General features: G+C 38.0%; 9 protein-coding genes across 15 annotated transcripts; 5 read left to right on the top strand and 4 right to left on the bottom strand.

The window, feature by feature from the left end:
- The first annotated feature begins 46,081 nt into the window (after positions 1-46,081).
- On the top strand, positions 46,082-57,443 carry LOC123866832 (E3 ubiquitin-protein ligase Hakai). 2 transcript variants are annotated; one of them, XM_045908540.1, is made up of 9 exons: positions 46,082-46,738; positions 47,271-47,458; positions 48,462-48,536; positions 49,001-49,102; positions 54,975-55,082; positions 55,434-55,568; positions 55,713-55,845; positions 56,289-56,454; positions 56,963-57,443. In XM_045908540.1, the coding sequence occupies exons 1-9, from the start codon at positions 46,528-46,530 to the stop codon at positions 56,964-56,966; spliced, it is 1,122 nt and encodes a 373-aa protein (XP_045764496.1). In that variant the 5' UTR covers positions 46,082-46,527; the 3' UTR covers positions 56,967-57,443. The 2 variants fall into 2 exon arrangements, with proteins under 2 accessions (XP_045764496.1, XP_045764495.1); XM_045908539.1 differs by having other exon boundaries at positions 46,084-46,738; positions 55,710-55,845.
- A 7,630-nt stretch (positions 57,444-65,073) lies between these two features.
- Positions 65,074-70,188, bottom strand: LOC123866831 (transmembrane protein 115). Its single transcript, XM_045908538.1, has 4 exons — positions 69,648-70,188; positions 68,916-69,111; positions 67,095-67,271; positions 65,074-65,680 (listed from the first exon to the last, which is right to left on the bottom strand). Exons 1-4 carry the CDS (start codon positions 70,156-70,158, stop codon positions 65,449-65,451), a joined length of 1,116 nt encoding a protein of 371 aa, XP_045764494.1. The 5' UTR covers positions 70,159-70,188; the 3' UTR covers positions 65,074-65,448.
- A 55-nt stretch (positions 70,189-70,243) lies between these two features.
- LOC123866834 (NAD(P)H-hydrate epimerase) lies at positions 70,244-72,347 on the top strand. Of its 4 annotated transcripts, none has more exons than XM_045908545.1 (4): positions 70,244-70,368; positions 70,723-70,937; positions 71,267-71,590; positions 71,978-72,347. In XM_045908545.1, exons 2-4 carry the CDS (start codon positions 70,756-70,758, stop codon positions 72,204-72,206), a joined length of 735 nt encoding a protein of 244 aa, XP_045764501.1. In that variant the 5' UTR covers positions 70,244-70,368; positions 70,723-70,755; the 3' UTR covers positions 72,207-72,347. The 4 variants fall into 4 exon arrangements, with proteins under 4 accessions (XP_045764501.1, XP_045764498.1, XP_045764499.1 ...); XM_045908542.1 differs by lacking the exon at positions 70,244-70,368 and adding an exon at positions 70,404-70,634; XM_045908543.1 differs by lacking the exon at positions 70,244-70,368 and adding an exon at positions 70,405-70,505.
- Positions 72,348-72,733: 386 nt separating this feature from the next.
- On the top strand, positions 72,734-80,202 carry LOC123866836 (proliferating cell nuclear antigen). The gene is made up of 7 exons (XM_045908546.1): positions 72,734-72,869; positions 73,109-73,228; positions 73,666-73,772; positions 73,964-74,121; positions 74,459-74,575; positions 78,777-78,952; positions 79,708-80,202. The coding sequence occupies exons 2-7, from the start codon at positions 73,115-73,117 to the stop codon at positions 79,816-79,818; spliced, it is 783 nt and encodes a 260-aa protein (XP_045764502.1). The 5' UTR covers positions 72,734-72,869; positions 73,109-73,114; the 3' UTR covers positions 79,819-80,202.
- A 2,517-nt stretch (positions 80,203-82,719) lies between these two features.
- On the bottom strand, positions 82,720-92,467 carry LOC123866826 (zinc finger and BTB domain-containing protein 17-like). Of its 3 annotated transcripts, none has more exons than XM_045908531.1 (11): positions 92,245-92,467; positions 91,423-91,747; positions 90,476-90,728; positions 89,657-89,834; positions 89,064-89,223; positions 88,402-88,577; positions 87,860-87,985; positions 86,971-87,082; positions 85,333-85,473; positions 84,614-84,820; positions 82,720-84,097 (listed from the first exon to the last, which is right to left on the bottom strand). In XM_045908531.1, the coding sequence occupies exons 2-10, from the start codon at positions 91,712-91,714 to the stop codon at positions 84,633-84,635; spliced, it is 1,626 nt and encodes a 541-aa protein (XP_045764487.1). In that variant the 5' UTR covers positions 91,715-91,747; positions 92,245-92,467; the 3' UTR covers positions 82,720-84,097; positions 84,614-84,632. The 3 variants fall into 3 exon arrangements, with proteins under 3 accessions (XP_045764487.1, XP_045764486.1, XP_045764488.1); XM_045908530.1 differs by having other exon boundaries at positions 91,423-91,741; XM_045908532.1 differs by having other exon boundaries at positions 85,333-85,419; positions 91,423-91,741; positions 92,245-92,466.
- A 4,161-nt stretch (positions 92,468-96,628) lies between these two features.
- LOC123866825 (integrator complex subunit 5) lies at positions 96,629-110,753 on the top strand. Its single transcript, XM_045908529.1, has 17 exons — positions 96,629-96,945; positions 97,407-97,554; positions 97,846-97,956; positions 98,462-98,634; positions 98,884-99,004; positions 99,348-99,524; positions 99,693-99,851; positions 100,453-100,765; positions 101,568-101,745; positions 102,233-102,347; positions 102,685-102,908; positions 103,513-103,671; positions 104,416-104,532; positions 104,880-105,048; positions 105,670-105,809; positions 110,146-110,230; positions 110,510-110,753. The coding sequence occupies exons 1-17, from the start codon at positions 96,730-96,732 to the stop codon at positions 110,650-110,652; spliced, it is 2,748 nt and encodes a 915-aa protein (XP_045764485.1). The 5' UTR covers positions 96,629-96,729; the 3' UTR covers positions 110,653-110,753.
- A 1,167-nt stretch (positions 110,754-111,920) lies between these two features.
- Positions 111,921-117,428, top strand: LOC123866833 (GPN-loop GTPase 1). Its single transcript, XM_045908541.1, has 9 exons — positions 111,921-112,089; positions 112,177-112,302; positions 112,779-112,946; positions 113,171-113,367; positions 113,749-113,940; positions 115,100-115,152; positions 115,467-115,555; positions 116,393-116,536; positions 117,325-117,428. The coding sequence occupies exons 1-9, from the start codon at positions 112,047-112,049 to the stop codon at positions 117,405-117,407; spliced, it is 1,095 nt and encodes a 364-aa protein (XP_045764497.1). The 5' UTR covers positions 111,921-112,046; the 3' UTR covers positions 117,408-117,428.
- A 300-nt stretch (positions 117,429-117,728) lies between these two features.
- Positions 117,729-124,525, bottom strand: LOC123866837 (FAD synthase-like). Its single transcript, XM_045908548.1, has 5 exons — positions 124,313-124,525; positions 121,773-121,847; positions 121,189-121,545; positions 120,434-120,555; positions 117,729-119,670 (listed from the first exon to the last, which is right to left on the bottom strand). The coding sequence occupies exons 2-5, from the start codon at positions 121,815-121,817 to the stop codon at positions 119,460-119,462; spliced, it is 735 nt and encodes a 244-aa protein (XP_045764504.1). The 5' UTR covers positions 121,818-121,847; positions 124,313-124,525; the 3' UTR covers positions 117,729-119,459.
- Positions 122,776-124,319, bottom strand: LOC123866830 (tRNA (guanine(37)-N1)-methyltransferase). The gene has a single exon (XM_045908537.1). The coding sequence runs from the start codon at positions 124,272-124,274 to the stop codon at positions 122,898-122,900; it is 1,377 nt and encodes a 458-aa protein (XP_045764493.1). The 5' UTR covers positions 124,275-124,319; the 3' UTR covers positions 122,776-122,897.
- Positions 124,526-144,179: the final 19,654 nt, after the last annotated feature.

The following is a 144,179-nucleotide window of genomic DNA, read 5'->3' as shown; positions in this document are numbered from 1 at the left end:
TCACTTGTCGGGGGTGTTATAAATTTTTAATTTACACTTGTGATCACTAAAATTGTACTTTTATAGAACTTTTAAGGACAGCTGAGTGCCCAACTCGATATTAATTTAAAACAAACAATATTATCTCACTAGTATGTCGATTGTAAAGCATACAACAACCCAGACGAGTGGCGTGACTTTAAACTTAAACAAATAAGATAAAAAGTGTATTACGCAAATCGCAATACATAACTGAAGTCGTTTAACATTGCCCTCGTATTTTAGGGTTCCGCAGTACCGTAGTTTTTTTTTCTCTCGTCTGGCTTTACAAAGATTAGCCAATGTCAAGTTTGTAGTTATTTGTAACAAGTTAGTTAAACTATACAAGTATGGACCCCGTCTGTGCCGGCGCTCGCCGACATACGCACGGCACCCCCTTAGCGCTTTCCAGTCAGTTTTAACAAAAAAAAAACACTCCAAAAAGGCAGAGCACGCCCGCCAGCTAACACCGATACATACGAAGTCACCGTAGTTATACATATTATAGTAATTACTAATTATATTATATAGTTATAATATTAACTAGGTGGTGCTAGAGCTAATTTTAAAGTCCCGTGGGAATCCTCTAATTTTGCGGGTCAAAAATAGCTATGTAATTCTCCAGTTTCGACGTCTTCAACTACATATAACAGTATTGACTAGTTTCTGTTATCTATGAACTACAGCCTACACTCGTCTAAGATCCCACGTCGATTCGTTGCTCCGTTGCGGCCTGATTGAAGGACAGACGAACAAACGAGCACACTTTCGCATTTAGCTAGAATATGGGTAATCTGAAATGTCTGGAATAGTAACCTAAGTCTTCGCTCAATGAATACGAATGAAGCCTTAGCAGCGATATAAATGCTTACATTGATGTCTAGGCATAATGAATATGAGTACTCAGAACTGTATAGGTCTCTGGCAGTGGGAGCGACCCTATAAAACATAAAACCTTTAAGCCTTTTCATGCAAGTTTCAAAACTGGCCTAAATACTGCAATTTTATTTCAGTTTTTTTACCACAGGTGAGTAAACATTTCCCTAATCCCTTCTTTAATGCAAACAAATTAACTACAAGCCATTGTCAATCAGGCTAGGCAATTATCGCCGCACAAATTGTTCTTGGCATGCCACCAAACCTTACTCAACTGACCGAAGGAATTGTAAGTTCTTTTGTGAGACACCACTGCACAATGTGACTCATTGCGTTAAAATGTCTAGCAATATGTTACAGTTAGAGACCGAAACACTGGAGTATGGCGCACCTAGATTTGTCTAGGTAGACAATCTGGAAATCCTAGGAGAGATTTGCAAGACCAGTCAAAGGTCGTTTTCTATCCAGGGTCCGCCGCCGTAATTTGACAGTTCTACGTTGGGACCCTCCTTAGTATTTGGATTTCTGTGGTTGGGACGCATCACTCAAAACAATTTTATTCAAAGTATTCAATTCAAAATGTTTTTATTCAATTAACACAAGACAAAAATATTCATTTTTAATCCCAGAAACCCAAAAAGAGGGGTGTTATAAGTTTGACGTGTGTATCTGTGTATCGGTGTATCTGTCTGTGCCATCGTAGCTCCTAAACGAATGATCCAATTTATTTATTTTTTTTGTTTGAAAGGTGGCTTGATCGAGAGTGTTCTAAGCTATAATCCAAGAAAATCGGTTCAGTCGTTTGAAAGCTCTTGTCGAGCGTACCCTACGCGACGAATTATCTGAAACAAGCTTTTATTAACCTAGTGTTAGTATGTGTTCAAATCTGGCAACTGAATTTTAGACCAGTCATAAAAAAATAGTTTGCTTAATTCATTTTCAAATAATTTATCATTCTGTTTTACTTTTTCACATTTTTCACACGTAACATTATATCTAGCCAGACGCCATATGTTACAAATAGGTTTACAACTAGGTTTTATATCTTTAGCCTTCATAGCAACAGAAGTTAACTATGGGATATAGGTCAACATCGTAGAACCGTAGTTTAACACCCGCCTTGACTTTTCATGACCTGTGAGTTATTCCAGACTTTGTGTGACGAGTGACGACTGATGAAAGGTAGGCCATATTGGCAGGTAGCCAGGTAGGTACCTACTATGAGTTTCAATTGAGAAGATCATTGGGAAGGTACTTGTACTTCGTTAATTCGTAACTCTTATGTAGGTTATAAAACTTTTTACAGTACTGCCACTTTTATTAAGTCGCATCGCCAAAATTCGTTTGCTCAGAAAAGTGCAACCTAATGTCATGCCAACTAAAAGCGTATGTATACCAATGAAATACAAACAACACAGACTCGTGCCATCTCGCTCATAATTTGCGCGTAGGCGGACCAATAGCGGACGGACGCACGCTATGATTGGCTGAGATATTTTGGCGCCACTCAAAAATAAGGTTTCTGTGCAGGTACATCTGCGTTACTTATAAAAGTGGTAGTAATGTAACTTATATATAAAGTGGTAGGTGGACGGACGGACAGACGGACAGACAACAAAGTGATCCTATAAGGGTTCCGTTTTTCCTTTCGAGGTACGGAGCCCTAAAAAATTGTACCTATGCATGTCCGTTATAACTTTCCAATCCAACCGATGTGCTCTAAACTAGTTTCATTAGAAAGGCAATAATGCGAAGATAGTTCTTTTAGCGTAGTTAGCACACACCGGGTATCCGCTAGTAAAATCGGAACCGTGCTCTCCGGAGCACGGAGGATACGAAAGCGCTAAATTCGGACCTCCAAAATCAGGCACCCACTCAGTCACAGACTTGAATCGACGCTGCTTAACTATAGCTGCCTTCGTTTGATATTATTATGTACTGTCGCAACTAGGTCACCCGTCCCTCATTGTATCCCGAGCTCACCTCTGTCTAACACTGCCAAGGTGACTCCAATAAACTGCAGCTGACGTAAATGAATGCACTTTCGAGCACGACTTTACTGATAAACATTTGCATATACTAGGTACATTCATAGATTGTTAGTAAACATTGAGAGAAATTCACAGACATTAATAGATAATCGGCTGTTGAACATAATTTTATTAAATGTTCATACATTGAATTAAATAGTTTAACTAAATTATTTTGAATAATTTTACTAAATGATACTTGCAACTTCGTCGATTTAGGTTTTAAAAATCTCTCTCTAACTAAGATTTTCCGAGATAAAAAGTACTAAGTCCTTGTTGGTCTCCGGGATGCAAGCTCAACTTAATTTCTTCACAATCGGTCGTGAAAAGGCAACAGACAGACAGACACACTTTCGCATTTATAATATCTTGCTTAGTATGGATTATAAAACTTCAAGGCACTCATGCTAGATATCCTTTTTACCCAGGTCTTCAGTTTTTCCTGTTTGTCATATCACCATTGATGAAATGAGAAACATCAATAATAACATCAACATGATGTTCCATACATACAGTTTTTGTATGTAACTTTTTTTTTTTATTCACTATAGGCAAGCGCTTGACCACAATCACACCTGATGGAAAGTGATGATGTGGTCTAAGATGGGACGCGTTTACCTAGAAGGTGCCTATTCACTCTTGTTTTAAAAATACCCGGATTGTAAATGGTAGGAAACACAGATCGCGGGAGAGTATTCCAAACCTTAGCCATGCGTATGAGGAATGAAGACGCAAAACGTTTCGTGCGTGTAAATGTGTCTATCACAGCCTGGAATCCTTATTTTCCAGCGGTAGGCAGGACCAAAGTTCTCGAAACTTACTAGAAGTGGTAACGTAATATTATTGGCAAATCTGATAATGCTCTTGACTATGTATATTTATCATGAAATAGTTATAAAATGTATAGTTATGTATGTAAGTGTAGATACATTTTGCGTAATATTCTAGCTAAAATGTAATTCGAATAGCACAATGTCAAGGTAAAAAACAAACATATTCTGTATCTGGAAATATACCAACAACACATTTGGTAAAATTTCAGCGAATCTTTGTGTAAACAACTGATAATTTCTTACATATCGGACATGTTTTTCAGTTTATTACGAGTAGTTACATAGATTTCAGACGATATTTTAAGTCCTTAGATTTGTTCGATTAACTTGTTATGAACATAAAAATGTATTTGTTTTATGTAACTAACGTAATATAAACTCAGAGCAACAAAGTCATTATAACTGAATTGGCTGCCGCCTGAGCCATCATTTTTAGGGTTCCGTACCTCAAAAGGAAAAACGGAACCCTTATAGGATAACTTTATTGTCTGTCTGTCTATCCGTCTATCCGTCTGTCCATATGTCCGTCTGCCCGTCTGTCGTGTCTGTCAAGAAAACCTATACGGTACGTACTTCCCGTTGACCTAGTTTAACTTCTACCAGTCCTTCTACGAGCATAAATTATGATAGAATGACAATTTAGGTACACGGCAACCATAAAATACCTACCTAATATTTTCCTGTTTCATCAGATAAAATTGAAGTCTTGAGCGTAGAAAGATAAAAAATTATCAAAAATCTAAAAAATCTAAGAAAACATTATTTGTCGTCGTTTACGAATGTCGGATTAATTTGATTATCGATGTATCATTAATTAATAGCAAACAATGGCGGATGCACTGCGCAGTTGGTCGAGGAAAACAATATATATCCAGATAAGGTGGTGGGGGCCCGAGAGCTGGTGGGCTTATTCATGAAAAAGATTTTCTTATGAGAGCTGAAAGAATGTATCGCGGTACGTGAATTTAATAAGTGGCCAGCTTAAGTTTAAGTTTTTTTTTGAAAATGGGCCAAAAACCGTCTCTAAACCAAATCAAAAGAGCCAAGAAGAGATGTAGGATACACTTGTCTTGTAATCAGTGGTTCCTTAATTTTGTAGGTTCCGTCTGCCATAGACCCTATTACTAAGCCTCCATCTATCCGTCCATCCGTCCTTCCGTCCGTCCGTCCTTCCGTCCGTCCGTCCGTATGTCTGTCAGAGGGCTCGTGAGCCGTAATAGGCAGAGAGTAGAAATTTTGACAGAGTGTGTATTTCTACTGCCGCTATAACAACAAATAATAAAAATTTGAATATAGCCGCCATGAAAATTAAATCTTTGATCACGTTCGTCAGATATTTTAATCATAATATATTTATTTAAAGTTTGTTTTCTGCCGCAACATCTTCAGCTATAGCAGGATAAGGTGGTAATGTTGGCTAGACTGCGATATCCGCTAATTACTATTGCATGCATTTAAATAATAAACATTATTGGTATAATGTTTCGATAGAGTCTTTTTTTAAAGACGATTGAAAGAGCTAATGTCAATAAGGGTTACACAAATCCGAGATCTAGGCTTAACGGTTGATGTGAAACTTAGTTTTAATGACCATATAGATAAAATATGTAAGGAGGCCCATAAGCTTTTAGGATTTGTTATGCGACAGAGTAAGCGTTTCACCAATCCGCTAGTATGTGTTACCTTATTTAATGCTTATGTCCGCAGCAAGTTGGAGAACAACTCTGTAGTCTGGAGCCCACTCAGTGCTAGTCATATACTTACCATTGAGAGGGTCCAGCGAAAATTCGCGCGTGGTTTATACAAAAAAATGTACGGATACTATCCATATCTGTACCCTTCCTTATTCGTCTCGGGTATGGTGGGTCTAGACTCTCTGGAGTTAAGACGAAAGAGAGCTACTCTCATCCATTACTACCTACTTATGAACAATAAGGTGGATAATCCGGACACATTGTCGCGTTGTGCGTTGGCGGTACGGGCGCCGGACAAGCCGCTCCGGTCATGCCGGAAGTGGCCTTTCTTTGCGCTCGAGTCGTCCCGCACGCGGTATGCTCAAAGTGCGCCAACCTCCCGCGCACTTTCCGCGCTAAATCAATTGATTGCTCAGCACCAGAGCCTAGATTTGTTCAACATTAATATCAATAGTTTTATGTTATGTATAGAATAGTAGTAATAGAAAATATTTGTTAATAATTAATTATAATATAATCATTAATCATGACTTGCAATGCGGTTTGGCATTTGCTTGCTGTTAGCATTGTAAGAATCTGAAAATAAATAAATAAATAAATAAATAAGTAAATAAGTAAGTACATCCTGATTCGTGAGGAAACCTGCATAACCTGAGTTTTCAAAGGTGTGTCCGTCCTTGTGTGTGTGTCCAAGTGCGGATTGGCAGTTTTCACACGCCTTTGTGAACATTATGGAGAACTCTCAGGCATGCAGATTTCCTCACGATGCTTCCCTTCACCATTAAATTAAAGCAAGTGATATTTAATTGCTTTACACGCATATAACTCCGAAAAGAAAGAGGTGCGTGCCCGGGATTTAGCCCCCGATCTACTGAATAGGAGGCCGACGTCTTAATCACTGGGCTATGCTCGCTTATTTATAGCTGTTATAGTGTATTTTGCAAATCGGTCCAGAAACCTCGAAAACAGGTGTACATACATAAAAAATAATAGGGGCTGAATTGGGAACCTCATCCTTTTTGGAAGTCGGTTAAAAACATGTTCGTTTTGGGCGTTTTCATACTAGCCGGCACTAACGCCTCTCCAGTGTCCAGCAAAAGATCGATGCCATGCTGTTGCCAGTCAATGTGGAAACGCCCGTCGGATAGAATGAAATTAAGCAATACAGGTTAGTCTGCTTGCACAGGAAATTGAACTGATAATACGGTATATTGAGACGGTATATTTTATGTGGATTGTTCCCGTTAATTACTCATACCTGAGGCCTACCAGCCTACCACAACTGCTGTGACATGTCTCTCATGAATTTTGCAACGCTTTGTCGATTAAAAAGCCGCGAGAAAGCATCATCGAACTGATTGCGCTGCTGATATTTTTAAGGTTCCGTACCCGAACCAAACGGGACCCAATAACCGAGCCTCCGCTATCCATCTGTCTGTCCGTCTGTCTGTCCGCGTGCTGTACCTATCTTGTGAACCGTAATAGATTGAAATTTTCACAGAATGTGTATATTTTCTGTTTCCGGTATTATAACAACTGATAAAAATTTCAAAATGGCTGCCATGAAATTTAAGAAAAATAAAAAAGTTATATTTTCTTATACGAAGGTAAGGAACCGTTCGTGTGCGTGGCCGACCGCACTTGTCTGATTTTTTTTTGACCAATAAAGATGCAGTTATTATGTGGTGAGTTTATTTCCAGTTTTGGCATGACATCGTCTGTAGCCGCAGGGCAATTTATTATCTCGACCCATCGCCCGGCCAGATATGAATTAACAGACTTCACACACCTTTGATTGCCGCTGGGACATACGTGTTCTGAAATGGAGACCGCGTATCAGCAAGCGCAGTGTGGGATGACCTCCGACCCGCTGGACTGACAACCTTAAGAAGACAGAGGGAAGTGGGTGGATGAGGAAGCGGAGGATCGTGTGGAGTGGCGTGCTCTATTGAAGGCCTATGTCCAGGAGTGGAGGCAAACAGGCTGATTGATTGATTGATTGATTGACACACCTTTGATAACATTATGGTGAATTCTCAGGCATGCAGGTTTCCTCACGGTGTTTTCGTTTACCGATAAACCTAGTCATATTTATTTGATTATTTGAAGCTCTGAAAAGTTAGAGGTGCATGCCTGGAATCGTACCCCGAACCCACCGAATCTTCGGTATACACTGTATATGCTTTCTTTTTACTTTCTATCCATGTCTGTGACTCCAAATGAATATTATTTGTAAACTACAACTACGTATATTTATGGAACGTCATTTGAATTACAGTGCTGCGCAGTTCGCTATTTCGGGCTGTTTTCAGCTTCACACGGCAACTAGGCATGTACCTACCAACCTGTTATATTTCGAGATTCGAGTTGAATAAGCGACCAAAGAGGAGGAATTAATTTCTAGGCTATTCACAACCTAGAAAATAATTTTAAGGTTTTAAATTATAAAATGCACCCAACTTTAATACTTCCTGCCTAACCAAATCTTTCGTTTCAGATTTCAATTACTAGGACCATCGCTAGGTTACGTATGTATGTATACTACTACCTATGTAAGTAATAATATGTACTAAATACCCAGGTACGAGGGGTACGAGTTACGAAAAACCTCTCCGATTGTCTTCATATCTGAAAAGCATAGTAAAGATTATCCTGGTACTTTATAAGTACATACACGCCATACACAAATGACAAAATGTGAAGGACCAAGGACCTGTCAATATACCTACCACCATTTCTCAAAGTTACTCACATTTCGCAAAATAAAGAATCATTTCATTTCATTTCATTTCATAATATTATCAATAAAGGTAAAGATACAGGAGATGCATTTAAATCGGACCGATAAGACCGATACCTAACGATACATATAAATTATTCGATGTTTTTGTTTTTCGTTAGACTGATTGATTTCAATCAAAGAGTTCTACCTACCTACCTAATTTAAATTCTAGTCTGTCTAATCGACTCAACTCATCACATCACTATTAGATATTTACCCATTAAATTCTATGTTATATGTTAAACCTGAATGAACAAACCAGAATGGCTGTGTAAACTTTAATGTTGTTAGTTTGGCGATTTTATTAAATACCAAACATCCAGCTTGCCATGAACTTGGCACATGGAAAAGTTATTTTTGGCAGAATGCGAGACTGTAATTTATTTAATATTTGATACATAGTTGATTCCATTGAATTAAATGTATGGAACGGCTATTTCGAACAAATTAGGCTGCCAAAATTAGTATGATTGAGACCTAATAGACATCCAGTTGTAAGCAAATACTAGTTGCAAAAATATTGACACGTCTAGTACTACATAGGGGGTTGTTGGTCGATTTGTACCTAATTTCTCATATTCTTGAAGAATTTTCTTATGCATTACTTAGTTACATCAAAAATGCCTCGCCCGAGGCAAATACATACCTCGGTAGTTCGACTGGAGTAAATGCATACGGCCAAGCTTACAGTTTCCAGTTTTCAGTGACTTGTAGAGCGTTCGAAATGACGCCACATTTTCAGTCTCGCACCAATAAAATAGGTAAGTATGTATTGCATTTTAGTGGGATTCCAGAGCTGAGTCCAGACTGCGCGCAGACATCCAGACGTTCAACTTCGAGGGCATTTCTTCGCGAGACTATAACTATGTGTGGACTGTGGACCCGGCTATATACCATCGATACCATCATATTCATCATCATGATCATCATCTCCATTCTCAACCCATCCGCAGGCTCACAACTGAGCAACAGTCTCCTCTCAGAATGAGAAGGATAAGATCATAGTCAACCACGCTGTTCTAGAGTGGATTAGCGGACTTCACAGATCTGTGAGAACATTATGGAGAACTCTCAGGCAAGCAGTTTTTCTTACTATGTTTTCCTTCCCCGTTAAAGCAATAACTATACCATACAGGTAGTACAAGCTTCATTTTGTAAACAAACCAATATAGGTTTAAGTCGATGGATACATTGCATATTCATGAAAAAACTTTGAAAACAACATAGCGATAGTAACTTTAATAATAATATGCAAGTTTGTTTTGCGAAACAATACGCTAAACTAGGTGAGTCAGAATGCTGAAACTTGAAAGGCTGATCAATAATAATTGAATTTTTACACGGTGCATGACTCAGGCGTTTATACCTAGTCCGAGTCAAGCAATATGGTTACGATATGCAAACTATGTACAATGTACATAATATGAATCATTTATAATGCCATATTTAATGCAGTGTCACGCGCGAAATATTCATACCATTTTATACTTACAATTTAATTTATTTTTCCTAATACATGCCTATATATACACGCACTACACATAGCTCTTAGTATTCTTAAATATCCCATTAATTAATAATAAAATATAAAGAAACGTTGATTAATATCACCATCTAGAATATTCTCAGTCAAATAATAGGTACTGCCATTTACAAACGGCAGGACTTTACAAAGGCTTGCTAGGCTTTCTATTTATTTATGTTTAGTACAAGGTGATGCTCGTGATTTTGTCATCCATTCAGGACCTTTTCTACGAACTTCTGGCTTCTTGACAGAAACGCTTTGAGGATACGACAGATAAGACTGCCTGGAGACTCTGGAATGTGGTTAACCATATTTCGATCTACGCCACATTCATTGATAATTTTCTTTCTGCACTTTACAAACTTACGAGCGCTTGCATGTATGGCGAATTCTACGAAATGCATGTCACACATGCTACATGGCATACCCTCAACAAGACGTTTACTTTAAAACATCGGTAGTTAATTTGAATACTTCAAGTTCCTTTGAGTGTGACAACATATACTTAGTAAGTTAGTAGGTATTTGGGTAATTACCTAAGTACGATATTTCGATGAATTTGGAGCGAAAGGAAAGATTCTTTGCTAAGATTCTTCTAGTTACTTACTGTCCAACTTGTAAGTTTTATAATTAACATTTAAATGTCACGCATTCAGCAAATTCTAACTAGGTACCTAGATCTAGATTCTAGCAACCCACCAAATTGGTGTTTTAGGTTTCCAAATCGTTTAATCACGCCTTTAACATCAATTTGTTAGATCTAAGATCTAAGTAATTTATAATTTGTAAGTAAATTGGCTCAGATCTGGTCTGGCTCCTGCTTTGGCCGCGGCTAGTTACCACCCTATCAGAAAAGAGGTGCCACCAAGTAATTTAGCGTTTCGGGACAGTGCCGTTTAGAAACCGATACCTATACTTTGAGACGTTAGTACCTTTGTATAAGTAGTAGGTACCTACTGTAGCAAGGTACTTAGATAGGCTATACATAATATACGTGCCTATTCGACGGTTACTCGTAATCAGCTGTTTGATATAATTGCCAGCGCGTGCAGTTGGAGTGCAGTAGGCCAAGCCCCGAGGCAGCGCGGCGATCCGTTATTTCGCAAAGGGCACTACCCTAGACAGGTTCCTGTACCTTACTTCAATTCACTTAACCATAGTATTTATGTGCTATGCTAGAATTCACCGATACGCCACGCCTACGCTTGAAAGGAATTTCTAAAAATCCTTTCTTAGTGGAGGTCAACATTTTTTTCTATTCCATTCCATCAGCCTGTATGCGTCCACTGCTGGGCATAGGCTTTTCCAAGAGCGCGCCACCAAACACAGTCCTCCGCCTTCCACACCCACCCATTCCCCGCCACCTTCTTCAGGTCATCGGTCCAGCGGGCTGGAGGTCGTCCCACACTCCGCTTACTGCATCGGCCGTCGGTTCTGCGACAGACCTGATCTGCCCATTGCCACTTTAGCTTCACCTTCGGTTGCTATGTCGGTGGTTAACATTTAGAACACATATTAAATCGAAAATCTCATGTTTCTATACATCCAATGGCTTATGCTGTAGCTATGTCGATATACCTAACGCAAGGTAGGCAAAGCCAATATGCGAACCACGTCTGAAGTAAAGCCAAAAGTCTGTCAATTTGTCTGTTTCACGACTGACTGAACCATTGTACTTATTTCGGCTGGCGCAGAAATTAATTATTTCCGTCTGGAGACGAGCATAGTTTTCATACTGGAAAAACTAATGGTTCTCGTGATAAAAAAACCTTAATCTAGCGGGTGTTCTCTGCAAACACTAAGTTCCAAGCTAAGAGTATAATTCTTCTTATCTTGAATTACTTCTTGATCTTGCCACTCTTTGCCACTAAATTTCCGTTCTATAATCACTCGGCCACTACGACTTATAAATTCTGTAGACCGTTATTCAAATAGACAGTAATTATAAACCGTCGGAGAAACCTTTTCACTATGCACCCTACGCACATTACGTCGTAACTTGTAACAAGCTTGTAGTTTAACGTAATTATCATCTTTCACTGGTGGATGACAATATTTTATTAACCAGTTTTACGCCTTCCATCCACGTTGTTAAGTAGGCATATTATAACCGGTACAAAATGCAGTGATTGGCTTATTACAGCCCGATCGTGATGGTAGGCGTAGTAACTTATTCTCGGATGTCGAAGTTTGAGTCAAAAACAGAATATTTTTTAATGCAAATAGCGAGCAAAAGGGCAGGACACCCAAGATTGCATACGCTTGCAGGATTATTATGGGCAGTGTCGTGGGCAAAGTTATTTTGAGGGAACATCCGAGGGAAGCTGCTCCTATTTAGCGTGTACTTGTCAGAACAGTCAACGACTACCAGACATTCAGGTGTTGAGGATGCTTTTTGTGTGACATAAGGTGCAATCACAGAGCAGGGATAAGTTTCCCAGTTCTATGATTAAGAATCTTTGTCACACATAATAATATCAGTTATTGGGCTGGCGACGAACGCAGAAAGTTAGTTGTCTAAACGCGATGCAGCGTCGATGCTGTCGCAAAATAGCTGATCGCTGATGTTAAAAATATTCTATGTACCTTAATTATTAAATTCAATCTGCTGGTTCTTCTTAGCAAGAGCAACTTGGCGAACCGGTACAGTATAGCGTATCAACTTGCGCAATCGAAGAGTAACTGACCTTTGGTGAGAGGAAAGCTTCTAAGAGTAAAATTCGGAGTGGTGAGGTGATTGCCCTTCTAATTGCCACCATTTCCACCAATTAGCCTTCAAAAGAATATCTTCAACACTCGTTTTGACGTCACTCGTCAGTATTTAGGAACGGTGTGTGTGTGTGGGTTGACCTGACCGTGACCGAGTCAACGCGCCAGCGACGAATGCCTGCATCATTATCATCAATTGGATGATACCGTGTTGATAAAATGTTCACTTGGCACTGTAGTGAAGTTGTAGTGTGTGTCATTTTAAAATACAATAATGGTGTCGAGATAAAAACTGATTTATAGAAGAAAGGGGAAAGAAAAATACTTATGCGTACATATCTCATTACTAGAGGATGCCCGCGACTTTGTGCGCGTGGATTTAGGTTTTTAAAGATCCCATGGGAACTGTTTGATTTTCCGGGATAAAAAGTTGCCTATGTCAATTACAGAGGCGCAAGCTACCTCGGTACCAAATTTCATACAAATCGGTTAAGCGGATGAGTTTTTGGGAATCCCGTGGGAACTTTTTGATTTTCCGGGATAAAAAGTAGCCTATGTCCGTCCCCGGGATATAAGCTAACTCTGTACCAAATTTCGTTAGAATCGGTTAAACTGTTGGACTGTGAAAAGGTAGCAGACGGACAGAAAGACAGACAGATAGACAGACAGATAGACAGACAGACATACTTTAGCATTTATAATATTAGTATGGATTTGTAACACAATAGTATTGCGAAGATAACCTTTCTAAACCACATATTTCTGGTTTTCAAAGTAATAAATCTGTCTGGTTTTCAAACGAGACGATTTTAGAGGAAACTCAATTTGTAGAATAGAACAAACATTTTAATAGCGGAAACACATAATAACACAGTCCTATACTCCTAAACAAGTCATCAGTCATAGAGCTTTGACCGGTCGTGCGTCATTGGCCTGGAGAGTGGAGTGGACACGGAAATAGCTCGCCCTGCCACGGCAGGAGACACGGCTAAATCTGAGTTCTTTCTTGATCACGTTCACATGAAACTTATAGAACAGATATTCAATAGTGAAATCACACAATAAAGTCCTACACTCCTAAACACTGGAGATCCAATACATTATATCACTTGGCTTTGACTGGCAGTGCGGTACTGGTCTGAAGAGTGGAGTGGAGAGTGGAGGGAAATCTCACCCTGTCAACGCTAGAGACACGGCTAAATCTCGAGCTCTTTCTTAGCCACTCAAAGTTATACTTAGGTACATTAAACTTATAGAACAGATATTATTTTAATAGCGGAAACACACAATGAGTCTTATACTCCTGGTACGTCATCAAGAGCTTTGACCGGTCGTGCGTCACTAGCCTGGAGAGTGGAGTGGGCGGGGAAACAGCTCGCCCTGCCACCGCAGGAGACATAGCTAAATCTAAGCTCCTTACGCATAAATCATACTTAATAGAGCAAATATATTTAATGGCGGAAACACAATAACAGTCCTACACACTGGAGATCCGGTACGTCATCAGAGCTATGACCGGTCGTGCGTCACTGGCCTGGAGAGTGGAGTGGGCACGGAAATAGCTCGCCCTGCCACCGCAGGAGACACGGCTAAATCTGAGCTCTTTCTTGGATAAACTAGTAAATCAGTTCTATTTGTTATGCATTTTGTTTTGGTGCTTGAGAAATAACGAGATGGATAGTAACTTCTTAATTTTCTTAAGTTTGAGTTAGCTTTATACTTCGGTTTCTAATATATTGATTTCTGGCAGGTTTGGTAGACACCACAAAAAAAATACGTGGCTCAGTATAAGCTAAAACTCGTAAATCTGATCTATTCATTACGTTCTTTGCAGACGCTCTATACAGCAGCAAAATTGCAGTAGGTATAGATGCAATTGGTATATTACCTACAATCTGCCATTAATCAACTAAAACGATGACGCTCATTGTTGCTAATAAAATTGCTATCAGCACCAAAATGGCGAAATCAAGTTGCTTCAAAAAAAGGTCGGCAATCGCAAGTCCAGCGTGTATTACCTAGTAGAGGTCAGTGGATCCTTTAGGGTCTATGCAGACAGTCTGCATTTTGACCGCATGCCAAAATAAACGTCAAAGTTGTATTTGGAGTTTAGTTGACAAGTGACAAACGTGTTCTAGATTTTCGCATGTCATCATTATTTTATCATCTAGCATCTGCCTAAATGTACCAAGACTCCAAAACAATGACGAAATCCGGTTGAAATGTGCAAAATGGCACACTTCATAGTTGCCAGTTGCCAAACGATTCGTTAACAGTTTCAAACAACTATTTCCGTGAATGAATCTAGTTTATTTTCAATTATGACAATAGGAATTGTGCAATTTCATACCATTCAATAGTGGTGAATATCCAATTCTCTTTATAACCATTAGGCTCTTGGACTGTAGTAATACAAGTGTAAATTAAAAATTTATAACGCCCCCGACAAGTGAAGGTTACAGTAACTACAATGATGTTAGAATAAAGGAGTAACTAGAAAAGAGTAGTAGTCACGCAGTACGGAAGGCCATCAATGATATAACAAGCCGATCAACAAAAATTATTAGAATATTTCAATTTTTTTAACATACTCGTAAAATAGATTAATTTCTAAGTGAAAATAATTTGTACAACATTTTAATTATGTAAACCACAGGCTGAGATACTTTTCATAAAACAGTTCAAGACATTCTATCACAATAAAAGTTGGTGCAATGAAACCTAGTAGTTAGGTACCTATAAACACTTCTAATTCGTTGACACCTAACGTCTATTAGTGAGTCGTTGATCCAATGGCTGTTTGCCAACTCCGCCTAATGGTTGAGGCTCTCCCAAACAGTGGGAAAACCCGGCAGATTTTTCGCAATTTAAGTATCTAGGTATATCTTCTTCTTTTTTATTGTGGTATAGCTACTAGTTGATGACCGGACTTCGTCCGCGTTGAAGACCAAAACCTATAAACTAAAAATTTATAACACCCCCGACAAGTGAAGGTTACGGCAGCTAGAAAAGAGCTGATAACTTTCAAGCGGCTAAATCGATTTTCTTGGATTTTATAGCTAAGATTTTATAGCACTCTCGATCAAGCCACCTTTCAAACAAAAAAAAACTAAATTAAAATCAGTCCATTCGTTTAGGAGCTACGATGCCACAGACAGATACACAGATACACACGTCAAACTTATAACACCCCTCTTTTTGGGTCGAGGGTTAATAAAGAGACATATTATTAAGTTCTCCGCCGATATAATTTCGCAGCCTGCTCGCAACTGCGTAGTTTCTAAAAAGATAAAAAAATGTTATTCGTTCATATAAAAATGCGGTTCATTTATATAACATTAGCATAGAAAAGAAAATCCACGGATAATCACAGTGAACAATAAATCGCACCAGACCGCGCGGATCTAGAGCGATTCTATAAATATTCGTGTATTTCCTACGGAGTGAACGCGGTGGTAATTGAATTAATCCACCTAATAATATGTGGGGCGTTTTTATAACTTCAAATGGGAACTACTTATACGACGATGTTTTGAATTTTAAAGGCATCTATCCTACAACGAATGGTAACCAACGAGAGATAACCATCTTCTGCGTTGCCTGTAAACTAGTTCAAAATAAATCTTGCAACACAGAACTTTTTGAGTTCTGCGTTGCCTTACAAACTTCCAAACCATATAGATCAGCTTATCACTTCTGAGTTTTTTGCTAGTTTTGCTTGATAGATTCTGCTTTCCGGACCGGTGGTGCAGACTCGACTTATCACTTATTGTAACTTTGTACCTTGGATGAATGATTTCGTACACTCGAAATAGTTGTACCTGCGTAATCATAATCAATGACTACATCTGACAATACACTGTAAAAAATAAATAATTTATAAATAGTTACAGTACTTGGTATACAGTTTAGCTATATATGGATAATATCTGATATCTATTTTTAAAAATATAAACAAAGTAGTATGAGAGCTAGTCAACAATCTCTTGTTGACTAAACTTGTTGTTCAACAAAATTGTGGCTCTATTACCTATGGTTTTAGCTTTAATACTAATTTAATAATTTGATTTAATTTGTAACGATGGGGCTGGCACATAGTCTATAAAAGCCTATATATGGCTATAAAAGCCTCTTTAGAATTCATACTTTTATAATATTAATAAATCTGAAAGTGTGTCTGTCTGTCTGTCTGCTAGCTTTTCACGGTGTATTCGTTTAACTGTCTTATCAGATTTTGACGAAATGTTGGTACAGAGATAGCTTGGATCCCGGGGGCATCCCAGGGAAGAGTTCTCACGGGATTTCAAAAACTTAAATCCACGAGGGCAAAGCTGCGGACGTCATCTAGTATCAGATAAAATGTAGAGTTTCGTTTCGATTCTCTGAATTATAATTGACTTGCAGTCCAAATACCTGCCGCTGATTACACCCTAAGTGAAAAAAAATGAAAAATATCTTTATTTACACTTAACATTGCCTTAAAATAAACAACGATAACAACTGCGTTAGTTAAGTACAAACTGTGTTGCAGTTGTTAACGCCCACCTCCAGATTAACAAAATTAGGTACTAAAGACAAGAAAAATAAATATATATATGTAACAATCTTAAAAATCAATGAATATTGTGTTAAGTTAATATGCATGTGTGTGTGTGTGTGTGTGTGTGTGTGTGTGTGTGTGTTTGTTTGTTTGTATGTGCATGCGAGTGTGAATGGATTATTTCAAAGTTACGATGTCCTCCGTGTCCCTATAAGAGAGTGATAAGCCATTGAGATATAAGTATTTTACAGGTTCGTTGATTAGCAGAGTAAATATTTAAGTGATAATTTACTTTGTTGTATATTATTGGGCTAGCATAGCAAAAATGTTTACTTGCTAGTTCAGTTCTGCAAGATTTGATCTGGCATACCTTATCGGATCTTCTTTTACGATGGTCCAACGTAGGATCATAGTGCATTTGTTTGTGTTTGCGTAAGATTACTTGGAGTATGTAGATCTGTCGCACCGTTAGAACATCGCATAAGCCATACAACTCACTGGTTGAAAATAGAATAGGTTTCCCTAGCATCACTTTAAGGATAGCTCTTTGAGCTCGCTCAAGTCGTAAGAGTAGTGTTTTTCCGCAATTACCCCAGATTGTGATACAGTAAGACAGGATCGACTGTACCAGAGCAAAATAAACAACTTTTAAGGTTTTTGTGTCGAGTATAGGCTTGAGATTTTTGAATATGTATATCATTTTTCTCGCTTGGCCGACAAGTTTGTCAATTTGTGGAGCCCAGGATAGTGTATTATCAATAATTACTCCTAAATATTTCATACAGTCAACTCGTTCCATTTTACCACAGTTACAATTAGCAATAAAGTAAATCATGTAGACCAAGGAAACACCATCTCTTAGACTAGATTGTACGTAAATGGTTTGACGCAAGCACTAAATGACCGGGCGTCGTTCCAACTTCCAAGCTGGGAAGATCTTACATGGAACATTACGAAGATGTTTATAGTAAAGCCTGAAACAGACGCAACGTGCGACGGCGCGTGTCCAACGACTCTTAGACGCAAGGCCCACCGGCACAGCCTCTTGCGGCGGCGGCTCTAGATTACAACCCAACTGAACTTTATTTAGTTTTGATAAAACTGTAGTAGCACGTCGCAAGCGAGATGCACGTCTTCGTGTTTGTTTTCAGTAAGTATACCAATTTCAACGGTATTTCAAAGCCTATAAAGCTGAGTTTAGGATACTTAGTTATCAAAAATATTCGACTCCACGCGTTGGCCCTGAAGGAGCCAAAAATCAAAAAAATCTGTGTGAAGACATTCACACACATGTAGCTGCTGCAGCTGCCAGAAATTGAATGTCGTACCATCAGCCATCACACCCAGCACGCAGTGGCTGTCGCACCGCGCGATCGCAGCGTGGCGTGTGTCCCAGCCTTAATCATTGCGTCATTATTTAGGGACAAGCATGTCCTTATATTTCACGCATGTCAACGGATCTCCAAGGATTTTATGTTTAACATCTGATCTGACTTGATGAAAAATATATGCTAACCAACTGTGAAACACTTTGAATACGTATGTAATACTTATTTGAGTTTTCCTCAGCAATATTTTTGCTGTTCTACAAAAGGTGAATAATTATTTTCAGTCATCTGAAGTCAAAGAATTCCTGTGAAAGCCTAGTGGCTAAGCTGTCCGCCTCTCAGGATCTGTCAGCTCCTGTAATCAGGAGGTCGAGGGTTCTCGATCTCAGGCACCCCTTTTTTTTTTTTTTTTATACACAGGAAATGCCTAACGCATACCCTTCCGTCAGGGGAAACGGAGGGGTTATGTGGGGCTTGCACCCACTAAAACCTGTGTTTGTTCCTCAACGGACTGGCGGTTGCGCGGGTATCACTAATGTAGTATTCACCGCACTTCCGCCAGGACTTGACCCGCCGCCAAGCGGACGGGTCCCATCGCTAGGCTGGCTGCTACCAGCTCCGTCTCAGAAGCGCACCCGGAACACGGCGCGCTACCTCCTGACTTACTTTTCGGAGTTATATGAAAGAGTTCTGTATTGAGGTAGAACTTATTTCTACCTCAATACTCTTAGAACTCTGTAACTCATTACGCAAACTACCTAGGTAGGTATAAAGTTTAACAATTTCTATCTAGAACTATATGCAGGAATTTTAACTAGCAAATTGTTTATTTACTGAAACTTCGATTAATACAATCCACAGATTAAAATTGTTGGAGATAATTAGATCTTACCACGTCCTATTTTACGGACAACAATAAACTGATTTGAATAATGAAATGAAATTATAATATTATCGTTCGCATTATCTAAATTATTCGCAGCCTTGAAATATGCTATATCGCTAATATCTGAACGAGCTACGTTTTAGAATTGTAGATTATTTTGTTATTTTCTAACCGGTTTGTGGTTCAAGAGCTGGTTGAAAATATGAAGAGGTTACTTGACAGAAGTTACAAAGGGTCGCATTTCAAGAAATTGCAGGAAGCGCAAGAAGCACAGTACTTTTGACATGACAGTTGACACAGAGATAATATGGCGAGTCCTTTCCCAGATTGTACGCGTTATAGTGCATGACCCTAGCAGCAATATTGTCCGCATTGCGAACATGGTGACCTCTACTCGCGATGCTTGCAAACTCCACTCGGATTTTACTGAAAAACTAAAAGATGCCCGCGACTTCGTCCGCGTGAATTTAGGTTTTTAAAGATCCCGTAGGAACTGTTTGATTTTTCTGGATAAAAAATTGCCTATGTCAATCACAGGGACGTAAGCTGCCTCGGTACCTTTCATACAAATCGGTTAAGCGGATGGGTCTTTAGGAATCCCGTGGGAACGCTTTGATTTTCCGGGATAAAAAGTAGCCTATGTCTGTCCCCGGATATAAGCTGACCCTGTACCTTTCGTCAGAATCGGTTAAACTGTTGGGCCGTGAAAAAGTAGCAGACAGACAGACAGACACACTTTCGCACTTATGATATTAAGTATGGATGTACTTCTTGCGACTTTGGGAGCTGTTGCGCTTCCTGCGAGTCTCAAGGCTAAGGCTGCCACTTTAAGGTTGAGATCTATAGAGCGCACTTTGACTTTGCTTAGACTTAAGACACTGTTAAAACGAGACAGCTATACTGCTGACATAAAACCGTTCGTTTTGTTTTAACTGCAGCTAAGGTCTGAGCAAAGTCAAAATAGGCTCTATAAATCTCAGCCTTAGACTCCAATATAAGCTCTAACCTTGACAGAACAAAGCATAACGTTTACTGCCCTGATATTCAAAGATTTAGATAAGAGTTCAAATCATCACTAAACAAAAGCTAAACGTTTGAAATATTATTAAGTCCTCTTTGATAAGGTAAACCCTTTATATTTTTCAGCAAAGCTGTTTCTTTACTAAGATAAGGTCGAGACAAAGTTTCAGCTTTATCAAGTGCCTCCTTGAAAAATTCCATTAGCTCTTAGCGTATAATCGCGGTGCCTGCCGCTTTATAATCATTGTAATTACTGAGCTAGATAGTTAGTCTAGTCATTCTAGTTCTAGTTGAAAATTCTTTGAATTATTATCGTCTAGTTTGCCTAACAAGCAAGTATTCCTAATTCCTACTGTCTAGCCTACCTAATCTTAATAAATAGAGACAAGTATCATTATTTTTCTTTAAAGTTCCTTTAAACGGTACATATAGGTACTCTTACTACCACTAAGTACCTATGGATAGGTACTCTGTGCAACGATTTTGCAGATTTTTTTCGAGTTGACGTAGATTAATGCTGCCGGAAACATTACTCAAACAATGTTCTAGAAAAAAAATCTAAACTGTGACAACAACATTTTTACTGTACTCGATATTAGACCAGTGTAAAAAAAACTTAGAAAAAACAAGAAAAACCGTGTTATTTCTTCCGCAATACTTAACTTAATAGTGCACAGAGGAAAGCATTAATTTATTTATAACGCATCTAAAAAACCATAGCTGGTTATACCTAAGTTTATCACAGAAAAGAGTAACTTTAGCCTGTGACTTACCTAGTTGACATGATAAATTAACAGCCTATAGTCACTATCTGTATGGTAGCCATTTGTGAAAAAAAAATTTTAGGTGAACAGATTACCCCTTACATCCAAACTTACAAAACCTCTTTAGTGACTAAACTTTCCTGATATCTAACGACAGCCACATTACAACTGCCATCAAGACTCGACAGCCCATCAGTCTCAGAGGACTGAAAGGCTCCAGTTAACTTTTACAGTTAACATTAAACTGAAAACACGTGTAAATTAAAAATTTATAACACCCCCGACAAGTGAAGGTTACAGTAACTAGAAAAAAACTGATAACTTTCAAACGGCTGAACCGATTTTCTTGGATTATAGCTAAGAACACTCTCGATCAAGCCACCTTTCAAACAAAAAAAAGTATATTAAAATCGGTTCATTCGTTTAGGCGCTACGATGCCACAGACAGATACACAGACACACAGATACACGCGTCAAACTTATAACACCCCTCTTTTTGGGTCGGGGGTTAATGAACGGGAAAGGGACGAAAAAACATCATTATTCCAATAAATTCCAATAAAGATTTTAAACCTCAGATTTCAACTCACACTCAGAATTCAAGCCGCATTGGTTCCAATGCAGTACACGGTAGCTACTCGTAGGTATACAAAATTCTCGAGATAACCTTAACTTTTCATACACACGTTCTGTGAAAAACACGTGCAAACCACGTTGTGATAAGAATTCTTCGATAGTCGAACCATTATATAACCACAAAAATATCACGAGATCTTGACAAAATGATTTTTCCGCCTCATTTTCAATTACGCAGAAAAATCTATTCTTGAATTAGTGATACCCTAGCCACAGACTAAGAGAAACACGTTAGATAGAAAACCGGCTCTAAAATAGATCACATTTGGAGAAGAAAACTAAAATATACGGCTGTTTTTCCTTTACCCAAGAATTGTAACGAAGGATGTCTTTCAAACACCTATATAGTTGAAATGTAACTTCGTATCGTACCTGAGCTCTGTGAACTAAACTATGAAGGGTTCAATAACTAAAAAACTAAATATACATGTGTCCCAAGCATGTATCATGACGTTTCTACCCTTACGTAGTGTGTATCACGTATTAAACTGCTTCACTTTAAAAACAAAAGCAAATTGTTCGCGACGCGATGTTGTTTGTGCTATCTCATAGATTTCTCTAGTCTGTTGATAACACAAACTTTGCAAAAATTGTGCGAATGTACTGGTAGGTTCTTCGGAGACGGAGCGCGCGCGAAGATAAAAATCAAAATAGATTTGGCTTGGCGCCGCGTAGCACCAAACAATGTTAGAAACTGGGTCGACAATCTGTTTACACGACGAAAATGCGGACAGCCACGCGAGTACAATATAGGTTTTATCTTACCATCCATCTAACCTTTCAGTGCCGTGATAGCGCAGTGGTTAAGAAGGCCTCCTACTAGGGAGGTCGGGGGTTCGATCCCGGGTGCGCACCTCTAACTTTTCAGAGTTAGGTATGATATCACTTGCTTTAACTGTGAATATCGATCAATTCAATCAATTAATCAATCAATTATCTTTATTGCGAATTTGGGTTAGTTTAAAGATCTATGCATTGATGACTGTGATGAAGGAATACATCGTGAGGAAACCTACATGCCTGAAAGTTCTCCATGATGTTCTCAAAGGGTGTGACTTTGAAAGGTCCACTTGGCCAGCGAGGCGGACTGAGGCCGAAACCTTCTCATTCTGAGAAAGGATCCGTGCTCAGTAGTGGGCCGGCGATGGGCTGATCAGAAGAACCTGTAGCGGATGCTGTTTCTTTCGGAAGATTTACTTGTTACACCATTTCAGGAGTCAAGTGCAAACTCAAATGTCTTTATTTCATTTCAGCTATATAGCTTATGGTGCTGTGTCGAGATTACCATAGGTTCGGAAAATAGAAACTACTGAGAAAATCCGCCAAGAAACAGATTAAATGCTGTGTAATGATAAAACAATTAGGATGACAACTTTTTACGATCAAAATAAAATGAAATACATCATTTGGGATGCTTTGAACAATTTTGCTTTTTGTTTCCTAGAATAAGCTCTGGCCCTGGCAAGATTTGATGACAATTCTAGTAGAATTTAGTCATTCAACTCAAAACTTCATCGACAGTGAGGTCATAGGAACTGATTCAAGAATTCGGTGAAAGTTATGACTGAAAAGTATGACTGAAATAGATATTATACATATACCGTCCTAAACTAAGCCTCATTGGATTTTACGAAATCAGATTGATGTGCCCGAAGAAAGAACTCGTTTTCTTTAAATCACCTGAGGTTCAACCCAAAATATGGCCGGTAATCTTTTTAAATAATTATTTACCTTCCAATCAAATCATAATACTTACCTATCTGTTATAAAGATTTGCATCATTGCCATCTTAACTATCATAATATCAACTTGTGGAGATCCTTTGGTACTTAAGCCTTATCTAATTCGCGCCACCACGCCCAGTCCTCAGCATTCCTTATACAGCCACTTCCTGCCGCCCTATTTTTCCCTAACTTCTCTCCTCCTTATATCTTCAGTTCATTTAGTATATAATAAATGCATAATACTAAAAGTTACAATCTTCGATTACGAATACGGAACAAGATAGGTCTGATGGCAAAAATCCACCTCGAAATGGAATGACAAAATTTAATCTACTCGACAAAATTTATAAGCCAGTTTCAAGATATCTTCAATCGTAAGTATTTCCTGCCCCAGCCAACAAATAATAAATAGTATTTATTACATAGGAGTAGCGGAAGAGTAATTAAAAGAAATTGCGTCTGTATTATTGAGTGAAATATCGAATATGTTTCGTTGTCGCCGGTGGCCTTGCCAAACCATCTTCACTTCCTCAATAGTTTGTCCACCTACAACCTGCTAGTTTGGTTATGTGGTTTTTGACATTTTATGAGAATCCAGATTCTTTATTTTGAAGGAAGCATTTATATATCGACGAAAACTTTTATTTTTTCCCAGCTTATGCCTTAAACATGATATTATGGGAACGAAGGACCCATTAATAAGGGCTATTACTTATAATTTATTATTGGTACTTATATCCCCAAATAAATATTTAATGAATCAAGTTTTTGTCTAGTACGTAAGTACGATAAACAAGCATAAAAGTTTTTCTTTTTGTTCTACTTATGTAAAAATCTTGGGCAAATTGCCAAACAATCTCATACCAATGTCATGTACCTATCTGATTCTAAAGTGATAATCTACCTAAGTTTTTAAGAAAATTGAAATCCATTATTCATGATATACCTAGTATTACCTATAATGATGATTTTTCTTAGGTATCGCTGTAGGTTCCCAGATCTTTTCGAATATGACTCGACTAGAGATCGAAATTTCGACTCTAGGTTTAACGGTTTTAAAAATATATAAAGTTAGCAATAATAACCGGAACCAATGACTTAAATGTACTGTATACCTATTCTCCAAGGCAAGGAGGAAACGAAAAGGCACCCATGTCGTATTTAACCCTCGTATACCATAGTTATTAAAAATTTTAATAAGTACGAAACCATATACTTTTAGATATAACGATCTCTATCAGTTTACATTTATTTCAATGGGTAGACTAATTATTATAATAAATAAAGGATGCCCGCGGCTTTGCCCACGTGGTTTTCGGTTTTTCAAAATCTCGTAGGAACTTTTCGATTTTCCGGATCAAAAGGTAACCTGTGTGTGTCCTTCCCCGAGATGTATCCCATGTCTGTACCTTTCATTGAAATCGGTTCAGCGGTTGGGCCGTGAAAACGTAGCAGACAGAAGTAGTAAGGGATTCGCCGGTTTTGCCCCAGGCCCTGGCCCCCTCCCATTCCTCGCTGCCTCAGCCCCCTCCGTGCCTCGGTCAAAACCTAAAAAAAAAAAAAAAAAAAAAAAAAAAAAAAAAAAAAAAAAAAAAGGTTTTGGGGTACGCTGAATCGATTGCGCTCACTCCCGACGTCGTATCTGTAACGGTTGCAAAGTTAGCTTTTCGTAAAACTAATCCCTAGTTCGTTATCTAATTGCTTAATCACCTACTAATGACGCTCTATTGTTCGCTGGCTCGATGCTTTATTGTATGGGTTTTAAAGGTTTTAAAATGGGTTTTATTTGCCTTCGAATATTGATATACATAACTCACAAAAATATATTTTTTTTCTACTGTATTTTTATTGAATAAATCTACAAAATCTGAACTTGTATAGTAACCCGTAAACATGAAATACAAATACATTATACAATATTCTCCATAAAGAAAACAAAAATCATAGTATTGTAGGTCCTCTCTATTTTACAAAATCTCGAAATAGTACTCATGTTAATTTATTATTAATCTCAAATAAAACAAACACGCACTATTGCTATATTAAAAATATGTCACGCCTAGTTAGCAAGCAAATTTCAAACCAAGAACATGCCATTTATTTATGTGATGGGTGTCTTTTACATTTTCCTACACAGGAGAGATTAGAAACCCACCAACAAAATGTGCTCATATCATTACAGAATTACCAAACAGTGAACTATCTAAAAAAAAAAAAAAAAAATTGGTTGGACAACCATCATCAAACAATAAAATAAAGTTTGATAAGCGTTTTTAAAACCAATAAATTCATGCTCAAACGATCCCTCTAAACATTTTACTGAGAATATTCAGAAATACGAAGTGTATAGTTTCGGATATTATATTAAATGTTCATACGATGATAGCCTTTCAAAATATGAAACATACAGCGGTCCAGATTGCACTAAAGTATTAGAGGACATAAAACTAATATGTAGAAAAAATACTTTTCAAAAACGTCCAAAACCACTAACAAAAGATTATGAAATAACTATTGCAAATTCTCATAACTGTCACATATGCGAATCAAGACTGATTGTCATATTCCTGTAATTTTACATAATCTTAGTAATTATGATGCACATTTCATTGTTCATTCATTAAATTTTACGGAAGGTGAAATCGAAGTAATACCTCAAAATAAAGAAAGATATATTTCATTTTCAAAAATATTAAATGTTAATAACCAACAGATAAGTTTGAGATTCATAGATTCTTTCAAATTTTTGCCGTGCAGTCTTGATATATTAGCAAAAAATCTCAATGATGATCAATTTAGATCGTTAAAAAGAAACTTTCTTAACTTTTTTAAAAGGTATTTATCCTTATAAAGACATGACTTCCATTGAATGTTTAAAATCATCATCACTCCCATCTCAACCTCAATTTTACAATTTGCTGTCTAATTCCCGTTTCCGATGATAATCATGCAAAAGATATTTGGAATCATTTTTCTTGTCAAAACATGTTAGATTATTCGAATCTGTATTTGCAAACGGATGTTTTGTTATTAACGGATATATATGAAAATTTTCGTGATATTTGCATCAAAACATATGGATTAGATCCAACTCATTATTACACAGCTCCTGGTTTAAGTTGGGATGCCATGCTTAAATATTCTCAAATTGAGCTAGAGTTATTGACCGACTATGATAAAATAGCTTTTATTAAAACTAGAATCAGAGGAGGCATATCTCAATGTAGCAATCGTTATGCAAAAGCAAATAATCAGTTTATGGAAGATTATGATAAGGAAAAACCCAAATCGTACCTAACATATTTAGATTTACCATGTCGCAGTATCTTCCAACAGGTGGGTTTGAATGGATAAACACTGAAACAAACTTTAAAGTATCAGACACATCGGATATTGGCTTTATTCTTGAAGTCGATTTGGAGTATCCTAATGAACTTCATGATTTGCATTCCGACTTACCTTTATGCCCTGAAAATCTTCGTATCGGGAATTCTAAAGATATCAAGTTAGTACCCAATCTTAATAATAAAACAAAATATAAAATTCATTATAGAAATCTAAAACAATGTCTTAGTATGGGTATAAAGTTAACTAAAATTCATAGAATATTAAAATTTAACCAAAGTCCTTGGTTACAAAGATATATAGATTTAACAACGAATATGCGAACTTTGGCTACCTCAGATTTTGAGAAAGATTTTTATAAATTAATGAACAATTCCGTTTTCGGCAAGACTAGGGAAAATATTGAAAAAATAGTCAATGTTAAAATGTTAACGCATTGGGAAAATCGTGGTAAAGTCTTAGGGGCACAAGACTTTTAATTGCTAAACCTGAATTCCATAGCTTAGCCGTTTTCAACGATAACTTGGTAGCAATACAGTTGCGCAGAACCAAATTAACTTATAACAAACCAATTTATTTGGGTTTTTGTATTTTAGACATTTCTAAAACTTTAATGTATGAATTCCATTATAATTATATGACAAAAAAAAAATAACAAGAATATTAAGTTATTGTATACAGATACAGATAGTTTAATTTATCAAATTTATACAGACAATTTTTATGAAGATATAAAATGTGATCTAATTAATTATTTCGATACATCCGATTATAAACAAGTTAATATTTACGGCTATCCAAAAATAAATAAATAAAAGTTAGGGTTCTTTAAAGATGAAAATAATGGGAAGGTTTTGACCGAGGCACGGAGGGGGCTGAGGCAGCGAGGAATGGGAGGGGGCCAGGGCCTGGGGCAAAACCGGCGAATCCCTTACTACTGACAGACAGACAGACACACTTTCGCATTTATAATATTAGTATGGATTAGAGGCACATTCACATACAAAGCGTCGTTGACAGACATTAAAATGATGTCTGCGCCCTACTTCCATATAAATTGGGCTACCACGTGGTTCGAATATTTCGCAAAACAACGCGCAACGAGTGAATTTTAACAAATTGACACTTCAAACGTATTGTGGCCATCGATGTATAAGGATAAGTCATTCCCATATAAATCTGTTTACAAAAATGAGCCTATAAAAAATAAATATTACGTCATTGAACTCGTCAGTGAATTTGACGCGAGCGTCAACTCTCTATTATTAAAAAGAACAAGGATGGAATGGAGCTGTTTTGTGCAATATTTCGTCAATTTTTTTTGCGTTAAAAATATTATTAGTGCAGATATGAGCATGTAATGAATCTAACAAAGAATTTTCACAAATAATATGTAATAATATAAACCATAACCAAAAAAACTTCTGTAGTACGGAACCCTCTATCAATGCGGCAGCTTCGCCGTTGCGGATGCGGATGCCCGCAAAATCGCTAAAATATAGCTACGTGTATACGTACGACGTATACATACAAAATACACACATCGTTAAATAGTTAAACACATACATAAAAAATACATATAAGCATGTATACACTCAAACATACATATATAGTTTTCGCGACTTGCAACATCCGCATCCGCGTGACTATCCGCATTATGCGATTATTATTATTGTAGATGCAGATGTGGATGCCCAAATCAATGCGTAAGCTTCACAATTGCGGGTGACGATGCGAATATCGGAAACATCGCTAGTCTACTAGTACAAACATACATACATAGTAAAACAGTTAATTATATAGAAACATACATAGTTAAATACTTACAAACATACAATCATAGTTAAATATATTCATGATCATAAGTAGTCTGTCATACGCGAATAAAAAGTTTTACTTCAAAAAAAAATAACACTACTCCATTCTTTCTGTATTCCAATTGTACGATATTTTTGCGGCAAATATTTAATCATAGCAAAATTAAAAATATACCCAGCTTATACGTTAAATTAAATGAGAAAACGATATACTTACGAGTGAAATGTTATTCCATCTTTTTTTTGATGGATTTCCGTACGGTTTTTGCAAGATTTGACCGCACATGACGGCATTTTCGACAGTCAAAAACACGTGCGATACGATAAAGCGTGTGCGGCCGACTGATGCGTGATGCAGAGACTTTTGCCAATTCTCTTTAACTTGTGAGCGCATTTTTTTTCTTCGAAGGGCCCATCCATATACATCGGTGATTGTGGCACATTTTTACTCCCCTTTGTTTATTTAGTTATATTATGGTCTGGTCATGTTATTTTGAGCTACTTTTAAAATACTATCCAGAAACTAGGAAGGAAAAAAGGAAGGAAGGAAACGAAAAAAATTTGCTCGGATTACCTTGCTTCAGGCTGACTTTTCTATTCGGTGAGGGCTGACTAGCTGGACCTTACAAAAGATTCATTCATCTGAAAATCGTCCACTGCTGGACATACCTGGATTATCTAGATCTCTTGTAGGGAGTTGCGTAGGGACACCACGGTCTTTGTCGCCTGAATCCTGCAGCGGCTACCTAAGACTCATTTTATGTCATCTATCCACCTGGTGGGTGATGGTGGTGATTTGTGGGGATCAGTCTTCCAACGCGACGCTGCGCTTTCCGGACCGAGGTCACCATTCCATCGTTTTGGGACCCCAACATCTATCGATTTTTCGAACTAGGCATATGTATATGCCCTGCCCATTTCTAGTTGTCATTTCAACTTCGCAAATCGCAACCCGCTGAGCTGTGTCGGTTACTATGCTTCTTTTTTTTTTTCGGCTGAAGATATTGAATTCTCATAATGTCCTGTTCATAACTTTTCGGCCCTTGTATCTTCATTCTTAGACGTTGTGACTAAACAGGCATAACGACTTAAAGCTCCTCTAGCTACCGACTTAAATATCTTTGTAAGCTATCCGGTGAGCGCGGTGTAGGACATCCTCCAATCCACTGGATGGATGATCTGAACCTTCTTCAGCGGGAAACGGGTTGAGGAAGGCGAAGGACCGTGCTATCGCGAATCTGTCCAATACCGAGTACAACATTTGGTGGCGCGCTCTTGGAAAGGCATCCAGCAGTGGACACGTACAGGCTGATGGAATGGAATGGAAATATCTTTGAGTAGCTCCCATATTACAACTTGCAAACGACGAAAACAATTGTGAAATTTAGGTTAAACGTAGGAATAGATGTTTGTTGCGTCATCCTCGTTACGAACCGCCCTAAGTGGAAAAATATTTAAATTATATAGGCTACTGGCTCATACTTAATTGCTTCCGGAAGTCCAGTTAATAGCATAAAACTTGTAGCTAACACCTGGTCGAAAAAGTTTCAAAATTTTATTACTTCATCTTTTATTCTGCGTCGTAAATTCCTTACTATTGAGGGCCGCAAGACCGTAACCAATTTTCATGAATTATAATGGTAGAGGATTTTTTGGTATAATAATGCGGCTGGCTTCCAGACCGTTCCGTATTGTGTTATCATCATTAGCCTTACCAATGTTACCAATAGCAATGACATAAACTGATTGTTTATTAATAAGCTAAGAAAAATGGCAAAATCTCTAATCTATTTGGTACCAATCGTAGAGTCGTGAATTCTGAATTAATGGTAGGCGGTAGCGCAATGCTATATTGATTCAATCGGGAATCAAAATCTTTTTGTTGACGGGAAGGGAGAAATCTTAAAGATACCCAATCTCAGGGGAGAGATCGGATTATGTAGGACTAGCTGATGCCCGCGACTTCGTTCGCGTGGATGTAGTTTTTAAAATTCCCGTGGGAACTCTTTGATTTTCCGAGATAAAAAGTAGCCTATGTGCTAATCCAGAGTATAATCTATCTCTATTCTAAATTTCAGCCCAATCCGTCCAGTAGTTTTTGCTTGAAGGAGTAACAAACATACACACACACACACACACACACACACACACACACATACAACCTTTCGCCTTTATAATATTAGTGTGATTTCTACCCACTAAAACCCCCTCAGTGGCCATCCTCAGTGCATACTAAGAAGCTCCGGGAACAGTCGGGGAGCTCATCCTGGAGGTGGGAATCAAACCTGGGACTTTCCAATCATAAGGTCGGTGCATACTGCATACACAACTGCGCCAAAGAGGTGATGCCGCCTGTTGCATGTTGCAACTGACACAAATTATGCCGAAATGTCTTAGATCCATTACCCATGTTTGACTAGTTGCCCGGCAACTCGGGCATCTAATCAACCATGGGTAATGGACAACCCGGTTAGAATCTGTGATTTGTATGGAAGTTGCCGAGTCTATACGCACGAAGTTGCGGCGATTCCGTGCGCATAGTCACGGCGACTTTCTATATTTAAATTACAGAATCTAACGGTCGCCGCCAACTGAACTGAGTTGCCGGGCGACTAGTCGACCGTGCGTAGTGGCTCTTATGTAGACTTCAAAGTATAAAATTGTAGTTTGTTTCATCATCTTAATGAGTAAGAGGCGGTTAGCTGTTAGTATTTTGCAGTGAATAAGCCATAATGCGCGGGAAATGATGAAATTGTTAAAACATTTTACAAGATAAAGTTCGTTGAATCATAGTTCTATTTTTCACAATTTGAACACGAAACGTTAATTTAAAAAAAATTATAAGAGCAGAAGTTATTCTAGTAAAATTATATTTTTTACCTAAGCATAGAAATTGGAAGTTTTGAGCTGGATATTGCAATGTAACATAGGTAGACATCGATGGACATAGGGAAGCTAAGTAAAGATTACTTTTTATCCGAAAATCGAAGTTTCCACGAGATTTTTAGGGTTCCGTACCTCAAAAGGAAAAACGGAACCCTTATAGGATCACTTTGTTGTCTGTCTGTCTGTCTATCTGTCTGTCTGTCTTTCTGTCCGTCCGTCCGTCCGTCTGTCCGTCGGTTTTCGGGCTCCCGCTTGTATTAGGTAGCTATACCTATACTATAAAAAGAAAATAATATGTTATGAGTGTTATGAAAAAGTTCCCTCTATACTTTGGCCCCTAACTCCCCTAGTTAGTTAGTCGCCACAACAGACAAAAAATAATTTCTAATACAGCTAGGACTAGTAGGCGTCATCCTCATGCCGGAAGCCGCAGTCTCAATGCCAACTGGGCAGGACATTACGAGCAAATATACTACGCTTTATTGAAATGAGTTATGCTTTTACTGCTAAATCTAATCTAGCTTTAGTAAAACACAAGCTTGTTTATGTCCTATATTATCTAAGCAAGAGTATTTTACGAGTTACAGCATTTTATAATTTCCATTGTAGGTAGGTAGGTCCTACTTAGATTTATCTTTTCGATATCCAACTTACTTTACAGATTTTTTTTAAAATAAACAACCACTAATTAGGAATCCAGATTATGCAAATTTTACTGAAAGAAGACTCTTTTCGAGCTCAAGCCTAGCCCAGAAAATCAAGATCGCCAGTTAAGGCGGCAGTGACGTACGCGCGTCGCGGCTGGAGAGAATATCGTGCGGGGCGCTGCCGCGACGTGCAGTTCAGCTGCAGTTCAGTTCAAGTGCGTGGGCACCTTTACGATCTTTACCGTTGATTAATATCTTTAAACGGTGGTAGATGTGGTGCCGTCCTTCCTAGTCGGAAGGGTGAGGTCCGAAATCGATCCCAGGCACGCACCTAACCTTTCGGAGTTTGCCCTTAAAGCAATTAATTAGGCATCACTTGCTTTAACGGTGAAGGAAAACATCGTGAGAAAACCTTCATGCCTGAGTGTTCTCCATAATGATTCCCAAAGGTGTGTGAAGTCTGCCAATCCGCACTTGGTTAGCGTAGTAGACTACGGCATATTGTTACCTTCACTTCACTTATTAAGTGATCTGTGACCAGCCCGGCTAGCATAGGCAGTAGATAAAAATTATATCCCCGATTATATCCACTGATTTGTATGACATCAGTGGATATAATCGGGGGATATAATTTTTATCTACTGCCCATGCTAGCCGGGCAGGGGAGACTAGTGCTGCGGCCTAGTGAGACAGCGATGGGTTGATGATGATGATGATAATCTTTATAAGAGCTACTTTGCATTGCAATCCTACTTCTCATAGAAACCGAGGTACCTACGTAAGAATTCTACGAATGTCATGTCGCTATTTCGATTTTCGATTCAATCGCAATAAAAAATGTTTATGAGTCACGTAAAAAGATTCTCAATTTGTGAGACACGCATATGTGATCGGTCCGTCTGTAATGTCTAGCATTAGAGCATCAGACCACTCTCCGTGGGAGGAGACTGCGTGGTAGTCACTGACTCGTCATTCGATAGAATTCGTACGAGTTGGATTGGCCGTGCGAATATTCACAACTTGACTTTCCGGGTTCGTTAATCTTCCATGTTAATCGAGTCAGTGATCGGATTTGTTTTTATTTCTACCCATTTTTCGGACTGCTTTTGACAGACAGTTGCCCGCGACCTCGTCGGCGTACTATGTCTAATTTTCCGTGAGATAAAAAATTGTCCCATTATGAACACTTGAACAGTCTCACTTATTAGTACGGTACCTAAAGAATACCATATGGCCGAACTTCTAGGTACCTATACTATAGATATGACTTTCTAACCCCCATTTTATCCTCTTTGTAATTTTGTAAAATCCTTCCTAAGCTGATGCATAAGCTCTAGAAGAAATTAACGCCTATTATCGCTTAGCCGAAGTAGGTACTACTGAATAGGTAAGTAGGTATATTTATGTTTTCATTAATAAAGGTAGATATTGCCTAGGTATATTAACACATATTAATGACAAAATGACGTGAATACCTAATGTCCACGTAGAGGCGTGCCGGATGTTATTCAGTAATAATTCAGCTACGCAGTTGTGTTACCTAATTAATTCATTTAACTCGATCGTTAGCAAAAAAAATATTATTTTCACGTGCTTTTATCACACATAGTTATCTGGACTTGTTTTCGTGTGTGAATGTTGAATAATTTACATTTTATTATATTATCTACTGACAAAATAACAGCCATGTTTTTGCGTCTTTCTAATTTCAATTCTACTGCGTATTATAGAATAATTCAGTAGGTATTTACACTTGCCTACGATTTTGAACCATAGTTTCAGTAGGAATTCGCGTTACCTTTAAAATTCAGCGCGTTTCTTCCCCAATGTAGAGTTAATAGGTTCGTAGTACACTCTACAAGCATACAACTAAGTAGTTCCCCCTTCCTAGGTAGGTAGGACTGCAGTCAAGGACTAGTCTCATAATAGTAGATTATTACATAATAATTCAGTTATGTTGCAGGTAGTGCAAGCCGCACAACTCTCAAGTTATTCTTTAACTGATTAGTCAGCAAACGTGATAAACTGCACGTTTATAATGTACAAATATGTTTAGGTACACGTCATGAATATAATAAGCTTTAACCATGTAAGCAATCCCTTGAATAGTAATTGTTAAACTTTATTTATCTTAGACCTACTCCTTTGGTTCTATAATATTATATCCGTTAATAACACACCATCCAATCTCCCTTTCTTCTTCTTTAACAAAGCTGATTTTTACACTAAAACGAAATAATATAATCCATTTTACATAAGATCGCTGAAACGACTCAGCTAATTCATTCCATTTATTTTCAGGACCTCACTCCAGAGACGAAAACGGTTTGTAAGAAGAAACTTAACAGATCGATTGCTTAGTTTCATTAGTAGATTCTTCCTGATAAATGATCGATGTTCATCAACATGGACCATTGATGGCGGAACCTAGTGATATGAACAACACACTATTATAACCAGCTGTACTGTATACGTGTAAAGATAGTTAAGTAAATAGTTTTACGTCAACTAGTGTTCTTGAACATAAAACTCTGGTCTGTTGTAAATCGTATTAACACACGTGCCAACTGCCAATTATAGGTAGGCTATACGTCCTACACTCAGCCGGTCAACGTCACGCTGTTACGGGGTCAAGGAACAATGGATTTAGAACTGTCAATAGCGTACTCACTATCAGGTATCAGGCTTTATGATTTTCTACTGCAAAATACGGAAAAGCTACCTACATAGTTGAATTTCTTTTTTAAATAAAAATAGCAAGCAAAAGAGCAGGCGGGTCACCTGATATTAAGTGATTACCGCCGCCTATGAACATTTGGACCACTAGAGGAACCGCCGATGCGTAGCTGGCCTTTCAGGAATTCGTTGGTCCGCCCCTTGAATAACCCCATGTTGTAATCTAGTGGGAACACCGCCGATGAGAATTGATTCCACAATTTGCACGTGAAAAAAAAGGATCTGGGCACAACGGGCGGTCGAAGTGCACCAGAAACCCAAGTGCTGAGGGTGAAATTTAATGGTGAAGTATGAAAAATCACCAAAACCACGAAACTTGCTCATGAAAATCAGTAGGTATCCAAAGAAAGACAACAGTTTCTTTTAATAAACAAGGCCGCTAATGACGTAACTAGGTCACACTTTCCTATTAAATTATACAGTCCACAGATAAGGAAAATCGAAAGAAAATAACGGAAAATGTTCAGTTTTCACCACTCGGCCACAGTTAGCAACATTTAGGGAACTTCTAACAAAGCGTCACTTCGACGTCACTCGCAGGCGTCAAATGTTAATAGACATTTAACGCAGATAGCCCTAAAGTAGCCCTATTTTTCTTTGATTTTACGTCACCTTAGCCTAAATATTTGACATATCGTCGATTCAGGATCAAGCCGAGAGCTCACTCTGACTCGGCCGACTCGACTCAATAAATAATAAGTAAAATGTCATGTGGGTCAATGCCAAATATTTTGATTTTGGAGTTTTCGGACGCATACATTACCTTATTATGTGTATTGGAATATTTAATTTTATTTTGGGAAAGGCCTGTTGCCATAATAATAAATGGCCGAGATTTCGTCGGATTTAGCTATTTAAAAATCCCTCGGGAACTCCTTGATTTACCGGGATAAAAAGAAGCTTATTATCCATCTCCGGGATGCAAACCATGGATGCAAACTAGATATTTGCACTTTTCGTCAAAATCAGTCAGATGAATGGACCTGAGGTCACAAACAGACAGAGAGACAAAGTTATATTCGCATTTGTATCATTATTATTTATTAGTAAGTACAGCCCTGTATGTGCTACTAGTTACTACGCTAAAAGAAGAATGTGCCTAATGCATCTTCGCATTATTGCCTTTCTAACGGGTTTGGGGCACATCGGTTGGATGATTTCAAAATCTTTAACGGACATAGGTAGAAAGTTTTCTTGTTATTACAAGGATTGGATGCCGTGAAGCAATGGAATAGTCTAGAATTATCAAGAACCTGTCTGTCACCCACACTCCACATACCACAATAGGTATTGTACGTGCAAGCCAATAACAAAAATTAAAATAAAATGTCATGTAGGTCAATGCCATGCTATCGATTTCTGATGCGGATTATTTAAAATGTGAATACGCTTGTACCACTTATATTTAATACCACTTTATTCTTATTTGCCTTGGTAGTTGGTAGGTATATATCGTTCGTTCTTTTTTCCTGGATCCGATTTCGCAATTAAACGCTTTTATTTCCGAGTAAACTTCACCAAACAGCAGTTTAACTTAAAGTCCATCCCACTCTCCCTTATTAAGGGAGAGTAAAAAAAACTTCGTAAAAAACTTCGTAAGACATTACGAAGTTTTTAACCGACTTCCAAAAAAGGAGGAGGTACTCAATTCGTCGGAATCTTTTTTTTTATTCACGGAGTTAAAGGCTAACTTGTATAGGAGTAAAAAAAATGTATTGTTTCCACATTAACCATCACCCGCAATTTTTTTACTTTCCATGTATAAAAATTTATGGGCGATGGTTAGTGATGATTAAATACTTTTTAGCAAACTGATATTCTCTGGTGGTGGTCTTATGGTTCTTGTCTAGAATTTCGCTATAAGCTTCATCTATTGAAATAGTCGGTCAACCACCAGATTAGGCTCTTGCTCACAGGGATGATGATTTTAAGATATAGTTAAAGCCCTGGAGAGTGACATAAACTACTTTTTATCCCAAAAAATGGAAGAGTTCCTACGCGATTTTTAAAAACCTTAAGAAAGTACGAAGTCTTGGGCACATGCGTTAAGATCGTTTGCACAGAATATGGTACTAACATATCCTTAGGTACTCTGTGGTCGTGGTGATCATTTTTAATCAGTAGGTAGTAATAAATTAATTATGCTAATGAATTAATTTAAGAACAATACGTATTTATTAGCATTTGGATGGGTGTATGCTTTTAATTCCGTTTATCAGAGTTGCCCTTGGCCTAAATAGCGTTAACGAGTTTGATTCCGGAGTTACTAACAGATCTATTTTAGCCTTGATGGATTAGGTACCTATACTGATAGTGATGGGAATCCAGTGAGTTTGTTTTACCCTATTTCTATTCTTTGACTTTAGAGAACGCACATAATATTATGTAGAACGTGTTCACATAGGTACGGTTCATTTTTAACACCCGACCCAAAAAGAGGGGTGTTATAAGTTTGAAGTGTGTATTTGTGTATCTGTGTATCTATGTATCTGTGTATCTGTCTGTAGCACCGTAGCTCCTAAACTAATGAACCGATTTTAGTTTAGTTTTTTTTTTGTTTGAAATGTGGCTTGATCGAGAGTGTTCTTAGCTATAATTTAAGAAAATCGGTTCAGCCGTTTAAAAGTTATCAGCTCTTTTCTAGTTACTGTAACCTTCACTTGTCGGGGGTATTATAAATTTTTAATTTACACTTGTTGAAGTATAAAGACGGCTATCGTTGTACCTGCGCAAAAGACGATTAATCAGTTTATTTGGTGTTATGAAAATGCTCCGTGCACATTAAGGGATGACTGCAGGCCTGGTAGGTACATAATAGATACTTACTTCGAAGACTTCTGTTTTTAGTTTTTTACCCGACTACGGTGAAGCCCAAAGGAGGGTTATGTGTTTGACCTTTGTGTATGTATGTATATGCAAGTAGGACTACTTGCACTACTTAGCCAACAGCTACTTAGGGCTATTAGGCTATTAGCTTACTCTCGCCTGCCACTCATTTTCTAACATTTATGATTGTGGCCTTTTCAACTTCTATTTTATAGTATACAAAGCTTGTTTTTTTTTGGTTTTTCAGTTACCTACCAGTTATACTGCTTTTTTAGCAGTCGGGTTTTTAATTTTTTTTCATGCGATTATTTCCTATACAATAGATAAGTGATAAGTAGATAAGATTTTGACGTCACGCATTCGTTCGCACCTATTATATATTTTATTGTTGATCTACGAATGTTTATTTTAAGCATTACAGATTATTTACTTGAATTTACCTACCTACTACAATGTTGTCCTTCTAATTGTAAATGTGGCGATGAATTGCATCAGCAGCATAACTTATATTGCCCCGCCAATAGGTCAGTGGCAATATCCATTAACATGTCACTTTATCGAATTCGATAAAGGTGTTTTGTTAGTACTTAACAAGCCGCGATAATAAAGGCGGAAACATACTTACAAGACGCGCAAGAAGCGAAGAAACGCGACGCGTATTGAGTCAAATCCATCGATGTATAGTCAAATCCATCGATGTACAGTCAAATCCATCGATTTATAGTCAAATCTATCGATGTTTAGTCAAATCCAATATGTAGGTACTTAGTCATCCCGTCGATCGGTTTCCTCACGATGATTTACTTCATAAGTATTTTATGTCTCTCTCTATACTCGTATTCCTCATTTTTGAGGGTCGTGACCGCTTTCCATTAATCCTATAATGGTAGGAGTTCTCTTGGGATAATAATGCGGTGGGCTCCCAGATCCTTTCACATACAACACGAGTAAGGGAACTAGATTTTGAGTCTTAGGTTAACTTACAGTTATTATGATGCTGCTGATGTGAATGATAATAACCGGGGCCGACGCCGACGACGGCTTAACTTGCTCTCCGAGGCACGGAGGAAATGAAAAGTCCAAATTCGGACTTCTAAAAGCGGTCACCCATCCAGTTACCGATTGGGTCAACAATGCTTAGCAATCGCAATCGATTGATATGCGTTATCACAATAACTAGGCCACACGTCCCTACGTAAGTATTTATAGTTTATACGCACTCCGAAAAGTGTAAGGTGCGTGCTCGGTCTCGAACCCCCAATCTCCTGAATAGAAGCATTTTAACCACTAGGCTATCAAGGCTCGGCTAGAAGATACTTACTTATACTGATTTATGTGGTAACCTACCACTGCAAGAGGTAGCCAGCCCACTCTGCCTTTAAAACTGGAGCAATAACCTATTCCCTTAGTTTAAAATTCAAACAGCTCCCATGACATGGAAACATACAAAGATGTTTATGATTACAAAAGAAAACGGTTGTTGCATATAAAAACCGGCCAAGGGCGAGTCGGACTCGCACACGGAGGGTTCCGTAGGTACTATCGCGTGGATATAGGTTTTTTGAAAATCCAGTAGGAACTCTTTAACTTCCCGGGATAAAAAGTAGCCTATGTATTAATTAATCCACGGTATAATCTATCTCCATTCCTAATTTCAGCCAAATCCGTCTAGTAGGTTTTGCGTGAAAGAGCATTGATTTATTATGGTGAGAGAGTAACAAAAATACACACACACATGCTTTCGCATTTATAATATAATTTAATTTATTGTGATATCTAACACATAAGTAGGTACATACCTACATTTAAAAAAATGCGTGGCGGCCATTTTGAAATTCGCCATCTTGATTTTTCATTAGGTAAGTATATTTTGTTATAAGCGGCAACAGAAATACACACTCTGTGAAAATTTTAATTCTCTACCTATTACGGTTCATGAGATACAGCCCGTTGACACACAGATAAACAGACAGCGTAGGCTTAGTAATAGGGTCCCTTTGGCGCCCTTTGGGTACGGAACCCCAGTAAAGAGATTCATTTAAAAGCAATGCTCGCTCGATAGAATTCTGATGTTTCTAGTTTGAATTCATCAACACTGCATCCAATATGGATACGATTATTTATCGATAAACCATGGACTACCATCATAGAATTTTAAAATCTTAATACAGCAGCCGATTTCAAGCTATTCATATTCATAAATCATACATCCATTGTCCATACTACTTCTAGGTACCTTTAATAGGTAATATTATAAATGCGAAAGGTTCAGGTTTTAAAAATCCCGTAGTAAATTATTTAATTTTCCGAAATAAAAGTTAGTCTATGTCGCTCTCCGAGGTCTTACATATTATATCTATGCAAAAATAGTATTTTTTTCTTTATAATCTTATGAGTTCTGTTACTAATAGGAAAAAAGTTAAAAAAAAAGTTTAAGACGGAGAGTTAGTGAGATTAAAGACTACTTTTAACCCCCGACCCAAAAAGAGTGGTGTTATAAGTTTGACGTGTGTATCTGTTTATCTGTCTGTGGCATCGTAGCACCTAAACGAATGAACCGATTTTGATTCAGGTTTTTTTTTAAAGGTAGCTTGATCGAGAGTGCTCTCAGCTAAAATATCTATGCAACCGTTTGAAAATTATCAGCTCTTTACTAATTAAATCAAAGAATTCCCGAAGTTGTGGGAATCAGTTCTAGTGGATTGAATGTACCTAAGTACCTACGAGTATGTATGTAATTCGGTTCATATTTGAAATGGTTTTCTACCCGGCTGAGTTTATCGTAGGCTCTTCTAAGACTGGATGCGTTTGATCACCATCACTCTTTGAATTGAGTTTGAGGTTGAAATCTATAGAGCCCACTTTGACTTTGCTTGGACTTAAGTTTAAGTTAAAACGAGACAGGTTTACGCCAGCGGTATAACGCTGTCTCGTTTTAGCAGTGATTTAAGTCTAAGCAAAGTCAAAGTGCGCTTTATATCTCAGCCTAAGAATGAATTTGTCAAAATATTTAGAAGTACATATCTATAGTAACTACGTGCCTTTTCGAGCGTGGCCTTGCCGAAACTGGCACAAAGTGGGTCTCTGTCTCATGCTCTGTGCACAACTGCACACCCCCGCTATTTGCATTGAGAAACAGGTGTTTACGTTTTGTTACCATGTACACATAGACTAAAAAAGGTGTTATTGACGTAAATAATATACCTAAATCCAAGTACAGACCGTTCACTATAACTTGTTTTCTACCGTGATGTTGGCATCATTGCTTTGTTTTCTTTATTCCTTAGAGCTTAGGGTTCATTATTGTGTGATTTGCAATAGTGCCAACATAACGTCACGGGACAAGTTGTAGTGAAGTGAAGGTGAAGTGAGGTACTTAATAGATGAGAGATGATGCCCGCGACTTCCCGTGAATTTAGGTTTATTAAAAATCCCGTGGGAACTTTTAAATTTTCCGGGATAATATGTTATTACTTTTCAGGGTTTTAACTATATACATGCAAAAAATTACATTGATTGATTGATTGAAGAACAAACCACCAAACAAACTCACTCACGTGTGTCACTATTCACTGCAGATACCTATAATTTTAAAGTGTGTTTGTTTGTTTGTTTATTGGCATGTCCAATGTCCTTAAATCACGCCGCATCGTAGCAACGGATCGATGTGGGTTTTTTGCAAGCTTCAAAAGCTCTGTCCGTCTTCTTCCTCTAGTCTGTGCTAGTTGGAATTTAATTAAAGTTATTCATTAAAAATATTCCAATAGCAAAGTATTATCGTCAATCTTTTCATTGATATTGCATACGATGATTCATTGGAACAGAAGGAGGGGAAGAACAAAGAAAAAACCGGTCAAGTGTGAGTTGGACCCGCAGACGAAGGGTTCCGTGATTCGTACAAGAAATAATACTTTATGCTATTTTTTTGTTATGTAGGTAACCACAAATTCACTGTTTTCGGATTTTTCCCTTTACTTGTGCTATTAGGCGTCGCGTCGTCCTAATAAAACGCGAATGCGCGATCATCGCAAGATCGCGCGAATCAAGGTGCCCACGCACTTGAACTGCACTGCAGAGGAACTGCGCGTCGCGTCAGCGCCCCGTACGTACGTCACTGCCGCGCGGCTGGAGAGAATATCGTGCGGGGCGCTGACGCGACGCGCAGTTCCGCTGCAGTGCAGTTCAAGTGCGTGGGCACCTTCATACTCATACAAACGCGCGATCAAACACTGATCTCGAATGTGTGTCCTAATAATAATTAGCATTCGCGCGATATTTACGTTCTAAAGGCGCGAGCACGCAATGGTCGCATCGCTTACTCGCGCGATAATCGCGTAATCGCGTTCTACTCGTATGCCTAGACATTGCTACCTGCCTTTCTTGATTCTATAGGTCAACGGGAATGCGCTATAGGTTTTGATTCCTTTGACGAGTCTTGAAAGACAAAAAAGACACACAGACAGACAGCGAAGTGACGATCACATCACAGAATATGCGCTTCGTTTTCCTCTGGCGATATGGAACGGATAGAACGATAAGAAAAAAATACACATATAAATTAAGGCCGGATTTTTCACGGGAGCGATGTTTAGTACATACTAACTATTTAGGTACCTACTTACATAAATACATAATTAATTGCACAATTGTGCAATGTTATGTTGGTAGGTGAGTACCAACATAACTTTGCACTTAGCGAATTTTGCTTTGAAAATACAAGGCGTATGGATTTCATAAAACAAACGTGCGTAGGTTTGTTGTTAAGACTTATGGCGCCGGAGACTTGTGTTTTATCAATATTATGATCTCAAATTTATATCATAATTAATACGTACCTACCTACTGGCTTCACGACCACTTCATCATTGCAGCTACCTCTTTATTACAACTAGTCCGCGCCACCGCGTGGACTGCAACAATTTCAAACCCCTATTTTATCTGCTTAGGGGTTGAATTTTCGATAATCTTTTCTTAGCGGATGTATTTCAAACGTCTACTTCATCTTCTTAGGGGTTGAAATTTCGAAAATTGTTTTCCACGTCACGGGTCATGATAATAATTACAGTTGGCTATCTGCATGCCAAACAGCTTGATCCTTCCGGTAGTTTGAGCGAGAGTAGGTAGATAGTGTAGGTACCTAGTATATTCCTTGGTTTCAGTTATGCGTTAATAGATCAGTCAGTCAGTCATATGTACGTATTTTATAATATCAAATAGGACTATGGATAAACTAATGTAGTCCCTAGTCAATAATAAAAAAACTTAGAGCATCGCCCGAGAGTCTATAAACGTCATTTTCAAAGAAACGTGAAATTTCGTCATCGGAAAAAGTGAACACTTCAAGGAAGTGAAGTTTGCCAATTTTTATTTTTAAGTCTAATCTGTAATCGGTTCCTGGGTTGCAAAATCATCTACTCTAGTGGCTATAGCCATTATTTTTTATCAAAACGTTTTTATATGAAAATATTATTCGCACAAACTTTAGATTTAGAAGTGTACGAAATATAGTAGGTACTTATAATATTTTGATGGCCTAATATACCAAAAGAACAAAATATTATTGGTACATCATATCACTACAACTTCAATAGAAAAGCCTTCAACTAATTAATTAGGTTCTTATATGTTCCTAAATTCCAAGTCCCAACTAGAAGAAACTGAACTAACCAAGTAAAATAATTGTAATACGTACAAATACTTCTAGTTTGCTTGCTAGACAATAAAGAAGTTGGCTGCACCAGAAAGAATAAATCCGTTTTAAAAAATGGCAGTAGAAAATTGCCGCCGTTTTTATGAATGACGAACAGACATGTAACGCCATCTGTTGAACTGTTGCGTAAAGATAAGGTTTAAAATTAATAGGCGGGTAATTATGCGCAGATTTGAATAATTTCATAATTGAAATTATGATCAGAGCTATAAATAATGTAAAACTGGAAACGAGCTCAGAAATAAAAGGTTGTTCTCATACAATTCTCAGACAATAGAATAATTGTTATTATTAGTCCGACCCGGGGCTATAAAATTATGATTATTTATTCACAGAATATTATAACTTAACAATCTTGGTTCGTTAGCTACGTACCTATTTTAATATCATTTTAAGATAATGCGTGAGTTGTCAATTTCTAAGACAAGAAACACGCAAAATGTACCTTCAAGTAAACAATAATATTATTGCTAATCGCCGACAAGACAGAAGTACAGAAGTTATAACAAAATGTATCCGTTTTATAATGCGATAAATACTTAACACAATAGTCATTTAACAACAGGTTTATTAGCGTCTACCCTATTCCATTCAAACCTCAAATGGAAAAACGGAACCCTTATAGTTTGTTGTCTGCCTGTCCGACTGTCCGTCTGTCCGTCTGTCGTGTTTGTCAAGAAAACCTGTAGGGTACTTCCTGTTGATCTAGAATCATGAAATTTGACAGGTAACTAGGTAGGTCTTATAGCGTAAATAAAGAAAAATTCCGAAAGCCGTGAATTTGTGGTTATATCACATAAAAAAAAAAATTAAATGTGTTCACGAAAAATTTAATTCACTAAATCACATATAGATGGGGTAGACCGTTATAAACTTGCAGAGTTTTATATAAAGGTGTTAGTTTATACCTTGTACCATCAATGGTACTTAACCCGTTGTATACGAGTCCGACTCACACTTGACCGGTTTTACAAAATATGAGAGCTAGGTTAACTCAGGATCTTTAGAAATCTTTGAAAGTTATCTTGGAAAACTTTGTACCTAATAATATTATGTTTAAGTACAAAGTAGATAGCTTAGCACGTAGGTAGTTAGTATAATATGTATTATTATTCTACCAATAACTATAAATAGCTGACTTCAAAAAGGAGGTTCTGTATTCGATCCATAATCCCCATCTAATCCCTATATAGGTATGTTCGCGATTTTCTCTAAAACCAATTTACAATTTTGAAGATTTTCATGAACCTACCCTACCTATTTAGCTTTCAAAAAACAGCCGCGGCCCTTAAATATAAATTGATAAAACATTATTATGGTTGTTTAATTAGTGCATAAATAAATAGTTTATTGAGGTAGGTACCTATATTATCTCGATTTTTTCATAGCTGACAGATTATACCGAGTATCTGCGACATGCGATGGAGCAGCAACCGGCCGTGACCGCGTTAGATGTCGTGAACTCGCCTCCCATCAGCCCTCGACAGTAATGTAAACTGCCTAGTTTACACTTTACCTACTGCATTTTGTTATGTAACATTTTGTTTTAACTATCTGACTCGCCCTAGGTTTACAGCGAGACAGCGCTAAAGCTTAAGCCTGAGCAAAGCAAAGAGCCTTGTCACTTGTCAGCCTTAAATTAGGTACTGAACCAATTATTATATATTTAATAATTATTATTAATAAATAAAAATTGTTAAAATTATTCCGCCATTAGAAAGCTACTTTATCCAGAACTCAAATGTAACATAGATCATAGACTATAAATAACTAAGTGCCGCAAAGTTTGTCGCGGGCAAAAGCTAGTCCCATTATAAGTAGAGAAAGAGATACTAAGATAGACTTAAAATAATAAAGACACACGTACGCGCGCGCTGAGCAAAACCCTCTACCCAAAAAGTATGTAATCACTACAGTGAATCAGTACAGTTCTGGTTTCGATGGTTTCGTACTTATTATATTTCAAACTTTAGTCACTAGTTACGTACTTGACGTCGCGTAGGTCAAGATAAAGTTACTTAATAGACGTCTTGAGTCTTAACCTAAGTCGTAACCGAAAGATAGGTAACTATGTCTACCCTCTAATTTGTTCTAAAATAGAAACCTCGATTGTGTTATGATCCATACTAATATTATAAATGCGAAAGTGTGTCTGTCTGTCTGTCTGTCTGTCTGTCTGCTACGTTTTCACGACCCAACCGCTGAACCGATTTTAATGAAATTTGGCACAGACTTGGGATACATCCCGGCGAAGGACATAGGCTACTTTTTATCCCGGAAAATCAAAGAGTTCCTAAGGGATAAAAAACCAATATCCACGCGGGCAAAGCCGCGGGCATTCTCTAGTAAATTTATATTTTAAGCGCGATATAAAGCAGGCAGCATTTCAAAGTCAAGAGGATTGCCGAAAAGGCCTAAACTGATTAGCCTTCAAGCGGATTTATAACATCGAATATATTTTAGTTGTGTGAAAGGACGTCATAATTGGTGCTACTTATTGGTTCTAATGACTGCAGGAGGATTATTTCCGGTCTTTTCTAATCATACTCTTGGGGTTCTTCTGGCTTGAGTCCTGGTCCTGCTGGATTGCTGGATGTATTTGTCGGTTAGCACTGCACAGGGTTATTCGTCTGTGGTGATTTGGCAAAAAAGTTCAAAATAGCTAGAATCCACAGCCGTGGAACCAGTGATAACAGTCAACGTCATGTCATGTGTCAAGTTGACAAATTCGTTTCGACTTTCGAGTCTCGAGTTTCGAGTTTTGACTTTCGATTGGTTTGTTTTTCGTTTTTGGAAAAAACTTATGATTTTGAATAAAATAGTAGGTATAAAAAGCAATAGCTATTAAAATTAATGATATAGAATTCATTCAATAATTATTAAAATGTAAATAAATACAAATGTACGCTTAAAAAATCTTTATATTTAGATCTAAACAAGAAGTTTGCAGGTTAGCTTGGTTTGAAGCAGTAATTTGCAAACAAAACTCTAAAGTTCAGTGAACAACGAAAATAAAATTACTGTAGACAAAACAAAGTGATTATAGTGCATTGATCGTTTACTATTATTAAATGTTAATGTATTTTAATGACTTTTGAACTGGGAGAGTTTATTGACCTTTTCTCAACATTTGAGTAGAAACTATAGCGTAAATATCAGGGGAGAGTGTAAAGTAAGCAGTTTTAAAGCTTCAAAATGAACGGGGAGAAGAGGAATTCGCGCGGTAGAGGGCGAGGGCGCGGACGTGGCAGGGGACGAGGTCGAGGTCGCGGGAGAGGCAAGAAGGTGCCGAAAGTGATGTCTTCCGATGAGGAGGAGTGTTCCATAGAAGAGGCTGTCCAAGATCAAGAGGATGCTATGGTGGAAGAAGTCAAAGTGGAGCCGGAACACAGTGAACCAGCAAAATGTAAGCATTTTGATATAGACTAAATTAGTTGACTATTAATCTAGAAAACTAGATGTTTTTCATTCCACATACCATTAGCAACATAGATTGTGCCCAGCTGCAAACCATAGAATCAAATATTGATTTGAACTTGATAGAATAGTATCACTTTCAATTGAAAGTAAACCTGTGGTACGTGCAACAAATTTGTTTGAATTTAAAGATTATTTTAATTGGCCTTTTTGTTTCCTCCTCGTACAGATTTACTGTACTGATTTTTATGGTTCCCTATCTCCAGAGAAAAAAAAGAACCCTTGTGGGATCATTTGATGCCCCCGTCAAGACCCATAAATGGTATATAAAACCCATAGGATATTTCCCGTTACCTAAAATCATGAAATGTGGCAGGCAGCATTTCTTATAGTAAGGGGAAAAATCTGAAAACCGTAAATTTGTGATAACATCACAAAAAAAGTATTATTCGTCTTACGATAAAACTCCCTTTGTCTCACACAAAGTCCAACTGAAATTTGATTGATTTTTTTATTTAAAGTGGAAGTCCCCTCGGACATATCCCAGTTGGAAGCACCAGTGTTCACAACTCTGCAGAGAGGTCCCCCGGAGCCCATGCTGCGGCTGGACTGGAGTCACCGTGCAACGCTCATTGGAGAGAAAGTGCTCAACCCCATGATATACTGCTGTGATATCTGCTCCAAACCTATTCTTATTTATGGTAGAATGGTGAGTTGTTATTATGTAGATCTTAGGTTAGGTTTAAAGAGTTTATTTTCTCATAAAGAACAAGGTTCACTTATATGAGAACAATTCTAAATATCAATATAGAAACAACATGATCTTTAAAGGTATGGTGACTTACACAACAATATTTCAAAACACAATCTTCAAGACAGCTTCTAAATAATAGAAATCAGTTCATTGCACTTATATATAATATTATAAAGGAGAAAGTTTGTATGTGTGTGTGTGTGTGTGTGTATGTTTGTTACTCCTTCACGCAAAAACTACTGGACGGATTGGGCTGAAATTTAGAATGGAGATAGATTATACCCTGGATTAGCACATAGGCTACTTTTTATCCCGCAAAATCAAAGAGTTCCCACAAAAATTTTAAAAAACCTACATCCACGCGAACGAAGTCGTGGGCATCAGCTAGTAGTACATAATATTGTAAACTGATGATTTGCATGTGGATTGTGACCATAACACCTTACCCAGCTGAGTTTGTTGTAGGCTTCTTGGACTGGGGCACATTTGACACATTTACAAAAAACCTTGTAGTTTTAGCTTTAAAGTTAACTTGTGTCCAAATTATTTGTACCTACTAAAATGTATTGTGTGTAGAAAGCCTAAACTTTAAATAGTAATTTATAGTACCCAGGCCGCCCCTTACTTCGCGCGTCTCTCGCACACGCCGTCCGCCTGCTCGTTATCGAAGCTCCTCATCCCTCACCCCGCTAGCACGCTAGCAGCTAGGCGCGCACCCCCCAGTCCGAACCGAACGATCGACGCTCGCGCCTGTGCGCAGGACTAGCGGAGACGCGTAATTGTTCTCGTAGTCAATAATAAGTTGTTTTTTTCTGCTTTAATACAGTGTTTATACACTTACACGGGTTTCTTTTATTACTTACCCTATAAATTGTTATTTAAATGTAATGATCACATACATCAATGTAATGTGCTTCTTTTTTTATAACATAGATATTGATGTTTTTTTTAATTTCAGATACCATGTAAACATGTTTTCTGCTTGACATGTGCCAGATCTGACCATACTCATTGTCCACGCTGCAGAGAAAAGGTATTTTCTTAGATACATTGAAACTTTAACATTAAATTCTTAGTAACAAACCATTTTCTTTTGTCTCATCCAATCTCTGATCCAAATCCAAGCTATTCAGTGGATGTCTTTGACATGTCTATGTTATGAGTCTGATTTGAATCGAAGGCACATCTGAGATATTTTAACGGATAACGGAAGTCGGAGCAAGTGCGTAAGCTACCATACAAATAGTTCTATGACTACTTCAAACACATTTTACAGATTTGGATTGCATACAGTGTGTAATCGCTCTTAGTGTTGATTTTACCAACATTGAGTGACATTTAGTTAAAATAAATTGTGCATAATTATATTGAATTCATTCATTCATTCAATGACATTTTGTATTGAATACCTGCCAAAGTATCTTTACTCTTGGATAAGGTTTATTTTACGTTGGTGAAATCGCCCCTTATTTATTAGTTATTCAATATTAATTCCAGGTTTTAAGAGTGGAACAAACAGGTCTTGGGACAGTCTACATGTGCACTCACTCTGGCAGCAGATATGGCAATACAGGATGCAGAAGGACTTATTTGTCGCAGGTAAGAAAAGGCAATCATTTTGTAAAAAGCAGAATATGAGATATTCAATATATGTATTCTATATCTTAATGTTCTTAGACCCAGTGGTTTGAGCTGTATGTTTATTTGTCTGTAAGTCATTTTCTCCTTTTAATTGATATATCATAGTGTCTGTGACATACTACAGGAATTGGAACAATAACTTTTTTATGTTTTTGACAAAAAGGAATATTATGATGGCCCATGATGGCCTGTCAGGTAGATTATTCAAATCAATGATATTATGCCATAGATGTGTTATGTTACTACTTATACAATTTACACTTATTTACACAAACCGGCAGCATTTCAGCTTACAATGCGTACGATATAATAATAATTCTAAAAATGAGCTCGCATGGCTTTATATGGCGTTATCCCCACCGAAGGCATTCGGTAGTGGTGGCTGTCATGGCGGTATTTGGGTATGAATGGCTGTCATGGCGGTAATTGGCTATGATTGGCTGTCATGGCGGTAACTGGCTGTACAGGTATATTTGTACAGGTATTTTATGTACGACGAATGTTGCTGGATATATAGTAGCGCCGTGTTCTCTACCAGGGTAGTAATAAAAACAAAAGAAATGAACACTAAAAAAATATATATATTATAATTCACAATTTTAAGTTACAATTTGTAAACGTCAACATGATACAACGGGCTAGATGCAACTAACCAAACTTGCTACGGCTCACACGGCGTAGCTCGAAAATACTTATTTACTAGTGCCTCTACATCACACCACCCCAAATTTTTATCTTAATAAAAATTAAACAAATACAAATTTCCGCAACCTTAATTTTATTTCACAATATTCGTTCTTTATTTTTCGACAACCCTAACAATGTTTCCGATCCGCTTACCCAACAAATCATAATTTAAACACGTCACCCAGTTAAAGTGTTCCTTTGATTCGATGCATGGTACATCTCTTAACACATCATACTTGAGATGAGGTCACTACAACTTGAGCGGGTGGCGACGGGGTCGCTGTGGCAAGTCCACTTACAATTGTTGCTATTCCCACGCCATCCAGCCTTCGTTGCACTCAACGCTTCGAATGTTTGTTACATTACATTTTACATTTACACACTATCCAATAAACTATAACAATCGTCAACTACTCTAACACTCCCAATAATAAGGTTTAGTTATGTCTTCTAATGAAAAATAATATATGCGGATCGGGGCCATTTTACAATACTTATTTCGTAATACTTATTGCTTAATTGCTAGTTGATACTCAAATTATTCTACTGATACCTAACGGGCGTTTTGCTGACTCTCCCACTCCGAGTAGTACGGATTGTATGAGTCGGCAAAACGTCATCGTCGCTAAATCTACATTTTTTCTTACATGTCGTTTCACCCGGCGTCTGTCGTGGATTTTTGATATCCAGGACAAAAGCCGGTTTTAACCTGTCAATGGAAATAAGTGCTTGTCTATTTGGTAACTGTACTAAGTATGCTTTTTCCAACCGCTTTATGACGTCATAGGGACCGTCATACGGTGGTTGCAAACACTTACGCATTACATCGTTTCTAACAAAAACTTTTTTACAGTCTTTTAAGGCAGGGTGCACAAAAATAGTCCGAGAGTCTCTCTGTGTCTCGGGTTTTGGTCTTAAATTACTAATTACCTGTTTCAACTGCTTTAGGTACTCCTCACCGTCCGTTATCTTACTATCCGATGGTTCGAAAAATTCTCCAGGGAGCCTCAGAGTTCGCCCGAAGGTTAATTCCGCGGCACTTACCCCTGTGTCACTGCGTGGTGCTGCACGCAGTCCCATCATAATGGTGTGCATTTCTTCAACCCACGACCTATTGTCCTTTAATCTCGCCATTAAGGCGGCCTTAAAACTACGATGCCATCGTTCGATCATGCCATTACTCTGTGGATGATACGGTGTCGTCCTGAACTTATGAACCCCTAAATATTTCATTAACTGTCTAAAGAGACTGCTTTCAAACTGCTTTCCCTGATCTGAGCTCAAATTAATAAAACACCCATGTCTAGTAATCCATCCTTCATACACGAGTTTGGCTACTGTCTTCGCACAAATATCTTTAATTGGAAATGCTTCCGGCCAACCTGTTTCTCTATCTATCATTGTAAGACAATACCTGTAGCCTTCCTCTGAAATAGTGAATGGACCTGTAATGTCAATGTGTAAATGACACATTCTATCTACTTTTGCAAATTGCCCTAAAGGTGACATAGTGTGTCTGTGAACCTTTGCTTTTTGACACTCTATGCACGACCTAGCCCAAATACCTATATCTTTATTCATCCCAGGCCAAAAATAATTATTAGTTACCATTTTCCTTGTTGTTCTAATGCCTGGATGGCTGAGGTTATGTATTGTTTCGTATGCGATACGCCTAAACTGTTTTGGTAAGTAAGGCCTAGCCTTATCGCCTCGCAAGTTACAAACAATCGGCTTATTTACACTCGGCAAGTCAATTTTTATTAGTCTCATATTACCGTTTTTTGTTCCTAGCAATTCTGTGAGCTCTTTGTCGTTCGCTTGCGCAATAGCCACTTCTGTGAAGTCAAGTACAGACGGGCACGAAATTGTTTCAACGCGCGATAACGCGTCCGCGGGCGCGTTCTCTTCGCCTTTTGTATAGCGTATATCCGTCGTGAACTCACTAATAAATAATAACTGACGGGTCCTTCGCGGCGTTTCTTTACTACTACTTAGCTTTTTAAACGCAAACGTTAACGGCTTATGATCTGTATACAAAACGAGATCTCTACCTTCGAACATGTTCCTAAAATATTGCACTGACAAATAAAGCGAAAGTAACTCCCTGTCGTAGGTACTGTACTTTTGTTGCGTGTCAGTCAATTTTTTCGAAAAATAACCTAACGGAACCCATTCGTTATTTACTCTTTGTTGCAATGTGCCTCCAACACAAGTATTTGACGCGTCTGCCATTATAGCAAGCACTTGACCTGTTATCGGATACGCTAACAAAGCAGCGTTCTGTAAATTCAACTTGCATTGTTCGAAAGCTTGAACAGCACTTTCTGTCCACACTATACTACTTTTGTCACGTTTCTTTGCTCCGTGAAGATACTTATTTAATTCAGCTTGATATTCGGCTGCCTGACGCAAATGACTTCTATAGAAATTTACCATGCCTAGAAATCTACGAAGTTCCTCTACCGTTTTCGGTCTGGGAAAGTCTACAATTGCTTGGACCTTGCTTGGCAACGGCCTTAAGCCACTGGCTGAGACCTCATGACCCAGAAACTCAACTTTATCCTGCGAAAACGCGCACTTTGCTAAATTAATAGTTAGTCCAACTTGTTGTAATCTTTCAAAAACGGCCTCTAAATGTTTTTCGTGGAGCGAACTATTTTCGCTAGCTATTATTAAATCATCTAAGTATGAAAAAACAAATTCAGTTTTATAATTTGCGCAATCCGGGTTATTTTGTTGAAAATTTGCCTCTAAATCCTGTAAAACATAATTATTCATGAAACGTTGAAACGTTTGTGCTGCGTTTCTTAAACCGAAAGACATACATGGCCATTCAAACAAACCAAAAGGTGTAATGATAGCTGTTTTCTCCACGTCATCCTCTGCTATCGGAATAAAATGATACGCTCGGTTAATATCAATTCTGCTAAATACTTTCTTATCGGCTAAAATAAACGTAAAATCCTTTATGTGAGGAATTGGGTATCTATCAGGCTTCGTAATCGCATTCAGCGCTCTATAGTCTCCACACGGCCTTATATTACCATCTTTTTTAGGTACAACGTGTAGAGGACTCGCCCACGCACTCTTTGACGGGCGGCAAATACCCATTTCCTGCATAAGGCGAAATTCTTCTCTTACCTTTTTAAATCGGTCCGGCGGCAGTGGCCTTGGGCGCGCATGCACCGGAGGTCCTGAAGTCTCGATGTGGTGTCTTACGCTGTGACGTGGTGGTTCTTTGAACGTCGCTGGCATTGTCAATTCTGGGAACCTACTTAGAAGAGAATAACATGGATGCGATTCGGCTATAGTAAAAATAGATGAATGCTCCGAGTTTACTATAGTGGAAATTACATACATGTTAGTTTCTTTATCTAACAATCGTCTGTTTCTTAAGTCTACTAACAAATTATACTTAGCTAAAAAATCCGCTCCTAAAATGGGTTGTTTAACGTCGGCTATTACAAAAGTCCACTTAAACGCACGACGCAATCTTAAATTTAACACTAGAGTCTTTGTTCCGAAAGTCTGTATTTCACTACCATTCGCGGCATAAAGTTTGTATTTATTATTCATTGCACTGTCACACACTGATTTATAACTTTTGGGCAACACTGAAATGTTCGCACCTGTGTCTATTAAATAACGTATGCCATTGTCTTTATCCGTAATACATAAACGGTGGTTCCCAAATTCGACGCAGGTACCCACCGGTTCCACCTGCATCTCCACTAGTTTTCCTGCTGCTTATTCCAGGTGCACGGCTGTTCACAGCGATTAGCTCTCTGCCTGTATCTAAAATGATGCACGCAGAGCCAGTCCGGGCTATCCGGGGTACGTCTGGACCTGCTGTCCTCTCGTCCTCTGGAACGCGAACGACCACGGAACCTTCCGCGACCTCGCCTGCCTCGCCAACTGTCTCTGGACCTGTCCAGCTGGTCCAACCTCGCATGAATCCTGGCTATTTCAGCTGCCATTGACGAAGTTCCGGGTACCGCCTCCTTAACTGCCACTTCTGCTATCGGTTGGGACTTCATAGTTTCCATTACTTTGTCAGCAATCACGGCTAGTCTGTCTAGATCTTTGGCTTCTGTCGCAGCCAGAACGCCTCGTGCTGCTGCTGGTAGCAGATTCTGCCATAATACGCTTAGGGTCTCATTACTAATTTTACCCCTTGCCAGATCCTGCATCTTTCGGAGGAGGTGGCTGGGTTTCTGATCACTCAGTTCCATCTCCCCGATGAGCTTCTGTATTTGGCGGTTCTCCGACTCTTCATATATGTTCAGCAACCTTTCTTTAAGTACCTCGTACTTACTCTCCTCCGGAGGATTGATGAGGATGTCCGTCACCTGTTGAATGACATCCTTACCCAGCTTGGATACCACTATATTATACTTGGATGCGTCTCCTTGTTTTTGTGGTGCCAGTATTGCTTCCAGCTGGATAAACCAGACCCTAGGTTGGTCGGTCCAAAACTCCGGGATCTTCGACGTGATAGATATCGACGCTAGATGCGTGTCTTCATCCATCACTACTGTCGTAGGTTGCGCCATTTTTACAGTTTTTTAGTTTTTCACTTCCTTACACGTGTTAACTTGAGTTGCCCTAGCTTACGTTACGTTACTATTTTAATAAAATTAACACGCGCTACCCTGGTAGTTCAAAGTCCGAGTCACCAATGTACAGGTATATTTGTACAGGTATTTTATGTACGACGAATGTTGCTGGATATATAGTAGCGCCGTGTTCTCTACCAGGGTAGTAATAAAAACAAAAGAAATGAACACTAAAAAAATATATATATTATAATTCACAATTTTAAGTTACAATTTGTAAACGTCAACATGATACAACGGGCTAGATGCAACTAACCAAACTTGCTACGGCTCACACGGCGTAGCTCGAAAATACTTATTTACTAGTGCCTCTACACTGGCTATGATTGGCTGTCATGGCGGTTAGCTCGGAGCGGCTGGTTTTAATGGCACGTTGCGACTGGCTGTGGCGGCGTGGCGTAACATTTATGTCATATCACATGATGTATAAAATTTGTGCTTGATGATCAATAAGACAGTAGATACAAAACATACAAGAGTTAAGAGATAGTGCTTTCTTCTTTAAGTCTTCACTTTATTTCCTACAGCGTGACCTGCAAGCTCATATCAACCACAGACACGTGTCATCGGGAGGGGATAACAAACAGGAAGCTGACCCACCGCCTCCCTCTGTTGCCATTGTCAAACCTCTTTCTGTGAGTTCTTTGTTATTTTTACCCTTCCTCATTATAAACCCATTGCCGGCTCACTACTTAACATGGTTCTCGTCTCACCATGAGAAGGGATTTGCCATAGTTTACCATGCTGGCTGAGTGTGTATTAGTAGACATCACAAGATCCTTCTTGATCCTTATGAAGACCTTTGAGATCATTCTGAGGACCTCTCAGGCACACGGATTTCCTAACGTCATTTTCCTTCACTGTTACAGCCATACCGTATATTAAATTGCTTAAAATGCACTCAACTCTAAAGAGTTAGAGGTGCACACGTGGAATTGAACCCTGGACGTCCCAGAATAAACTATTACTAAAGTTTTTTATTCAAGGTGCCGAGCAGTGCCAACGATCCTCGTTCGCACGCGCACGGAGCGGGCGAGCGGCCGCGCGGGCCTCGCACTAATCTTATCACCGTGCCCATACACGACCAGCCGGATTCACACAACTACTACACTTACTATCAGGTACCATTACCTACTAGCTCAAAAAGCGCACCTATCTTGCTTACAACCAGTGAGCAAAATTTACTTTTGCTTTTCCTCCTGAGATACGGAACCCTAAAAACAAAAGAGGCTGTTTTCATTGGTCTATGCTTGACTTGGCAGCAAACGCCGCAGCCGGTGCCGCCGCCCGCAATGCCGGCGGTGTCGTCGGTGCAAGTGCTGCACGCGCTCAGCGTGCCGCCGCCGCCCTACTACACCGCGCCCTACGCGCCCTCCGCTACCTATGTGGGCCAACCTGGTATGTGTGCTTTGTTGCTTTGTTGTGTAGTTGCTGATAAATAATAATTGATATAGAATTGAGATCCTTCCTGCGTGGTTTCCTCGTATCGTCGACTGAACACCGAAACAACGTCTCAATACTTAACAAACTTAAAACATCTGTCTGCGGAGGACCCCTGAGTACTTCGGTCACATGGCAAGGAAGAACGCCAGCAATATTGAAAAACTCATGGTCACTGGTAAGATCGAAGGAAAAAGACCCAGTGGATGAAGCCCAAGACGTTGGTCAGACCAAATAAAAGAAGCGGTCAACACACCTACCTGCGATGCAATCCACGCGGCAAGAAACAGAGAGCAATGGAAGAACATCGTAGCAAAGATTGCATCGAAAGGGAGCCACGATCCTCAAGATAGGATTGAGATAGGGTTATTGCAATCATATTAATAAATTATTTTTGTCAGGTCCAACGATGACGACTAACGTGACTGGTGTGTCACCAATGCCGAGCTCCGTGCCCATAGCGACCGTGAACCCCATCACGGACAGCGCGCGGTGGCCCGACGGCTACCAGCAGCCCGGCGTGCCGGTCCAACAGTGGCCGCCGCAGAGCCAGCACCACTACTACAGGTATATTGTTTGAGTCTCAATAGCTCATCAGCATCACCAACGCCCAGCTGAGCTGGCCCAGCTCCTTCTATTCTTCTTCTCTTGTTTGGTGGCTTTTTGTAGTGCCAGCCCAACACAATGCACTTCCCCATTCTCGAGTAGCTTGAGGGAGGCACATAGGAGATTGGTCGGTAAAAATGTGCCAGTGTGTCTGTCTTCCACGGCCCAACAGTTGAACCGATTTTAATGAAAATTGGTACACAGTTAGCTTACATTCCGGGGAAGGACATAGGCTTTTTATCCCGGATACTCTCAGAGTTCCCACGTGATTTTTAAAAACTCATCCGTTTGACCGATTTATATGAAATTTAGTACAGAGGTAGCTTGCACTTTGAAAATTTACATAAGCTTTTTAGGAAAATCAAAGAGTCCCCAAGGGATTTTTGAAAACCCTAAATCCACGCGGACGAGACGAGAGCATCATCTAGTAATGAATAATTTAACTAATTCTCTTGTTAATTTCTCACAGGTAGCCCCTATACCGACGACGGGAGCCATGAAACTACGCTCAGTATGAAGATTACGAAGATGAGTGAATGTGCGTCTAGCAAATACTGACTACTTAGATAGCATGTATTATAAAGTGCAGACTGTAAACGGACTATATTGTAGTATATAGTAATACTAGCTGTTGCCCGCGACTTTATCCGCCTCCCGGATTTTATTTCATACAAACCTTGTCCTGACAATTAGAAATACAACAAAAAAAAAATAATTATCCAATTTGGTCCAGTCGTTCGGAAGTTATTTATGTTAATTTATATAGATTATACTGTGAATTTCATATATTAGTTATAGCCTTTTCAGTGAAATAAAATAAGGATTTATAAAAATCAACGAATGTTATTTTATAGATCACTGTGACATAAAAAGTTGGACCATTGTTACACAAATGCTATTTTGTACATAAAAAAGTATCAACAAATAAACAAATAATTAATAATTCTTGAGTTTTTGTTGTTTAATTTTGAAGGAATGAGGTATGATTTGTTGAAGTTCGTTAAAATCTTATAGGAGCTGTTTGTTTTTCTGGGATAAAAGCACTGTATCCAGGATGCTAACTATTTTTGTACCATCAAAATCGGTTTAACGATTTAGGTATGAAAAGGTAACAAACAGACACGTTTTTGTATTTTATGTTACTATTGGCATACAACGATAGTAAAATTATTTATTATTAATCATAGTGGGGGGGAGGGGGTTCCCCACCCCGACCTGTCGCGTAGAGCTATAAATTTAATTTAGAAATTGGTTTGCAATTGAATCAGACAAAATTGTTGTAATAAAAGACTACAGCTATGTTTATGGTTCGCGACAGGTCAACATGGCAATAAGGGTGTGGACGACCGCGCTGTCCCGCGGGTTAGCGCAAGGCTTTTCCACCCCGATTGCCATGTCGACCTGTCGCGAATTATACCTTCTCTGGCGCAGAAGAGGTCCGTGGAATTGGATTCTTAGTCATAAAAATTTTGAACATTCCCAAATTGACTTAGGCTGAAATCTATAAAGCGCACTTTAACATTGCTCAGACTTAAGACTTAAAACGTGTCGGCGTTATAGCACTGGCATAGATGTGTCTCATTTTAACTGAAACTTAACACTTAACAGGGCTCTCTCCGTCACTCTTTTCATACAATCGTAGTTCCAATTTCATTTGAATATTAAGCAACCAAAGTCCTTTGCAGACATATTCTAGAAACTAATATCTGTGTCTGTGGTGTTTTAGATTTTTCTAAAAATATGTAGTTTTAAAATTACAGGGGCTCAAAGATTTGTATGAAAATTTTTAAGACCGCGTAACTTTGAAACCGAATATTTAAACAGAAATCTGGAAAACCACAGACAGATTAGTTTCTAGAATATGTCTGCAAAATTTATGGAATGGACTTTGGTTGCTAATTATTCAAATGAAATTGGAACTACGATTGTATGAAACGAGTGACGGAGAGAGCCCTCCTAAGTCAAAGCAAAGTCAAAGTGCGCTCTATAGATTTCAACCTCAGGGCTTGAGAGCCCGTAAGTTACAAGTTCCTAAAAATAAAACATGAGGAAAAAAAACGTGAGGCAAAAATAAAACAAGTCAGTTATTTGATGGGTTTTTATTTAATAACACTAATCAATATTGTTATTATTAATAATATAATTAATTATTTATTATTTACATCACATTCACACTATGCCTTGTGGACACCATAACAAATGCATAATTCTGTAATTTACCCCCCTTTACACCATAATAAAGAATAACATACATTTGTGCCTATTTGGAAATACACAATCTCTAAACTAAAATGAGAAGTCTAAATATAATATGGTGCTATCCCTTTCTTAATTTTCGCTGCGGAAAAGGATAGCACTAGATTTAGCCTCGTCAATTTATTAAGAGATTGTGTACAACTGAATTAGCACCAATAAAACCATTCATTTGTACGCGTCACGAAAGTTGAAAAACGGCGAGAACTATGTGAAGGCTGCCTGTAAAGTCTAGTCCACAATAATAGAAAAAGTCGTGTTGAACCCAGTATTCGGCCTAAATGTTGTCCCAGCAAATTGAAATTTTTTCCTCTTATACAAAACTTCTGTATACATGATGAACAATAATTGTGCTTGGGCACAACTGAACTTTTATAGGTCTAGATCGCAAACAAAACAAGAACCGAACGGGACGGGACTATACTTCTGCTGTCCGTCCGTCCGTCTGTCTATCAGCGGGGAATTTTCACAAAAAAAAGTTTTGTTTTACAATACAATGATACTGAACCCTTCGTGTGCCCAAGTCCGACTCGCACTTGACCGGTTTTGGTTTATGGGCTTGTTGGTATGAAGTGGAAAAGGAAGAGACCAACTACAGGGGACCAACAAAAGAGCCAAGTTTCAACTTTCATGACGAGAACTAACAAATAACGTCCTGTATTAAAAAAATTGTGATTCATTCATTGCGATCATCGCAATCGCTTTTATTTGGTTGTTATTTTACTGTATCATTTTTGGTAGAGTTGTAGCCAATAGCGCAAGTGTCAGCTATTACGAAAGATTGTGATTGTCGCATTGTTTCGACCGAATAAACGCCACTTAATATTTGAGACCACCTTAAATTTTAAGTGACAGTTTTGTGACGTTTACTGTATGAACTAAATGTCAAAAATATTCATATTTGAGGACACTTTTTTCAAACTATGTACTTTACTATAATAACGAATGCTAAAAATATTTATATTTGAGGACACCTTAAATTTTTAAAGTCAATTTTGTGATGTTTATTGTATGAACATATTAATGCCAAAAAAATTAACACTTGAGGATACTTAAAGAGATGTGCAAATAAGTCAAATAAATTTAAGGTGTACTTAAATATTATGAAGCGTTTTAGTTGTCAGGATGGTCTCATAATCCACCATTAGAGGATCACCACTATCGTGCACACTTGAGACAGATTACACCATAACGACGTTAGGGAACTTCCAAAAAAAATTGAGGCTTTGAGAATTTGATGCAGGTAGCTTTAAAGTTACCCTATTCTCCTTTGATTTTACGTCACCATAAGCCTAACATTTGACATATTGTCTCAATACCATATTATTTGTGTCCAAGATAATTGGACAAAACAGAAGAAAATGTAATTAACTGCCTTAAGGTGTGACCAGGTTCAATGTGCCTTTAAATTAATCGAATAAAAAATAAACAAATACTATAATACAAGTTCACAGTTGCAGTGTAGGAATACTGGTAAATACAATATTATGTCATATTAAAATGCATATATTTACATTACTCCATAACCAAATCAATTTTGTTCATTATTTTATTGATAACACAAGAGTCAGTTTTTTTAAGATAAACACCAATCTTAACTTATTATTCTGACATTATGTGGATAGGACTCATAAAAGTAATTAGATATGTACACAATACATCCAGAAATCACAATATTAACGCATCACCACAAACCTACACTGCCTGTGGACACTTCACCGAAACTGGTGCGAAATTCCGGCCGGAATTATCGCAACGTGAAATCTTAAGCTGAGATGTGTAGAGCATACTTTGATTTTTTTTCAAACAAAACAGTTATACCGGTTTAGAACAGAACTCTAAAGTCACAGCAAAGTCCAAGTATGTTCTATAATAGGTATCGGTGTTACTCCTTCAGGAATGCGGCTAATTCTTCACAATCTCTAAAATAAACTAACAGGGCTAACAGTTAAAATCAATCTATCTGCAATCTGTTGATAAGTTACTTAGCAATATTATTATATGGTGGCTTAAAATGATTTCTCATGCACCATTATACTATATATAGCTCGATTACCACTCACTCACTCACTCACTCATTGACATAATTGTTCTCCTAGAAAGAGACGGAAAATGATATAATGATGTAGGGGAGATGTGTTCGGTTTCGGGAACCCTCTGGGGAAAAATTATGACATTTTGGAAAAACAAGATGGCGGCCGAGGTGATTTTCGCAGCTCCGTTGTATTCCAACCGATTTCGTTTAATTTTGCAATCTTTAAAGAAAGTAGTAAACGGTTAATAGAAAATGTAGAAAAAATTGGAAAAACAAGATGGCGGCCGAGCCGCAGCGTTTTGAAAATTTTGATTTTTCGACCCCGAACCGCGGCGCCACAGATCCGAGACGGGGTAATCGAGGATAATATTTTTTTTTGGTTTCGCCCACGATTATCCTCTATTTTGACAAAATGGGAGTGATTTTTAAAAATTCAAGATGGCGGCTGTCGTGGCGGCCATTATGTTAGAGGTACGGAAAAACGCAATTTTAAAAGTTAAATATCTCAAAGTTGGCAACATCGGAGCGATTCGGCTTCTATGAAGCGGTTGTACGTATAGGCTCGAGGTATAGATCGGTGGGAAAAAATTACCCCATTTTTAGGGAAATTTCAAGATTTTCGGGAAATTGTAAAAAATCGAAATACGCACTTTTAGCAAAATCCGAGTATGAGTGATTACGTGTTTTGCTCGTACAAATGACATTTGGGTATTTTTGTCACCGGAGACTGGCAACACTGGAATTTATCAAAGTAAAAGTGATTTTCGACACGGTCTTTTTCACGGTATCCCCTTTCGCGTGGGTGCGAGCGAGAGGAAAGATTGAAACGTCATCGGGCGCGGTATATCCTGTAGTTAATAGGAAAATTATGAAACCGTGTAAAATCTTTCTGTGAAACGAGTTGGCGGCCATTTTGTATTTTTTTTAATTTTTCGAAATTTTGATCACGTTTTTGAGGCAGTTGGCAACATTTTGGAAAGTCAGTATGTATGAATCGATTGTGTATCTCGGCTGGCAGTATGGAGATATGCAACCGGTGTTGCCAGTTTTGGGGAGATTTTCGAGATTTTCAACTAAGAAACTCCTGTAAAATTTTGTATGAAAATTTTTTTTTTCACTGATGGTGTTATATAGAAAACAAAAACTTAGTAAGCCAAAATTATGGAGAGAGCTGATGATTGAGGATATCGGAGACGGGTGAAGGGCCCGCTTAAGGTATTGAAGATAGGTGGGGGGTGCTCGAGCAAATGTCATTCATGACGTCATCCAATTGCCAAAAAGCTGGAAAAAAATTCAAAATGGCGAAGAAAAGATGGCCGCCATACAAATTTCGCTGGTGTCAAGCTCGGAGGGTATAAAAGATGGAAGTGAGGTTTCTTGGCAAGAGATGATCAGGATCCGAAGGTCTACTCGATGAATAGAAAAAAAATTCAAAATGGCGGAATTTATTTTTCCATACATTTTGTATGGCGATTATGAATGTCTCATTCTCCTAGAAAGAGACGGAAAACGATACATTGATGTATGGAAGATATGTTTGGATGCGTGATATGAGTAGGGGAAAATTATGACATTTCAGAAAAACAAGATGGCGGCCTATATGATTTTTACAACTCTTTTGTTTTCCAACCGATTTCGTTGAAACTCGCAATCTTTGAAGAATGTAGTAAATGATTAATAGAAAAAGTGGAAAATTTTGGAAAAACAAGATGGCCGCCGTATAAATTTCGTCGATGTCTATCTCGGAGGCTATAAAAGATGGAAGAGTGGTTTCTTGGCAAAAGATGATCAGGGTCCGAAGGACTACTCGGTGGAACAAACTCTGCATGCTCGCGGACCACTTTAGTGGTCCGCGCACCCACGCACCCTACTAAATTATTATCCTAATCTACAAAAAGTAATATGGATGTCGTTTTCAGGGTTTTCCAGGGTGCTGATTTTGATAATGACATTTATTTTCAAATCCAAGATGGTGGACTTACATTTTCTACAAAAAAATAGAAATGCCTGTCATTTTATGGGGTTTTTCGGGGTGAATTATCTTAATAAATCAATTTGGTTTTATATAATAAAGTTAACCTTACCACGTCACGCGAGCTGCTTTAGCAGCTCGCGCACCGAGCAAAACACTAGTTTATACTATATATAGCTCGATTACCACTGACTCACTGACTGACTCATTGACATAATTGTTCTCCTAGAAAGAGACGGAAAATGATATAATGATGTAGGGGAATTGTGTTCGGTTTCGGGAACCCTCTGGGGAAAAATTATGACATTTCAGAAAAACAAGATGGCGGCCGAGATGATTTTTGCAGCTCCGTTGTTTTCCAACCGATTTCGTTGAGTTTTGCAATCTTTAAAGAAAGTAGTAAACGGTTAATAGAAAATGTAGAAAAAATTGGAAAAACAAGATGGCGGCCGAGCCGCAGCGTTTTGAAAATTTTGATTTTTCGACCCCGAACCGCGGCGCCACAGATCCGAGACGGGGTAATCGAGGATAATATTTTTTTTTGGTTTCGCCGACGATTATCCTCTATTTTGACAAAATGGGAGTAATTTTTAAAAATTCAAGATGGCGGCTGTCGTGGCGGTCATTATGTTAGAGGTACGAAAAAACGCAATTTTAAAAGTTAAATATCTCAAAGTTGGCAACATCGGACCGTTTTGGTTTCCATGAAGCGATTGTACGTATAGGCTCGAGGTATAGATTGGAGGAAAAAAATTACCCCATTTTTAGGGAAATTTCAAGATTTTCGGGAAATTGTAAAAAATCGAAATACGGACTTTTCGCAAAATCCGAGTATGAGCGATTATGTGTTTTGCTCGTGCAAATGACATTTAGGTACTTTTGTTACCAGAGACTGGCAACACTGGAATTTATCAAAGTAAAAGTGATTTTCGACACGGTCTTTTTCACGGTATCCCCTTTCGCGTGGGTGCGAGCGAGAGGCAAGATTGAAACGTCATCGGGAGCGGTATATCCTGTAGTTAATAGGAAAATTATGAAACCGTGTAAAATCTTTCTGTGAAACGAGTTGGCGGCCATTTTGTATTTTTTTTAATTTTTCGAAATTTTGATCACGTTTTTGAGGCAGTTGGCAACATTTTGGAAAGTCAGTATGTATGAATCGATTGTGTATCTCGGCTGGCAGTATGGAGATATGCAACCGGTGTTGCCAGTTTTGGGGAGATTTTCGAGATTTTCAACTAAGAAACTCCTGTAAAATTTTGTATGAAAAATTTTTTTTTCACTGATGGTGTCGTATAGAAAACAAAAACTTAGTAAGCCAAAATTATGGAGAAAGCTGATGATTGAGGATATCGGAGACGGGTGAAGGCCCCGCTTAAGGTATTGAAGATAGGTGAGGGGTGCTCGAGCAAATGTCATTCATGACGTCATCCAATTGCCAAAAAGCTGAAAAAAAATTCAAAATGGCGAAAAAAAGATGGCCGCCATACAAATTTCACCGGTGTCCAGCTCGGAGGGTATAAAAGATGGAAGTGTGGTTTCTTGGCAAGAGATGATCAGGGTCCGAAGGTCTACTCGATGAATAGAAAAAAAATTCAAAATGGCGGAATTTATTTTTCCATACATTTTGTATGGCGATTATGAATGTCTCATTCTCCTAGAAAGAGACGGAAAACGATACATTGATGTTTGGGAGATATGTTCGGATGCGCGATATGAGTAGGGGAAAATTATGACATTTCAGAAAAACAAGATGGCGGCCTATATGATTTTTGCAACTCTTTTGTTTTCCAACCGATTTCGTTGAAACTCGCAATCTTTGAAGAATGTACTAAACGATTAATAGAAAAAGTGGAAAATTTTGGAAAAACAAAATGGCCGCCGTACAAATTTCGTCTGTGTCTATCTCGGAGGCTATAAAAGATGGAAGAGTGGTTTCTTGGCAAAAGATGATCAGGGTCCGAAGGTCTACTCGGTGGAACAAACTCTGCATGCTCGCGGACCACTTTAGTGGTCCGCGCACCCACGCACCCTACTTTATTAACCTCAACTACCCCGTTTTTACAAAAAATGATATGGATGTCGTATGCAGAGTTTCCCAGGGTGCTGATTTTGATAACGACATTTATTTTGAAATCCAAGATGGCGGGCGTGCACTTTTTAAGAAAAAAAATTGATATAGGTGTCGTTTTATGGGGTTTTCGGGGTAATTTGTGTATCTTAATAAAAAAAATCGGTTTAATACAACTCATAAACCTAACCACGTCACGTGAGCTGCTTTAGCAGCTCGCGCACCGAGCAAAACACTAGTTTTAACTCTATGGGTAAACTGTTATGGCAAAAGTACGGTCTTTGAAATAAGGACTAAAATCGTACTTTGGACATGACATTTGATACAAAAAAAAAAGTTAAAATGGCGCGTGAGACGTCATTTTTTACGCATTATATCGTATTTTTGCTGATTAACATTGCTATGAAACTTATCAACTGATAAAAGATGGATTGATTAATAATTTCGGCCATAAATGCATTGCTATCCCTTTCGTATTATTACTTACAGAATGCTGAAAGACCTGTCAATTTAGTTTAGAGATTATGTACAACAGAATTAGCCACAATACTGGTGTCATAAGGTGTATGGTCGGAATTTCACATGTTTTCATAATGTTAAACTAATCTAACCAACTGCCTACGATCATGAAGTCTTCGTTATAGGGGGTGGTGGCTCAGTGGTTATGTCCACCAGGGTGGCCTCTGCAGGGGCCGTGGGTTGACTAGGCTCGCCCTCTGTCGGGAACTGCGGTATCACGTGTGGGGACTGCATCTTTCTGACTGCTTCCATGTTGACTTTGGTCGATAGGTTCTTTTGACGAGTTTGTTCGGACGTCTTGGATAATCTCTCGCTTAGTGCCTTGAGAGCTATTTGACTGTAACAATCATTTTTTATCAAATCAATATTCTACATCAGAAAAGCGAAAAATTGTAAGCCTCGGCCGTTGGCATTCTTATGTGGTTGACGTCCAATCTATTGTATGAAACGTTTCTGCTGGACATATCTGATATACTGCTAAGGTGTGAACTGTGGAATGTCGCTGTGGCGTTGCATTCCCTGGTACTTCTAACTTAAGTACCCTTCAAAGCAAAAAGTGAATAGGCAAGGGTGCTTCAACCTAGATCTTATCTAGTCATAAATTTCAGGCATATTTATAATGTTAGAGAACCAAGGATCCAGATCAGACATGAGAATACCTAGAAAAGTTTGCCTAAATGATATGTTAATTTCGAAAGTCTTCCTAGAACCTTTCATTTGCAAAACGGCAATGCACCTTAGACATCAAACAGTCACACCATTTCTTATCGTAAATTTTTACTATCTTGTTTATTCATACCTTATCAAAAAAATTCTTGTAAGAAATCATGGTCAAATATGTGTGCCAATTAGGAAATTATATCAATTAAGTTTGACTTCGCTGACTCACTGTCCTTAATCTTATCATAATAAGTATGAAACAATTAATGTTTGTATGTTAATCAATGTGCGTAAATTGACTCATGTAATTGATTTTGACAGAGTTAAACATCATTACTCATTCTTCAATTAATATTACCATTGCTGAGTCAAATTGGAGAGATCAATAGGGTAAAACACCTAAAAAATGTGTATTGATTGAGCTGTACCTCAAAATCAAACCTGACTTCAACAAAAACCCTTGAGATTTTTACAAAACTCACTGGTTGGTTCTACAATGATGAGGGAGTAGTATTTTTAGGGTTCTGTACATTAAAAAGTTAAAAGGAACCCTTATAAGATCACTTTGTTGTCTATCTGTCAAGAAAAGTGGATCAAAACCTATATGTACTTCCCATTGACTTACAATCATGAAATTCGGCAGGTAGGTAATGTCTTATTGCACAAGTAAACGAAAAAATTAAAAAACAATAAATTTGTTGTTACATTAAAAAAAATGTTTGCAAATAATTAGTTTACTAAATCACATAAAGATGGCGCTGTTCATCATTAACTTGCAGCGTTGCACATAAAACTTATATCTTGTACGATGGTAGGGAACTTTTTATGTGGGAGTCTGATTCATACTTCATGTACTTTTTTACCATAACCAGTTTTATGAAGTATATAATTTCCACAGCATAACCTGCAGTAATCCACCACCTCCAGCACGATGGACCGACGATATAAAGCGGCTGGCGAGAAGTGGCTGGATGAGGAAGGCTGAGGACCGGGTGTGGTGGCGCTCTATAGGGAAGGCCTATGTCCAATAGTGGACGTCCACAGGCTGATGATGATGATGAACCTGCAGTAATGAGGAAGTGTATAGTTACCGTCGCCGCTCCATGTCTTGCGGCTCGACGCCGGGCATGGAGATGGTGAGGCCGCGCGGGTTGAGCGCCAGGTGCACGCGACGCGGCCGCGCGCTGCACACGCCGATGCGCACGCAGCAGCGGTGCACGGGGCCCACTATGCCCCTCACTACTGGCTGCAGGACCGTTGGGAAGAAACTGCAAAGAATAATCAATTCATTAAAATGTTAGCACAGTTCAGAAACAGCTATATTAAGTTCCAGGTAATTATCTCTAGCATGTATTGAAAAAATTAAATTTTGTTCTATTTGAACAGCTTGATTTTGTTTATTTGTTGATTCCTACTTCAAGTATGTTGCAACAGAGTATAGTTGTACCGGCCCTTAAGAGCTAAATAGCAATAAAACTTTTTAACAATAGTGTTTTATATTTTGAACAGTCATAAGTCCTAATGCGTGCGAGTAAAACTCAACCTAATGACTACTAGTTCAAAGCTAAAAATTTGTTATCTTTCCCGCAAACAAAGAAATTCCACGGCTGGGTAGGGTTGTCAAATAGGTGTATTTTTTAAATTATTATAATTGCACATAAGGCACACTACTTTTAATAATAATGAACCAAATAAAAACATAAACATAATAATTTTTAATTTAGGTTTAGGAAGGTGTACACGCGTGGTTATTTTATCAGTTCTAAAGAAGGACTGATCGGGATTTCCCGAGTTCCGAGTTCCGGTCGCTTGTTGCAACCCTGTTGTCAAATGTTTAGTAAATCTGTTGTAATTATTAATGACGACTTTGAACCTTAACATAAACAGTTAAGTTAGCGTTTTGAAGGCGTACGTACCTACTTATGATCTTTTGGAATATTTTACCTAATTAGTTATCTTTTATGGCTTTTAGCTCCCAGCCAGGTACTACTATAACAGATTGATGTGATTTTTTTTGCATGAGTATATCTAACTAGCTGATGCCCGCAGCTTCGCCCGCGTGGATTGGTCAGATCCCCTGCAGCATCAGGATTGAGGAGTTGGACTCCAAATTTTTTATGAAACAATGTCGCAAAGTTCCTCTATCGATTAAAAAAGAAATGACGCAAATCGGTTCAGAAATCTCGGAGATTTCGGTGTACATAGGTAGAAAAACACAACTCCCTTTTTAAAAGTCGGTTAAAAAAGTAGCCTATTTTACGCCCTGGTCAATCCTCTACTTGCCTGTGAAAGTTCCGTCAAAATCGGTTCAGCCGTTCCAAAGATTAGCCTTTTCAAACAGACAGACAGACAGACAAAAATTTTAAAAACGTGTGATTCAGTTATGGTATCATTCAAATAACCATATGAGCTTAATATGAGGTAGTTATTTCGAAATTACAGACAGACACTCCAATTTTATTTATTAGTATAGATAAGAGTGACAGGCTACTTTTTTACCTTGAAAAATAAAGGATTTCCCACAGGCTTTTTACAAACCTAAATCCACACAGATCAAGTCAGGGGCATCAGCTAGTATGTAAATAAATATACATGGACCTGCAGTGCAGGTCCTGCACTGCCTTCATGATAAAAATTCAAAAATTAATAGTCCAACAAATACTATGTCACAACTTGTGCAATTTCTTCTGTAGGTAAGTACCAGAAGTGGTATCAATATATTTTTGAAAGGAATGTTAGCCATGCTAATCATGCCTAATACTCCCCTTTCCCCTCCAATAAAGTGTAAAGCTTGTGCCCAGAGTGGGTATGACAATATTGCAACGGGTGGGGTTTGAACCGCCTACCTTTCGGAATTCAGTCCGCTCCTCAAATGTTGAGCTATCAAAGCTCCAACTCTTATTTATACTCACTTATCAAAACTAAAATTGTCAGCCATGTCCCCTCGAGAGCCACTGCTGTGACGCTGCCAGAACCTCAAGTATATCCATGACAGCAGTGTCCCACTCCCCCACATGCAAGGATAAGTACCTTCTAGGGCACCTACAGCCCAGAGTATGATCGCTGCTATCAGTATCAGAAGTGGGAGCGATCTGTTTGTTAATTTACCTGCAAATTAATCATCAAACAAATTAGTAGTAAAGAATAGAAATTAATTGTACAAATTATACCAGGGCAATACAAGTTTAACAAGTGTAAATTAAAAATTTATAACACCCCCGACAAAACGTATAAGTGTGGAAACCAGGCCAGAGAGAAGAACACCCCCGACAAGTACACACACAGACACACAGAGGTTACAGTAACTAGAAAAGAGCTGATAACTTTCAAATGGCTGAACCAATTTTCTTGGATAATATATAAGAACACTCTCGATCAAGCCACCTTTCAAACAAAAAAAAAAAATTAAATCGGTTCATTAGTTTAGGAGCTACAGACAGATAAACAGATACACATGTCAAACTTATAACACCCCTCTTTTTGGGTTGGGGGTTAAAAAAATAGATTATGAATATGAATAGAAACTACTAAATTAAGATTGTAATGTGCTTTGAAGGCAAAAAAGCAGAGTTTTACAGATGATTGAATAGATGAATAGCAATTAAAAAGTAATCATACCCAATGCATAGACCTATAACACTCACCCAATGGTGTTTTAATCAACAGATGATCTGGCATAATCTGTTTAACGGCCACACTCACAGCAGCCAGGTAGCCGGCAAGTCCGTGGACGTGAATGTCGAATAAGAGAGACGTATCCTGGGTCCAAGCATATATCACTAAGTAGTAAAATGTCGTTAGAAATGCGACACCAATGTTCGTTAGGAAGAAAAACTTCATCATTTCTATTTGACCCCATAATGGCTCTATCAACTTTCCGCACAAACCGACCGTCACAATGTCAATAATCACCTCCCACAAATGTATCTCGAGAAACCAGAACGTGAAAGTGGACCAAAGTTGAAACGAAGGAGGTAACAAGTATCCTGGTGTAACGCTGAGCACATTAACCACATCTTCAGAAAATGACAAAATGTACCCTATGACCACTACGACACAAATAAATTTAACTGTTGGCGATGTGTTCCCTAGTAAAGCTGAAAATTGTTGTCGTAAATACGGTATATTACGACTAAACACTCGAAGCGCGGCCATTTTTATGACGGATGTCACAGTTGAGTAGGTAGTTGTCAATGTCATTGCAAAAAATTGGATGCGTTCTGAAACTATGTCAATAAGTCAATATCCTTTGTGACGGATATGCGGATGAATCGAATTTTCTAAATTCTGATATTTCATATTATAATTAGAGCAAAATTGTATAACTATCATTATTTCAATAGGTCCAGTTCGCGTGTACAAAATGTAAATATTTTTATGATTTAATTACGAATTTGTGTTCTCTATACCAGTTTGACCTTGACCCTATAAATTACTCTGTGCTGTGCCTTGACTTGACCTTTTGGCATCCTTTCGATGTTTTGATTTGGTTTGGTCTAATGGTTATACTGGTTTTGGGCTGTTTTGTTCATGAACTGTGGCTTAGGTCTTATGCAAATAAGTTTGGTTCATTTATCCACTGAAAATAAGTTTAAATGTTATTTCACAGGTTCTTAGGAAGTGCGTTAGTGGTAACCTATTTTAAACTAAAGATTTCGGTCGATATCTAACTTACCGGTGATCAAATTATGTTATATATTAAAATATCTCTATTTGCAGTTGCGATTAGCCAATATTTGCAGCTACAACGTCATGGCATGCAGTGGGAACTGTAACTACAGTACAGATAAGCAGCTAAACTATTTGAGTCAAGAAAATGCTGCAGCTTTGGATCAAGAGTTATTCAATGAGTACAAGTTTAGTGTTGACCAGCTTATGGAGCTAGCAGGGTTGAGTGTGGCTACTGCGGTTGCCCGTGTTTTTCCTGCTTCAACGTAAGAATTTTATTTATCAGGTACTAGATACTGCTCGAGGCTTTGTCCCCATGGATTTAGATTTTTGAAAATCCCATGGATCCTCTTGGTTTTTCCGGGTTAAAAATAGCCTATCGCCCAATTCTGGCCTTTACCTAACTATATTAAAACTAAAACTTACCTTGATATTTGCTATGCATACATTACATCCATTAGTTAAAAGGCAATAACACCACTTTTTTGTACCTAGATTTTAAGTTAAGATTTTTTTTTGTTGTAACCTCATTTGTGCTTTGTGGTGCAATAAAGTATATGCATACATACATACATTATTATATTTTTCCTTTCAGACATAAATCAGCTCTGATTATTTGTGGGCCTGGTAATAATGGCGGAGATGGATTAGTAGCAGCTAGACACATGACTCTATTTGGTTACTCTGTAGCCGTATATTACCCAAAGAGGACACCAAAACCTCTTTATGAAAATCTCCTTTTGCAATGTGAAAGATTTGGTGTAAACGTCATAAATGATTTGCCACCACCTGAAGAGCTTAAAAATGATTATAATGTTTTGCTGGATGCTCTGTTCGGTTTTAGTTTCAAACCACCAGTCAGAGATGCATTAAAACCTGCTTTAGATGCATTAATCGTTTCAGGATTGCCAGTGTGTAGGTAAGAAAGGAAATATCATGCAAAAGCTAACAATTTTCATGTTTTTTTTAGTAAAAATAACCAGGCGGAATTCTATAAGGATGTGGTTTAAATAGTCCTGTGAAACAATTTGGTTTGGTTTTTGTGTACAAAAGTTATAGTTAACTGTGTCTAGATCATGCATTCACTACCTTTGCTACTTTGAATCCCCATGATTATATTTAACTTATTAGTTTTCGAAAATCCCAGTGGAATTTACTAAATCCCTGGTATTCAAATAAATACTATTATTAGGAATATTTTTTCCAAATTACAAATCTCTAATTCTACCAGTTTAGGCTGTTTTTTCTATCAGTCGCAGACCACATTGCTGTTTTATATCTAACAATTTTGTTTTTTTTTTTTTAGTGTTGACATCCCTAGTGGATGGCATGTGGAGACAGGCCCAGATTCAGAGAACTCCCTGAAACCTGCACTCCTAATTTCACTATCTGCTCCTAAGCTGTGTGCCAAACCAGAAATATTAAAAAATGTAAAGCATTTTCTAGGTGGTAGGTTCTTGCCTCCTGGGATTGTAAAGAAATATAATCTAACGTTGCCACCTTACCCAGCTCAGGATCAAGTGGTAGAATTATAAAAAGAATTGGTCACAAGTTGGTGTGAACTGGTGGATGCAAGTAATGTTTTAATAAATTAAATAAATAGTATATAAGTAATTTTTTATTCTATTTGATGTTTTGTATAAAAAATAATAATTAATATATGCTTTTAAGACTGATGTTTGGATTTTAATTAATTTTTCCTGTAGTACCCATACTGCTACAGGCTGCAAAGGATTTATGATGAATCGGAAATTCTTGTGTATAAAACAGTTACCACCATACATAAGTTCAAAATTCATCATCCAATGCATTTTTTAGGAAAATACTTTGTAAACAGTTGCTCCATGACCTACTCTTGATTTAGACTAAAAAGGCATATAATATTAGATTATAATATTATAGAAGGCCTTATGTTTGGTCTTCGAATAGAAAAGCCAATAGAGCAAACTCCATCCGCCGATTAGTTATGAAATCGCTAGCTAGCAACCTCTAGTTTCCGTAATGACCAAAGACAGTAGAATTTGTTTCCGAGTGTTTCTGAACGAAAAAATTTAACTTTTGACGTTTGTGATTTTCGCGCTATTTTTTCCCGCTGATGCCGGCTTGCTGTCATTTTATAGAGGTCAGCAACGTTAACGTTATTAGTTACTCGTAAATTCTTGTTTTAACTTTATTTTTAGGATAAAACAAACAAATCTGTAAGTATTTTACCTTATAATTTGTAATAAAATCTTTAATATTTGATTTTTCGAGCGTGTACGAGTGTCAAACTAACCTTAATCGACCTACCAATTAAATTGTTCAGTCAAGTTTTGAGATCAATTCCGATGAATCAAAGCTTAAATCATTACAATCTAAAGTATAAATATGAGTTTGAGGCACAGTAAATCCATTGTGTACGCATAAATGTTGAAATGAGTCACTTTTTGTTGGATAGGTCAAAATGTTTGAAGCGCGCCTACTCCGAAGTTCCATCCTGAAGAAAGTCCTGGAAGCGATTAAGGACCTCCTCACACAGGCCGCATTTGACTGTGATGATAATGGAATACAATTGCAGGTAATTTTAATTCAATTCTTATAAGACCATTTTTATTTTGCTTTGCTTATCATTCATTACTTGAAGGAGAATACACATTATTCATTAGAAATTGGTTTTTTTTAAAATATTTACTGTCTCATCTTGCTAAATGTCAACATACTACAATAAATGTTTATATTAAGTTTCAATATTTATTACTGAAGGTGACTTTGCCAATAATATAGAATGTCTTGAAGTTTAAAATGTGTACAGGTAGTTCTTTAGATAGATCAGCGCAAATTATCAGGATGTTCCTATTTGGTGTGAGAAAAAAAGGAATATAAATCAATTAATCAGCCTGTTTAAGTCCACAGCTGAATATGGGCCTTCCGCAGAGCCCATCGCCACACTCACACTCTTCTGCCTTTCTCATCTATCCATAAACTGTCCATTTAAGAGTGGTATAATTCTTCCAGGCTATGGACAACTCGCACGTGTCGCTGGTGTCCCTAACCCTCAGAGCGGATGGGTTTGATAAGTACAGGTGTGATAGGAATATATCAATGGGCATGAATTTAGGAAGGTATGTGAAAATTGTATCAAATAAATTTTTGTTATTTAAAATATCCACAGCTTTGTGAGGGTGCAGTTTCTTTATTGAAGATTTTTCAAAAATCCTTCATTTTAGTTAACAGTGTTACAAAAACAATTGCAGACACAACCTGCGGCTATAAAAATAGATCAAGAAGATTACTCATGGTTTTGATGTTTCAGTATGTCTAAAATTTTGAAGTGTGCGGGCGACAAGGACACAGTGACGATGAAAGCGCAGGACAATGCAGATACTGTCACATTTGTGTTTGAGAGCCCCAACCAGGAAAAGGTGTCCGATTATGAGATGAAACTCACAAACTTGGATTTAGAGCACTTAGGTTAGTTCAAATTCAAAATTATTTATTTGTATAAATGTGAGTGTGTGTACACATGTTACAATTCTTATAGTATCACCACAAATAGCCATATAATGGCATGCAAATACAAAAATAACCTTAAAACAAGGTTACAAGGTTAGTTTCTACTTTGTTTTATACAGACCTGCTGTTTAAGTCTCTACAGATTTTTTTTACTGTGGTAAAAGCGGTAATACCCTATTGATTAAAATGTCTGCCTCCTAGTCCATGATTTGAAGCATTCACCTCTAACTTTTCAGAATTATGTGTGTTTTAAAATGCCTAATATTCTTTTTATAATATAAAATAAAATTTGCAGGTATCCCAGAGACTGAATACAGCTGCACAATCCGTATGCCGAGCGTGGAGTTTGCAAGGATTTGCCGCGATCTCTCACAGTTCGGCGATTCTATGGTCATATCCTGCACAAAAGAAGGTAATTATTGAGTGCCGTATTAGCCAAGCCAAAGTCACCCACAAGATGTCCAAGATCCTCTGCAGCACCAAAGTACAGCTTGAGCTGAGATGCCGCCCTGTAGAGTGCTATGCCTGGTCCACCCTCTTGTATGGTTGTGAAACTTGGGTTCTCAAAAAGGAAGCAACTAACCGCCTGCAAGCTTTCGAAATGTGGATTTACAGGAAAATGCTCAAGATAACCTGGAACAACTTTACACAGAACAAGGTACTGGAATTGGTCCACAAAGAGAGAGAACTCATGTTCACCATCATGCGAAGGAAGCTCGCTTTCTTTGGGCATTTACAGAGAGGAGGACAATTCTCATTCCCAAGATTAGTTTTGGAAGAGAGAATTGCAGGCAAAAGAGCTCAAGGTCGCCAAAGACGCAAATGGTTAGACGATATAAGGGGGTGGACAGGGCTTAGTTACCCGAAGTTGAAAGAGGCGGCTTTTACTAAAGAAGCTTTTCGTATGATGATCGCCAAACTTCGTTTCGAAGAAGGCACGCGATGATGATGATGATTGAGTCTCAAATATTCTATGTAAATAAAATTAACGGGAATTGAACGGCAGACATCTTGACTAAGCTAAGCTAATAGTAACTAAGATATCTGTGGTCGGAAGGAAAAGGGGCACAAGTCGCATTTTTCACTAAAATTACAAAAACTCACAAATTAAATATATTATTTCAAGCTTCAAGGGAAAAAGGCATGTTTTACGAAAACTTTATTTATTCCAGAATAAAAACTAAACAAAAATTGGGCACAAGTCGATTATCGTTTGTCTTAACCACTTCTTAACAAAGAATAGGGGCACAACTTAAATCATGCCTACTTGTAACAAGGTTTCGCAAAATTTTTGGTTTGGAATATGGCATCATGTCTACTTAGTTCTCAAATCGTTGCGTTTCAGAACAAAAAAAGCTCATGATGAATGACCGAAGTTGCACTGTTTAATTGTTTTGGTGTTTTTTTTGGGCCAATTTTTACTAACGAACCGTTAGGTAACCGATCCCATTATAGGACAACACTGTTTGTTAGGCACCTGGACCTTTGCGCAAGATTCCACCACCATTGTTTTATTTAAGTCAGTTAGGGATTCTTTTGTACCACTTCGGAAGTACCTAAGTACCTAGGTAATAAGTTTTCTAATTCATTATTACTTAGTTAACGGTTTAGTTATAACTTATTGTAAGGTTATTTTTAAAAATTGATTTGAGTTGTCAAAAATAATAAAAAATTATTAATTTATCTAATGCAGGTAGTTTGATAAAATCGATATTTCGCTCATTCGATGTCATACAATCTGTTACTAGGAGGCCGACAAGATTGAACTTGCATAAATACGGGTGTTTTGAAGGTTTTAGTGCAGTCTCCTTCTGAGATTCGGAGCGATATCGCATATTTTCGGTATTTGGGTTGTGAACTGGATAATTAGATGTTGTGATAGCAATCACGCTCTAATTAAATTATTTATTTTGGCATTAGTTTGTTTAGATTAAAACTCTCGGATAACCTCTACACATTGAACCTGGTGTTTTTTGTGTTGGTTTTGAGAGAACATTCCAATAATTCGATAAAAATATTTAAATAATACCTGCTTTTCTGAGTGACGCCAATAATTCAGAAGCGGGACGTGTCTCACGTTGTCTTAATTTCGCTTTGGTATCTTTTTCGAACCAACCCACATTTGATAAATTTTTTTAATGAGTTCGGTGGTTTTGGTAATTTGGTGCTTAAAATATTAAGTTTTTTTTAAAGAATTTAGTCTTTTGTGAAGTGGAAAGTAATTTGCAATAAGTGGTTCAGATTTCGTATACATCGAATGAGAAGTTAGTCGTTTGGATTTACTGTTGATTTGATATTAAAACTGAGAGTTCGGCAGTTCAAGGGTAGGTTTTAATGATTTGACGGAGGGCAGGATAGCCCATGATTTGGATTTGACTTAGGGCAAAGAAGCCCGCGACTGACATGACATGATTAATTAGAAACACGAGGACGTGTTAAATTCAGGACGGCCGAACTGTAAGGTTATTTTTAAAAATTGATTTGAGTTGTCAAAAATAATAAAAAATTATTAATTTATCTAATGCAGGTAGTTTGATAAAATCGATATTTCGCTCATTCGATGTCATACAATCTGTTACTAGGAGGCCGACAAGATTGAACTTGCATAAATACGGGTGTTTTGAAGGTTTTAGTGCAGTCTCCTTCTGAGATTCGGAGCGATATCGCATATTTTCGGTATTTGGGTTGTGAACTGGATAATTAGATGTTGTGATAGCAATCACGCTCTAATTAAATTATTTATTTTGGCATTAGTTTGTTTAGATTAAAACTCTCGGATAACCTCTACACATTGAACCTGGTGTTTTTTGTGTTGGTTTTGAGAGAACATTCCAATAATTCGATAAAAATATTTAAATAATACCTGCTTTTCTGAGTGACGCCAATATTATTGGTTATTTTTTGTTGTCAAAACGTGTCCGTAGTCCTACGCCCTACTCCTATATTTTTGTTGTATAATTTGTATATTACCGGTAAATTCAGAAATATATTTCTCTAGATTCATCTTACTCACAACAAAAGAAAGAGGAAGATAAACAATATAAGGTCCATTATAAAACTTAAAAGAAACAGAGGATACATTATATAAACCAAAAAGGAAGAATAGTTAGTGCGAGTAAAGTAAAACACATATCTATGAGTAAAACATTAATCAGATTGCAGGAAGAAATCTGCTTATAAAATTTACCTTTGAGCAGCAAAGTCAGATATCTGAAACCATAGTGATTTCAATAAGAGAGTTTTATATTTAGCACAACTGATTTCACATGGTCCTAAAAAGATTGTAGGTCCGTTTAACGATCAGTGGACAAAATTTATTTTTGGAAGAAATGTCAATTACATTGACCATGTATTTCGGGATTAGATTGTCTGGAGTTTAGAAGTCTTAGTTGAAATAAGAATCTTTCAAACAGACATTTTGTGAGACAGACAAATTAGACAGTTTTGACAGTTATTAAAAATCCTTCTTTGAAATATCCGGCATTATTACAAGTAATGACAAAACTAGATCTTACAACTCCACCTTCTAAAATTTCGGAAGAAAAGAATAACTAATTCTTGACCACATAAGCTACTTACTTTATGACTTACCTAACTTATAGATCTCATTATTCACGACGACACACAGGCAAAACCTATCTTCTATTAGGCTTGAACTTAACAATTTATGTGGGTACGAAATGTATAAAGAAGACATATCCAGTTTCCAGATTACACTTTGGCAAAATATTTAAGAGCACTGGTCTTAAATTCAAAAGCCAGTTCTAGACACGTGTAATACCTATGACGCGATACATATGATAATTAAATTAGTAGAGCCCATTGAAAAAGAGACACCATCTTGACAGTCATCAAATAAAAGCAGATTTTGCTAATCTAGAAAATTGAAGAAACAAAGAAACCTTCAGCAATGAAAGATTAACCTTTGGTTTGCAGCAATTCTTGTTAACATCACTTTTAAAAATAATTTACATAAACATAGAATCATGTAAAAATCTGTGTTAATAACACAAATACTTCCAATTATTGAGATTTGAACCAGTTACATCCGGTGATCTAAGATTATAAGTATTTTTATCAAATAAATGAATAGTATAACAAACAAATTATCTTAATTTGTTCGTTTTTATTAATAACTACTTACTAAAAAAATGGCCTAAGTTAGTATAACGTAAGGTTGGCAGCCGAAGTTGGGTTTAGAAAAGAGGCACAAGTCACATTAATTTAAAATATATAATAATAAATTAAAAAATAATTGGATTATATATTATATGAGCTCATTTACAAAAGAAAACTATAAATTAAATCACAATGTAATGTATATTTCAAAGGGTATCTTGATTTTAAGAAACGGTGTCTCGACTAATTTCTTTCTTTGGCCCGTACTGGCGAAACGAGCTGTAGCCGCGTATCTGACTTATGCCCCTTTTCCTTACGACCACAGATATATTGCAAGTTGAAAATCATCAACATTGAATAGGCATCTTCTAGGCAAGTGCGCTTCATCTTAGGCTGCATCATCACTTGCCAGCAGGTCTAATTGCAGTCAAGCAAGCTATAAATTAAAATCTTTCTAACATTTCCTACATTTAAATTATCTTACTTTTCTTTAGGTGTAAAGTTCTCGACGAGTGGCGACATTGGTTCGGCGAATGTCAAATTGGCACAAACCGCGTCCATAGACAAAGAGGAGGAGGCAGTCGTCATCGAAATGGACGAACCAGTGACTCTCACATTTGCATGCCAGTACCTTAACTACTTCACTAAGGCCACCTCCTTGACTCCACAGGTAATATATTCCCGCTTGCATCTATATTTTGTAAAATTCGCGAGTTGAATTGAGAACATCATTTTTTGAGGTCTATTGGCTAATACTTTCTGCAGTCAAAGAGTATGTAATCACTACTGCAGTAAACAAAATGCATATAAATAAATGTCTTTATACTAAAGGCGCTTTTAAAAGCGAATTTACTATAAGTAAACGAATTTTAATAATAGGTTGAGTGGAAGCTGAGACTTAGTTCGCCCGAATTTTACGCGGGTGGAGGCGAATAAAATAGAAACTAGTGTTTAACAAGTGTAAATTAAAAATTTATAACACCCCCGACGATCCAAAGTATTTGAGTTTTCCAAAACATCATTTTCAAATAAATAATTATGTATTTAGCATGGACGTATTATAACTATTTAGGCAACGTCCATCTTGACAGCTTGACATTTGTCTATTGACATAATATTATGAACCTAACGGTTATCTAACCTTCTTTTCTACAAGAAAACTAGAAAAGAGCTGATAACTCTTAAACGGCTGAACCAATTTTTTTAGATTATAGCTAAGAACACTCTCGATCAAGCCACCTTTCAAACAAAAAAAACTAAATTAAAATCGGTTCATTCGTTTAGGCGCTACGATGCCACAGACAGATACACAGATACACACGTCAAACTTATAACACCCCTCTTTTTGGGTCGGGGGTTAAAAAAACCGGTAGTAAAAATTATTTGAAGGTAGTTGCACTTTTATCAAAAGTAAACTCATTCCAGGTTCAACTGTCGATGTCGGCGGACGTGCCGCTAGTAGTCGAATACCGCATTCCCGATATCGGCCATATTCGCTACTACCTAGCGCCGAAGATTGAAGAAGAGGATAGCTAGATTACTACTATAATACACAAAATTCTTTGTTAGGCTCGAGGCACATTGGCGTGACGTCCAATCGACGCCCGAGACGGTTTCGACGCCAATATTCGTTTCTGTGCCTACAATCAATTCTATCCAATAACCAGACAAGTACGAGAGAAAGTAAAGTCTGTTCTCTTAAACAGTGTCGGTACACCCGCAGGTGCACTTATTATTTTGCTTTTATTTTATTATTTTGTACTGTTTGTTAAATGATTTTATATTATAAAAATAGAATGTGAATAATAAACAAGTAAGGTAGCAAAGAGAATTTTATGAGAAGGTAGACGCTAAATTCTCCTGCGGGTGTACCGCCGCACGCGGCGACTTTGATGTCGCGGCGGCGCCTTTTGACAAAATGCGGCTCGTACCAAGGCGGCGCTACACAGGGCGACCGTATCTAAGCGCATATATTTTACATTATGTAGTGAAGAAAAAATTGGTTTTGTATTATTTTTTAGAAAAGACTGGCTTGCTTAGACTGCAATGTAGCTTGATCTTGTATGTACTGGTTATTATCATGATATGTATTGTATTACAATTTAGGTAATTGTGATATTCCAGAGAGATAATTTTTGATATGGTCCATTTTCATAATAAACAACATTGTTAAGACTCATAATGAATTTTATTGCAATATCCTTCTTAAAAAATGCTGTATGTCTAGTCATCAATTCATGAAAAACTCATGTTAATAGTAAAACCACAGAGTGAAAATTTCTCGAGTAAAGTTATGGTGTTCACGTCGAAATGTCCTGATTTTAGTCAAATTCGGCAGAAATCTACCTACATATTATATTGAATCCTCTAACTTGGCAAACTTGGCCTACATTACTCTTAACGAGCTTAGAGTGTATGGAGCGTAATAAAAACAACAATAATTCTTAAAATTGTTTTTATTTCCATATACCTACTAGTCAGATATTATAAAACTCCAAATAGGCGAAACTCAAAATCTATACATTGTATTTTAATAAATCACGACAAATTCACGTACCCTTATGTGAAATGTGTAGCGACACAAACTACATAAATAGGTAGATATGACGCGGGGTTTACCATGAATCTCTAAAGCCGGGTCCAGACGAGTGTAACCTGTAATGTAACACGAATTCTACGTGTGGACGGCACTACGAACATTCCATATAACGCTCGCTCCGGCGCTCGAGCTGATCCATCGGCTGTCGGTTTTTCGCGCGAACACAAAGGCGCTCGCAGTAGATTCGCGTACCCAATTCGCTTTGAGTTCGTGTGCCGTCCACACTGTTGACGCTAAATTACAAGTAATCTTACATTAAGACCGAGCAGTAGACATAAAAATAAAATTTGTATACCAGCACAACGATTGGCTTTATATACGAAGAATGAGTACTGTGCGGCAATACGTATCCATAACCATCTACCGTCACACAGTTGTGCAATGAGCCTTACTTCTTTTAGATGTTATTTATTTAAATTTTTATTAAACAAAGGTTATTATGATGTTGATGAATTTTTGAATGACAAATTTTAAATAGTGAATGCAATAATTAATAATAATTTGACATGTTTGTTGCCATGCTTGGCAGAATATGCGATTCCACATAATATTTAAGACCAATGTACTCGTATATTATACCATATTCAAACAAATAAACACTTCTTATTCTTATTACTCGTTACACTCGTATGGACCCGGCTTAAAGAAAGAGCATTCAGCCCTAATAGCTACTTGAAGCAAATACCTACTTTTCCTATCCAACTAGGACTGCAAAGCGAGAGATCGGACACCACTGATGTCTGACCTCTCGCTCTTATTTGTTAGTCGAAGTAGGATAGCGATAAGTATGTATTTTCTTTATTAGGTACCTATTAGGAGTGCTCGATCCACCTTTACAATGCATTCATGGGGGTTACGCACCTTTTGACACCTTCGAGTGTGCTTTAAAAATGGCGGCTTATGAACAGGGTTGATACTAGTATATAAAATAGCACACCAATCTTATGTACTATCCATGTTTCACATGAGTATTGGAGCAAAATAAAATAGAATCACATTAATTTATTATGATCATCATAAAACATAAAATATTCACTTCTAACATAATGGAATGTTGAAATTCTTTAAAAAGTAATTAGAAATGTTTATTGTTATATACTTACAGTGCGTGTTTCACTTATGAAATACTAACACCAAGGAAAAATCGTTACATTAGCTATTTTAAATTACATTCAATTCACTACCAATCCGTTAGACAAAACGATAATTTTTTTTTTTACTACTTATCCAGTTTATTAAAAAAAACAATAGGTAAGTAATTCTATTCTGTTGAGTTTGAAAACTGTTAAAATTGAAAAAAAAAACAGTTATAGGTACTGTCTGGTTAATATGAAATAGTTACTGTAACAATTTATCAGTTCCAAGAACTCTTTTAGCCTCTTTTAATAAAACAAAGTTTAAAACGTAGTCTTACAGTTCTATCTGTCTATCTATTATTTATTAAGAACTAAGACTAGATACTGCTTGGTAATAATAATAATAATATAAAATAATATTTGAGATCTTTAAAACCTTATCTAATAAAACAAAAATCAAATTCAAGCTTTAAACCAAAGATATTACCGAGTCATTGGCCACTGCACGTTAAATAAATGGCTATATAGTCTGTAATATAGCGCTCTCTCTGCTACATAATCCCATACAAACGATAGAGGCAAAAATCTCAGTGGGCGATAATCATTTTGAGACACCAATCAGAAACATGTTTTCAAAGAACATTCGAAATTCAATTCGAAAAGGTTTTTTTTCCTTCTGGCTTTACATTAGATTAGCCAATGTCAGGTTTGTATTCGAAAATGTTTACAAAAAAACATTCGAAATTGGCTAATCTGTGTAAAGCCAGAAGAAAAAAAAAATTCGGATTGAACTTCAAATTTTTTCGAAAATTCAATTCGAATTTCAAATTTTCAAGTTTCGTTTGCGTTTGGTTAGTGCCACAAAATGGCTATCGCCCACTGAGGATTTGGCTCTGTCATTTGTATGGGATTACGTAACACAGACAGCGCTATATTACTTCTTTCCGTGGATAAAGTATAGATGAACCTTGATGAATGAATTTATTTAAGGTGTTTCTGCCATTATTGTAAACTCCATATTATCTTTGAAATATAAGCCACAGACGCTGTCTGAAATTAAACTTAAAATTATTTTGTCATAAATTAAAATCGAAACCTCTTTGTTATCACTAAAAATAATTAAAATACAAGACTAGAAACTTCCAAGATCACAATAATATTCTAGTAAATTAAGTAAATGGTACTTAATAACTATCTTAAGATTATTTAGTGAACTTAGTTAATGGGGGACTATAATTAAATCCAAATAATTATGGAATGAAAAGTAAGTATTATAATAATTAAAATTTAATAGGAGGGTGGGCAGGAATTAGAAATTTGTACGCTGGGCCCGCTGCCATTCAAAACGACTAGTTTTTTTTCGTTAAAATAACTAAATATTCAAACAAAATGGGATTCTTTTTGAGAAGTAATTTCGTATATAAAGAAGATAATAAAATAGTGAAGTAGCCTTCGTTCACACGGACTCTTTCCTAACGCACGTTTTAATGCATACCTTTTGGTAAATAAATAAATTCGAAGAGGACACGCTTTCTGTTTAATTTTGTTCATAATGTGACTGTGTATCTATGTAGTATAATAATTATTTATCAAAGGATTAATAGTGGAACTGAAATCTAGTATTTTCACATTTTGAAACATATCACTAAACCCAAATAAAGTTAGGTTTAGTTAAATTTTATAATTCTGTAAATTATTGCAAAATTTATTCCAGGGCACGGAAAATTTAAAAGGTTGCATTGGTGCAAATTGCAAATCGACCTAACAGTTTTATTTTATAGTCATGACTAATGATTTATGAGTCATAATAGAAACGTACAGTTTTATTTGTATGAAAATGTCAATGTTAAGTCTGGTCTGCTCTGTTCATTCACAATCTATCTGCAAAGTTCGACCATCCATTGAGCCTAATCATAAGAGTCCGTGTGAACAGTGTCGTTCTACAGCGTCTTGCGTGTGGCCAGCGGGCCGGAGCGCGACTATTTCCACTTCTTGGCGGAGAAGAGCACGGCGCGCTGCTTGAGGAACAGCGAGTAGCTCTGCTTGCGCAGCGCGCTCGCGGCTATGGCGTCGCGCGGCACGCGCGTGCTGGCGCTCGCCGGCCCGTACGCCGAGCGGCGCGGCCGGCCGCGACCTCTACCTGCCAGACCAATTCAAAGTTAGGTTCAAACTCACGCTTTCGTCGAGCACAGTACAGTCCGACAAGGCTCTCTTGGCACTTGAGTGAAGGCGCAATTGTAACTTTATGCCGACACAGCGAACTATCAATAAGTGCACTTCTCAAGATGGCGGCTTTAGTTCCGATTTTGACCACGCGCCAAAAGAACCTTGTCGGACTGTACCACTTTTATACGTCGCATCGGCAAAATTCGTTTGCGCAGAAAAGCGCAATCTAACGCCGACACTAACATAATGTAGGTACACCAATCAAAAACAGACCTTATTGCTTGACGTTAAGATGTTAAACACAAGACAATCTCGCTAAAATTCGCGCATACAAAACATGGCGCGTGGGCTGACATACAGAAAATATGTAAAAGCCTGTAAATAAACTGGCTGAAGGCTGATGACCTGGTCGTGCAGCCTGCGCAGGTGCCGCAGCAGGTTGGACTTCACGTTGAAGCCTTTGTTGCACAGTCTGCACACGAACGCTCACCTGCCCGCCCTCCTCGTCCTCAGGACTCGCGCTTGAGCTCCGGCCCCGGCGGCACGGACGGCGCGGGCGACTCGCTCGCGTCGTCGTCGTCGTCGGCGAGGCGCGCCGGGCTGATGACCTGGTCGTGCAGCGTGCGCAGGTGCCGCAGCAGGTTGGACTTCACGTTGAAGCCTTTGTTGCACAGTCCGCACACGAACGGCCGTTCGCCTGCGTCACAAACACAAGTGAACACTCTACTCCTTTTCTCTCATAGTCATAAACAAACCAAGAGAGATAGGCGTACCGTAGGACCAACAAATTTAAGTGTACTCCAACGTACAATGGTGTAATACCGCCAATTTCTGAACTTGCTACTGAGAATCTCTAAAGAGAAAACCCCAATAATTTATTTTCTCAACTTGTGACTTGAAGCCCTCATCACCCACAATATAATAACCTAGCCACGAGACCAACGAAACAGCCATGTGTTACTTAATACAATAATGATACATAAACTTTAAGGAACAAAAAAAAAACATGAACTGTGAACCTTTGTCAGTCAACACACTACATGGTATACCAAAAATTAATTAAATTACTAAATCACAAAAAAAACTACTATGGTTACAATAAAGTAATTTAGTTTTAAAAACCGATGCTTAGCTAAAGTTATTATTAAAACTAGTTAAATTTTAGTTTTAAATTACCATAGATTATAACGGTTAAGAAAATCCACTAACCTGTATGTGTACGCATATGTATAAGCATAGAGGCGTGCGACGGGAAGGATTTCTTGCACTGCGGGCAAGTCTTGTTCTGTGCGCCCTCTGTGAAACGATTGTGACGTTTGGGTGGGGCACTGTTGTTTGATAAGGCCAATTCTGGACAACCAACATCGAACCAACATTTAGATAATGATTCTAACACAAATAAACATGGAAAAAGGTGCAATGCTTTGCTCGATTAGGCCAAGGGGATGAAAAAGAATTAAGATGATCTTATTTTCTAGGGACACATGACATATTTTCCCCAATTAGATCTCAAATCTGATTTAAACTATTAATTATTAAGAGAGAGACAGTAATGTAGGAAATATTAAAAGTTCTCAATTATTATTTTTATAAATTAACAGTAAAATTATTTACAATTAACTTGTAAAACAGTTTTAGGTTATCCTGGCAATAAAAATCTGCATTTTTCGAACGAGTTTTTTTAATGACACTACTGAAACTAAATAATACGATCCGTCTAGGGGGAATATTTTATATGAAGAAGTATGATTTTGTATTTTTATTCTTCAATTTAGGTCTATTAAAAAGCATACAAGAGTCAGGTTGGTAAGGAACAATATAATGGCTTTAATTTTAACGTCCTTGCACAGTAATTCTTCAAAGTCCCATCTCCTTTACGAGCAGAAAATTTGTAATTTTACAGTATTTTTGGAAAATTAGATAGAGATGCATTTAAAAGCGAGACAAAGCATTACAGATTAACATTTTTTCATTGAACATAACTGAAGTGATTATCATGACTGTAGCGGATTTGTGTGGAAAAGAAAAAAAAAAGAAAAAATGCAAAAGCCAAAAACAAGTGATAATAATTCATTTGTGATCAAACCGAGGACAATCGAAAAAACGTACTTCAAACGATGTTGCGTTCGTCGAGAATTAGCCACATACATAACAATCAGATTTCAGCTATGTTAGTTTTTACAACTAACTATTACAACTTAGCTATTATCTTATACTCTTAATACACATTATACAATCAATGCCTGTGATAAAAAAAAAATAGTTTATAATCATTATAAATAACTAATTTAAAATACTTTAATTACTGTGTTAATAATAATAATTATTAATGTATAATATAATTATAAAGTACATTAATTATTAATTATAAGTAAGCGTAAGTTTAACAGTATGAGATAAGAGCGACCTTAACCCATCTGACAACTAAGATGAAAAGTGTTTTTATGAAACAGTACGTAAGTATCATAGTAGTAGTAGTAACTATGTACATAAATTATCATGCATGCATGGGTTGTCTAGTAAAATCAGTTCAAGACAATCTTATTGAAATAAGAGTAACCGATTTTCTCAAACAAAATGTACGTTTCTCGAAGCACTGCGTGAAACTCCACTTTCAATTATTCCTAAATAAATACTTATAAAAAGAAAAACCCCACTCACTGACTGAGTCATCAACGCCCAGCCAAAATCTTCGTACCTAGAAAGTTTCCATTGTATGTAAGATACAAGAATTGAAGCTGGGTTTTTCGAAATTCCTATGGAAATAAGGCGTAAAGAAGATTTATATTTTCTCCGTGCCCAGCCGCTGACGGTTACTAGTAATATGATAAAAAGAAATGTACACACCTGTCTCGGTGTGTGTGCTCTGTATGTGGCGCACCCACTCGGCGGGGTTGGGGAAGTGCTTCTGGCACAAGTCGCAGCGCAGCAGTGCCATCGTCTCTTCCGTGTCGTCGCTCTGCAAAAATAATTCTCTTGAGAACTTCTTGAGTAAGTCTTCCAATCCCATCGACTGCGCCACATACATTAAATACAGGATATTCTTCCCAACCCTATCGACTACGCCACTTGCATTGTTTCCCGATATTCGTCCTAAGCTTACCACCTGCGCCATTTGCATTATCCTCCGATATATCTGCCGATCCCGCCAACTGCGCTATTATTTGCATTAATACCAATATGTGGCTTCCAATCCTACCGACTGCGCCACTTATTATTCCCTGATAAATCTCCCGATCCCACCAACTGCGCTATTTGCATTAATATCAACATATGTCTTCCAATCCTACCAACTGCGTCACTTGCATTAAACCCCCAGGCCCCAATATGTCTGCCAATCCTACCGACTGCACAACTTGGCTAGTAAAACTAAAATGGGGTTGAAGTCAAGACTGATTTACTAAGCTAAGTTTTCGTAAGTTAATTTTTAGTCCCACCGCATATTATCAAGCGAAGACTACTTCTTACTAAATATCAAAGTATTTTATGACTTTAAAATCCACCACGCTGGTCACTGCGGATTGGCAGACTTCATGCACCTTTGACAACATTATGGAGATCTCTCACGCAGTTTTCCTTCGAACGCACATTATATCAAAAATATAGAGGGGATCGACATTCACAACCTCCCGAATAGAAGGCAGATGTCTTAACCACTAGGAACTGTGTTCAAGTCATGATAGCCAGTGATATCATGGCTTGAACACAGGCTTGAACAAGTAATAGGAATAGTTACCGCAGAGCGATGTTTGCGTCGCCTGGGGTGGTGCTGGTCGCGCGCGTGGTTCTCGACGTGCCTCACCCACGCCGCTGGCACCGTGAATACCTCGGCGCAAAGCTCGCATGCCAGCGGACTGTACAGCTGTAATAAAGGACATACATTGGTGTTCGACGTTATCTCAGGGTATATAAATCTTCTTTAGGCGCAATGCATTTTGTTCATGGTTTCAGACTTGGCCTGGAACCACACAACGATTGATCGTTCCTCCTCCTCTACACTACTGACATCTCATTCCGGTATATCATTAAGCTCTGTTGCTATTTCACTCATTCCCTATAGTGTGCGAATAAGACAGGAATATGTCCTTTTACCAAGTTCTTTTTCTATCTTTATATTGTTCATAGGTTGAGACTTGACGATCACGTCACCCTAGAACATCTCGACGGTTGATAGTTCCTCCCTCTATGCTACTTGTATCCCAATCTGATTCGCCTTTGAATCTATTGCTATCTCCCTCACCCAGTATAGTGTGCGAGAAAAACGGGAATATTACTTACCAAGCTCTCCTCCTCTATCTCCATATCGTCCATAGGTTCGGATTTGACGCTCATCTCGGCCTGGAACATCTCGGCAATAGATCGTTCTTCCTCCTCTATACTGCTGGCGTCCCAATCTGGTTCGTCTTTTACGTGGACTTCTGTGGTTATTTCTGTTGTGCTGATGGAAGATTTTTCTGCAACAAAAGCAAAATAAGCCAAAATGCCAAAAGTAGCACAACTGATGTAATTTTTTTATTTAATTAAATGATTTAAGGCTGAATTTATGTCTTTGATTGCTGGGCATGAGTCTCTTGAAGGGACTTCCACACGGTCTTGCGCCGCCTGAATCCAGCGGCTCCCTGTGACTCTTTTGATGTCGTCTGTCTGTTTAGTGGGGGCGGAGTCTTCCAACGCTGTACTTTGTGGTGGGAGATTGCCATTTAAGCACCCTGGGATCCCAATGTCTATCGGCTCTTCAAACTATGTGCCCTGCTCATTGCCACTTCAGCTTTGCAACCCGCTAGTTCTTCTAAGAATCTCCTTATTTCTGGTTTGATCACATACAAAAACTCTATCGCCCGCTGAGTCACTTTGAGCTTTCATATAAGACCCAATTAACATTATTAACTCATTGTCATCATCAATCATTATCACAAAAAGAAAGACACTATTCCACTCACTTGAGCTAACCGACGCATTATCATGTTCTTCAGCCGCCTTAGTATCAGAGGTCTCCATGTGTTCTGTTTTCTGTCTTTTTCCGTATTTCCGCTCAACGGCGTGTCGAACGGTCAAACGGGGAGGCGGGGCTTCGTCGGGTGAATCGTCTGCCACAGTCACCTAGGATAGATAATAACAATGCTTAGGCCCGGTTTCCACTTAAGCGAAGCAAATAGTAGATCTTACTGTTCAGTTGGCCACTTCGCTCATCTTAGGTGGAAAGGGTGAAAAATGAACTAGACATAAGTAACAAATATGATCGGAAACTGCCAAAGTGATACAGGGTAACAAGTATCTGCATAGCCCCAGAGGAGAAGAAGAAGTCACAGATAACCATGCGCTGGTTTACAAGCACCTAAAGGAAAAAATTCGAAAACCGTAAATTTACGGAAACATCACAAAAAAATTAATTTAATAAGTAATAATTAATTAAGATAATTAATAATCTTGTATGATGGAACTGAACCTTTTTATGTGAGTCCGGCATAGTTGACAGGACATTATTTTTTCATAATTAAGTCCAAATCAATAAAGTAGGTACATAACTATTTACCGTAGCTGTAGTAGAAGACGATGCTGACGAAGTGACGGTGGCAGCTATGGACTCCTGTGGTTGAGCTTGCGCGACCAGTATAGTCTGACCCTTGCCCCCACCCGGCCGCAGTGTGGCCTGCGTGCCACCTTCTGTGGTCTTAATGAAAACTAGCTTTGGTGGACCAATGAACATGGGCCTGTGTGAGAGAAATTGGTATTGGTGCTATGGTTGCTTTTTCATTAGTTTTCTTAATTATTTTTAATAAAATAATTAACTAGCTGATGCCAGCAACTTCATCCGCGTGGATTTAGGTTTTGTGGAATCCCGTGGGAACTCTTTGATTTTCCGGGATAAAAAGTAGCCTATGTGCTAATCCGGGATATTATCTATCTTCATTCCTTTCAGTAAAATCTGTCAAGTAGTTTTTGCATGAAGGAGTAACAAACATACACACAAACTTTCGCCTTTATAAATATTAGTCTGTTAGTATAATATTAGTGCTTTAGACCATCTGGAGTTAGGTTTCATTGTCAGTTGGCGGTAACAAAGTCGTATGGGCCGTGTATAACTCGACTCTTAGGCATTTTAGCGAGAAGCTATTTGTTACTTTTTATTAAGTTTGTTTAAAAAAAAAAACAGACTATAATTCTGTTGTTTACAATCTCTAAAGCTAAACTAAATAAACAGGTCTAAATCTAGTGCTGTCCTTTTCTGCAGAGAGCATTTTGAAATGCCATGCCTTTCAACCCAATCCGTCCAGTTTGAGCTGTGCATTGATAGATCACTTTCATATATTTAGATTAGTTATAGATTTAGCAGTAGCATAGATGACATTACCTTGTGACACCCTGAGGCTGCATAGGATTGAAGGTCTTAAGCAGCTTATCATCTTTCTTGACAGCAATTTTAGGTGTGTCATCCTTCTTGGCTTGTTTAGTCACCATGGTGTTGGTGGTTTGAGTGGCTTGGCTCTCTGCGGTTGCTGAGTCTCCCCCTGCCTCATCCGTTTGTCTCCACAGCCCTCTGATCTTCAAAACTTCCCCTGCCTTCAATACTGTGTCTAGTACTTCATTTGATACTGTGGTTTCACCTGGAGAAAAAGTCATATAATAATTTATTTTATTCACAATCTTAATCTTAATGGGTATAGAAATAGGTAGAGTAAGTTGATAATTTGTCTAAGGTTTAAACTTATTTATCAACAAAATAATAAAATACTTAATTATATTTAATTTAAATTAAATAAAAATATACTTAAGTAAAAATTAATATAAAAGAAATTGAACTTTATCTATTAGTTTTTACATGAAATATTCAAATGTGCCAGGTAGAGCATTCAAAGTTTCACTTGGGTACCTATCTTTACCTTATTGGCAGAAAATAAAAGCAGCATTCATTTATATTTCTTGCTATTTTCAATAATTTAACAACTTGCTTTTACCCTTTATCTTTAAGTGAGCACAAGTTACAAGCCCAGTTAGATATGTTTAAGTTATTCAGTGCCAGTTTTATGTAAGTACTTACCTACTTAGGTATATGAAAAGCATTCCTATTTACTTTTCTCATGTTATTTAACTTTTTACATGACATGAAAGGCATGTGAAATTGGGCAATGCATAAGTATACTAAGTATCATGTTTAAGTTTCTAAGAAAACAAGTAGATAGAGTAGACAGCAGAGATGTAACAAATAGACATTTCCATTTGTTTAAAACCTATTCGAATACTGCCCATAGATCTTATGAATTAAAAACTATTTTTAAACTTATTAACCAATAACCATACCTTTATACATATACTCCACGAGAATCTTCAAAGCCTTGGTCGAAATCTCCGATGGAAGAACCACGTAGAGCATCCCGCCCATTCTTGTAACGGACCTTTGGCCTTCGAACAAGCTGCATAGATACACGCTGCAAGAGCTCAGTATGAACTTGTGGGCAGGGATCTGGGATCCATCCATGGTGCACAGGACCACATCGGTAAATCGCTCCGACCGAAGCAGCGAGGCAACGGATCCGTTCAAATGGGAACTGTGTGAATGCCATTTCAACTGGTACGTATCTGTCGACGTCATTGTCTCATTCCATGTTTACTTGCTGTTCTGGATCTGGAAGCGATAACGAAAGGAGAGTTTTTTAATATTTGAGAAACTCAACTTCAAAACTTTCAAATTGGCAAAACAAACTGATGTTTCTGATACTATGAGTAACTATCTCGATTGAAACTCGTAAGAAGATTAGCGACTCAAATCGCCTTCGGTTCGAGTTCAACAAGTTTTGATGTTACTTTTCCATTGGTGAGAGTGTTACGAAAAATCAAGCAAATAATTATAACATTCGTAAAAATAGACATTATTGGGTATGCGTAAGTATTTCACAAGAATTTATTTCTAATATTTTCTACAAATCAATAGTCCCATAGTAGGGGACATTAAATAAACGGCAAACGCCGGCTGTCAATATACAAAATTAATAATAACCAACGGAAATGAAAGTCAAAAATCTAGTCGAATTGGCGAAAAGTAATTACTTTAAATTATTAATATAAATAAAATATATTTCTTTTTTAATTGTACACTTGTTATTAATTAAAGCCTTTGATTACCTCAAATTGTTCTCGATTTGATTATTTGAAAGTGCATTTTATAGATTCACTTTACATCTAAAATGTAATCACTCAGAATTTGATAAATCTAAAATATTATAATATGCGCGCAACCACCGCGTGCGATCTTAGAATACAGTGTGCGGCGGCTGCGGCTCCGAAAATCGATAGAATTCGTATTGATTTAACTCGAAAAGCGGGGTTGCGCGTTTATCTCATCGATCCATGGGTTCAAGCTACGCGTCGCGCGTCGTCGGCAGCGTCGGTGCGCGCGCGTGCGCGAATTCACCGGCGCCCGCCCTGCCCTGCAGTGCCCTGTGCCACCCTGTTCATGCGCAGTGTGGTAATAATAGGTACATAGCTAGCTACCTACAACTATTATTTTTATAACTTCTAGCTTTTTTAGGGGGCTTATTTTACTCTAAAAGACATGAAAGTAGTCATGTAGAATCATAACTAATTGAACCTCGGGATAGCATCTGGTTCGTATTGTATGGAAATTACTGCTGATTTAATTTAAAAATTTAAAAAAGTTAGCTGACCATCCTTATATCCTAATATTATAAACGCAAAAGGGTGTCTGTCTGTCCATTACCTCTTTAACCGCCCTCTAGCGTAAAATGTTTGCATCCCGGAGAAAAATAGATTACTTTTTATCCCAGAATAACAAAGAATTCCCGTAAGATTTAATTAAACTTAGTCCAAAACAAAGTAAGACAGGGCAGGCATCATCTAGGTACAGTAAAAACATAAGGGGCAGTCGTCTGAAACTACTAAGTTGTATAAAATATGGAAATAAGGGAAGAGAGATTAATAAAATAACCTAATAGGTACAATCTACTTAATATTTTACTTTAGATGACTTAAATGAAGTCTCACCGGTTCAACAGATGTACTAATCAGTTGAACTAGAGGGAAGGAGCATATTGCCTTGTCGTAGGAACGCTAAGATACGATCGAAGCGTCAGGCACGGCGTTTTTACCGCAAACTAACAACAAAACCTACTGGGGGTAGGTACTACGCTGAAGCTATGATAAGTAGGAAATAGGAATAAAATTAGTAAAAAACCAAACTTGAGAAGTCAAGCGTCACCGTGCCGGCCTAAACGCGTACCTAGTTTATATTCTACTAGCTGATGCCCGCAGCTTCGCCCGCGTGGATTTAGGGTCTGAAATCCCGTGGGAAAGTTGTCACAAAGTTCCTCTATCGATTAAAAAAAAAATTACGCAAATCGGTTCAGAAATCTCGGAGATTTCGGTGTACATAGGAAGAAAAACACAACTCCCTTTTTGAAAGTCGGTTAAAAAAGTAGCCTATGTTACTCCTTGATCAATCCTCTACTTGTCTGTGAAAACCCCGTCAAAATCGGTCCAGCCATTCCGAAGATTAGCCTTTTCAAACAGACAGACAGACAGACAGACAGACAGACAAAAATTTTAAAAACGTGTGATTCAGTGTTGGTATCGTTCAAATAACCATATGAGCTTAATATGAGGTAGTTATTTCGAAATTACAGACAGACACTCCAATTTTATTTATTACTAGCTGATGCCCGCAGCTTCGCCCGCGTGGATTGGTCAGATCCCCTGCAGCATCAGGATTGAGGAGTTGGAATCCAAATTTTTTATGAAACAATGTCGCAAAGTTCCTCTATCGATTAAAAAAAAAATTACGCGAATCGGTTCAGAAATCTCAGAGATTTCGGTGTACATAGGTAGAAAAACACAACTCCCTTTTTGAAAGTCGGTTAAAAAAGTAGCCTATGTTACACCCTGGTCAATCCTCTACTTGTCTGTGAAAATCCCGTCCAAATCGGTTCAGCCGTTCCAAAGATTAGCCTTTTCAAACAGACAGACAGACAGACAGACAAAAATTTTAAAAACGTGTGATTCAGTTAAGGTATCGTTCAAATAACCCCATGAGCTTAATATGAGGTAGTTATTTCGAAATTACAGACAGACACTCCAATTTTATTTATTAGTATAGATATATTATATTAGTATAGATATGTGCCTACCCAGGTAGTTACCCATTTCTCCGAGAAATTTTCTAATTTTCTGAGATTTGTTTACCGTCAGCTAAGCAAAAATAGATTAATTGTATTCTCTGTGTAGTCGAGCGATGAGCTCTCAGCACATATATCAATATTATATTCTAGCAATCAATTTCCCTATCTTTGCACTGAAATTTATTAGTGACGCCGCCAGGATTTAGGTTGAACCATGTCCGTTTCTCCAGGATTTATTTTTGGTAGAACGCATTTTTCGATGATATCGCTACTCTATTATCGTTTTCAAAATCGAAGATCGATTTTGATGCGCTCTATTATGTATGAAAGTATGTACCTATCTGCAATCCGCTTTTCAGCCAAGTAGGTAACTAACTATGTTACGTTTAAGTAATTCAATTCCACCATTCTTTTCAATGACCGGGAGTAGGTATCATGACACTTACGGATTCATGTTACGTATAATAACTAGTATTTATGACACTGGTATAATGACACTAATTACAAGAGCTATTTTGGAATTTGGTAGAGTTGAAACGACTTGTCACCGCGCCGCCCGTGAAAAAATAGTTTTTTTTTCCAAAATGACCTAACTATGCAGAAATCAAACTTGGGAGGTTTTTTTGAAACCTGTAACCAAATGCATTTACTTGTCAGAGAGGTTCTAACTGAGTAGGTAGTTGACTGTCGTACTAGGCAGGCAACGATGGTACGGATTCTCTATGTTGATTCCAAGAAGAAAGAGGCTGGGTGAGGAAGGCTGAAGATTTCGTCTTAGTGATGCTCGTTAGGTAAGGTCTAGGTTTATCCAAGAGTGAAACTCTCCAGGGTAAAATATAATAGGTACCTAATACCTATGTATTGATGATGATAAAGAATTCTGCAAATAGAGAATTGTCCGATTAACATATTATAGTTGGCAAGAAACTCCGCAGTTAGTTAAAACTCTCCTCAAAAGTAATATTAAGTTTTAGGTAAGATACGGCAAATTAAGTAGGAATATTATTTGAAGGGTTCATTACTTTTTAGATCGCTTCCATACAAGTAAATTATACTATTCTGATGTAACGTAAAATATGCAAGTGGCCATATCTATTGTTATAGGTAGATAGGTATATTGTTACGTAGACAAGCCCCGTGAGCGCGGGACGCACACGAATCGCGTGCGCAGACATTATTGATTTTCACTACCCCACGCATTTCATCCCTCTACTACTCTTTGTATAAGTACATAGATATTTTTATCGATCTAGCGAATAGAGGCCATCATTGCGTCATCATCATTTTCGTCATTACCGGAAGTCAACAACAATAATTTATTGTTACGCATTGATAAATATTTTAATGCATGAGTGGCGCTAGCTAAGTGGTTAAGACATCGGGGGTTCGATCTTGGGCGCGCACCTCTACCTTTTCGGGAATATGTGCGTTAACAATTACATATAGATTTAATACATTATTATTGGTCTGCTAATCAGCACTGGAACAGCTTGGCTGACTATGGCCCCTTCACATTCGTCTGAGAGAAGCGGCCCGTGCTCAGTAGTGGGCTGGCGATGGATTGATCATAATTATGAATATTTGATATATATTCTTTTATTATGTCATAGTAAAAAAAACAAAAGCTCGATATCTAATACCGGCGACTTCGTCCGCGTGAATTTAGGTTTTTAAAAATCCCGTAGAAATTCTTCCAAATGTTTCATTTCGACTACCAAATCAGAGCAAGAGTTAATTTTAATACCTATTCGGTTTAGTGATATTGGTAGGTAGGTAAATATGCCTCGATCCATCTTTATACGTAGTCAGGCTCACGGGCTCAAGAACTATGACTCAAGAGTTCAAGAGAGGCAGACTCAGTGCTTCTGTCTTTTCAGGCTTTTGTAAAAATATGTCTTCGGTTTCGGTTACACATACCTACTACTCAAAACTTAATTTCTGTGCTCTTTAAGCTCTGTAAGCTAGAAACCTACGTAGTACGTATGGTCGGTATATTTCCCGCTAGAACGTACGTGGTCATTATTTCTCTTTGTTTCCCGCGTTATAATAAAAGTCACACTACATTATTCGATTCGATTTTCAAATCAGTGGTAATCGAAATGGGATATGTGCAAAAAACGTGCCAACTACAAGAACGGTGCAAAAGTTTTGGCATGCAAATTGTGCCAACTTCAAAAACGGTGCAAAGCTTTGGAATCATTGGCATGCATGATGCAAATTGTAATCTTGGGTCATAGAGGTATAATTATGCCTATCCATATAATCCTTCATCCAAGTCTTGGGTCTTTGCTTTTGACGTTGACACTGACATTTAATTTTGGCGTGTACTTAGCGTCAACTGTCAACTGTCAAACCAACGCATTTTTGATTTTTGTGTTTTGTGGTATTTTTATCATGTTTCACTTTCAGTCTTTTCAGTTTTCTAACTAATTTAACTTAAAAATATAAAAAAAACTGCAAACTGCAAAGCCATATAATGAATATTCAAAATAAGTCCACCGCGCTATCGGCGGATCTAAACAGTTTTATTTACGGTGTATCGCGAAGAAATTTTCAAAATGCTCCCGACTTAACTAAAATCGGTATTTCGTTGCTAAAAAACTTCCCGGCAGCTAGAGATGCAGTGTTAGAATACTTTGCAATGGTGTTCCGTGATGCAGTTAACGTATCCATTAACCAAGCGGACTATGAGGTAAGGCCCATTGTTTATATATTCACTTTATAATATTATAATGACGAAACTGTCTGTCTGTTAGTTGCTTTTTCATTTCACAACTCAACCACTCAACCGATTTTGATGAAATTTAGCGCACAGATAGCTTGCTTTAATACCTTTTTGCAGATAACAGCTTTTTTTATTCAGTGTCAATTTAGCACTTTGCTAATGAGTTGACTGCATTCAATTCTGGGGGTTAAATGATGATGCTGTGTGCAGACTAACATGAAAGCGAGCTAACCTGGAAGTAATAGCTGTTTGTATTAACCACCTCTTGTGTCATCAGTCATGGCTCCAAACCCATTCTCCTAAATTAGTTTACCTATACTTTATTGGTACACAGTATTTATGAGCCTTGCCACTGTGACAAGGAGGTTACCAGTGTAGTCATACTTTGTGTGTGTCCAAACCTTAAATCTTGTCTATTATTGTTTTAGCCTGATGCATCTAACAATGGTTCGCTAGAGAGTGTAAGCATGATTGGCCCAGAACTCAGTAGCTTGGGTGAATCCTGGGCACCATTCATTGCTCCATGGTGTATCAACCTCATTATGGACATAGCTACAGAGAAGGCCAACTTACAAAGTATTCATACCCAGTTTACTTAAACTATGAATCTTGTTATACTAAAAACTGACCATCTTAAGAAGATGTTTTTAAGAAAAAAAAAAGTCACAAACTTGTTGTTAAAACAAATCATAGCCTATATTTTAACATTCTGAAATAATCACTAGTTGTCTATGATATTAGCCTGAATGAACAAACGTGAACTGTAGGAGATTTTAATTTTTAGCATGTAGTGACAGTAAAATTATTAGTATGTGCCACTTAAGAATTTGGCTTTGCAATATGCTATAAACATTACTACTATTCCAGATACCACACTGCAGAATACAGAAGCTGTTAGAGTGCTGTTAGATATCACTACACAAAATCTGACATTACTGAATGCAGAGGAAAGAGCCAAATGTATTGACATGATGCTAGGTAATATTTTATGATAGGTTTGAAATAATAAATTAAACACTTGATTTCATAATTTCTTGCTGTTTCTTGCCGACTTTCTTGCTGGTTCTTCTCGGTAGGAAAGGCATTCCGAACCAGTGGTAGATGCTTTTGACGATTCAAAAGAACTTGTAAAAGTCTAATTGAATAAAAATATTTTGAATTTTGAATTGAATTTTTGAATAGAAATGACACCACACAAACTGAGAATTGGGATTCAATGCAATCTCACAACCTACCCACTTAAATTAACTTTATTCAAACAACAAAGTAACCAAGCAGGTACCAACACTAAAACAAACTTTTATCACTCTTCATTACCCATACGGTATGTACATAACACCATGTCCATTTAATTATTATTATCAATTACTACCTCATGCCTATGACTTTGTCCACATGGATTTTCTTTTCATTCTGGAAGCAGTGGGGCTCCTCTGCTCAGCAGTAGGCTTGCGATGTTAAGATGATTGTAATACATCTGCAGGTTGTCGAGCATGCTCATGGGCGGTGGGTTGGGTGGGTCGCGCCGAGCCAGCGTTGGTCGCTCCTCGAGCCTTGACCCTCAATGCTGACGCTGCTCGCGCCGTGTTGGCTCATTTGGCCAACCATCCTCCTGCATTGGCCCATGTAAGGGCAGCTTTAGTGGATCTATTTCAGGTAAGTCAAAAAATAAAAGTTAACTAGATAATAATAATTAATTAATAAGTGTGACTTAGGTAGAAATCTTTAGACCGCGCTTTGACTTTGTTTAGACTTAAGTTTCAGTTAAAATGAGACAGATTTATGCCAGCTGTATAGCACTGTCTCATTTTAACAGTGTCTTAGGTCTGAGTAAAGTCAAAGTGCGCTCTATTGATACGCCTTAAAGTTTACAGTTCTTTACAGTTTACAGTTTTTTTTTTATAGGAAGCGATCAAGGAGGACAGTAAGGCAGAGTCAAAGCGCGATGTTATTCCTTATTTATTGACCCTTGCATCAAAATCGGACATTGTATTGAAGGCACTTACCCAGGACATTGAGAGAACTTGTAAGTTAAAACTCCTCTTAACATTTGATTTCTTGACTCCCTGTAGCTGGCCTTTTTAACCCCCGACCCAAAAAAGCGGTGTTATAAGTTTGACGTGTGTATCTGTGTATCTGTGTGTCTGTGTATCTGTCTGTGGCACCGTAGCGTCTAAACTAATGAACCGATTTTAATTTAGTTTTTTTTGTTTGAAAGGTGGCTTGATCGAGAGTGTTCTTAGCTATAATCCAAGAAAATCGGTTCAGCCGTTTGAAAGTTATCAGCTCTTTTCTAGTTACTGTAACCTTCATTTGTCGGGGGTATTTTAAATTTTTAATTTACACTTGTTACTATATTTAATTTGCAGTGACGGATGAAGTGATGGATAGGTTGAGTGTAGTATGCAACGCTCATCGACACAGCGGAGCGTGGGAAGGCGTCGGGCCCGCTTCGCTCGTAGCGTTGCTTCTGAGGTCCGACGTCCATTGCTTCTTATTGCTTCTGAAGCATGCACAGAGGAATATATTTTGCAGACAGTTATTAGGTAAGAGAAGCGTAATACTTTAAGTAAAGAAATTAAATTAACATCTTATGAGCTCGGGCTATCAGTTTCAAAGGCATAATGCATAACTAACTGAGTAGTTTTCTCTAAATCTGAGCCCTCGCTTCTCTCGGTCAGTTAGTATGCTTAAATTACTTATTTTTATGACAGAATACCTTCTTCAAAAGTTAGAATACGAAAGTCTATTCCCGGATTCCAATCTGCCGCTTGTGATGAGCGCAGCAGAAGAAATCAGTATTGTGAGAGAGAAACTGTTGACAGGCAACCAGTTGGAGCAGTATTCTATTGCAAGAATACTTATTATAGTCAGTAAGTTATTTTTTTTACAAGAATATTATATTATCTATTTTAAATGTTTTAGCGTTTAAACTATCGTGAGTGATATCTAGCCATATTCATACTAATATTATAAATGCGAAGGTGTGTCTGTCTGTCTGTCTGCTAGCCTTTCACGGCCCATCCAAAGGACTATTTTTTATGCCGGAAAAATTAAAGTGGTCCCACAGGATTCGTAAAATCCTAAATCCTCGAGGACAAAGTCGCGGGCGTCATCTAGTATAGCCGGGATCATTTAAATTGTAACTTAGTACACTTGTTGTTGACTCTTGCGTGATGGTATCTGAGAGGACCATCAAAGTAGAACAGTTGGTGTATGATTATAAATTTCTGAACACTGTATGAAAGACAGTAAAAAGTCATCAGATTAACTAGTGACCACCCGCGGCTTCGGTCAGCAAAAATATGAATCCTTTTCATTTCCTATTCTGTAGGAATTTTCGAAAATTCAGGCCTTGTTTCTTGTCTATATTAAAAAGGGGAAAATGAGCTTTTATATTTTCTAAGACTGTTGGTTGATGAGTGAGTAGGGCTTTTCTTTATATATTGTATTGATTTAATAATTTGTCATCAGGTTACAACCTCCCCTCGGAATTCGTGAGCACAATTAGCTACCTCCTCCAATACTCTCGAAACGATACTACCCTAGCTCTCTTAGTGCGAATTATATCAGGTACAATAACCCTTCATACCCCGGCGGACTGCCCCGATGTTAATATGGACACAGAGAGATACCAAGGCTTCATAAAAACTGGGGTAGAGTATGCTTTGAGAGACGCCATGATATCGGATACACAAGTCAATAAATGCTTTGTACAAGGCACATATTGTGGGGAGTTAAAAACAAGTCTGTATTACTACTGTGCTAACATTGTAAAGCTTTTAAGGTGAGTTCTATAAATATAAATATCCATAGACAATGGTAGTGATTCTGATAGCAACTAAATTCTAGAGTATTCGCATCTTTTTCTTACCAATGTGATAAGAAAAGGACAGACAAACTTTATTTAATTTATACCCGTCAAACCTCGTGACAATAGGCGCCAGTCTTATTTATTCTCTTTCGTCTGGCTTTACAAAGATTAGCCAATGTCAAGTTTGTAGTTATTTGTAACAAGTTAGTTAAACTATACAAGTATGGACCCCGTCTGTGCCGGCGCTCGCCGACACACGCACGACATATCCCCTTAGAGCGCTTTCCAGTCAAAAAAGTTTTTTTTTGTTAAAACTTAACAAAAAAAAACACTCCAAAAAGGCAGAGCACGCCCGCCAGCTAACACTAACACAGACGAAGTCCGGCGCCAGTCTTGAGGATGGTGTTTTTTGTAGAGTAGCACTGAAACTTAGATTCTTTAATTTAAAATTTTTAGTCGCCGACAATGGCGTCGATTCTGACGTTTTTTTCTAAACTACATAGGTATAGTATATGTATCTTTTTCTTTTTAGCATTGCTAAAAAAGGACGGAAAATGAAACATAGTGCACTCTACAAATTTAAACAATAGGCTCATTACAAGCATTTAAAGTCAGAAGTTTGATAGGTCGAAATTTAATTAAGTTTGTTTGTCCTTTTTTATTACATTTGGTAAGAAAAAGATGCAAATAGTCTAAGTTATTCTCAGAATCAGTGGCACTGTGGCGTTGCCAGTTTATGACGGTTTATGTTTTATGTACTTGTGTATTTTTGTAGGTGGGAGAATTCAACCCGCGTATTACATTTGCGCACTCGACCAATCGGCCGGGCTGTCGAAGCGAACTTGTACCGAATAGGCGGTGCGCTGCAAGATTACGCTTCTCTATTGCGGATACGGAGTTCCTGTACCCTGGCTGACTTGGATGAAATGCCTACTTGCCATGCTTTGGCTGAGGTAAACTTATTCTGAACTAGTTAATACCCGCGCCTTCATCCGCGAAGATTTAGGTGGGAACTGTTTGATTTTCTGGGATGAAAAGTAATCAAATGTTACTCTCCAGGATGTTAACTATGTCCATGTAAAATATCACGCTTTGCTATGTTGCGGCGTGATTGAAGGACAAACCAATAAACCAACCAATAAACACTTGCATTCATAATATGGGTAGGGCACGCACAACAGACGGAAACGTTTAAGTGCGGAAACCAGCCCAGAGAGAAGAATATGGATAGGGACGGTTTTATTAGAAAGAAAGAAAGAAAGAAAGAGCATTAGTGAATCTTTAAAATTGGATAAAATCAGATCTTCAAAAACCTAAATTCACAGAGATGCAGTCGCAGGTATCAGATAGAAAACAAATTATATACTCATAACAGGTATAGAAGATGATTTGTCATGATCTATTGCCTATGGGGCTATTTCTATGAGATTCTGTTTGTAGGTACTGGACAAAGTGGACATGTCTGGCACTAAGTCTCCGCCGCCCAGTGTGGAAGTTATCTTGAAAGTTGTTCAGGCAACTGTTAAATATTTCTTCAGATGTCTACATGAAGAAGGTGAGCTAAACTTGGATTTTTATTTTATTTTTTTAAAAGTTAGGTTTGTAAAAATTAAAAAACTTAAAGATATAAACGAACTAAAATGATGCCCGCAGCTTCGCCCGCGTGGATTTAGGTATTTCGAAATCCCGTGAGGACTTTGATTTTCCGGGATAAAAAGTAGCCTATGTGCTAATCCAGAATATTATCTATATCCATTCCGAATTTCAGCCAAATCCGTCCAGTGTTTTTGCGTGAAGGAGTAACAAACATACAGATACACACACACACACACACACACACATACACACAAACTTTCGCCTTTATAATATTATAAACGAATATATTCTTTCAGAAATTATGGCCAAACTCCGTGGTGTACAGACCGCAAGTCGTCTATTACGTAAGCTATGTCTACACAGTAAGCTCGCGCGGGCAGTGGCATTGCGGGATTTGCTAGAAACTGCCATGTTCAGAGAAGACAAGATCTTTGGCAGCCGGACTGTGGTGGCCAACACCGTCGCCGCGCCGCGAGAATGGAGCCGCGACGAGCTGCTTATACATATGAACCAGAAACACGTGAGTGTGTACACTATACATCTACCTTCAGGCCACGTTTAGGTAACAACTAAAAAAAAAATTACATGGCCCAACAAATCATACATATACCTTGATAATAGGGTTTCGATTACATAAACATGCTCATAATATTAATAGTAGATTATTCTAATTGGCGGTAATCTTACGTTACGGGCGCCTGTATAAATCCCAATCGTAACGCGGGATTTTAAGAATAAATCCCGAGTGTAGCATCTAGAATCCTGAGTGAAGCGCGGGGCTTAAAAGCGCCCAAGACGAAGACAGCATTACCTCACGTTGAATACTCTACTTTTCACACCTCGTGAGACAATAAAATCAAGGCTAATATAAATAATTAATTTTTAATTAAATAATTTCAATAACACCACAATACAACGTTTCGGAGATTTGGAGGGAATTATTTTCGGATGCATGATATTTCTAAATTCAAATCACATTACAACCCATGGGCTAATGGATTCCAGTATAACATTACAACCCTGCTAAGACTCGTGAATGTAATGACATACTTTACCTTTAGATAACAGGTCTTGTAATAAGGTATTGTCGAGCAAGTGGTATGAGAATTGTTTTCCTGTACCAGGGTCCCATAACGCAACTAACGCAGAGTCACACGTCAGTATTTCACGCGGGCATCATCGGCAAAGGAGTGCGGAAGCATGGCAGCCAGGATGAAAACGACATACCGCCTATACTTACCACCAATAATGAACTGCTGATGGGAGCGCTTATGTCTTGTATGGTGAGTCCATAAGAAATATCAGCTATAATAGGCAAACAGACAGACATTTGTACGAATGCAAACATTGTTACATATTTATTTCTTTCGTGGTAAAGTGTCCTAAAAAGTACTAGGATCTCATAACTACATAGAAGGCAAATGCATAGTTTATTCTGGCAAAGAGATGCGGAAACAAGGAGGCAGCCGGGACGAAAACGGCATACCGCCCATACTTACTACCGATAGTGAACTGTTGATGGAAGCGCTTATGTCTTGTATGGTGAGTTATACCATAAGAAATATTAACTACAGTCCGACAAGGCTCTTTTGGCGCGTGGCCAAAATCGGAAATAAAGCCGCCATCTAGAGAAGTGCACTTGCAGATAGTTTGCTGTGTCTGCATAAAGCGACAACTACGCCCTCACTCAAGTGCCAAAAGAGCCTTGTCGGACTGTATGATTGAAGGATAGGCAGACATCTATCTGTATAAATGTTGCATATTTACTTTACATTCCTCCATATTTATTACTTTCCCAGTAGTGTCCTAAAAAGTACTAGGATCCCATAACTACATACTAGGTAAATAGTGCCTAAACAGCTGTAGCCAGGTCAAAAACGACATACTTCCCCATTTTTGTAAAATTGTAAAAGTAAAATGAACAGTGTCTGAGTCAATTAATTCTGGAATTTGGTTGTACTGTAGATTGTAAAGATGGTAATCTCCAAATTTTTAGAAACAGTGTTTGCTTGTCTTTGTCAACATAGGACGGGAACAGTGGAGTGGTGGAAGGTGCCACGTCGATATCTTTGCTGCTAGTGGAGCTGGTGTCCCCTGATGTCATGTATAATGGACTGCCCTGGCCTGATGAGGATTTTACTAAGGTATGTCTTATTTCTAAGATTACTATGATTTTTATCGTGGCACGCAAAATCGACCAAAAAAATTGTTTGTACTGTTTTTCTTTTTTATAACACGCACAAAATTTTGCGAAAAACATCGTGCGGTGAAATTTTGCAGTGTGGGCTTGCTCTAAAACTAAACTGAACTGAACTTAAATGATCTATGATGATGAGGTCTAAATACTTTGCTATCTTTTTCATAATGCTTGGTGTGGAAAAGGATAGCTAGATAGAAGGATACATTTTGATGCAGTTTGGCGATTGCGTACTACTGAATTAGCTACAGTATTTACTAACTTAATCTTTATAGATATTTTTGATTTGTGTAGCAAGTGAGTATTGAGCGCGAGCTGTACATGCGCTGTGCCGTGGAGCGCTGTGGCGTGTCCCGAGCTGCGCTGCGACGCGTGGCCCGTGCGCGCCCGGCTTTATGTCTCGCTTCGGCGTTGCTCAGGGCCACCGCCGCGTCTCTGTTGCATCGACTAAGGGCTCATTTGGGTGAGTGTGTGGCGGTCTCCACAGATAGTAACTAGATGTCGCCTCAGTCTCCAACTTTTCGCCATACATCTTCAATCGCGCTAACGAACTTTTCTCTACGGAGCACATTCAAATTCCAAGATACAACGGTTGGGCCAGCTGGGTCCCTGGGTTCGGCGTTACTCAGAGCCGCCGCCGTGTCTCTGTTGAATTGACTAAAGGCTCATTTGAGTGAGTGTAGAAAAGGTTTATGTGAAGTGTGCCGGTCTCCACATATTGACACTCATATCGTGTGATATGAGTGTCAATATGTGGAGACTATCTCGCACTGCAAGCTTGTAACCTAGTAACTTACAACTAACAGAATAGATGGCGCCACAAGTATCTTCAATCACTAACTATGAAATCTGAATCATGCCAACGAAATTTTAATCTCTGAAGACTATAATAAAAGTTCCTTGGGTCACGGGTGTCAACTAGTGTGAAATAAACCTTAACCTAGAAAAGCCTTACATTTCTTTCTTCTATTTCTTAGTGGCATCATACTAGATCGTTGAATCTGTCGGCACGACCTCTCTGGTAGAGCGGTAACTATAGATGTCCAAAGATGTTTCCTTTTAAACAGCAAAATATTCATTTCAGACAGACACAAGCAATCAGCAGAAATGGCGCACGAGTTGATCGCGCTAATGGAACTCCTCTCCGTTATGACATTGGGACAGTTACTACCACATCCGCTCAGCCACATACTGGAGTTATCGCCTGAACTTACTGCCAATGAGGTGAGCTTTATTGAATACATCATCTTTTCAGGGTTCCGTAGCCGTAGGGTGCCAACGGGACCCTAAGTAGTAACTAAGATTCCGCTGTCCGTCCGTCCGTCTGTCTGTCAGCGGGCTGTATCTCTTGAAACGTAATATGTAGAGTTCAAATTTTCACAGAATGTGTATTTCTATTGCCGCTATAACAACAAATACAAAATATTCCAAAAAGTCAATTACATCAAGCGACGTCAACAATTGCTGTTTATCAAAGTAAGTTAGAGGAATTTTACGCATCACAAACAAGTTTAATCGAGAAGTTTATCAAGGGGGAAGTGCATAATATCAATGGAAACCCAAATATGCCAGCTGAACCGCATGCTACCGTCACACTTGTATCCGTTCCTGGTCAGCATATACCTACACCTGTAACTACAAAATGTAACCCTTCGCAGTCTTTAGTGGCAGCCCCGCGCCCCCAAAATACTGGAGTTACTTCCCACACTTTAATTGAGAGTGCCGAGCCCGCCGTGGTCGGAATATCTGACAGTGAACATCAGTCGAATTTAGGAAATAACACCACCGCAAGCGAGTGGAGTACAGTGGCTCGTAGCAGGAAAAGCGTACGACCACTTTCACTTCGGGGTACAGCTGGTCCGTCAGTAACATCTCTAAAAGCCGTTGAGCCACGAAAATACCTCCACCTATGGAATATGGAATCCGACGCGAATGATGTTCTCAAGTACCTTCAACAACTTTGTCCGAGTGGAGCGTGCGCTGTGGAGGAGCTTAAGCCTAAAGGTAACTACAAATCTTACAAAATCACGGTGCCTGAAGCTGACTATGAGACCTGCTACACGCAAACCGTATGGCCCGTCAATGCTAAAATAAAGCCATGGATACAACTTCGGAAACCCTCCAACTCCCTACGTGACACAGCAGCGCAGTCCCAGCAGACATTTCGTGACCCCCGCCGACCAAACAATTCCCGGCAATAGAACCACTCTTAGCCTGTTCTATCAAAACGTGCGTGGCATCAAGACCAAACTTAATGTCTGGAGAAACAACCTATTGCAAACACCAGTAGATATTGTGGCAACCACGGAGACGTTCCTCGACCAATCGGTCGGAGACTCGGAGGTGGCATGTGGTGGTTGGAGTGTCATGCGCCGAGATCGCTGCACGCCATGTGGAGGCGTAATGATCCTGGCGCGCCATGGCATTCTGATGCGCCGCCGACGAGACCTCGAGACTGATGCCGGTGAGGACCTCTGGGTGGTCTTTACGCTACGCAATCGTTCTGTTTATGTTTGTGTCGTTTATATCAAGCCAAGTGCGAGTGACTCTGACTATTTTGATTGGTTTTGCAAAGTAGAATCATTTATTAATAACTTGAATGGATTTATTATTATTTTAGGCGATTTAAATCTTAATAGTGCCTCTCAAAATGTTAAAAACTATTTTTGTTATTTTGTGTCGTACTGTAATCTTTTCGAAAAAAACCACATTGTAAACACACATGGTTCGATGTTAGACGTCATATTAGTTCGGATCCTTGCAAAAAATGTCACAGTGTCGGTTAACTCCTCGGAGGGCATGGTCAACCCAGATGCATATCATCCACCCCTAGATATCTCATTCAGTTTTGAAACCCAACGTCCCAGAGATCGCATGGAACCTAGTAATATTGGTAGGGCTAGGGATTGGAATTTTAAAAAATGCAATCATGAGGCATTATCACAGTTACTTTGTGAAACCTCCTGGAGTAATGTTATCGACTCAACTAATGTAGATACTGCAGTACACTACTTTTATCAAACCGTCTATAACTTATTTGACAGTTGTATCCCCAAGAAGGTAAGATCTAGGGTAGTTCGGCGTTATCCGGTTTGGTTCACAAAAGACATAATCAGAGATTGTGAACGTAAATTGAAATTACATAGGATATGGAAAAAGTCCCAGTTGGACTCAGACTACAAAAGATTCACCGATATGAGGTCCAGCCTTAATGATCGAATTAACATTGCTTATAAAATTTACATCAAAGATGTCGAGCATAACATCAGGAAGCATCCTCAAAAGTTTTGGGCTCACGTCTCGGGTCTGCGATCTAAAGGTGGTTTCGAACCAGCAGTGGATTCCAATGGTGAGCGCCTGGTGGGAACCAAAGCAGCCGAAGCTTTTGCAAACTTTTTCTCAAGCGTATTTCTCCCCGAAGTTCCAGCATTGAATGCTTCGGAGGCGAATAGCTCTGATAACAGCCGCAACAGTAATATGATATGTGTACAGAATTTTTCTCCACAGCAAGTAAAGCGTGGTATTACTAAGTTGAAGCCTAATAGCTCTGTAGGCCCGGACGAAATTCCACCATCTATACTCAAGAAGTCCAATTATTTTGTACTCCCCCTCTTCCATATATTTAACCTATCTCTGAAATCTGGTACTTACCCATCACAATGGAAGCTGTCAAGAGTTACGCCTATTCCTAAAACTGGTAATACCGTAGCTGTTGAGGATTTCCGCCCTATAGCTATCCTGTCTACACCGGCTAAAGTTTTTGAGAGCATACTACATGAAATAATTTATAAGCAGGTCAATGTGTTTCTCTCTGACGAACAGCACGGCTTTAGGAGTAAGCGATCGGTTAATAGTAACCTATTGACATTGGTCGACTACATTTCCGAATGCTTAGATCGTGGCGGACAAGTGGATGTCCTTTACTTTGACTTTCGTAAAGCGTTCGACAGGGTCAACAATGATATATTATTATCCAAGTTGAGTAAGATTGGCTTCGCTCCCAACCTCTTACAACTTATGGCAAATTATCTTCAAGACCGGAAACAATTTGTGCGGCTTGGCTTGTATGAATCCAAATCCTACCACACTCGTTCAGGCGTCAGTCAAGGCTCAATTCTTGGCCCTCTCCTTTTCCTGATAATGATCAACGACCTACCATCAGTGCTTGAAAGGGCCAAGTGTTTGCTATACGCTGATGACCTGAAATTGTTTATGGAAATAAAATCTGAGGCTGAATGTGTTGAACTTCAGAATGATATTGATGCTGTCATCAAATGGAGTGACGAAAACAGAATGGAGTTCAACACCAATAAATGTTCTGTTATGACTTTTGGACGCAAGAGGTGTCCAGTTTACTTCCCGTATAATATGAACGGGGTTCAGTTGCCCAGACAAGATAATATAAAGGACCTAGGAATAATATTTGACCATAAACTTACATTCCATGACCATATTTCTACACTCGCCTCCGAATCATTCAAACGGTTGGGATTTGTTTTGCGAAATACTCGAGATTTTCAAAATTGTCACACGATAAAACTAGTATTTGATGCTTTGGTTCGTGCCAAGCTAGAAACCAGCGCCTGTATTTGGAATCCATACGAAAGCACTTACATCTTGCTTCTTGAAAAGGTCCAAAAAGCCTTTTTAAGGTATCTATATAAGAGATTGTACGGGTATTACCCATTTATGTACCCCACAAAATTTCTCCAAGGGCACTTGGGTTTCAACTCGCTTAAAACCCGACGAGAGTGCGACCAAATTGGTACAATTTGCAAGATTCTTAGGGGTGTGATTGACTGCTCTGAGCTGCACAACAAGCTCTGCTCCGTTTATGCACCCACTGATTACAGCTACCTCCGCCGCCGCCGCAAGTTTTTCGTGAGTCCGTTTAGTCGCACGGTAGCGCGCGCCAGGTCTCCCATACCGCGCACTTTGGCAGCGCTGAACGCGCTGCTGAAGGAGTCCCCTCACTGTGACATATTTGCTGACAAATGGGCTGACCTCATAGGTCAGATCCTGCACTTTTGTGAAAATTTTTAGTTGACATATTTGATTATTTGATTATTTGATTATTGACTTAACAAATTTAATTTTATTGTGTAATTTAATTTAATTAGTGTAATTGGACTTAAAAGGTCCGTTCTAATTAAATAATTAATTAAATAAATAAATAAATAAATAAATAAAATGGCTGCCATGAAAATTAAGTGTGATTTCTTGTATGATGGTACAGAATCCTTCGTGTGCAAGTCCGACTAGCAGTTGACCGATTTTTTTACTGTGTTTTTATTGATAGGGTTGCACTGGACGTCAATCATGCTAATAAAAAGCAATGTTGAGGGTCTAGGTTGTAGCGTTATCCTAGAAGATGTCTATTAATTCTTGCTTTGAAGGTATTCTGATTACACTTGGCAGGAAACACGGATGCCGGGCGGAAAAGGGCTTTTAATTGAAGAATTACGATTATTTTTGCACCTGTCAAGGGCTGCCATGATATTTATCCAAGTTATGATTATTTGTAACTTATGATATGAATATTCTATTTCCTTGTTCGCAGACTGTGCAGGTTCTAAGAGATTGCATATGGAATTACACGCGAGACCACGTGCCTTCGCCTGCGCTATTCTCTTGCGATTCCACAGGTAAATATTAAATTCCTTAATAAAACCTCAATAGCTCAAAGGTTAAATGAACGACTGATTCAACTGAAATTTTATAGCACAAGTAAAGAGAAAAATCCGAAAATGGTGAATTTGTGGTGAACCATGAATGTATCACAGAAAAAATTAAAGTGTTATTTCGTGTACGATGGTACGGAACCTTTGGTGTGCTAGTCCAACTAGCCCTTGACCTGGTCTTTCGTACCCTTACTCGAACAAATAAAAAAATATAATTATAATTAATATTTATTTTGTTTTCAGGTCTGCATTGGCGGGATCCGTCCACCTGCAAGCCCCCAGCCACTTACACAGATACGCTAAGAATAATCATACAGAAAAGAATATCTAAATTAGGTCACATGTACCCTATCATGTTTTTAAATCTCGAGAAATATAATGTTTAGATATAAAGTGAAGTTGTGTGTAAATATTTGTGATATAATATAATAGTTACTTATAAAATACTTATTATATGTTTTAAGAAATAAAGTGCCTAAGTATAAAAGATTGTATTATTAATGAATTAATGTTAATATCAGCTCTCACTTAAGTTAACCTTGACGATAACATCTCTATTCTCCAAAGAAAAACATAAAACGAAAAAATTAAGATTTTCATATGGCATCGTCCTAATCCTAATACAACGCGATTACGCTATCATCGCGCCAATGCTAAAAATTGCGATGGTATGGAACCCTTCGTGAGTGAGACCAATTTGCACTTGACCGGTTTTTATTTGACCAAAATTAGCACTGAGAATAGCTCATTGGCTTAATAACTAACCTATATTTTGAAAAGCATATGTAATCTAATAAAATAATGCAATCAGTCTTTCTCCTCCTTTCTCTGGCTGGCGAACCGAATATAGTTATGCCCCGAGCATAAATTTTCTATGATCCCGAGCCATACATATTCATTTGATCAATTCAATGGAGCCGTAAAATAAAAGCCGTATAACAGCCGTAAAAGCTAGTTGGAAAAAAATTAGGTTTTTTTTTCTTTAAATCTGGCTTTACTCTGATTAGCCAATGTCAAGTTTGTGATATTTTCAAGTTATTGAATTTATACAAGTATGGACTCCGTCTGCGCCGGCGCCCGCCGACATACGCGCGGCGCCCCTTTGGAGCGCTTCCCAGTCAGTTCCACCACCAAAAAACACCAACTAACACAAAAACCAGCCACTCTTAACAAAAAAAACACTCCAAACAAGCACAGCACGCGCGCCAGCAAACGCCATCACAGACGAAGTCAAAAAAAAAAAAAATAGGTTCAAAACAGCTAGAATCCAGAGCATAGATATATTGTTAGATAGTCTGTGCCCAGAGCCTATAGAGCATAGAGGTGCCATAGAGTAAGATGTTGGAACGACTTCGTCTGTGTTGGTGTTAGCTGGCGGGCGTGCTCTGCCTTTTTGGAGTGTTTTTTTTTTTTTTTGTTAAAACTGACTGGAAAGCGCTCTAAGTGGGTGCAGTATGTATGTCGGCGAGTGCCGGCACAGACGGGGTCCATACTTGTATAGTTTAATTAACTTGTTACAAATAACTACAAACTTGACATTAGCTGATCTTTGTAAAGACAGACGAGAGAGAAAAAAAAAAAAGATGTTGAAACTTAGATACCCAGAGCCGTAATTCGTAAAATAAAACAGTTGAAAAAAAAAATTATGAATAATAAATATTATCATTTCATTTCCATCCGTGTTTAATTATTTTCATATCATTGATTTGTATCTTGAAACTAAATAAAACGCCTCTATCGAAGACTACCTTCTGATTAGAATCAAGCAAAAGTATATAAAATGGAAGAAGAATCGCCGAAACCAGTGTGCCTCATAATATTAGGTTAGGATATAAAACTTAAGTTTTTAAAGCTATAAAATCATGTTTCGTTGTATACTAAAAGTTTTATAATTGTTTGTATTATAACAGGAATGGCTGGCGCTGGAAAAACATCGTTTACAAGGCGTTTGGCTGGCAAAATTACAAATGGTTCAAGGCCGTATTTAGTTAACTTGGACCCGGCGTGTCGAGAGGTTCCTTACCCGGCAAATATAGGTAAATTATCCATCCGATTGTCTGTTTAAGTGTAGCCTCTATAATGCCTTAAAATAGTTGATTTATCTAACCTCTAAAGATAGAAAGAGAGAAGAAGAAGATGTCCACGGCTGGACTGGACAGGTCTCTTGTACCGCGGCTCAGGACTTGCTGCCATTTAATTGATGTCATCTGTCCACCTAGTGCAGGGGTCCGATGCTACCCTTTCCATGATTACCTACTTTTGACCAAATTACTCTTACAAAAATTGTTATCTTTTCTCAGTTATAATAATTTTGGGTGCAATAAATATATTTTGTTAATGTAGCATGCTTCATTACTGCACTTGCTGTTGATAGGTCAGTCAGTCAGTCATCTTTTTCTTTTATAATATGATATAGATGGGAAGGGGTCATCATCCTCAGCAATGAGCAATGCAGGGAGACATGTTTCCTACATCAGTTTACAACCCAATCTTTATTAATTTTGCTATCCAGATGTAAGAGACACAGTAAACTACAAAGAAGTAATGAAGCAGTATGGTCTGGGCCCCAATGGGGGCATAGTCACAGCACTGAACCTGTTCTCAACCAAGTTCGGGCAGGTTGTTGATCTCATTGAGAAGGCGGGCAAAAAGCACAAGTACTGCATTATAGATACACCAGGTGAGACTCCACATGGTAATATTTTAGTGGTTTTAGAGCAGCAGCTAACTGAATTGAATCGCACAAAAAATCAAATTTTAATAAAAGTTACCAAAGCATAGACTTATCGAAAAATAGTAAGACAACCAATTTTCACCTAAAATTCAAACTATGAGCATTTAAAAACGTATGCGTAATATTATAATTTGTTTCCTGATAAAAAAAATATTTATTCCCGTCAACAGGTCAAATAGAAGTGTTCACATGGTCTGCATCTGGTACAATAGTGACTGAGACGCTGGCCGCATCATGCCCCACAGTAATTGTATATGTAATGGACACAGTACGCAGTGTGTCACCCGTCACATTCATGTCCAATATGCTGTACGCCTGCTCCATACTGTACAAGACTCGACTGCCCTTTATAGTTGTTATGAACAAGGTAACTTAATTTTTTTTTATTAAAATACAAGTTAGCTGTTGACTGCAATCTCACCTGGTGTTAAGTGGTAATGCAAGAACATTGCATAGTGGGACAAACTTTGGTTGTTTTGCCAAATATACCTAAAAATCCAAAGTGTGAGCCAGACTCGCATACGAAGGGTTCTGTATTCTTTTTGTTTAATTTACTCAGCTGCCTTTTGAAGTTTTTAGTATTGCAATAGAAATAAGACTGAAAATTTCAACTCTATCTATTACAGTTCATGAGATACATCCCCCTGATAGACAGACAGACGGATGGACAGCAGAGGCTTAGTAATAGAGTTCCGTTGGCACCCTTTGGGTATGAAACCCTAAAATTTTGTATTTCTATTAATTCCAGACAGATGTAGTGGACAATAGTTACGCAGTGGAGTGGATGCGAGACTTCGAGGCGTTTCAGGAAGCTTTAGATGCTGATGGTGATGGAGAGGGGAGCTCTTACGTCGGAAACCTCACTCGCTCCATGGCGCTCGCGCTTGATACATTCTACGCTGATCTGAGGAGCTGTGGAGTTAGCGCACACACTGGGGAGGTAATAACCCAGTACATAAATTATATAAGGGTTATTTGAAACAAAGATCGCATTCTATGAAGCTGTGAAAATTAATATGACACAGGATATCAAGATATGAGCAAATAATTCAATTCAATTCAAAATATTTTTATTCGAATAAACTTTTACAAGTGCTTTTAAATCGTTGAAATAATCTACCACTGGTTCGGAATGCCGTTTCTACCGAGAAGAACCAGCAAGAAACTCGGCGGTTGCTCTTTTCAAGTATTCAATTTATAATAATACTACAGGTATAGCGCATAACTGAGTATTCCTGCGTTAGTGGAGCGATGCAGGTGTGGTGTGATGGCGTGACGCAAGAGCTCAGTGATTGGTCAACTTGTGACAACTGTCACCCTCCCGCACTACCGCAGGCGCCTACTCAGTTTTTTTTTCTCTCGTCTGGCTTTACACTGATTAGCCAATGTCAAGTTTGTATTATTTACAAGTTAAGGAAACTATATGTATAAGCATGGACCTCGTCTGCGCCGGCGCCCGCCGACATACACGCGGCGCCCCCTTAGAGTGCTTCCCAGTCAGTTCCACCATCAATAAACACCAGCAGAACACGAAAACCGGCCACTTCTAACAACAAAAAACACTCCAAAAAGTCACAACACGCGCGCCAGCAAACGCCACCACAGACGAAGTCCGCCTACTCAGTTATGCGCTATATTTATAGTACCCATATTATTATAAATGCGAGAGTGTGTTTGTTTGTTGGTTTATTGATTTCATTCACGCCACAACGGATCAGCGTGATTTTTTGCATGGATATAGATAGACAGAACACTTTATTGCACACAAAAACACATGTAAAGGATCACAACACAGAAAGAAGAAAACAGAAAAACAATTGTGTGCAAAGGCGGCCTTATTGCTTGGAGCAATCTCTACCAGGCAACCTTTGCTGAAAGGAGAAGATATAGTTAAGATATAGTTGAAGATCTGGTGATTGATTGATTTAATATAAATTATGCAATAAGAAACTAGAAATCGAAGCATGACGGTTGCCCGACTTCAAAAACCTTAAAATGTTTTTTTTACTTGTAGTAGCTTTGAAAGTCGGTATTTTCAAAAGATTTTTTATATAATATTATAAAGATACCTACCATATACCTTATGAATTCTCTTACAGGGCATAGATGAGTTTTTCAAGCTAGTAGATGACGCAGCTGAAGAGTATGAAAAGTAAGTGTATTGTTGTCTCACTCGCACAACCGCCACATAAACACAGAATGATTAATTTTTTTTTCTCTCTCCTCTGGCTTTACAAGATTAGCCAATGTCAAGCTTGTAGTTATTCGTAACAAGTTAGTTAAACTATACAAGTATGGACCCCGTCTGTGCCGGCGCTCGCCGACATATGCACGGCGCCCCATTAGAGCGCTTTCCAGTCAGTTTTAACAAAAAAACACTCCAAAAAGGCAGAGCACGCCCGCCAGCCAACACCAACACAGACAAAGTCAGAATGATTAATTGTAGTATTTTTTATTTACTTCTAGAGACTACAAAGCGGATTGGTTGAGAATGCGCGCGGAAAAACTAGAAGAACAAAAGAGGAAAGAAGAAGAATTTAAACAAGGAGATAAAGGTAAACGCTATTTTTAATTTCTCGTGTTTTGCAGATAGATTTTAAATCAGTGATGTTATAACCACAACTGTTGATTAGTTTTTGTCAAAATTGATTATTTTATTGTCAACTAGTTCTAGCCAGTGACTTTATCAAAAACCAAGATGGGGAATTTTAAAATGGCTACCATTGAAATTGAAAAAAAAATCTAATTAAAAAGTACACAGAGTCTTGTACGATGGAACGGAACCATTTGTGTGCGAGTTGATCGGTTTTTAGGGTTCCGTACCTGAAAAAGAAACCTTATAGGATCACTTTGTTGTCTGTCTGTCGTGTTTGTCAAGAAAACTAATGGGTGTATTTACCGTTAATCTAGGACAATGAAATTTGGCAGGTAGATAGGTCTTATAGCACAAGTAAAGGAAAAAAATTCGAAAACTGTGAATTTGTGGTTACATCACAAAAAAAAAAATTAAAACATGTTCACGAAAAAATTAATTTACTAAATTATTTAGTTGTAGTGGCGCGTCCGTCATTAACTTGCAGTATCACACTAATATTATAAAGATGAAAGTTATGTGTGCGTGTGTGTGTATGTTTGTTACTCCTTCACGCAAAAACTACTGGACGGATTTGGCTGAAATGTGGAATGGAGATTGATAATATCCTGGATTAGCACATAGGCTACTTTTTATCCCAGAAAATAAAAGAGTTCCCACGAGATTTCGAAAAACCTAAATCCACGTGGGCGAAGTTGCGGGCATCATCGGCTCGTTCTAAATAAAAGTGTTAGACTCACATTTGGTAGTTTTTTTTTTAGACATCGATTTTTGTCACACCCAAATGTCTTATTCGCAGGTGACCCGAACACTGTGATAGACAAAAAGAAGTTAATAGAGGAAGTGGCGGGCGGCCGCGAAATCAGCGACATGTACCTCAGACATCCCGCCAACGAGAGCTCTAGTGATGAGGAGGGCACCGAGACACAACCAGAGGAAATAGGTAGGTCTCCACGTACCTCCATTGTTCATCAAACTTTTCACGACCTGGCCTGGCGCACTAGTAAGCGCTGTGGTTTTATTAATGGGAGGTGCCTGGTTCAATTCCTGACTGGGGAAATTTAGTATTATATAATATCAACATTTTAAGTATAGAATGTATCGGCTATACTCATGTATTAAGTCGATGTAAGACCGACTAGTTTCAAACCCATTCATACTTACATTCTATACTTAAAATGGAAATAATTCTCGATAGTTGAAACATTAAAATGTCAACATTTTCTCTGGTCTGGTTTGGTGGGAGGCTTCAGCCGTGGTTAGTTACTACCCTACCGGCAAAGCCGTGCCGCCAAGCGATTTAGCGTTCCGGTACGATGATGCCGTGTAGAAATCAAAGGGGTATAGGTTTAATAAAAACTACCATATCCCTTCCAGTTTAGCCCGCTTTCATCTTAGATTGCATCATCACTTACCACCAGGTGAGATTGCAGTCAAGGCCTAACTTGTATTTGAATTTAAAAAAAAAAAACTGGAAGATTTTGTCTCCTACAATATTTGTTTGTATTGATGCCAAGCTATTGATTATTTTGAAAAGAAAAGAAAATAATGGACAGTAGGCTGGCCGGGCTCGATACTAAAATATTGTAATCCCTTTACTCAAAGGAAAGGTTCTTTTGTTTATAAAAATAATCAATAACTGCATTTTTGATAGTTCGGTAGGTAATAACTGTAGCAAATACTGTAGTAGATAATATCTGTAGTTTTAACTTTAAAATATTTCTCTTTCAGACGATAAGCCAGAAGATGTGGCCGCATTCCAGGAGTTTATCCGAAAACACGTGAAACCTAATAATACTGAACACAAAACTTAATTAAAAGAAATTATATACATATTTTCAATTTTTTATTGTACGTTCTCTCGTTATAGTTAACTAATCTTACTAAAAGCAGTGAACTTCGCTAGATTTTATAAGAAAACCGACTGCATCAGTTTTGTGTCGACCATAAGGCTGAGCTCTATTGGCGTAGCTTGATAACTACAGTATGTCAATAGCAAACACTTCTGATTTCAATTTGCATTGCTATGACCTATGACATGGAAACGATGAATTCAAGTTTTATTATTCGCTGAATATAGTGGTATCAGTTGTCATACAGGTTTTTTGAGGATTTTGATAAAAGAAACCAAAATATCGGTGCAATAATAATTTAATTTCAAAATCACAGACCTTTAACAATCAGGATTTTAACAAAAATATAACAAACAGTTATTTCATATCACTGCGATAATGTCGAATTCTATGAATTGAATTATAAAGCATTTTTACGAGACAATTTTCGGTAAAAAAAAAGCACTTTCGGCCGCATTAGATAATAACGAAAAAATATCAGGTACCTACATTACCTACCAATAGGTACTTAGGTAGTAGGCTTAGTACCTATTGGTAGGTAACCACAAAGGTATAAAATTATATAGTATAGCTACAAAATATACCTCTGTCCACGGAAACAAGTTAGAATAGCTCTCTCTCTCTCTCTGTTACGCAATCTCATACAAATGACAGAGCCAAAAATCTCATTAGCTGTTAAGATAGATTTGTCTCTGGCCTAAATGTAATAAAATTATCTACTTACCTATATAAAAAAAAAACCCGACCAAGTGCGAGTCAGACTCGCGCACCGAGGGTTCCGTACTTTTTCGCAAATTGCAAGATAAAAACTATTATGCATAAAAATAAACACAGACAGACAGACAACAAATAGATCCTATAAGGGTTTTTGAAGTACGGGACCCCTAAAATACCCATACCCATTTTAATAAATTAAGTAACAAATTAGTGAAGATAAATAATTTTGCAAGGACCCAAAAGCTCAATTTGCAATAATCCCAGTTTATAGTAAATTAAGTAGGCATATATACACAGTTTTGAGTGTTTTGGGGGATTTGTGTCACGCTGCGTGGTGGTCGTGCGTATTGCTTGCTTGGTGGCTGGCTTTTCCAGCATGTTTAGCAGTGGCAGGGCGGGCGGTGCATATCGCACGATGAATTTTGCACCATACAGATTTGTCTGTTTCAGCAGATTATAAAAAATTGAGCTTTTGGTTCCTTGTATATCATGGACTTCCACAAAATAACACCTGCTTCTATATAAAAAAACTTTGCATTGTGCATAAAAATAGAGTTGTTATAGATGACTTAATTAAGGTTTAAGTAACTTAAGCTTCCTGTAATATTTTATAAACTACTTATTCAACTAAAACATAGAAGTGAAAATTGCATTTTCCATTGAATTGAGATTGCAAAGTCAAAATAATCCAAAAACAGATTAAAATAAAAAGAGGCTATGGCAAAAATTGTCTCTGTCGTAATCTAAAATTTGAACATTGAGAGTATTAATCATAATTATATTAAAATTAATGTCGAGCCCTTTATACAAAATAAGATGTGGTAATGGAAAAAATATTGCAAAGTAATAAAAAGTAAAAAAAACCCCAGTTAAATTAAACTATACCATGGTGCTAATTCTGTTGCACACAATCTTAAATTAAACTAAAACATTGGACAGGCCCTAAATCTAGTGCTATCTTTTTCCACAGGTAACATTATGATAGGGATATCAATACATTTAAATTTGTCATTTCAATTTACCATTATCAGAAGTTTCTACTTTCTAGTATAAATTACACCTCACCAACGTTACTTAACAACATTGCCAATAGAATTCGAATGTCGAAACATTTTAGTGTCAAAGTAAAATGGACCTTGAAACCTTTAGTTTCAAGCTCAAATTCGTCCATAGTCCATACATCTACAGCCAAGCGGGAATTACGATTTTAGGAGTGGGGGGGGGGGGGGAAGGTCAAAGATTACTATGGCACCCATAAGTATCCTGATTCAATCAACGTTGGTAAGATGTACATTCTCATAGTATATGGTTTTCGATTGTATTTAGATCAGAATGGCCGTTTGTTTCCGTGTGTCCGTTGTGCGCGGGCGCCGGGCCGCGGCCCGCACGTTCCAGTGAGGGGTCCGAGAGTTTCCACGCGGGCTGGTACGAGATGCGGCCGTGTATGTCTGTGTATGCCAGGGCGGGGTTCGGTGACGTGTTGTGTATACTTCCGATTGATGTGTACCTGTACAAAAACAACGTCTGAAATTAATAAAGTCAAAGTCAAAATAATTTATTAAAAGTAGGTACAAATTGTACTCTTTTTGATGGTCGAAATTGTTAAATTTTTACGATATAGTGGTGATAATTAATTACGTAACTTAAAACTAAAGCTACGAGGGTTCTAAACGCGCCCAAGTCTGAGGAGAGCCCACAACAAACTCATAAATAGTAATCAATCCAATCTGTACTCTATCCATAAGTTGTTTAATATTTAGCAACATTGTTACTTGTCAGAAATTGATAATCTTTTTCGTATGCCCATGTATTTATTTGGTATTTTTTGTACTTGCTATTTGAAGCCCTTTGCTATTAGTATTAATTAAGTTTAGCAAGAATTAGCCCAGTCATATTAGGGGTTTCCACGGAATGAAAGATAATAAGCTGTAAATTGGTATAAACCTTTGCTTTGTTGTTCTAAATGTTGTCTCAAAAGTTACAAATGCTATTGTGTCCGCGTCTTAAGATATTGAAGGTCAAAGGTCATAAAAATCGGGTTTTCGCGAATATCTTGATTCCTATTGCCTTGCCCTGTTCTTTTTTTACCTAATATGACTGGACTATATAACCCATCTAAGTTACGCAGTTACGCTTTTGACAGAGCGGTTGTGGTCGTCACTTCAGTGCTGTCTAACGAATGCACTCACGTAAGGGGGGAGTGAATAAATAATGGAACTGAAATGAAATTAATAAATAGTGAATTAATAATATTATGATTTTGTTCTAACCCCCTGTCGTAGAGGCTGCAGTAGGGCACTTGTCTGCGCAGGATGTAGCTCCATATCTGGTGGTAGCTCCAATTTAATAGCGGAGACACGCGGACTATTTGAGGCCAGTTTTGGTCCGTTTTCTGTAAAAAATATGAATTTATTTACATAATATCACTAACTGATGCCCATGATATTGTCCGCGTCAATTAGATTTTGAAAAATCCTGTGGGATCTCAATTTTTTTGGGACAAATAGTAGCCTGTCAGTTTCCAAGTCTTTACTCATTTTTTTGAAAGAATATTAGCGATGCTAGTAATGACTAATATTCCCCTTTCCCCTCCAACTAAGCGTAAAGCTTGTGCCAGGAGTAGGTACGACAATATTGCAACGGGTTTGAACAGCTGACCTTTCGGAATTCAGTCCCCTCCTTAACCGTTCAGCTATTGAGGCTATTAATTTAATATAACCCTGCAAATAATCACGTCGATCTGTTGCTCTGATGCAGTGTAATTGAAGGACAAACTAACAAATAAACATACTTTCACATTAATAATATTATAGGTAATGATGGATGGAGATAGATGGCGCTTATTCTTACTCTAAATTCTAATCTTAGGGGGTAAAGTAGGGGTGATCCAAATGTAATCCACGCGGACGAAGTCGCGGGTATAAGTTAGTGTAATATAAGCGCAGCGAAGCGAGCGTGAAAATTTTTCTTTACACAGTAAAAGCAAGCGCCACACAGTGCCATGCCTCTTTTGAGGTATACTTACTTGCATAAACTTCAATCCTGCACTATAAGGATCAGATCGCCTAGTTCCCATGAAACACGCTTTTAATCTGCTATCTCTTTCCAATATCCTCTGTAGAGACAACTTCATATCTCCCTCCATCACCATCAACTTAACTCCATAATGCTTTTCCACTTGCTTCACAAAATCCTCTATTTCCCTAAAAGGCCCTATAGTCCTTATGTACACAATTTTTAAATCTTTCCTAATGTTATTTGACTTGTATAAGTCTTCTAGGATGTTTACTAGAAGGTCTAGTAGAACTGTGCAATCTTTTCCGCCGTTGAATGATAGAAATACTTCGTCTAGTTGAAATTTTTGGAAGCATTCTCGGATGATCTGAAAAAGAAGAAGATTATTGTGGTTACTAATTATTTATTATTATTAAGCATCATAAGCAGAGGAAATAATTTCCTCAGATTCTCATTCTCTATGCATTTTCAATAAAATTAACTTTAGCCATACTGGAAGACTGGACTGGACTGGATAAGATCAGATTAGATCCATCCAGTTCATTCTGTTCCAAATTCTTTAAAAAATAAATTTTAAAATTACATATTAAATACCTGTTGAGACTCGCTCACAACTGTGTCAATATCTTCAAAATCCATGTCTTATCCGCGTGGTAACACATCACTCCACTGAAATTGTAAAAAAGAATTCAGTAGTAATCACTATTTAAATATGCACAGTGTAGTTTATTTAAGAAAATACAGGTTTTTGAATATTCATTCCAATGCCATAATCATTATTTGTTAGGATTGCTTTTCAATTTTACCTTGAAACTCTTAATAGAAATTAATTTTGAAATAAATCATATTATATTATTATAATAATTATGTTTAAGGCGGAAGCGACGGGCCTGCCCGCGAAATTCAATTTGGTTTTTGCATTTTTTAAACTAATACAACAACGTAGGCTTATGGCATTTTCAATTGCGACAATGGCAGTATCATCCTCAGAGGTTTATATAAAAATCTTTACTTGAAAGGGTCCAGTTTAAGAAATTAGCTCTAGTATCGAATAATGTGTCAGAATTAGTTGATACTACAGGCAGGCCCGTCTCATGCCCCTTAAGTAAACAATAAGCAGCATCTTTCTGTCTCTATGGAGACTGGAGGGCTACTCTACTATCCATTACAAGCTGTAATGTTTAAAAAATTAATAGCTCTTAATAAGCAGATTGTAATACTGAGCCAGACCTATTCTTGAGACCATATATATACATTTGATGAACTGACAAACCCAGACAGAACAATCCACAAAAAAAATTGATCCAACTGTATGTATTTTATTAACTATTATATTACTAAGTGCAAATATAGTGGCAGCTTTATGCCATACTTCAATCAGTTTCTAGTGGTGCCAGGCTCTTCCATAAACATCAAAGGCCATGGGTTACTGTACAGATTTTTCTTACACTGTGGTAAAAAGTTTCTGGCATTTAACATACCAGAAATTACTTATTTCTTTACATGCTAATCAATTCACGAGTACCAGGGGATTCAGAATAATTTTATTCATATTCTGTTCACTTAAATCTGTATGAAATAAAAAATGACCAATGAGTCATAAACTATACTTTATTACTTAATAATATAAGTTTATTCACAGTGATTCTTATACTCAAGAGAAATCAAATAAAGAAGTACAAAAAATTGTTTCATCTCTAAAGTTTATAAAAAAATTACTTAATCTGTTTGCTCACTAGCACAAATTCTTTTAATAGGTGGTTCACTATTTTCCTCCTCTTTATTATTTGAAAAAAGTATTTCCTTAGTCAATTTGAATGTCACTCTCATCATCTCTTTCTTTGGGGAAACATTTCTAACATCAAAAACATTTGTTATTAAATCAGATATATCTTTCCCAATATTTTCACATACCATCTTCTTTGCTATGGCATAAGGGTCCTCTCCAATAGCAAAACAATAAACATATACAAGTATTTCACAGTCAAATTTATCTTTGAGTTCAGCGTCTTTGATTAATCCATTGAAATGTTTCAAAAATTCAACAGCCATAGCTGGTAAATTCATGGTTATATGTATTTTTGCTCCTTTATCAATTTTCTCTGTCCCTTTACAGTAATCTTGTATGAAGTCTCTTAAAGTATTGCATATGAAATCTTTACCATCAATATTAAATGATTTAAAAAGGTTCATATTGACTTTATTCTGCTTAGCGTTATGGTTCAACCACTTGAATGACTCAGGGTTCAAGTCATTGGCGAAAACTCTGCTTTTTCTTTTTGCTGCAGGTACTGCAAATGGCCCAACACCACAGAATACATCAAATAATATATCCCCAGGTCTTAGAAACTCTAGGATTCTTTCATGTTCTTTACATAATCTTGGATTCCAATAAACTTTGGAAAAGTCAAACTGGAAGTTACATCTGTTCTCTTTTACTGTCACTAAGAAATCTTCTTCACCAGCTATCACTTCCATATTAAAGTTTCTATAAGTATTATCTATAATGTTACTCTTATTGACTACTGTGCGGCAAGTACTGATTTTGTCTATCAGGACTTGTCCAATGAGTGAGCGGTAGTCTAATAAGTGATCTCTTAAATTCAGATGTATTATGTGTCCAATTTGAGAAAACCCACTTACTAATTCTTCATTCTCGGGTAGAACTGCTTTGAAAATCTCATCATATTTAAAGTTATCGTAGCTTAACAGGATTTCCTTAGTTTCGTAATTATCTTCGCCGATATTCTGCTGCTTGAGTGAAGAACGGTCATCCTCAGATATGTCAAGCCACTTTGACACTTTTACTGGGTCAAAATAAATGCACTTAGTCACAATCTCACCATTCATGTCTTGTAAACTTTGCACTGGCTTAAAATTTGAGAGTTTAAGAAAATAAGGTTTGCATATTTGGGTAATTTTCGACAGTTTTTCGTCAGACACTTTCAAGATAGGTACAGTAACATTACGTGTGAATTTTTCGCGATCGAGGCTTTTCATGCCACGAACTCCAACTGGTAATAATAAAGCACTCGTAGAGGAAGACATTTTAACTCGGAAAATCAGCAATATTCTACGAATTTCGGTCAAAGTCATAACAAATTGGAAACTACAAACTCAGTATGGATACTAACCTATTTCAAGGTAACATAATTATAAGCAGCACGAATATTTTTTTGGCGACCACTATGTTTTCTTCCTTTCTGCATATATTACATAAAAGTAACAATTTTACAGTATTAGAATTATTAAGATACCCATATAAAATTAAAATCCTAAATAAAACCAAAAAGTTGAAAATTATCGTGTGATGTGAACACTTGTCAATTTGAAAAATTGACATTGACATTTGAACTTTGACCGGCACAGATTACAGATAACTGTTAAAACACTTGTGCACTGCGTACATAGCTATTATAGGTAATACGATGAAAAGCCGTTAAATTCCAATATAATCTAACTACGGTAGAAAAGGCTGCCTAAAAATCGAAATGCCATAGTTTTTGGCTGTACTGTAGTTCGTCATATATTAGTATCTAGTACCTAGGTACTTACATAAATATATATTTTTATCTCAATAAGAAGTTGTTATCATAAGGGATGATAACCCCTTTGGAACTGTCGTTGTTCTCCAATCTCTTCTACTAGATAATGCCCGCGACTTCGTCCGCGTGGATTTAAGTTTTTGGAAATCCCGTGGGAACTCTTTGATTTTCCGGGATAAAAAGTAGCCTATGTGCTACTCCTTATTATCTATCTCCATTCCCAGCCAAATCCGTCCAGTAGTTTTTGCGTGAAGGAGTAACAAACATACACACACACACACACACATACAAACTTTCACCTTTATAATATTAGTGTGAAGTGTGATTATAATAATTTAGCTAGGTATTTTTTAGCGCCCGCATATATCAAAAATCACTTGATTGATTGAGACAAAACGTTTGCAATTCGAATTTTGATAATATAATAAGTATCCAAATGGTACCTAGTGCCTTGAATATAACTTTCATCAAAATCCAGTAGAAAATAATGTAGGTAGTAAGTAGATCCAAATGCCTATTTAAGCGAAGTGGGTGAAAGGTATTTTATTTAAAAAAAAATGATTGCAAGTAAACTGTTATCTTCAAGTTAATAGTTACTAATAATTTTGTTTAGGTAAGTAGGTAACTAACTAGGTACAAAAGTAGGTGGTACTTACCTATATTTATTTTATTTCAATGTTCTTACAAAGTGCTTCTATTATTATCTTTCTTAAGTGCTTTTATATTCGAAGTAAAATAGTTTTATGTAAATTAAGAATTTTATCAATAATAGTTTTAGTACAATTTGTTATAGACTAGCTGATCAGCGCGACATCGCTCAGGTGAAATTTGATATACTTACCTAAGTTCAGTAGGTACAGCTACATCATTAAATAGGTACCTACTTAAGTAGGTAGGTATATAGCTTAAGTTAGGTACCTTTGATGTATGGTTTCCTCACGATGTTTTCCGGATGTTTTCCTTCACCGTGCACCGTGAGAAAAAATTGAAACAAGGTAGTTACTATTATTTTTACATGAACACCTTTTTTAACCCCCGACCCAAAAAGAAGGGTGTTATAAGTTTGACGTGTGTATCTGTGTATCTGTGTATCTGTCTGTGGCATCGTAGCTCCTAAACTTATGAACCGATTTTAATTTAGTTTTTTTTTGTTTGAAAGGTGGCTTAATCGAGAGTGTTCTTAGCTATAATCCATGAAAATCGGTTCAGCCGTTTGAAAGTTATCAGCTCTTTTCTAGTTACTGTAACCTTCACTTGTCGGGGGTGTTATAAATTTTTAATTTACACTTGTTTGTGATGTAACCACAAATTCATGGTTTTCGGATTTTTCCCTTTACTTGTGCTATAAGACATACCTACTAGCCAAATTTTATGATTCTAGGTCAATAGAAAGTACCCTATAGATTTTTCTTGACAGACACGACAGACCGACATACAGACAGACTGACAACAAAGTGATCCTACAAGGGTTCCAATTTTGCTTTTAAGGTACGGAACCCTAAAAAATTATCAATTGAAACAATTTCAGACGCGATAGCTACCTACAGAGAACGTTTGTCTGAAAATCGCTCGTCAAGTGCAGAGTTTACAATGTTGTGCCATTGTTCGCACTTCGTGGACACGAATTTAAATTAAAAAAGTTTTCCCAAGCGCCCGCACCTCCGTCCTCCGCCCGCAACTCTGCCTCTATTACGAAACTTGTGACTATCGCATTGCGAGTAGGTATATCGCGGTTTTATATTCATTTACCTACTAGCTGATGCCCGCGACTTCGATCGCGTGGATTAGGCTTTTTAAAAATCCCGTGGGAACTCTTTAATTTTCCGGGATAAAAAGTAGCCTATGTGCTAATCCAGGGTATAATTTATCTCCATTCTAAACAGCCCAATCCGTCCAGTAGTTTTTGCGTGAAGGAGTAACAAACATACACACATAATATTAGTGTGATTTGATGTGAAGTGTGATATGGCGACAGTACGCCGCGAAACTGGCCTTTATTCGTCATCACCAGTTCTAGTGGTCGTAGACTTAGCTTACTGGTGGTGTTAGACATGGGGGATTTTGTTATGGGGGGCCATGGGAGGGGGGACGAGGCAGGGTATGTTGGTGGGCGTGGATGATTATCACGCGTCTCTTCCGTGTGAGACTAATAGCAATTAAAAAATAATAAATTAAGTATGTTTTTTTTAATAATTGTATATCCGCCGTCGCGTCGGTAAGCTACCGGCTTTCGCAAATGTTGACACAGCTCTGTATTGCTGACCAGACACCGCGCTGCTTTTTACGGAGAGCCCTATGCAACTCAAGTCGTTGCATAGGTATAAGTTTTACTAATTAGTAAAAAGAGGCTCGTCAAGTCGTTGCATATATAGGGCTTAACATAGGCATAGAGCAATTGCTCTATTATCAAAAATATTAAACGTACTTAGAACACGTTTTTTTAAGACGAAACGGCGATAGGTACTTTTCGAATTAGAAACGATTCTAAGTTCATATAAATCTTATAATTGGTGTTAAAATCCGCCTTCAAAACTTACAAGAGGCAATGTTTTTCAAACTTGTGATGTGTATTCAGTTGGCACTCTACGCCTATTTGAAAAGTCGGTAAGCCACCAGCTTGCGCAAATGTTGACACGGTTCTATATTGCATGCCAGACACGATAGCTGCTTTTTGTGGAGTGCCCTGGTATGCGACGACTTTGCGAGCCTCGAGGTTTTATTACTTGCTCCTTTGCCTCGTTAGTTGAGTTGCCAGCTTATTTAGCTGCAGTCCGTGACGTCCTGGGTTCGAGTCCCGGATCAGGCCAAAGTTATTCGATTTTGCTTTCAAGGAATTCTCTGTAGCAAGTAGCAACTCGAAGTCGGCAAGCCGGCGGTTACATGCCATATTGCCCACATGCCTCGAATAGCTCGGAATAAAATTGTTTATTACATTTTTTTTTAAACTTTAGCACTGCAAGGCACACGATGAACTAATAGTACGGCGAAAAATCGTAATTAAATACGATGGACTTTTGATTTATATATTACAGCAAAGTATCGCAAATTTCCACAAAAAATATATCATAAAACTGTGTTAAGTATCCACGAAAATTATAAGTCCATGGCGTCGCGTCCACGTATACTTTTGTGACGCATCGTCAGTCGTCACACGTATTGTGTAAACGCTTGAGTATCGTCCACGTAGACTTTTGTGACGTCAGTCATCTTACCACAGTAAGCGCTTGAGTATATCATGCCCATAAGATATGATCCAGCAACTACATTATTTTCACACTACAATTTGAAAGAAAAACTTCGCGTTTGAAGTAATACAGCGGCTTAATCACCGCGCTGTCTGCTGCGCCGCTCCATACAGCAATGATTGATAGCTCCATTCCAGTTCTGCATCCTACATTTGGAAGGAGAACATTTCTCATATTTTCGGCAATCTGCCAGCGCTTAGGTACGCTATAACTCTGGGGCACCTTTTGCCCCGACAGAGCCGTAGTCAGGAAGAGGATTCGGAGGGGCTCATACCACTTAGTAGATTTATTTTATGTATTACTTGTTGATGCCCTCGACTTCATCTGCGTGGATTTAGGTTTCCCGAAATCCCGTGGGTACTCTTTGATTTTCCGGGATGAAAAGTAGCTTATGTGCTAATTCAGGATATTATATTTTATTTCTATTCCAAACAGGCAAATCCGTCGGGTAGTTTTTGCATGAAGGAATAACAAACATACACATACCTACATACAAACTTTTGCCTTTATAATATTAGTGTGATGATTCCACCACTAAACAACAATATTAATAAGTGATATGAAGTAGCTTTACCAGGCACGAAACCCTTAAAGTTTCTACTGTTTACTTTACCTTGTTAGACCTGAAATAAATAGTAAAATTATTGAGAATAACATAACTCAGCAATAAAATATAGATTAATTTTATTTGTATGCGTCGTGCAGATTACACGTGATTATACTTTTATTCCACTTTCACATATTTTGCAATTGTATCGTCACATATCGATATCATCAAGCGTCACCGCAGAGTGCATAGAGGTGAGAAAGGGAATCTTGGTTTTGCGTTCTAGATGCAAGAGTTTGGGTTGGACGTTGACGAGTCAGGATCAGGACTTTTCTTATTTTGTATGAGAATTTTTAATAGTATTACAACACATGATCAACGTGTTTAATGTGACCTAGTCGGTCTTTGTTTAGCTAAAAGTACGACTATATAAATTCAAAATGTATCAATTACTAAGGTAGGTTTCTACTCTACATCTAAGGTCTTGGAATTGAATCTTAATCCTACAGATCTTTATCTAACGTAAGGCTTATAGCTTTGTTTTAAACCAAATATTTTGAATAGGCTTAAACTCCCATTTACCCCCCTCCTAGCTACGGCCCACCCCAAGCTCATATTAATGCAATCATTTATAATAAAAGATGGCAAGCAATTACTCGATCCTAATTTTCCCGCAAAAAAATCCGCATCCCGCGTTAATTAATATTGACGGCCCTCAGTTTGATTAAGTCCTGGAGGTAATAAAAAATCGGTCCAAGGTGTCAACAAAAACCGTCCGTCGGCGCCGCAAACGAATTGATTCAATGCAATCAATTTTTTCGCCCTTTCCCTTGAATGTAGGGTTGCCAAGTGCCAACGCGGTAAAATTCGTCTCAGCTGATTAAGTATTTTATTGCATCGTATCTCTTAATGCTATGCTATGACGCGGGCTGTTGGGTATCTCTCTGAGGGACAAATAACGTAACGGGGAAATCCGTAGGCGAACCAGAGTGACACAGCGCAACCAACGAATAAAGGTGCCCACGCACTCGAACTGAACTGCGAACATATTCTCTCCAGCCGCGACGCGCGTACGTCACTGCCGCGCGTCGCGGCTGGAGAGAATATCGTGCGGGGCGCTGCCGCGACGCGCAGTTCCGCTGCAGTTCTGTTCGAGTGCGTGGGCACCTTTAGCCAGCTGAAGTGGCAATGTCTGCCGCAGACCCGATGGCTACAGGGGCAGAAGTCTTCTGGGAGTGGAGACCGCGTATCAGCAAGCACAGTGTGGGATGACCTTCAATCCACTGGACTGACAATTTTAACAAGGTAGCGGAAAGTGGGTGGATCAGGAAGGCGGAGGATCGTGTGTGGTTGCACTCTCTTGGGAAGGCCTTTGTCCAGCAGTGGACGCAAACAGGCTGATTGATTGATTGATTGATTGATTGATATCTCGTAATTACTACCTAACCTATCTATTCTTTACACGTAAAGGAAACAGATTTAAAGACCAAAGTCTTCGAACAGTGCATGTTGGCAGTGATGATATTATTATTACGGAGTCGAGACATTGTCGCTAACTATCAGCTTCATAAGAAAGCTCAGAATTACTTAGCGGGTGATGAGGAGAAACCTATGCTCAGAGTTTCTCTATGTGATCAAATCAGAAATGAGGAGGTCCATTGGTGAAGCAGGGCAACCAACTCAGCGGGTTCGGAATCTGAAGAGGCTTCAGGGCACATACCTAGTTCGAAAAACTAATAGGTACACGTTGGGGTCCCAAGGTGCTGGAATAGAGTAATTTCTGCACGAAAATATTTTTAACCCCCGACCCAAAAAGAGGGGTGTTATAAGTTTGACGTGTGTATCTGTGTATCTGTGTGTCTGTGTATCTGTGTATCTGTCTGTGGCATCGTAGCGCCTAAACGAATGAACCGATTTTAATTTACTTTTTTTTGTTTGAAAGGTGGCTTGATCGAGAGTGTTCTTAGCTATAATTCAAAAAAATTGGTTCAGCCGTTTAAAAGTTATCAGCTATTTTTTAGTTTTCTTGTAGAAAAGAAGGTTAGATAACCCTTAGGTTCATAATATTCAAGTGTCAATTGACAAATGTCAAGCTGTCAAGATGAACGTTGCCTAGATATACATAATTATTTATTTGAAAATGATTTGTCGGGGGTGTTGAAAATTTTTAATTTACACTTGTTATGTTAAAAATTGAAAAATATTTGTCGTTTACACTTTGCAATGTCATTGATCGCTTTCCATAGAGCGTGACGTTAATAATAATAATAATGTTGAAAATTTCGAAAAATCATTTTTTTAGTTTATTTTCTTTAATGATGAATTCTCAATTGCAGCCCCACAAACTACCGTTATACAAAACATCACATCATTTTATTACTACAGTCCAAGACCCTATTTCAATTATATTTTTTTGGCAATCCTACTTGAACATGAGTTCTGTTCATTCACTCGGCTCTGATTAAATCGGTCAATCATTCGGTCTCGCTGTTCAGTTAACTAGAAAATTGGTAATTAGATGGTTTAAGGTGATAAAATTCTTTTACATTCCACATCTCGCTCATGGGTGTTCAAGAAAAATAATAAAGCCGCTTCCACACCAATAAAAATTTGCGTCGGTGTGTGGTATTCATCGTTGAATGCTATCTCATCTCGAATTGTCGCTCGCCGCTTGAGAAGGGTTTAAGTCATAATCTACCACGCTGGCCAACTGCGTAAACATCAAACACAGGTTTCCTCACGATATTTTCCTCCGCTATTAAAGCAAGTGATACTTAATTAAGTTAATGAATAATTACCTAATTGAGTTAATACTTAATAAAGTTAATAAGTGATACTTATGTTGTCTTAACTACTTGCCTATCACCTCTCTTAAATAGTACTAAGTATGGATTTTGAACTAAAAAGTTTTAGAGACAGATAACTACATTATCGCCGAGTACTGTAGGTCGGGTACTTGTTTTATCACGCTGAAGAAAAATACATAATTTATTATTATGATGATATATATAGTTGAGTGAATATAAACTAGAGCCCTTGATGCTTAAAATTGCATTACTATCCCGTATTCGTAATAAAAATCCTTTACTGTCACCATATAGCAACTTTTACGACTGACAGTATCAGAAACCAATAAAGATCTCTATCCTTCTAAACGGGTCGTCTGCTTGAATTGTAAATAATGGTGCTTATTTTCAAATCAATGGTTTCCTAGAGCAGTTCGCGAAAGAAAGTTATTATCTATTAAATGCTTTTAGATCGCTCAAGGGGAAAATGAACATGTTTTGTTATTACTTAGGAAAGGTAGCCCTAGTCGGTGATTAGTCTTTAATGGAACAAAAATAACGAATTCTGATATCATTGAATTGAAACTAGGTACCTACAAGCAAGACAGTAATTTCAGTTTAACAGTAATTTGATTTTATTTTAAAGTCGCAGGTAAATTGCCGTCCGTAGATAGATATTGTCCATCGTCTGCACAGGCCCTTACAAATGTTAGACGTATTCGTAGCACATTCGTAGCAAGCGTAGAGGATGGACGTCTAGATATAGTTTGTGTCAGGTAAAAAAGCCTGGATGACAGAAAATGGATTTGTTTGTGCATGGGTGTGTACTTTCCTAAAGTTGGGAAGCGAGGTTGACTGACAACCAAAAGTTCGACGGAACGGACACTCTTGCCATTGTGCTTCACTTTGTCCCGCCAAATACATTTTGATAAATAAATTATCCTATTTACTATTTACGGCTGTATAAACTTTTGTATTAGAAACTATAGTTAGTACCCCCAATTAAATGGTTTTGCAATTCCTGTACGAATTCTGATTTTCCGGGATAAAAGTATGCTGTGTTCGTCAGGATTCCAAACTAATGTTACGCCAAATTTCGTGAAGATCAGTTTAACAGCTGTGCCGAAAAAAGATTGTGCAGACAGACAGACAAACACACTTTTCTATTTATAATATTATGCTCCTAGGATATCAGGAATATCTAGCTATACCTCGTGGAAAATATACATGTTTTCCAGGAAAGTATTAGTATTTACTCGGTAGCTACGTTGTACGGCAACTTCCCCTGCCCGCATACTTAAGGCGGAAGAAAGAGGCCACCGCAGTGTTTAAGTTTGATAGAACTCGGCTCCAACACGGAAAACTGATCCAATGGATTTAGTTTGTTTACTTTTAACAAACTGGTAGGTAGTAGACCTGTACCCTAAGTATAAGTAGCATCGATGTTTTCCTTCGCCGTTAAAGCAAGTGATATTGTTTAACCTTAACTTTGGCGACAGACATATTTATAGTGTTCGAGTACCTACTTTGCAAGTTCCTGGAGTATCCAAGTAGAAAGCCTTTGAACGAAATGTAAACAAGGCGACATTTGCTTCCACTCTAACATTCCAATATACAAACATCATTATAGGCAGCTTTGAAGTTTAGCGTTTTGCTTGAAGAAATATTTTTATTTTAAGACTTATATCATGACTAGATGCCCGCGACTCCGTCCGCGTGGATTTAGATTTTTATAGATCCCGTGGGTACCTACTGTTTGATTTTCCGGGATAAAAAGTTGCCTTTTTCGATTACAGGGACGTAAGCTACTTCGGTACCTTTCATACAATTCGGTTAAGTGGATGGGTCTTTAGGAATCCCGCGGGAATCCTTTGATTTTCTGGGATAAAAAGTAGCCTATGTCCGTCCCCGGGATATAAGCTAACCCTGTACCAAATTTCGTCAGAATCGGTCACACTGTTGGGCCGTGAAAAGGTAGCAGACAAACACTTTCGCATTTATAATAATAGTATGGATGTAGCAAGACCTAGGATTTTCAAATCAGCCAGCTATTCCAAGCAATAACAAACGAATGAAAAGATAAGCGTTGAGATAGCTCAAATTTTCTGCAATTGAAATAAGGTTTGACGACTTTCCTGGCTCAGTAGCTCTGTGGGATAATGTGGGAGATAAGTAGTGGGAGGTCCCGCTGAAGTTTGTGTAGCTACGTGGATGAAGTCGCGGCCATATGCTAGTCTAAAATATAAATAAAAGGAAAAGGTTACTGACTGACTGAACTATTAACACACACCTCAAACTATTGGATGAGTCGGGCTGTTTGGCATGCAGATAGTGACGTAGATATCCACTAAGAAAGGATTGTTGAAAAAATCCCTACGGGTATAAAACAGAGGTTTGATATTTGAGTAGTCAACACAGACGAAGTCGCGGGCATAAACTAGGAAGTGTATAGTGGTGTGTGGCACGATGGATCAACGATAAAGCAGAAACTCGCTGGATAAGGAAAGAATGTGGTTCTTTGGGAAAACCCTATGTCAGAAATTATAGTTGGCTCTTAGTTGCCGTCACATTAAAGCTGCCCCAATCAACCGCTGATTTCATCCCCAGCGCATTCAAAAACAACGCTGCATTTAACAATGCAAATAAATTAATATTTTTACTGCGCCCAGAGATAATACAGTTATTTATTAAAAAAGCAATCGGGGCATTCGGGATTTCTTATTATTTATTTATTCTGTTCGTGCCAAATCCCGGGTGCGACGATTTGGCGCGAATTTATGTAATTTATTTTCCATCGAAAAGTCACTGTTTGTGTTACATCCACTGAAATGGACACATACAAGTACGCTGGAAGAGGTTATGCAAACTGGTAGTTATTTTTTGTGCAGATTTCAAGTGCCTCATGAAACCCTCACTGGGCGTACCGGGAATTAAAATTGATACTTTGTCAAATGGTGTTCAAGTTGACATTAAATTGAAGATATTTCATCAATAGTTCTTATCGGTAGGAAGGGCATTCCGAACCAGTGGTAAATTATTCTGAGGGTTTCAAAGCACTTGTAAAAATTTATTTGCATAAAAAGTTATTCTATGCAATTCTATTACTAACATATTATTTTAGTTCCGAATACGCTCACATGACGCTCACTGCTGCTATCAGTGTCGAAATGGCGAAAATCAATTTGCTTCAAAAACAGGTCGGCAATGACAGGTCTAGTGTGTATTAGGTAATAGAGGTCAGAGGTTACATCAAACTTGGAACGTTGTTTATTTTTTGATTTCATTTGGCTGTAAGCGACGTTAACTGGCAGGGAGGGATTTACGAATTTGTACGATTCCTGCACCCTTGCTGTGTAAGGGGTGACCATCATATGACATCAAACAGTAGATGTAATCGTTACTTAGGTGTTCCTCAAAGGTGTACCTACCTTTCCACGACCAAGTCAAATTTAGGGTGATATAGGCACTTAATTGATCTATCATCCATATCAATATTATAAATGCTCTTGTCTTTACTAGCTTTTCACGGCCCATTTGTTTATTTTTTTTACGAAATGCGACTTTATCCGCGTGGATTAAGGATTTTTAAAAAATCCCGTAGAAACTTTGTTTTTCCAGGATAAAAGGCATTCTGTATCCGTCCTTGGGATACAAGCTGTCTCTGTACTATATATTGTCATAATAGCTTTTTTTTTTTTCTTTAAATCTGGCTTTACTCTGATTAGCCAATGTCAAGTTTGTAGTTATTTTCAAGTTATTGAATCTATACAAGTATGGACTCCGTCTGTGCCAGCGCCCGCCGACATACGCGCGACGCCCCTTTAGAGTGCTTCCCAGTCAGTTCCACCACCAAAAAACACCAACTAACACAAAAACCAGCCACTCATAACAAAAAAAAAACACTCCAAACAAGCATAGCACGCGCGTCCGCAAACGCCATCACAGACGAAGTCCTCATAATAGCTTAAACGTGTGGGCTGTGAACAGCTAGCGTACCTATAGGCAGACAAACAGACACACTTTCGCATTTGTAATAAATAGGCTAGTATGGACCAGATGATGGGGCCCGCGCATTGAGGGTTTTTAGAAACCCCGTGGGAACTCTTTGTTTTGCCGGGATAAAAAGTAGTAGTGGTAGGTATCCACTAAGAAGTTTAAGAGAATCGGATACATTACATACGAAGCTTGCCACATTGTTTATAGTATTTGGCGTATATACGAGTAGGTAGGTATAAGTTATAATGAGATCGGAATAAAAAATACCTTTAGGAGCATAAACAACGGCTGAATAACTCAATCCGTGAGAAACAATGGAGCGCGCTCTGATGGGGGAAGACTCATAAAAACACCATTACAGCGAACGGCGGCGCCCTAACTGATCCCTGGGGAGCGCGTAAATGATGGGAAAAGACATAAATGAGCGGGGAAATACTAAATACTTGGGACAGGTGATTTGGGATTTGCAAAATAGACGATTTTTCTCACAATCACCTACCTACTGTTACAGTAATTTAGTGCAGTAAAGGGATGGTGAGTGGTGATATCGACATTTTAGATTAACTTAAAATTCAAGCTACGAGGGTTCCAAACGCGCTCTGGTGTGAAATGTAGATATGGCCACAGAAAACTCAGCCGACTATTTTTTAGTTATTATCAATGTAGGTACACAAAATACATACGAGTATAAGTATCCTTACCTACTAATATTTAAGTATGCTAAAGTGTGTATGTTCGTTTGTCTGTCTTTCTGCCGTGTTCGGGACCTATCTGTTTAACTATTTTAAAGAAATTAGGTACAAACTTAGCTTGCATACCAGGGAAAAATATAGGCTACTTTTTATCCCGGAAAATCAGAAGATTCTCAAAAACCTAAATCCATGCGAATGAGGTCGCAATTACTATATACATAATTCACCAAAGCAGACAAATTTGTATGTTAGGTACAATGCATGTGACTTGCGATATTGTACTGAAGATCACGTCAATCCGTTACTGCGTTGCGACATGATTGAAGAACAAATCAACAAACAAACACACTTTCGCATTTGTATATAGGTAATCGATGCAGGAAATCATAATTCTTACGACCCACATCAGTACCCATAGGTAACCCATGCCTCTCGGTATAAAAAATATAACCAATGTAACTATATAGATGTTATGTCAATCTTTATGTTGTTTAAATACAACTAAATTACTTCTCTCAGCTTCAGTGGGCATGCTTCCAGTCCAATCTTTACGCTTAGTTAGACGGGAAAGTGGAATACTAGTAATACATTTAAATGTTTAAACATGGCAAATATTCGTTTATACAAACGTACTAAGAACTTGTATATTTTGTCAGTAGAGATTTACCTAGCCAAAGCGTTGTACTAGCTGAGAGACTTTTTCATACACGACTAGCTAGCTCCAGTTTGACTCGGATGGATATCTGAAAATCTTTCTTGCTGGGTCTAAGGCATCGATGGTCTTAGGGCAGGCGAGCGTGGTGAATGATGACGAATCGAGTTGAAGCGTGACGAGTGGTGGCCATTAGTCACAGAGGTAGGGTCAAGTGGGGTTTCTTCTCATTAAAACCCCTTAGGTGATTTTCTTTAGCGCTTAGTAAAAGGCTCCAGAAACTTTAAAGAACGTGCGCCTTTGCCTGTCTTGCGCGACGCCCCTTGAGTTCAATCTTTTTTTAAATAAAAATAGCGAGCAAACGAGCAACCGGGTCACCGGATGTGATTACCGCCGCCCATATACATTTTCAGGAATTTGTTGGTCCGCCCCTTGAACAACCCCATGTTGTAATCTAAAGGGAACACCGCAGAAGGGAGTTGATTCCATAGTTTGCATGTGCGTGGAAAAAAGGATCTGGCGCAACGGGCGGTTGAAGTGCACCAGGCACCTAGGTGTTGAGTGTGAAATTGCTTGCGGTAGCGTGCGGTGCAGTTGTAGAAAATCTGGAGGATATCCTTGCCTGGCTTTATGCACTTTGCCGGAGGTAGAACAGCTTGAGCCAAAGTAAGCTGTTGGGAAGACCCAGGGTAGCCACACAGAGAGAGAAAAAGTGGATGGGTTGCGTGAAAGAGAATATGCTTATATAAGGGGTAGATGGTGCGTTGAGGGATGACAGAAGAGAGTGTAAAAAGAAGACATGTTGTGCTGACCCCAAGTAGCGTAGGATAAGGTCAGGAAGATGAAGAAGCCATCCAGATTCCAGAGCCCCATTCCACCCACACGAGACCCTACGGGTTTGTGCTGTATTTTGGTATATCAGTCAGTCTGTTTATCCCCTCAGGAGGATATTATTATGCATAGTAGTAACCGCACTGTCACGTCACAATTATATTAGTCCACATCTCTACCCGCCACAATGGGTCGTCAGCAACAAGTCCCGCATAATAGGGCCGTCCCGGGCTCGCCTGGGATTTGTCCGCGTGACGTCTGTGAGAGGATTTACTGAAACAGGGTCGCGCCCATCGCTCAACGCTAATCCTGGATTGCGGGTATATTGTGTATGGTAATTTAATTGGATAGATACATGTTCTATGTGATATAATTATAAGTATACCTCTGTGCACCTCTGTGCTTTAAACTCTTTAAAGCCAGGGTAAGCATTAAGGTATGAGCTTATTTTCTGGCAAGCCATAATGGAAAATAAGCGTTGATTTAGTACAACTAGGGTAGGCAGTACTTTTATACCTCTGTGAGCTGCAAATGTGCGAACTGTCGGACGTAACCTTGAGTCTGAGAGACAGATATCTCGCAAGACTATATCATGGCTGTGTACTCCTATCAGTTGCGGCTGTCAGCCATCATGTCTCGGAATAGGCTCTGCATCATATTATGGGCCAACATGCATACAAAACAGGGAGCTGAATTTGACCCAGGTCACAGCTGAAAATCAAAACATGGGGAAAATGGGGGATTTCAGTTCGCTCCTTGCCCATAAAACTATTGAGTTTCACATATTTCATAAATATATCATGTCCAAATGACTTATTAAAACGGTCCCTTAACATTAAAATATGATGTCACGTTGGATAGTCGTATACATCATGTCGCCTCTAGGGCAGACCTCAGCCAGGCATGGTAAAGTGAATAGATAACAAGCTTCATGTATTATTTATATTCCATGGAACGCTATAACATTTTTCATACTGTCACATCATATTTGAAATACCCTATTTTTAGGCTCCGACCTAAAGAACATAAATAATTTGATTTTGTTCAGACTTGAGCAACGAGACACATTTATATGTTACACTTCACACTAATATTATAAAGGCGAAAGTTTGTATGTGTGTGTGTGTGTGTATGTTTGTTACTCCTTCACGCAAAAACTACTGGACGGATTGGGCTGAAATTTAGAATGGAAATAGATTATACTCTGGATTAGCACATAGGCTACTTTTTATCCCGGAAAATCAAAGAGTTTCCACGGGATTTTTAAAAAAACTACATCCACGCGAACGAAGTCGCGGGCATCAGCTAGTAGGGACATAAATCTGTCGCGTTTCAAAGCACTAATTTTCATTGATTTTGATTTCATCCTACTGGCCGTCGACTACTTTTCGACCGACACTGTTTTTGGGTGTTCATGCACAGTCGTCTTGTCTTTCACAATATGTCGTTTACCAATTTTTTAAATCTTGTTGTATCGTCCACTCATATTATACAACAATATGTGCTGTCCAGCTAATGAGATGTTTTGTATCTAATGATTGTGCTGTCTTGTCGAAAAATTGAAGTCTCCTTACTCGGGTGTCTTCAGAAGTATTTATTTCAGCCTTTTCAGTATGTGCTGAGGCTGCTCCTGTTTGGCATTGGCTTTAAAGCAACTGGATTCACCTGTTCGTTGATTTTAGATGTTAAATATACTGATAGGGTTGTCATATCTGGTGAGTGGTGTCATATATGATGTCATATGCCTCGTCATCTTCGTCGCCACTGATGCCCATATTGGGAGTTGCCATTAGTGATATGCGTTTCATCGCCTTGTTTGTTCCTTCGCTTCACTTTTTGCAAGTTAGGTACCCATATAATGAAATAAAATTCTTATATTTAATTTGCTAAGACATGCGTATAACTTTAATAATTCCAAATGCCATGCCATTCCATACAATACTTCGTTTCAAAAACTTTTTCATCCATTTTAGTATCCACATTAAGCATTGAGAGAGGTTTCTATATTCATCCATTAAAGTTTAATATGGCATTAAAATTATTATAGGTGCTAAACTCCTGACCAAGTATTCCAATAACTGAACGAAATTTCGAAGGTAATCAGACGGATTCATCCAATCTTAGCCGTGATCCTTTTATCGCTTATGAATATTTCAGGTGGTACCAGGACCCTTAGTGCGAGCACATTTCGTCAATTTTGATAAATCTCGAGTACCTATTAAAATACGTCATATAACATCAGCGTAAAATGTATCTAAACTTTTAAAGCCCTGATTAAAATGTTGTATCGTCGTCTTCATCATGATCAACTCATCGCCCCGGCCGTCGGACTAATACTCCCCTTTCCCCTCCAACTAAGCGTAAAGCTTGTGCTAGGAGTAGGTACGACAATAGTGCAACGGGTGCGGTTTGAACCGCCGACCTTTCGGATTTCGGATACTCGAAACTCGAAATACTCGTAAATCTAAACTCGTATTAAGCCAATACTGACGCAAGGTGAGATCCTAATGATCGACTGCCTAAGCCGTCGATGTTGGTCCGACTTATACATATGTATCAGGTATCTGTTACAGAGAGGATATGCCTCCAACAAGATACAAATATGATTTCCCCGTAGAGCCAGAATAGATTCTGAGATACCTATTGTTTCCGTGTAAATCACCTATTGAGTTACGAGTATCTACGAGTGTAAAACTATCATAGTTTTGCAAAAAAAGATCTATCTACTGTTTGCCGTTTTAATCAATAGTTTCTAGTATTATCTAGATTCTACGACATATTATTTTGTGGACTTATTTTATTATTGTATTGTACTACACTGATCTGACTTTCAGAAACATTTTTATATAAGTCTAAAGCAGTTATTTAACGAGTCGCTTACACATTTCTGTAAAGACTTTTCAACGATTTGTTTACTTTTATATAACTTAGAAGAATTAGATATAAATATCACTAATCAGTTTATAAAAGCAGACTACGTGCTCAGAACATGGCCCCGGTCGTGTCCAGCGCGGTCTAATATAAAACATTCCTAAGTTCCGTTCAAATAATCTTTAAAACTGTAAACAAAAAGTAGTTTAATTTCCTGCGAACATAAAAGCCAGGCGTGCGGCTGTTAATAGAAGGATCTCGGCGGTTTGGATTCTGTTGAGTTTTTACTGCGTTCCAGTATAATTACTTTGAGTGTTTCGACTAACGCTGCAAAGTTACGACTAGGGGTGTCCGAAACAGGCTCACTGAAAGAAAGATAAGAATTATCATCATCATGATCAAGTCATGGTAGGCTCATTACAGAACCGGGTCTCCTCTCAGAATGGGAAGGAGTTGGCCATAATTTACCACACTGGCCGAGTGCAGATTGGCAGACCTTACACATTTTTGAGAACATTATGGAGAACTCTCATGGCATTTCCTCGCGATGTTTCACTCAATTAGCTACGAGTATATCTTATTAATTTTTAAGATATTTTTTTATTAAAAAAAATCAGGTACAAGTTAGCCCTTGACTGCAATCTCGCTTGGAGGTAAGTGATTATGCAGTCTAAGATGGAAGCGAGCTAACCTCATTGATTTTTAGAGGCGCCCCCCTAACCTGGAAGGCTAACTTTGCTTCGAAAAGTTAGAGTTGTTTGCCCGGGATGGAATCCCGGACCCCCAGAGTAGGGAGTTTAACCACTAAGCTCACAGCGTAAAATATGATGTAGTTCATTTTTATCTTTCGTTCACAAACAGCGAAGTCTATGCTTTCGAGCAGTATTTTGTAGAGAGACGAAGAGTCGTTAAAATTCTATGAAGTGGTGTTTCTTGTACTGTGGAAGTTTGTCTTCGGTATATAGTGAGAAATTTCACTGTGAATTATAATTAAACCCGCATTCGTTAAGAGTTCAACTTTGAAAAAGTATTTACTTCGAGTTAATTAGGTACTCTTCTCAACTGGTTTTAAATAATATGGTATAAGTAACGGCAAGTGCCCTAAAAAGCTTCGAGTTTCATTCATAAAAGAGGTCATTAAAATTTATTAAAAGATTTTGATTAGATTCCCATTTTCTTCAAATCGTTATTATGGTTTCTTAGACCAGAAATCTCTATTTCTTAAAGTTTTACTTTTCACCTCACAGATAACTATAAAAAGCTCCACGGCGTAGAAGCTTTCGTAGCAACCGGTGAACTTGTTTATAGGAATCGAAAGAAAAAGGAAACGTTTTAAATTGTGTTTTTAGGAAATGTTACGTTTCGTATTCTTAAGAAAAGTCTTTAACGATAGTAATATTTCTGTCTAACTACTAGCTTTTCACGGCTATCTATTTGAAAATTTTGATAAAAGTTTGTAGAGAGATAGCTTTCACCCCAGGAAGTGACATACTTTTTGTCCCAGAAAATCAAAGAGTATACAGGATAGCCCGTAGAGTATAAGTCTTAGAAGTAATTGTTAATAGTATGTAGATATAGTTTTAAGTGTTAGAATAAGATAGAATAGACCTACCAGAGCCACATGGTCGCACTAGTGACCCAGCTCTTTAAATGAGAGAAAAAAAAAACAAAGCTAACCTAAATCCACACGGATAAAGTCACGGGCGTGATCTATTTGGTGCCGAGATAGTATCCTGGAAACGGGTATAAGCAAATTTTTATCCCAGCAAATCAAAGAGTTCCCACGGAGATTTGAAAAAAAAATTAAATCTACATGGATGAAGTCGTGGTATAGTTACTATACTAACTAGGAAGGAAACATCACATTAAAAGACGTTAAGTATCAGCTCTAATCTGTATGCAACTTTTATAACGAGAGAACTTTTTGCGTTGCCTTATCTGAATCAGTCAGGTTGGGGGAAGGTGGATAAAGCGTTTAGTTCGCTAATGAGTACTACAGAGCGCCTTATACCTCTCAAAGGCATCGGGATAAGACATTTTATTCTTCCAGACTTTATTGTAACAAAATTACAAAGACAGAACATATGATACACTTAATTAAACAAAGGGCGACCTTATCACTAGAGTGATCTCTCCCCGGTAACCCATACTACTATGTATTCAATTACTAAAATACTAATACATGTACAATGTATAAGTAATTGTCCCCTTTTGTAATTGAATTAGATTTATCATCATATTATCACTGTTGAGTTATTTATAGGGCCATGGTAGATATGATGCTTTTCGAATCAACGTTCGGTTATTTTACGTCTGCATCGATGCTACATTCCGTTTTGATGACTTTCTGCGTTCAATTGCTGTATTTAAATAATAAATGAACTCTGTTTGATCGCTGCGACTGGATATGTATGCACGGTAGAGCGCTCAATCGTGGCATCAAATTTCCGAAAAGCAACTGAATCGCCGATCGCTGATGTTAAAAGCATCGTGTCTGCTATGGCCTTTAACGAATAAAAAACTTTAAACATACGATGGAGGACGATATCAAACGAGTTGTAGGAAGCTGCTGGGTTCAGGCGGCGAAAGACTGTGGCATGTGGAAATCCCTAAAAGAAAGTTATATACAGCAGTGGACGTGTATCAGTTTGTGATGCCACGATGTACGTATTATATGTAGATAAGTAAGTTTTTTTTAAACCACAGAATGGTTCTTACTTAATAATACCAACTTCTCTATTTGGATTTTCAGGATTTCCATCGGAGCGAGGGCGGGTCATGATGTGCTACGTAGGAGGCGGCGGAGATTGCTACGCCAGGCCTACGCATACGTAGCCCTTGCGGTGTTCGCAATCATAAATGGATTTTTTTTCTCCTTCATTTTCCTTCGCCGAGGGTTATGCGATTATCAGTATATTGTACGAATGATTAGATTTTGATTAAATTGTTGTCGTTGGCTTCATCTCGCGGGATGTTATATAATTACAATTTATATATGAAGGACTTTTATTAACTTGGTATCAAACAAAAGGTAGGTATATAAAGTATTCCAGTTTTCCGAAAAAATGTATTTTTACAATTATGAGTCTATGTCCGTTCATTCACGTTCTGCACAGAAATTAAGTTGGTATGGGTCATATTATGCCCATCCATATTATCTAAATATATATAACTAAGCTGACTGACTAACTGAATGATCTATCAACGTACAGCTCAAACTACTGGACGAGCTTCAGGCTGAAATTTGGCATGAAGATAGCTATTATGTAGTCATCTACTAAGAAAAGATTTTGAAAATTCTACCCCCCTAGGGGGTTAAATAAAGTAGAAGTTTAAAATTTGTGTAGTATTTTCTATTAGTCAGTTGTATTGAAATTCTAAGTGTTTTGAAAACTTTGCCCTTTGTACCGATAAGGAGGTAAGAATTCAGATTAGCGAGCCTCTACCACAATGTGAGATTAAAAGGCCGTTTACCTTTACCATGCCTTTTGTATTTCTAAAATCCATTTAGACAATCTGCCCCTTTTTTGTGCCGTTTCACGAGTGCTATTTCAAACGCTGCGGTGCTGCGAAACAGATGAGTCGAGAGTCCTAATTAATCAACTTAATCAATCGTAGAACTGATCTTAAAGACGGATATAATATATACGATACTTTTAATCACGGAAAATTAAAAATTCCACTGGATTTCAAAATAATAAAATCCACGATAGGCTGAAATTAAATCATACTGATTGGGAATGTACTAAAAACTCAATAGTTTTTTTCTCAAGTGAGTAGAAGTGTAGTTAGGTATGTTGCAGAATGACGCGTTTAGAAATCAGCTGTGTGACAGT

This window comes from Maniola jurtina, chromosome 7 (assembly GCF_905333055.1).
Source record: "Maniola jurtina chromosome 7, ilManJurt1.1, whole genome shotgun sequence".
Lineage (NCBI taxonomy): Eukaryota > Metazoa > Arthropoda > Insecta > Lepidoptera > Nymphalidae > Maniola > Maniola jurtina.
The sequence above is the reverse complement of the archived record's forward strand: the minus strand, read 5'-3'. Positions and strand labels throughout refer to the sequence as shown.

What these genes read in the sequence shown, in the direction of transcription:
- LOC123866826 (XM_045908531.1), bottom strand. Translation starts at nt 91,714, where the DNA reads ATGACGTCGACAGATACGTACCAGTTGAAATGGCATTCACACAGTTCC. An exon ending in CGTCTTCTACTACAGCTACG is followed by an intron (nt 89,224 to 89,656) that starts GTAAATAGTTAT and finishes TATCTATCCTAG; the next exon opens with GTGACTGTGGCAGACGATTC. An exon ending in GAGCACACACACCGAGACAG is followed by an intron (nt 85,474 to 86,970) that starts GTGTGTACATTT and finishes TTGGTTGTCCAG; the next exon opens with AATTGGCCTTATCAAACAAC.
- LOC123866837 (XM_045908548.1), bottom strand. Translation starts at nt 121,817, where the DNA reads ATGGATTTTGAAGATATTGACACAGTTGTGAGCGAGTCTCAACAG. An exon ending in TTGTGAGCGAGTCTCAACAG is followed by an intron (nt 121,546 to 121,772) that starts GTATTTAATATG and finishes CTTCTTTTTCAG; the next exon opens with ATCATCCGAGAATGCTTCCA. An exon ending in TGCAGCCTCTACGACAGGGG is followed by an intron (nt 119,671 to 120,433) that starts GTTAGAACAAAA and finishes GTTTTTGTACAG; the next exon opens with GTACACATCAATCGGAAGTA.
- LOC123866834 (XM_045908542.1), top strand. Translation starts at nt 70,599, where the DNA reads ATGTTATTTCACAGGTTCTTAGGAAGTGCGTTAGTG. An exon ending in TCTTAGGAAGTGCGTTAGTG is followed by an intron (nt 70,635 to 70,722) that starts GTAACCTATTTT and finishes CTCTATTTGCAG; the next exon opens with TTGCGATTAGCCAATATTTG. An exon ending in CGTGTTTTTCCTGCTTCAAC is followed by an intron (nt 70,938 to 71,266) that starts GTAAGAATTTTA and finishes TTTTCCTTTCAG; the next exon opens with ACATAAATCAGCTCTGATTA.
- LOC123866832 (XM_045908539.1), top strand. Translation starts at nt 46,528, where the DNA reads ATGAACGGGGAGAAGAGGAATTCGCGCGGTAGAGGGCGAGGGCGCGGA. An exon ending in GTCCACGCTGCAGAGAAAAG is followed by an intron (nt 48,537 to 49,000) that starts GTATTTTCTTAG and finishes TATTAATTCCAG; the next exon opens with GTTTTAAGAGTGGAACAAAC. An exon ending in CCATTGTCAAACCTCTTTCT is followed by an intron (nt 55,083 to 55,433) that starts GTGAGTTCTTTG and finishes TTTTTATTCAAG; the next exon opens with GTGCCGAGCAGTGCCAACGA.
- LOC123866830 (XM_045908537.1), bottom strand. Translation starts at nt 124,274, where the DNA reads ATGACTTTGACCGAAATTCGTAGAATATTGCTGATTTTCCGAGTTAAA.
- LOC123866836 (XM_045908546.1), top strand. Translation starts at nt 73,115, where the DNA reads ATGTTTGAAGCGCGCCTACTCCGAAGTTCCATCCTGAAGAAAGTCCTG. An exon ending in CATATCCTGCACAAAAGAAG is followed by an intron (nt 74,576 to 78,776) that starts GTAATTATTGAG and finishes ACTTTTCTTTAG; the next exon opens with GTGTAAAGTTCTCGACGAGT. An exon ending in CCACCTCCTTGACTCCACAG is followed by an intron (nt 78,953 to 79,707) that starts GTAATATATTCC and finishes AACTCATTCCAG; the next exon opens with GTTCAACTGTCGATGTCGGC.
- LOC123866831 (XM_045908538.1), bottom strand. Translation starts at nt 70,158, where the DNA reads ATGGCCGCGCTTCGAGTGTTTAGTCGTAATATACCGTATTTACGACAA. An exon ending in GTTGATTAAAACACCATTGG is followed by an intron (nt 69,112 to 69,647) that starts GTGAGTGTTATA and finishes ATTAATTTGCAG; the next exon opens with GTAAATTAACAAACAGATCG. An exon ending in CAAGACATGGAGCGGCGACG is followed by an intron (nt 65,681 to 67,094) that starts GTAACTATACAC and finishes TGATTGTTACAG; the next exon opens with TCAAATAGCTCTCAAGGCAC.
- LOC123866833 (XM_045908541.1), top strand. Translation starts at nt 112,047, where the DNA reads ATGGAAGAAGAATCGCCGAAACCAGTGTGCCTCATAATATTAG. An exon ending in TTATAGTTGTTATGAACAAG is followed by an intron (nt 113,368 to 113,748) that starts GTAACTTAATTT and finishes TATTAATTCCAG; the next exon opens with ACAGATGTAGTGGACAATAG. An exon ending in TTAGCGCACACACTGGGGAG is followed by an intron (nt 113,941 to 115,099) that starts GTAATAACCCAG and finishes ATTCTCTTACAG; the next exon opens with GGCATAGATGAGTTTTTCAA.
- LOC123866825 (XM_045908529.1), top strand. Translation starts at nt 96,730, where the DNA reads ATGAATATTCAAAATAAGTCCACCGCGCTATCGGCGGATCTAAACAGT. An exon ending in CCAGGACATTGAGAGAACTT is followed by an intron (nt 99,005 to 99,347) that starts GTAAGTTAAAAC and finishes TTTAATTTGCAG; the next exon opens with TGACGGATGAAGTGATGGAT. An exon ending in AACATTGTAAAGCTTTTAAG is followed by an intron (nt 100,766 to 101,567) that starts GTGAGTTCTATA and finishes GTATTTTTGTAG; the next exon opens with GTGGGAGAATTCAACCCGCG.